Source organism: Ruditapes philippinarum, unplaced genomic scaffold (genome assembly GCF_026571515.1).
Source record: "Ruditapes philippinarum isolate M1 unplaced genomic scaffold, ASM2657151v2 ctg1330_1_1_1_1, whole genome shotgun sequence".
Lineage (NCBI taxonomy): Eukaryota > Metazoa > Mollusca > Bivalvia > Venerida > Veneridae > Ruditapes > Ruditapes philippinarum.
In genome coordinates this window covers 1-128,447 of record NW_026857325.1, presented here as the reverse complement: position 1 = coordinate 128,447, position 128,447 = coordinate 1, and the positions used below count along the sequence as shown (strand labels likewise).

The 128,447-nt window shown below is 30.7% G+C and overlaps 1 protein-coding gene across 2 annotated transcripts; it reads right to left on the bottom strand.

The window, feature by feature from the left end:
* Positions 1–25,634: 25,634 nt before the first annotated feature.
* Positions 25,635–87,563, bottom strand: LOC132749382 (neuronal acetylcholine receptor subunit alpha-10-like). 2 transcript variants are annotated; one of them, XM_060739112.1, is made up of 8 exons: positions 87,451–87,563; positions 48,571–48,734; positions 35,410–35,573; positions 34,488–34,532; positions 31,142–31,251; positions 29,787–29,967; positions 27,773–28,127; positions 25,635–26,982 (listed from the first exon to the last, which is right to left on the bottom strand). In XM_060739112.1, the coding sequence occupies exons 2-8, from the start codon at positions 48,641–48,643 to the stop codon at positions 26,387–26,389; spliced, it is 1,524 nt and encodes a 507-aa protein (XP_060595095.1). In that variant the 5' UTR covers positions 48,644–48,734; positions 87,451–87,563; the 3' UTR covers positions 25,635–26,386. The 2 variants fall into 2 exon arrangements, with proteins under 2 accessions (XP_060595095.1, XP_060595094.1); XM_060739111.1 differs by lacking the exon at positions 87,451–87,563 and having other exon boundaries at positions 48,571–48,765.
* Between the last annotated feature and the right edge of the window lie 40,884 nt (positions 87,564–128,447).

Sequence of the window (128,447 nt, the reverse complement as noted above, 5' to 3'; positions counted from 1 at the left end):
AATGAATATTCAAATGTCTCAGATGAATATTGCCAAACAATAGCAGATTTCCCTCATTTTGAAGAAGAAAACATATTTAATTCTGAGGAACAACAGTACTTTTTAGGTTGAAATCCCCATTTAAATTCTAGAAGAAGGAGAAAAAATGTTTATTTTATTAACGAATATTATTTAATTTACTTTTCCTTTGGAGACAGTGGTAGTTAACTGGATATTAAGGCGCTCATACATTCTAAAGGATTGAAAATAAGTACAAGTCAAAATATAGAATATGACAATTAGGTAGATGTTTTAGGTGTGTTTGTAATATTATAATTATATTTAGATGTATCTTGTCAAAGTTGTACGTAACAAGTTAAATGTATTACTTATTGTTAGAATAGGAACAGCATTGTGTCTCATTGCTAAATCACAATTTATGGGATCACATTTGTAACTATGACATCAGATTTTACACGTGAGGGGTTTTGGAAAGTGTAAACTATGTAGTCTTAAAACTTCTTAGAAGTTTCCCTACCATCATATGTGAAACAGGTAAGGAATAGGGTCAACAAAAAATAAGCATTAATTTTATGAATGACACAAGCAGGAGTTTTTAACAAACATGTTTTTGAAAAACACACCCTTCACAAGCTGCTAATACCGCACTTCGAGTTGTGAATGACATTAAAGATAAGAGACTGCGAAATATGAAAATCTTTCAATTGAGGACATAATTTACCAAGCGTCTTTCACTTTCTATAATGAATGAATGATTGAATGTTATATGCCATCTCATCTTGTTAATAGTTAGGGCAAAGAATGATATATATTGCATCAATTTTACTAAAGTTCAGATCACTTTTAATCTTCCATATAGATCTGATGACCACCACATATGTTTCGCCTTCTTTATAATTCAGATTTCTCGAGAAAGCTATTTTTAGCCATGCAACCAAACCGGTTTTTACAGCATCAGAAAAAGTATTAAAATACCGTTATCCGTGAAAGTTTTAAAAAAATGCTGATTGCTCCGCGCCCACAGCTAAAAATAAATTCGGATGCACGAATTCCTTTCGATTTCTATTATGTAAAGTCATATAATGGTTTCCCATGCGGTGATTCACAGTATCATATTAATCGATGAGACGGGAACAAATTTCACATAAAACTACAGTATAAAAAATAAAAAAACAAAAATAAACTTTAAATTTGGTAATTTATTTCTTACAATTGTATCTTCTACAGGAAATTACTAATTACAGTGGGTTATGTATGTATTTATTGCTGTACATAAAAGCTATAAATAGATATGACCTTCACATTGTGAAAGGCCGAAAATCTATTTACGGTCATTTGTTTCGCGCTATGGTAATAAATAACAAATTGGAGTTTTGCAGGAAATGAAATGCAAACCTATTCAACCATAACTTGCACTCTTAATAAATCTTTTATATCTTTGACTCGCATGAACATGATGTAAGTGAATTTCCTCATATCTGTCTGAAATTCAAGTAACAGTCTTCAATTGATAAGTAATGTTTCACTATATGAACATGCCATGCAAATTTATTCATGATTTTTAATATTGCACACGCGTATAACAAAAAAATCCTGAATTTGGTCTATTTTAAATTCATCACAATTTTTCTTTCCAGTGTGTGTACTTTTTCCAGTATTTATCTGGGACTTAGAATATGGCTATTGTATCTTGATATTGTATCCCAGGTATTAAAATAAACCATTTTACTTAATTTGACATGAAAAAATGCATGTTATATTACTATATTAGTCCCTTTTAGTGCTATTTTTATATTTTGTTTGTATATTTGTTACAATCATAATAAAAAACAGACTTTGTTCATTTTGACTACTGTTTTGTATGTTCCAAAGAGAATACATTTAGTATTCTTATCTCTAGCAAGCCTACCAAATTTCATGATGAACAATGTCTTTCGTCCGCCAATTCATCCATGATATACATGTACAATTCTGGAAAAATCTAAATAACCATTGAAAATTTATAAGAAAGTCATCAGATGCCTACTAGGTCATCGTCACTTGCTGCATTTCTTGCTTGGATGCCGTTTGATAATGTTCACTATATAGTACTTAATCTAAATAGAAAATGACTTGTGCGCAGGAATGATTTGGTAAGGTATCTGTAATGAGCGCATTCTTTTGCGCGGAGCTTCTCTATTGCTGCATTGCAGCAACATTTGTACTTGTTTTTGTTAGAAAAAACAATGTTTAAAGTAATTTTTAACAAATTAACTTGAAGAAATAGAGTCAATTTTTTAATTGGCAAGATTTTTTTTGTCAATTAAGCTGTCGGCTATTTGGACAACGCCATGCATATGTTTGTTTTCGAAATCGTGAAAAATACCTACCCAGCATTGGTTTTCTAAGGGTTAAAGTTAGAAACCGCATCGATTTCAAAATAATGAAAGCTCGCCAATGATTGGTTGTTTTAAAGACCACGAGAAGGTGACTACCAATGGGTGAATGTCATATCCTTATGCATAGCGTTATTAATGAGCTGATTGTAATCAGATTGTGTATTACGAACTAGTATCAACATATGGAGGTTTTAAATTTGTATAAATATGTAAAAGATACATTAGAAATGGAACCCTATTTAAACAATATCGCATCTCGTAACTTACGGATCGGATTAACAAAGTTGCGTATATCCGAACATAGTCTAAGAATCCAGACCGGCAGATATAGGAGAGATAGATTAGAGAGAAATCTTAGAGTATGTCAAATATGTAATGGTAATGAAATAGAAGACGAGTTCCATTTTGTTTTTAATTGCCCGGCATATCATTCTATTAGACTAAAGTATATCAAGAATTTTTTTAGAACAAAGCCAAATATGTTTAAATTTACACAATTGTTGTCATCTAAAAACAAGTCAAATATTGTCATGTTAGCAAAATTTATACATGAATCACTAGAATTACGTACGAGTAGATTATTACGATCCAACAACTGATTTACATTTAATTGTTTGTAATATATCATTTGTAAATGTGATGCTTGTTAATGACGAAGATGTAAAAATTTATAGATTGTATAAAGCACATCCTAAATGCATTTTTCAGAAATATATAATTTATAACAAAGAAAATTGTATATAACAAAATTGTGTGGATAAGAGTGTGAGCAAACGATGGATTAGAATGAGTATTTTAAAAAATTATCAAGAGAAAGAAAAGCAATCGCTTATATCGGGCGAATTTTCATATCATGCTACATTCATTAAAGAAAAAAGTAAAGTTAATGTTATTACGAAAAATGCATATTATATGATAGTAATCCAACGAGTGCTCAGTGATTTAATTATAACTTATACTTTAATATGGCATTGTAGTTTGCATAAATTATGAAACAAATAGAAACATTTGGTATCTTTTTTCATTAATCGAATTGTTTGTAGCATATTAAATGGCATGAAAAGCATAAAGCAAGCGAAATAATGTATTATTAATATTATGCTGATTTAAAATTAAATTATTATAACGCAAAACATCTTATTATAAATGTTCGCGAAAAGAATTGATACCATGATGTTTCTTATTACTTCTGATGATATATGACATGATATAAAACAAACATGGTTACATGTTTTGTCCATCACCATAAATATGAGATCAATTTAATTTATTATATCCTAATCTTTTTAGTATACATAATTGATATTTGTCACAATTGTGTTCTATGTACACCTATACGTTAATTTGTAAAATGTAGTGGCTAGTCACTAGAAACTGTAAAGTTTATGTGAAATAAATTTGTTCGTTCGTTCGTTCGTTCGTTGTATTACATTACATTTAAATAAAAAAATGTGTAGTTTCTAATAAAATGGCAACTGTAAAGGCCAAATCCTGCAATTATATCTTTTTCAAGAAGACAAGTAATGATGTGAGTTTATAAATAAATTAATTAATAAAAATTTGATATTTCATTGTAATTTTTATTCAAGTAGTACAACATGCTTTTTACGCCGAAGATAAGATAAGAAAGAATAAATTATAAACTATAATTAAGTTAAGCAAAAATAAAATAAATAAGTATTATTCAGACAAATTACAAATTACCTGTGTTTATATAAAACCTGTATTTTCAGATTAATGCATACAAGTTATATTATTATACAAACATGCAAAAAAGACTTTGACAAAGCAGACAATGACCAAAGACCAAAAAAAAAATAAATAAATAAATAAATAAAAAGTACTGGCTGACCTTGGTCTACATTGGTCGCCTGGGAGCAAGTCGTAATCTTCACAATCAAAATAATTAGTCACTTTCATAGTTTATTGACATAATGGTATGGCTTCGTAGTTATTTTGAGAGAAAAATCGGGCATTAGATTTAGTATTCTTTAAATGCTATTGTATTATGTCTCGTATATTCAGCACTACATACAGTCAATTTATTTCTTCCCTTTCACTAGAATGCATCATTTTTAGACTTGAAATTGTACGGCTTAACGAAGGGAAGATATCGAAAGTTGTTATTATAAATGACTCAAAAACACATTTGTCTCCCTTTTACGCTAATTCCGACACTAAAGGTTGAGAGTTTTGGTTTACATTATCAAATAAGGACAAAATAGATAATTTGTTATAGAATTTTGGACACGCTTTATTACCAGGTAAAAATGATTGCAAACTTATAAATCTCTAGCAAAAATGAAATTTTCGTAAACCACTATTTAGCACATAGCATCATCGCAGAAGTGAAATTACCCCATATGTTCACGGTTTAATACCCGCTCTTATATTTTCATTCGTGAACACATTACATATGGTGTTCACTCTATGGAATATATATTTCGATGTTACGTGCAAAGCAAACAAATATTTTACACCGATTTTACACTAGTGACGAGTCGTCATTTGCGTTATTTTAACATACCGTTAAAACGCGTTATTGTTAACGTTATGCTATTAGCGCGTCAATGAAACATTACTCTTTTAGCTGTAAAACCTTCTTATATTAGACACATGTATGTGATAAATAGAATATATTATTTGTGTAGATTCAACACTTAATTTATTGAACTAGATAAAAAATATTACGCTCGCAAGTGACTCGCATAATATGATTTTATTAAAATTAAGTATTAAATCTACGCTCAATCAATATCCTTTATTTATACACGACATTTGTACTTCTTAAAAGAATTAAGTATAATAAACAATTCCTGTCATTCATAAGAACATAAAATTGTACACATTAATTATTAATATACAACATGTATAAGCGAAGTATAAATAATTGAAGAAAAATATGATTTATTTTAAACTATATCAAATCTTGATTATGAATGTTTGTCAGTTATTGAAAAGTACCACGCAAATACCCAAAAGTTATTCTTATAATCACCATATTCAATAAAATATTAATTCCAATCAAAGGACTTAACCTAAATTTTTGAAGTTCTTGTTTTGCACCATTTCTTTTAAATTGTGTTTTTATCCTTAAATTTTTTAAACTACCGTTGTTTTTTTTCTTGTAGGTCTTTTAAAATCTTTTACCACAATAAGCTAAGAAATCACTAAAACACGAAATTTTCAATCAGCTTTTTAATGACACTGTATTCATACTGTGTTTACTTTTTTTGTAGAGTTTGAAACTCCACATGTCTTCTCTGTGTACTGAAAAGATGCCTATTTTACATTTAAAATTAGACTGTATAGCAATGACCAGTATTTTTAAGTATCTAATTCGAGCCTTACATATGTTTGAAAGGATAAAGTTTACTTTTTATAGGCTAAAAAACGACGAATAAACTCGAATTACTTGCATGATACCTTCACATATTTTTCCATATCTAAAACTGATTATTCATTGGACTTATCTTTACAAAATACGGAGTGTACCGGAAATTGCCGAATTTTAACGATTATACAATTGATACGTTTCCTAACAGGAAATTTTGTCGGTTGCTGTATTAGCACTTTTGCTCTCACTCTTATTTTAGATAACGAAGATGCGGAAATGAAATCTAAGTAATAGAAAGAACATCGAAACACGAGGCTATCTGATTTGTACTAGGGGGCATGACCCCCGAGTGTAAATCAGATTGCCGAGTGTTTTGACGTTCTTTCTCTTTTGTATCATAGGCAAAAATAAAAACACGTTCCAAGTTGTCACAATATGAAACCCTAGCAAAAAGTAAGCAATGAAGGAGCATCTGAATGATATTTCTATCGTTATCCCTTTCTCTGCCGTCACAAAAAGTAAACCCCAGAAAAAAATGAGCCAATCAATGGGTATGCTCTGGAGTAGTGCGGGAAATTATACCTGCATTCCAGTTAACGCACTGTTCATGTATAAGTATACGAGTTAACTCTGACACATTTTCAACAGAAAGTACCCAAACTATGGTACAAGAATCATTACATACATATTCTGGAATTTTAATACTCGTGTATATGACGATATTATCGATGCTCAGTTCATGGACTAAACTGTAGTTGTACTAATTGCAAAAAAAGATGGTCGGGTTATTATACTATATGGCCAATGGGAATGGCTTAATCTAATGTTGCTAGAACTTGTTGACCAATTTGCTTTTTTGTTATTATCTTATCATTTGTATAATAGTTTACATGTATTTGCTGCAATAAAATAGGTTAAAACTGTACTAATCTATTCTAACTAAAAGTTGTTATAGGACATGGTTATCATGGTAACCAAGTGATTGGCAAGCAACTTTACACGTATTGTTTTGTACTAGTTGGTTCAAAGGACGGACTCGAGAGTGTTTTGATAAGCTTATAGCTTCCACCACAATCAAACTAAAATTGATGATCTGACTTATAGCGAAGATCAGTTGACAATATATCATCATGCGGATATATTAACAATATTGTAACATGTTTTTCATCATTGACTTTCATTCCCTATATTTTGATTTTACACCAAGTGATAATACGCTCTCTGTCTCATATGAATTTTCAGGACTTATAGTTCTTGAAGGTTCATATGTTATTTTACTCATCAGCTAGCAATATTCCGCAAAACTGCAGATATTTCTATAGTTTGAAATTTATTTGAAAGAGGCTGACAAAATACAGTATTTAAATTTACATGAACTTCGCTGTTCTATGTAACTATTAACAAAACATTCTAAAATCTGATAAAAATTCTTTGTTGTTTTTAGTCCTATGACAGCAATTTTTCTTTTTTTATTAGAAAATCCGAACAATACTGAAGGGAAATATGGTTATAATGAATATGAATATTTAGATCATTTAATCGCAATAATAATATAAATGTTCATGTCCAAATCAAACATTTATCATTTGCAATACATCTAGATGCTGGAACCTAAATTTTCTTGTTACGTTTAAGTTGGTTTTTTGCTAATGACGTACATCATAGATAATCGATAATATACGATAATAAATATCCATGACATACCATATGCTATTGACGTCAGCGTTCACTAGAGACAATGCGTAACCGAGATTCATTGACATTTACCTGAAAACATTGATCAGAAGAGCGTGTAGATCCATTCCTTCATGTAACGAAGATAATGGACACTCTTGGACTACCGAATGATACAAATTTCGTAAAATGCGGCAATGCTACGATTGTAGAGAAGGCTGGTATATGCCGGACTGTTAAATATAATACGTGCATTAAATGCACAAAGAGCGGGAATATGCATATTCTGGAAATAATACCAGATTCCATTTCGGCCAGCTCTTATGGATACATTAACCTGAGGAAATGTAAGGTTTCACTTTGTAGTGAATCTTCAAAACGGCTCATTATTTCGAAATTGACAGTGGACAACACAAACACACAAAGTGGGATTGTATTCGAAGCCAAAAGTGAGGCAGAAGCTCTGGAATGGGTTGACTGCTTATCAAGCCGTTGTTGTCTGAAAGCGTCCCCAGACACTTCACCGCTTATCCACAGATCCTCGAAGAATCAGACAGAAATATCTGCAGAGAAAAAAATTATTATGTGATATGATTGGTTTTAATCAAACTTATCAGGAAATTCATTGACTGATTGCAAAATTAAAAGAACAACAACAAACATAAAAGAAGGATTTAATCTTAAACTTATTTTTGCAAATATACGTACTACTGGAATAACTTAATTCAACATAAAGTTATTGTTGTATGCTGTTAACTGTGTATAAAAGTTTTTTGTGGTTCTTTCCGATGGTTCCGTGTTACTGAATTTTGTCAGAGGCTGCGTTCTGTGAATCGCTTTTCCTTTGTTGATATGTGTATAGTGAATATTGTCATTGTATTTGAAATACAGTGAATTTGTGTCAAGGACATATCCGTGAGTAAAATGTAAATAATATAATATACAGCAGTATATGATAAAATGTATTAAAAGACACCTTAAATGTGAAAAATCGTTATCTTGAATTTGTGTTTTGTTTGATGTGTCTCGAAAGAAAGTAATTGGTAACAAAAACAGTTAAGCAGACAGTTATAAAAAAAGTTACAGAAATAAATTCAACGTTGAAGACATTTTGTATTTTTGTCTGCGCTGAAGTAAGAAAGTGTAAAAACTTAAAAAACATTATAAAAAGTTTGGAATAAAAATGCTTTCACAAGTGGAGATATCTTAAGACATCTTGCTGATTTTGTTTTGGATACTGTTAAACATATGAACATACTTGGAGAGCGTTTTAGTAAAAGTGAATTGGCCTTCAACGGACAAATTTTCCATAAGTATTTCAAATATATTTTTAAAACAATAGAAATGTATCGTTTGGATGTTGTTATAAAAGATTTCTTGTAAAACTATTATTCATAGAATTATAAGTGTGTAAGAAATAGCATAGATAATAATGGATTATAATACTGTGTTCTAGAATATTTTCTTCTTCATAAAAGCAAGCTTTCTTAGATCATGTATCTCAAACTCACAACCAACACCCAGATACTGTTCATTCGTGGTTTATTGTTATGTATGATACTAAATACTTTCAACAATATTTTCAATAATGTTTCAGACATTCCTTTGTGGAACAAGTCACAAGCAAAAAGATGGGTTTTTTTGTTAAAGTTAACGGCACACCAACACAATTACGCTCATATGGCGCCGAAACAGGAAATATGATTTTGGCTAACCTCGGGTGTTACACTTAAATAAAAAGCAAACACGTGACGTTCGTATGTAAACAGAACAAAATTCTAAGGAACAAAATAGTCGGCTGCTATATATTAAGCAGGTTATTTTATTACTCCATAAATGTGTCTCGAAATTTTATCTGAAATGTAAAGATATGGTATATTTTTTATCCTTATAATTATAGACTATATTTGTGGAAGCGCGCCACGTTAAGATGATGTCAGCTCATTGAACGCTTCACAAACAAAAGTGATTGAAGTTTATAGTAGTTATAGACTATTTATTTAATTGAAGTATTAATATCTGAATCGAGATATATGTCATAAAAACAAAACGCAAGAATTATTTCTATGTAAATTTACGGAATCATACACAATAATTGTCATGCTTACAAAAACATTATCCTAAAACTGAATACTTCACTGGTATTACTAAGCAAAATTATTTATTTTACTATCATCAAGAGTTTCTACTAAAAATACTTTTCAAAGAAATGGTTTTTATCACAAAAGTAACGAGCAACGTTCTCTGTGTGAGGCTTAACATTTTTAGACGGGATAAAAAAATTATGGTAACAAAAATAAACAAAAATGAATTAGATCATCCAAATCACATATACGGTAATAACAATTCGCCGACGACGGATGCATCCACCAATTTCTTAGCTGGCTATGACATATCAATCCTTATCTACAAATTTGTTTGAATTTTGGTTTCTAATTTTTTTAAATACACGAATGTATTTTGATCACATTTTTCCGCGTAAGAGGCGACTTAACGGGTTCGGATAAATGGATTCTCCTAGTTCCAGCAAATGAGGTGTTGTTGCTTTAAGGTTTGAGATAAGCCTAAATCATCTTTCTTCTTTCGGTGCCATATAACCTAAATTGTGTTAATGCGTCGTAAATACCAATAAGAACAGATTTTGTCATACGCTTCATTTAAACTGATTAGGTACTCTCCGGTGACATTTGCTTGTTATTTGTATCTGTATTTTGTTATAATTTATACATATATGCTTTGGTTCGTTAGGGCCATTGTTTCATGCGGATCGAATACTGCTTAAGCCAGTGCTAGGATGTTTGCAACAATTTTTTGGTCTCCCGTTACCTGACAAGATCAACCCGTCTTGTTGTTGTTGCTGCTGTTATAATTATTGTCATTATGTAGAGGCAATGATGATTAATAGTAAATTAATCGTTTTTAAAGCGTCCTTTTTTACTCATTGTATTCATCATAACTGTATTTATATTCTATGTTGTATTTTTTTTATTTTATATATTTTGTGCAGTTGTCATTAAAAATTGTAAAAGTTATAGAATGTCTATTTGTCTTTCTATTCACATTAAATACGAAAACACAGCGTCGTGAGCAAGTGGTTTACACGTCGGACTTGTAATCTAAGGACCACGTGGGTTCAAACCATGTCAGGAGCAAGTCGTTGTTTCCTTGAGCAAGAAACTTTACATTCATTGTTTAAGACTGGTTGGTTCTAGGAACGGATTCGAGAGTGTTTTAATAAGCTTTTAGCTTCCAAGACCATCAGACTAAAATGACTTTGTAAAAACTAATACAAAAATCCCTTCGCGATTCGAGATCATCTGGGCCAATGATTAACAAGTTAAGACAGAAAGTGGATAAAGTATTCATTGCATATCAGACACAATATTGACTTTCACACGTTAGACATTTAATCTGACACTGTTGTAAGCCTGTTCACAATGTCAACGGGTTTCTTTTAAAAAGATCCTTTTAAAGATTTACCATTTTTGTGTTAAATTGAAATCACGACAATTTAAAAAAAATCATAAGATACAGCAAGCAGGTTTAAACTATAAATTCACTTTTAAATATCAATTTTCTTTCCAGATCTTGCCGTATGATCAAACACATCTACTGTTGTTTCAAAATTCTTATTAAATCACCATTTTTATATGTAAATGTCGAGTTCTGCTTAGTGGACAGCTGTTTGCTTATACCAATTCCATTTATGATTAGGCTAAATATAATCGAGTCTTTGCCATTTTAGATATTATCGTATTAGAAGATGTTTTAGGTGTCCGGTTTCATTTATGTGATGAGTAGGTATCCTCAGATGTTAGCAAAGAAGTTCTTTTGGTGATTCAAATGATGTTCATAGCCGCTTGGTTGTTATTTCAAATTGATATGTGAAAAATATAGCTTATTTGGAATAGAATATAATTAAATAAAAAGAAACGTTGGTAAGACGTGAGATTTTCTGGCCACTACTACCAAATACTATAAAGAATGTAATTACATTACAAGATACCCATTAATGATTATCATATTCTCCCAATAAAATGTTACTCGAACTATTGAAGAAAGTAAAAATGAAGCGTAGGTAATCTCCAAACAAAAATTCTCAATGTTGCATAGACAAAAAAGAAAGAAGACGAGGTAACACATCCCCCAGCATTAGATCCCAATGTTACATGTACTATTGTGTTTTCTTTGAAGGAAAGATGTCAATGTTATCCAAAAAAGTAAAGAAATTAGACAACAAGGCAGCGTATTCTCAACCAATGAAAACGACACCAGCCAATAAATAAAGGCTGTATCAGCAAATGTATAAAAAAAACTACATTTTTTAGCACCATTGACCTTGACGTTAGTGTCGAATTCCTATGACCAACTAAAGGATCTACATAATTAATATGATAGACATAATTAAATTAAAAAGGCTGTTTAGGTAAAAGTGTAAAAATCTATTTTAATCATCATTGACCTAGACCTTAACCCAAAGAAGACCACAAACCGTGATATGTTTCTACAAAATATGAAAGACAACAGTCAATAAATATGGGATGTAATGCTTGTATGTAAGTCCAATTTTTCACTCCAAGGTTTTAATCAAATTCTTTCAAGTTATTCTCCGGACAAGCATTATTAAATACTACATGTATATAGGGAGTTTTTAGAAAAAAGTTAGCAATGAAGAGTCTAAGTTCTTTTACATTGCGCCTCCGCTTTCTAGTCTTCAAATGCGTGTAGTTTCAATGGGATTATTATTGACAGTTTAGAAGATATACTCGGGTCAAACATTCATAACTTTAATGATATTTTTGAAAAAATTAAGCAAGGTAGAGTTATAGTTCTTTGACATTGCACTCCCCTTTCACTGGTATATATTACAGTGTGAAATTTATATAAAATTCCTTCAAGTTATCCTCCGGACAAGAGTGTAGTGTACGGACGGACGTTCTCACGAGAGGACATTTCTTGGGAACTTTGTTGTAATTAAGGTTGTGACCACACTTAAGTGAAATTTTATATATGAATATAATTATGCTTCTAAAACAATGTTCAAACATCGAAGAATATGTAGAATATGTACTGCAAATAGTTGTCCACATTATATGTAATTATTAAAATATATACATTTATTAATTTTTGAAAAATTTGACTTAGACTTTTCTAATTACCTCCCTTTATTAACATGAAATGTAAATTCGGTAATATCTTTACAAATAATGCTTTTTGGAACTTACAATATTGATAAATCTTCATTTGAGCATTATATTTATGATATAAAACCATAAAAATTTTGAGTAACAGGATCTTTAAAAGTACCTTATAAGACAATAAAAGTACCGGAATGAATAAAATTTATTGTTACTTATTTTTTCTCGGTACCAAACATGTGTCCTCTTGTTCGGCTAGACGGATTGGTGGATGGATAGACAGACGGACGGAAGAGCGGACGAAGCGGCGACAATACACTCTCCCTCCGGGGAGCATAAAAATATAACACTGGTAATACATGCATTCGACTCGTATATTTGTAATTAAGTCAATAGGATATGTGACTTAATCTGTCTGAAATTGTCATGGAAAATACCTACCCTCCTTTAGCAAATAGCAATATCATCATGTTTAAATGTACAGCCACTTTCACTCTAATTTATTAGAACTTTTCTTAAATGTCACAAGCTACGTCAATAAATGCTCATCAAAATATGCGTTAATAGTTTTTATTCATCCTTTATGCACAAGGTGCCATTCCCATACGTTACGCAACATATTATTCACGTTGTTTTGGTTTCTGTTAGTTGTCGCATTCGTTGAAATGACTGGCGGAAAAGACTGATTTTATAGTAATTATCAGGATATTGGGTATTTTCTAACATCTTAAGCTCACTTTGCATTATTATATTCAACACAATCTATGTTTTTAGCCAGAACATATTGTAGCTAAAGCATAGGCACTTTATGCCCCAGTCTAACAAAAAAAAAAACAAAAAACATTTTGCCGTCTTTAGATAGGGCATTCATGTGTTTTAACGATTAAATAATGGTTTAAATGCATGTAAGATGCTTTAGATCTGAAGAAAGTAGAACTCGATGTTATTCAGAAATAATTTGTAAAAAAAGGTAGCAAAACTTTAACAAAGTAGTACTTTTATTTCCTTTACATACAAAATACCAGATCAATATATCTGTACAAATTGCCGAAAAGCAACAGAAGCAAAATGTGGATCAGGTAATTTAAAAATGCTTTTAATAACTGAAAAAAAAGTATGGGACATAAATGACCTTTAAACAACACTAAGGAATGTCCGTCGGTGTCAATATAAATACAACATAGTTAAATGTTAAATTCTGCTTAAGTCAGTGCTTAGGCTTTGGTCGGTAACCCTGTCCGTGCTTTGCCTTGTGCCCTGTCCTGCGTTTGTTTTGGTGTCCTGCTTGGCTTCTTGCCTGTGGTCCTGTGTTGCTGGGTCGTTTGGGGGTTGCGTTCATTTTTAACCATCGTCCTTCCTTGTTGATATTATTGTTCATATCTTTTTAGAATCGTCCATGAACGAGCCTATGCTCAATCAAACCAAGCCTGCAAAAGTTTTAATTTAGTTGCTTTTGCATTGGCTTTATATCTTTTTCTAAAGAATAAACATTTCAATTAAACATGACCATTTATTTAACAACTTGTATTAAAGGCAATAAATGACTTCACTTGAAATTTGCGGCGAACTGCATTTTGTTTTAGAAAATAAGGTTCATTCGTGCTTAAATTAAAAAAAAATATTTACAAAGCAATGAAACATTTTTATCGTTCATCTTTGTTTTCAATACATGTATATACAAGTTCGTTCCAAGATATAGAAGTTTACTTCTACTTTTATATTGCCTTCTTAAGCTTTCCGCATTGTAGATTTACATTCGTCAACATTTACAACCTGGAAAAACAAATTCACCATCTAAAGTGAAAATTTCATGATATATATATACTGTCTTAAAAGCAAACAATGCTGATCAAGATAAGACGGTGCGTATGTGCCGCCGATCGTGATTTTCACTAGCTGTATGGGTAGCATCAGTCTAAATAGTAAACGGAAATGAAATTTATCTTGACCCACTTAAATGATGATGCCTGTTAAGGAATGGTTTAGAAATTAGTAATAAAAGTCAAAAATTTACGTTGGTAAGCATGTCATCATTGAAACTATGGCAACACTTTAATTTACCGAAGGCTGTCTAAGATTAAAACGTACAAACACTTATATAATTTATCAATTTGGCATTTGTATAAAAACTACCGCAGTCTTATCGATTGTTGCATGTAAAATCCAACATTTGCAAGGTTTTATTACTTACTTCCTTTCAGAAAGAATTTTTTTCAGTTTTGTCAATGGGTTTACATTAAAAAAATAATAAAATGTTATAATGCCATAATATTCAAGTAAATGTTTTATAGTAGATGTTATCATATTAAAAAATATGGCGGACTTATTTTCAAAATTCATTCAATCTACTGAATTTACATAACTAATGTAACAGTACGATCCCGGGCTCCAATGTCTCTGATCTGTTTTTCTTAAAGTAGCATGCCTTCAGATTCAGGCTAAATTTCGTGAAAATTTAAAAATATTTAAAAGAAAAACAGCGTGAAGTTAACAAAACAAATAAATTTACACATTGCAAACAGCACTTACAATCCAAGACAAATATAAATCAAAGGGCTGCATGCTCTGTGGTATTTTCAGATCTTTCCTATATAAGTTTATTTTTATATACTATAATTCATCTTACGCAGCGAATGCGTTTAGATTTTTTTCTATAACAGTTTGAGATTGATACATATGGAATTTTGCATGCCTAGAGTTGCATCAAAAATTACATTTTTCATTTTTTTATGACAGCCACACTTTATCCTTGCATATCGTGGCTACTTCCTTAAAAAAGACACTTAAAAAATGTTGCCTCGACTAGGATTTGAACCTTAGGCCTCTCACACCCTAAACGAGCGCGCTACCTCTACACCACGGTGAAGTAATACGTATGTAACTTGAATAAAAACAAATACATTGTGATTCTAAAATTGAGAATTTCCATTTCATGTTTGTAATCCTTATAAATTTCGTGGTATTTTTTTCACGATAAACCTGTTGTTAAACACTGATGAAAATAATTTAGCGAAAATCTTCTCGCCAAAATAGTCCGACATGTATATTCCACTACTCGACAGTCAGATTTATTTGTGTACTACGCTCTGGAGTATTCGGTAATCGACATAGCTAAAAATAGCATTTTCATTGATTAAGCTTTACGGAAATAGTCGAACATTATTCATTGGGTAAAAAAGATATTCATCCGCGAAATTTGTGATTGTAACCTCATATTTCTATTGACTAATCTAAACTTTTAATGCACTGTAATTCGTTAAATGTCTACATTAAAATTATTCTTTCTTTTAAATTGCTGGTTTTAAGCAGTTTTGAGTGAGAACTACTTTGCGTTGTTAGGTCTGTGAGGAAGTTTTGTGTTAGACCGTGGATGTTAGCTATGTATTTACTGATCTTGCGATCAGAATATACAAAAAGGGGACCACAATATGTAAAAATAACCCTTACTGCATTATAATTAAAATAACTCTCAAAAAGAAAAAAAATATGGTGATAAATAATGCAAAATCAGTCATTAATCGCACTTTTCTTTAAATGTTAGTACATTTTTCTCTAGTTTGATTTTCTTTGAACTGTGCCGGAGTGTAAACTACCAACCCTAACGTCTTTTGAATGCCTGTTTTCCCTTTGCCGTTTTTGCAAACAGATACAAAAGTAAGACTTAAAGACGTTTATGTCAAAAGATTCTAATGACTATTTAATTTATTTATTGACCATGATAGAAATGATCTTGTCAAATAATTAATAATGTAACAGCTACTCTTAAGTATTTTGTAAAAAATAATTTAGTAAAGCATTAAGGTTGCGTTTTGTTGAATTGATTAAATTGTTCAGTATACATGGTGAACTTTTATTGTTTTAGACTTAAAATAGAAAATCTTTTGCTTACGCAACCAATGACATTTGTAGGTCATATTGCTAACAACATTTTAACAAACCGACGTAAAAATAATTAGTTTGCCTATGATTATTACACATTGATGACGTAACGACTAGACCAATTCAAAGAGTTTTCTTAAAGGTCAATTATTCCTCAGAAATGCTTTTAACGAATTGGCAAATTACCTGCACCATCTTTTGCTTCTATTGCTTTTTAGAAATTCATAAATTTATAATGATTTTTGTATGGAAGTAAAAATAATACTTTGTTAACATTTTGTTACTTTTCTGACAATTAATTTTATACTCAGCACTTCTTTCTTCCGGTGATAAGCATGTCACATGTTCTAAAACCATTATTTAAACATTATAAAACTTACCAAAGAATTTGTTTCTGTGCATTCTAAAAATGTCTTTATTACCGATTTTTGTCCCACTGCCTTCTTAAAATTTATTTAAAATATACTTTTTGATATAATATTTTGTACAATAAAGTCTCTTTAAGTGCTAGTCATTTTAATGACCTGAATTAAAGACAGAGACGGATTATAATGACGGTCGCCGGAAATGAGACACTTTAACGAACTTGGAATAATGTCATAATTATACATCTTGGATAAAAGTACTAATATATGACATTAACCTTCTGACCATAGCTAAAATATCCACCTACTCGATTCATCAATGGACATTTGTATCATTCATAGCGAAACGACAAATAAACCTTTTCCTTTTTTCCTAAATAAGCCATATCCATAACATGACGTGTTCTTTTAGTGTTTTTTCCATATTACGAATTGTTTCCTTTTAGGTTATATTAGATATTTTCTAGATGTTTGATACATTCATGAGAAATATTCTGAACAAAAATAACTGTACAATAAAAATTCTGGTAACCCAATTTACTTTCGTAAAATAACGGTTACTTTTCTTACACTAATTAGTGATGATTTGTAAACGTATTATGTGTAGTGATTTGGAAATTAAGTTTGAATAACAAGACGTTGATGTCAATGTTGTTGCAAATGCCCCAAATGCAAGCTTATAACCCTTATAGCCCTTTCCGCCTTTGTTTTTCGGGGCAAACACAGGAAAGCATCGGATGGCTAATGACTGTTACATGCTGAAAATGAACCCCGTTCTGCACGGCTAGTGAATGTGGCAGTTTTATAAAATAGATAAATTCAGAATCCCTAAAGAAAGCCCAACGCGGCAAAATTTAAAATGTTGCAGGCTCGGTTTGATTGAGTCTGTTCATGAACGGTACTGTCAAGTGCAAACTACCGTCCACGCCCCCTAGCACCGGCTTAAGCAGAATTCAACATTTAAACATGAAATAGTAAAATTTTGAATTTAGAAACATCCGCAGATGTGTTCATACGGCGGTTATCATGGAACCTTCAATGTGACACGTAGGTGCCATTCCGTGAAAAGCGGCGTATGGTCCCCAAGTAATAAAAAGCGTGTGCCCTAAACGAGAAAACAATGGGCGGAACTAAATAAAATGGAATTTTGAAAGGGGATCAGAGGTTATGAAGCCTGCGTATCACAGATAAGACGTCAAAAGACAAATTTAAAAAGCAGGCAACATATCCTAAGGGTGATTCAACATTATTCAAGTAGGAATATTGGAACCACCTAACTAGAAAATGCCGAAAAGTTGAAACTAAAAATACTACTAGCACAACAATAATTTCGTGCTGAACGATCTTCAAGGGTCGAAAATATAAAGAATCACCTAAGTCTTAAGATAGCGGTTATTGAAAATCATTAAAAAGCTTGTGCAATACCGGATATTATCCTAGGTACTGACAAAGTTAACAATGGATAAAATATTGACCCATCATTTTGAAACCCTTGTTCATTCCCGCCATAATGGCAAAAGAGACTGTCGTGTTGCTTCTTTACTCGAAAAAAAAAAAAATTAACTGCGTTACTAGAGTATAGTCAATTCAATCAAGTTTTCTATGTTTCATATAATAACGCAGATAGGAATATATTGTTAAAATGTGCAGTATTTTGTAAAGAAATATATCAGCATTTGAGTAACTGATAGCTCAGCTTATTTTTATAATGTAACACTTTCGTTTTTGATTTATGTATGCCATCTTGTACATTAGTATATTTTGTGCAACTTCTTTTTTTGGTTATATTTCACATTCTATGTACATTATTGTATATTTGACTGATGCCTCTAAGAGGCCCAGCATTTTCAATATATTGTTCAAACTGTTAGTGCACCGTATAAACAAACAAACAAACCACCGCGACTAACTTTTAATATCGTTTTTACTCATAAACAGTATGACAATTTATTAGCACTTTCACATATTCACCAGGAGATCAATGCATTGCAAGTATTATGTTATTGATACTGTATTATTGGCATTTCGGTGAACGTTATTTAAAAGCTATGGAGGCAAACCATACGGAATACTGATTTGTTCGTAATCAAATAACGGTAGATGGTTATTGCCAAAAAGTACACTTCATTTGTCTATTGTGATCGGGTAAAATGTTTTCTGTTAATTCGCAAATGCTTGTTATCCAAATACATGCAGCTGTACTGCAAATGCACAAATACGAAAAAAAAGGCAATCTATAAAACGTCGGTTTTGTCTTTGTTGTTCATTATTTGTATAAATTATACTGAGTATTCTTGCATATAAGACAGGATTATCTACTGATTCAATCGGTGCTAGAAAACCTTGTCTTACACTTCCCATGTAAGACTTCCCATGTAAGACAAGCCGCGTGCTTTAAATGACACCATTCCCGCGCGCCTTGTATAAATGAATTGCGTTCTTAGGATGACGTCATATCGCGGTGTTTAATGAAGATCATACAGTAAATGTTCTATAAGAAAAAAGTGCTACATGAAAATGTTAGTTTTCAGAAATTTCGTTCGAAATATTAATATTAATCTGTAATATGCAAGAAAAAAAAAACAAACACGGACTGGCATCTCAGACGGGATTATCTAGCTCTCGGGTAACTGTATATAGCGGTAACTCGACAGAGCCTCGTTACCGCCGTAAACAGATACACTCGAACCGGCAGCGGTGTAAGATTCTATACTACTTTTATACTTAGAGCTTATTTACTGGTATATTTCATTTCAAGTTTGTAAACAGATATGTGAATGTGTTGTTGTTGTTTGTTTTTTGTTATTGTTGTTTTTTTTATTTGTTAGCTTATATCAATATAAAACATTTTAAAATAAGTTTATATTTGTTTTATGAATGCAGTGAATCGGTGATAAATGAAACAAAATGTTACAAACGCATATGTAAGACAGTTTGAACTAACATTCAAATTTGTAACATTTTTACCAAATTTTAGAATGGATGATTTTAAATTAAGGAATACTCTTAAGCGATCTTTAAGTTGGCGAAGCAAATCATACAATAATTAATTAAATAAGGTTAACTTTCAACAAATTTCTTTTAAAAAAATCGTCTGTCTACGGCCGTGCGTGTCAAGTGAAAGGTTCGTGTCTTGTTTATTTGCTAAATGAACAGGAAGAAAAAAAGTTGAAAATACCAATTTACCAGATTCAAAATCCGTGTTAAAAGCTTATTTTTTATGTTTAACTTTTCGATTCACATCTGTAAATCTTTTACTGAAAGACAGTGGATAATTAAATCAAAGGACGGAAATCAGTTAAGATCCTGACGCGACCTGTCAGTGACATTGATGTTGTCACGACACATTTTTAAACTGTCACGCAACAACAAAAGCAAGAGGTTATTTGTATGCGATAAGTTTATCTGAGGGAAAAATTTTTTTTTTTCAAAATTAAAGGTGTCATATAATTTAAATGTATTATGTATGTATCCTTTATCCTTATTGTTTAGATCCATCATAGATGTTTCCTGCTTGGTGATATTTTGTGTGATATTGTTTATATTGTTTGACATGTCGGGGTCCGACATTTGTCTGTACGTTGGTCTGTTATTTTCTATTTCCGAACAATTTTAACCATGTCTATAGCATATACTTTTTATATGCGATAGTTTGAATGTTCTATGTTCTGTCGTTCTATTCTATTCCAGCTCAGTCCAGTCTAGTCTATTTTCTATTCTATTCTTTTCTATTTTATTCTGTTCTGCTCTGTTCTGTCCCATTCTTTTCGACATTGATAAGTCACATCTCTGTGTTGTTTAAAGTAGTAAGCTATCAAAACAAATATATTCTGTTAAGTAGGGGAAATTTATAAATTTAAAAAGTAAAACATGATTTGTTCTGCAAACAACAGTTAAATGCCTATATGTACGCAATTGGACGACAGAAACAAATCGTTTCGTGCATAAATAAAATTATCTACAGAAAACAGAAAGCGAAATTACTTGAGACCGTCACTTTTCAAACGAAGAACATTTTAAAATTGCAAAATAATTGCAACCAATTGAGCAGTATTTCTCTTAAAATGTTTGATCAAAATTTATTTAGTTGCAGTTAATAACAGAAGTAACTTTGATCAGGTCTCGCACATATTCTTCAATGATATTTCCCATGGAAACATTGCTTAGACATCCAGAACACTCATACATTAGAGCCACGGTTGTTAGATGCCAGTCATTGCAATGTATTGTAATTTACCTATAACTGACTGTAACCGGAAGCGACTGACTGTAACCGGAAGTGACTAGCATTTTCCACCAGTATAGAAACAGTCTATCCTACACATTAATGCTCTGTTAATACTTCGTCAATACTTTTAACGGACTGTTCAAAAATATACACATAGCCTTGCTGTTGCAGGTGACATGGGTTGGGAATTTGTGATGTAGATTTTCAAAAATGTCTAACAGATAAATTAATGAACTGGTATTCAATCATTGTAAACATATAACAATACTGGTATGCACAGTAAAAACTGCCTTTTTACAGTAAATGATTTGTTGTAGTGAATATATTGATGTAGAAAATGTACATTTATATAAGCAGACACGCTTTAATTAGACAGTCCTATGATAGAATATGTACATTGTGTACAGATCTGGAGTAGAAAATGAAGTTCATGTTCTTTTTAAATGTCCACAATATGAAGATATCAGAAAACGTTTCTTCGACAAAGCAATGTATATTAACAATGGTTTTCTTATGTTGAATGACGTTTACTAGCAATTAGATTTACTTTCCAACAGTAATATTGTTAAGGAAATTGCAAAATCCTCCAACCTTATTTTAGAAAAACGTACAAAATGTTTGTATTATAATTAGTGTACTTGATTTGTTTTTTTTTGTTGTTGTTTATTTTTAAATACATAGTTTTAACACTCTTTAAAGCTGATACATTGTAAAAGGACTTTTTTAAGTGATGTCACATTTTTTAAATAATTAAAGATGTAAGCTGTATTAAAGTGATGTCAAACTGTTAGAAATTAAAGCTCTTTCCTAATAGTTAAGTAAAATTTGTCTATCATATAACTATGTGAATTTTATTTAATTTTACTGGCTTTGATTTGATTTTCTTAGCTGTCAGATTATTATTACTAATCTGCTCATCTTTGATGTGATCAAAGTTGATATGAGCCGCGTCATGACAAAACCAACATAATGGGTTTGCGACCAGCATGGATCCAGACCAGCCTGCGCATCCGCGCAGTCTGATCAGGATCCACGCTGTTCGCTTACAGACCCTATAACAAGTAAAGAAACTGCTAGCGAACAGCATGGATCCTGATCAGACTGCGCGGATGCGCTGGCTGGTCTGGATCCATGCTGGTCACAAATGCATTACGTTGGTTTTGTCATGACGCGGCTCATATATGAGTGTGTAAGATATCATTTAGTTCTAGGCTTTAACGTTAATATCGGAAGTGTACAGATTATTTTAATGTAGATAAAGTAGATTTTACACTGATTAGTAATGGTAATCTAACTTTTTAACTGTGGGCTGTATATTATAATACTTGTAAAATATTTGTAACAACATGTATTGGATGAGACTTAGCAGTTCCTGTTAAATGTTGAATTCTGCTTAAGCCGGTGCTAGGGGGCGTGGACGGTGGTTTGCACTTGACAGTACCATCCAAGAACAGGCTCAATCAAACCGAGCCTGCAACATTTTCTATTTTGCCGTGTTGGGCTTTCTTTAGGGATTCTTATTTTCTTTATTTTAACTAAACTTTAAGAAATACTACTACGGAAGTGCCTTATAAGTTATAATGTTTTAAATACAGTTATAGTGCTTTGTTTTGTTTTTCACAAAATCTTTGTACAAGGATTCAATAGATGGTTTTAATGATAATAAGTTTGTAGCACTTGACGTAAAGAAGCGTTTAACCAATTATCATGTAAATATGTGAAAAGCGTTGTTTGATAATTAGGCTTTGTGCGACGTAAGTTTTGTAGAGCAGCAATAGTGAATATTAACGTTGCTTAGCAACTTAGCCACAATCCTGCAGAAATTTAAAAAAAAAGAAATCCGCCATAATATCGTTACTTACAAAAATATCACTTTGATACAAGTCGTTTATCATTCAAGAGAAAGCACTCAATTTCGTATAATTTGAACGATATTTCATATATGTACATGTTTTCATAATATTGATAAAAATAAACTTAAAGAAATACTACTACGGAAGTGCCTTATTATGTTTTAAATAAAGTTATAGTTTTTTTGTTTTGTTTTTCACAAAATCTTTGTATAATGATTCAACTGAAGGTTTTAATGATAATAAGTTTGTAGCACTTGACGTAAAGGAGCGTTTAACCAATTAACATGTAAATATATGAAAAGCGTTGTTTGATAATTAGGCTTTGTGCGACATAAGTTTTGTAGAGCAGCAGTAGTGAATATTAACGTTGCTTAGCAACTTAGCGACAATCCTGCAGAAATTAAAAAAAGAAATCCGCCATAATATCGTTACTTACACAAAAAATCACCTTGATACAATTTCGTTTATCATTCAAGACAGATCAATCAATTTCGTATCATTTAAACGATATTTCATATAATTATATGTATTCATAATATTGATGGGACTTAAAAATAAACTTAAAGAAATACTACTACAGAAGTGCCTTATAATGTTTTAAATACAGTTATAGTTTTTTTCTTTTGTTTTTCACGAAAACGTTGTATAATGATTCAACTGAAGGTTTTAATGATAATAAGTTTGTAGCAATTGACGTAAAGGAGCGTTTAACCAATTATCATGTAAATATATGAAAAGTATTGTTTGATAATTAGGCTTTGTGTGACATACGTTTTGTAGGACAGCAGTAGTGAATATAAGCGTTGCATAGCAACTTAGCGACAATCCTGCAGAAATTAAAAAAAAAATCCGCCATAATTCCGTTACTTACACAAACAAGAGCGATCAGAAATCACATGTGTCGCCTCATGATGGCCAATTTCATGTTGGGACAAATTTTGTGACAGACAGACAGACAGACGGACAGTGCACAACTAGACTTGGTACTGATAATTCCTGTAAAGTTTGGATAAAATTGCACCAGTAGTTTATGAGGAGTAGTCCGGACAAGCTTTTGCGTATCTGGCAACACACAGAAAAAAAGACCTTTTTATCAAAGGGCCATAACTCGGCCAAAAATCATTCAACCGGAAAACCCGTGCAATATTCAAAAGGACTTGAGCTACAGATCAATCCTGTAAAGTTTCATTGAAATTGCATTAGTGGTATAAGAGAAGTAGTCCGGACAAACTTTAAAAATAAAAATTATTAAAGGGCCATAACTCTGACAAAAATCATTAAACCGGAAAATGCTGACAATTTGCCCAACTAGACTTGGTACTGATCATTCCTGTAAAGTTTGGATAAAATTGCACCAGTAGTTTATGAGGAGTAGTCCGGACAAGCTTTTGTGTATCTGGCAACGACAGAAAAAAACACCTTTTTGTCAAAGGGCCATAACTCGGCCAAAAATCATTCAACCGGAAAACCCGTGCAATATGCGCAAGGACTTGGGCTACAGATCAATCCTGTCAAGTTTCATTGAAATTGCATTAGTGGTATAAGAGAAGTAGTCCGGACAAACTTTAAAATTAAAAAATATTAAAAGGCCATAACTCTGACAAAAATCACTGAACCGGAAAATGATGACAATATGCACAACTAGACTTGGTACTGATCATTCCTGTAAAGTTTGGATGAAATTGCACCAGTAGTTTATGAGCAGTAGTCCGGACAAGTTTTGTGACGGACGGACGGACAGACAGACAGACAGACGGACAGACAGACAACGGAGAAGTGATCCCTATATGTCGCCACTACTCCGTAGAGGCGACACAAAAATGACTTTGATACAATGTCGTTTATCATTCAAGAGAGATCACTCAATTTCGTATCATTTGGACGGTATTTCATATAATTTTATGTATTCATAATATACTATTGTTCCAATGAAAATACAAATAAGCTGAACGTACAGAAATATAAATGCGACTTTTTTCATATTTCTCATATTTCAGTTAAGAATTCAATATAATTGACTATTATCTACTGTATTGTAGTAAAAAGTAACCAATTACGTATATAATCTTCGTATTGTATTATGATTAAAATCGGTTTAAAGAATGAAATTATAGAAACGAAAAAAGCATTTTATCGAAATAGATGGTGTAGGCCAGGAATGTTAAATCGTGTATTTTATAGTGATACTTAGACAAATTAATGACAGAAATATTAAATTGATATCGATCTAACTTAATACTCAAATCATGCTAAAATGACATTTAAAAATTCTTAGCATGAATTTGAGTATCTGTATAAATACTATATATTGGGCATATCTTAATATGTTGAACGAAATTTAGACGCCTGCAGACAGTAGTTTTAAAAGAAGTCATGTAACTAGAAAAAAACTTACAATAACAGATATTCTGGATATTGTTAGGAGTCATTCTTTTGACAGGTACTTTAACGTTTTCATAGTTCTTTATAACAACTATTGTTAAATCTAAATGCTCTAACCTGATCAACGTGGAAAGCTGGGAAACCGCCATTTTATTTTTTATAAGGAGAAAAGTTTTGTTCCTGTGTCTGCTTAGTATACTCATTTCGATGACATTTTCAATTACAGTTAGACTTTCGTTGTATTGGACCCTACTATCGACTGCTGGCTGGGGCCAGTGTGGTTGGCCATTATTGTTGTTATATATGGACTGGAGCCCACCTGGTCACAACATGTTTGCCTTTTTTCTACAGAAGGAAAACTATTCTTATTAAGGATTAAGAAAATCCATAAGATCATGAAATATTTTCAATTTTTATTAGAGTTCCTTGGTAAAACTTGAACTAAACCGATTACGCATGCGCAATAAGCTAAACGCTTACTATATGATAATTTAATTATTAGGTCATATCATTTTGTTAGTAAAGTCACTTTGAATTAAAGAGCTTAAGCAACTAGATGCTAGTTGAAAAACTAGATAGCTAGATTGTTAAAATCCATATATTACATAATGTAAATGTAATGTTCATTTTACAGTTTATTCATATATTAACAATTACATCATTTATAATTGAAATGGCTTAAATAATACTTAAAAATAATGCATTTCATATGATACATAAAATTAGAAAAACACAACACACCGACAACCATTCTAAGGATACTTTATCTATAAACAAAAACGTAATTGAAACAAAAAACCAGTTTGAAAACGCTAGTTACAAATAACAGCAACAAAACTAAACAGAAAATACAAAACGTTTCTATATACATGACACAACATCCTTGCTTAATGTTAATAGTGATGCATTTCATACATCCGTCAAAAAGGTCACATGACCCGAATAAACTACAAACATCAGTTCCGCTTTCCGCAGAAAGTTTCGTCACTGCTTTCCGCAGAAAGACACCTTTTCTATTCACTCCATACCGAATTTGTCCGGCAAATTCCCATTCCGTGTAAGGCCACATACGGCACAACCAGACAGACATTATCCAGATCTGAATCAAACGTCGATTCAAAACATGTTTCGTTTCTTTCTTTCCTGTCAGTTTTAAGTAACTTGAGGCATAAGTTCTTTGGTTTGCTTAAACAGCGGGTAAACAATCAATAAAAACAACGAAACGAATACAGTGCCTGTAACAAATATCCAGAAAAAGAATCTGTCAATGACTTCCGCTACTTCTATCCATTGTTTTATGTATAACTCAGTTTTGTCTCTTTCATCTTCTCTTGCAATAAGTTCGTCTAGTTTTTGAATAATTAACAGATAATCTTTATTCTCCTCCCGCTGATTGGCTTGCTGCCGTGTCACGTGATTTGAATGATTGTTTGACAAGCCCACGTGCGTATCCCCATTCTCATAATCAATTAAGCAGCCAGAATCACCAGACACAGCAGTACTGATATAATGATATGGTCGCTGTGAACTTTGACCTGGCCCTACACGCCAGTCGTTCCCAGATCGTTTTTGTCTATAATTCAAAAAGACAAGGTCCATACACATTGCTTTTGAAAGACAAGTCAATATCGTTGTCAGCCATCTTGGAACACTTACTTCCTTTTGACCCCTGTGGTTGATGTTTGAGGTCAATACGGCCAGGATTACTGATAATGACGTCATAGACATGACGGTTGTTAAATAAATACCTGGAAAAGATAGCAAAATAAACGTATGCATCTTTCTAAAAAAAACTATAACTGGTAAAATAAACTAGTAAAACTTCAAGAACTATACACTTTTTCGCTTTCTTATGATAATATATTAAAAGAGGAAAACCATTTTAGGTCTACCTCGTCATTACAGTTGTTGAGCACCCGTAAAATATATGTGAATTTCCGCTGATCTAACACAATATGTGAAAGAGAAAATAAGTCAATCATTATGTAAGTTTTCAATTTTATAAACATTTAATAATTAATATGTATTTTTTTAAGAAAATCGAAATGTGATTCTACCCTCCTGTAATTCCTCATATTTATCAATTTTGGTTCCGGATTTTATACAGTCTTTTTTCGAGTTATTCTTCCCGTCGTGGAGACTGGTGTGTGCAATGCGTATGAAGAAAATGTCAGTAAATGGACTCAAAATACAGTTTTAACGAGATCTTTCTCCCGAATGATGCTGAACATTCAAACAAACTCTTACTGAAACATTTATTGAGATTTTGCTCAAAATAACGAATTTGCCGAGTCCGTTTAGTTCTTTACACATATTGCATACTTTGGACACACCAGAACCCACAACGGACAAAATAGCTTGACAGAGCTGCATAAAAAAATATAAGGAAAGTCAGGAGGGTAGAAGCACATTTCGATTTTCATACACGGTCTTTTACAGCACATCTGGAAAATCACCGAAAATTCATATACATTTTTTTAGCCGATGCTCAAGTTTGAGATCCATATATATAGGGTTCACCCGTGTAAATTCTCTTACCGATGAGAGGGACGAAACTTGAAGTTGCCGGCATGTTCTCCGCAACCAGGAGCATGAATACCGAGAAAGCCAGCAAAACTGTCAGGCCGAGCGTCACCTTCTCTCCACTGTCGGGTCTCATCCAAAACCCTGACAACGTTAACGTTGATAACATGACACACGGTATAATAACGTTGTAAGTATAATAAAGAGTTCGACGTCGTATATGAATATAGAACGTGACGTCAGGAAACGGCTCCGGGCAGCAAGGGTAAGTTATGACGTTTCGGATAGCTTCTACTTTGATGAGCTCCCATTCACCATTGCTGACAAACGTTGACAGGTCAACCGGATTATCCCTTGCGTACAGGTCAACCTTCAAGCATAATAACGAAAGCTGATAAAATATATGCGTTAAAAATTAATCTTTCAATTAATGTTCCCCTCCCTCTTGAATTTAGCTTACAATTTTTGCCGTTTTCTTGTCGAATAAAGTATTACAGTTAATCACGACTAAGCAGAGTTTTCTTCCACATTATTCACAGTACAGACATGTGTTAATTCTGCAAACATATACCAACCTATCGACATATTTGTTCATTTGAAAACCCTTTTACCCCTTGTAGCTTAGGGGTTGCCTTTAATGGTTGATGTATAATAATTGCAGCCACCGTTTATCCCTACGTTATCGTAAGAGGCGACTAAATGGGTTCGAACAACTGGAGTCTATGCATATCTTAGCTCCAGTAGGTGAGGTGGTTTTGACCCCTGGTGTTGTTTTAAAGTCTGTAACATCCAGGGTTAGCCAATATCATCTTTCCTGTTTCGGCCCTATGTGACCTATACTGTGATGGTGTTTCGTAAAAAACAAACAAACAAACAAACAAAAACAAACAAACGAAAACACTTTTGTTGAAGAAAAACATGCTCAGGATTCAAACTCATGAAGCCGAGATATGTAAACCTATCGATTAACCTGATATGGTTTAGTGAGCAGTGAAATTGATTTATGACTTTGAAAATAACTTTACGTAAATTGAGCGTATAAGTTGTTTTCGAAAAGTGTTCATAGAAAAAACGTTGTACATCAAAACCAATACGTTCTAGTGTGTCTCTAAAATGATAGAAAAATAAATGTATTATATCATTTTGTAATATCCAATACGCAATTTGGTACGTAGCGCTAAATATTGTATATATTTTTATTTTTCTAAAGCGATACATTTTGTTGTTTCTCGAAATTCGAATTCGAGACAGAATAAATATAAAATGTAAAAACTATTATATGAGATTTCGATTTAAGATTTCCTTTGCATATTACTTTTCACTACAACGCCGTTTATTAAAAGAGGCAAATGTTATACACGTTTGCTTCTTTAAAAAAAATATGCGAGAGGTATTTTTGCAGCTTTAGAAGAATTGTTTTAATTGTCCAAATAGCAGGAAAGTAAGAATTTTTGTTTGGTTGAATTGCATTGGCAAAGAATAGTCGTATTTTAAAGCCGAGCATGCGCATAACAATTTGTGAAGACTGGTTCTAGTTTAAAGGAGACCCATTAGCTTCAATATGATACGCAAAAATGGATGCAACCAGCAATCATTACTAGTACCGTGGAGGAAATTGCTGAGGGAATGAAGGACTTTTTTACGTTTTTCTTTATTATTATTTTGTTGTTGATGATTTTTTTAATCATTAAAAATGTCTGTCATTGTTAATGATCAGTGTTTTTAAGTAAAATCAAATTGAAAATACTGCTTTAAAATAAACATATCTCTAAAAATTAAAAGAAAACAAAAGATCAAAATTGCGGAATCTAAAGCAAACATCCTTCTTTTCAATGACATTCAACTCGTTTTTTTGAAATTTTGATGCAAAATATACATAAAAAATCCATAAACCTCGAAATTTGCTGTTTAACAACTAAATATATGTATAATTATTATATGCATGTACACATTTTAGTTAACGTTGTTGTTGTAGAGACATTTTATAATTTAAAAGTAAAGGATTTTCAATGGCTTTAAACGTTCTTACCTGGAAGCCATCATACGCCCACGAGCCCATTTTAAGCTTGCAGATTTGGTCATCAAATGGGAAATATGTGATATCTATATTGCATGTACTTCGTAATTTCACTATTGGCGGCCAGAACACGTGACCATTCGAGTGGACCATTGCAAGGGCTTGCATATAACCATTGTTGTAGTCATCAGCACTGTAATATAAATATTTGAAATATGTATCAATTGTATTATAGTTTCGGGACCTTTCTGTTGAAAATGTGTCACAGTTAAATTGTATACATATACATGCATAATGCATTAACTGGAGTGTAGGTATTAGCTGCTCGCACTCATGAGCATGCCCACTAATTGGCTCATTTTTTTCTGGAGTTTACTTGTTGTGACGACAGAGAAAGGGATAGCGATACAAATATCATATTCAGATGCCAGTTTATTTGTTACTTATTTCTGGGGTTTGATATTTTGACAACAGGGAACGTGTTTTTATTTTTGCTTATGATATAAAAGAGAAAGAACATTTAAACACTCGGCAATCTGATTTATACTTGGGGGCTACGCCCCTCGTACAAATCAGATAGCCGCGTGCTTCAGTGCTCTTTCTATTGCTAATTACTTGCTATAATGTATCAATTACACCCCTTATTAACGATATGTTGTTCATTTATCTGGGTTTTTTTACGACAAAATCACAATTTGGTAATGCCTAGGCGTTCAGTCCATCTAACCGGCTTTCCTTGATAACTAACCAGTAGTTACCAATTTCTCTGCAAGTGACGGACAACATATCTACAGAGTACCGTTAGGGCCATCGTGATTATACCCTATAATCCAGAGGCCGACAATGCGGCAGTGCAATGGCCACAGTGCGATATCGCGATAATTATAAAATATAAACACTATGAACCTAACGGTATTCCGTATTTATCTAACATGGTTTCTGACTCAGTGTTAAGGGATAAACGGCCATTAGTCTTTCTGACCGAGATAATTTTTTACGGAAAAGTACAAAGGATCAAAGCAGCAACCCCTGTATGGTCAAATGTTTGACGACTGTATTCCAATAGGAGTTTGAACAGGCATTTCAGTGCAACAAAACCACAACAAATCTCATTCATGCATTATTAGTTGCGAAAAACCTTAGGAGATTCCATTATTAGGTGGACACAAGTGGGCACCTGAACATAATCACCGACAGTTTAGTAAGTTAGCTGGAAAACTTCTGTACATAAAATAATCCAAAGTCCTTGGCATGGCACGATTCAAATCTATGAACGTGATTTAAGAAAACACAGCATAACAGAATTTAAAGTCCTCGGCAAGGCAAGATTCGAACCTATACGTGTACGTAATAGAAAATCAACATACCTATTGTAAAGAACAATATCTGGTCTCCAGATATGATTACATGGTATACGAAACACATTAAGGCCGTTATAGTCACCAGGGTCCCACTTAAGCTTCTCGTCGAACCATTCCTGAAAGTATACATGTAAAAAATCCGTTAAAGGAACACGACGCCGCGGAAATGCTTTTGTTATTTCTCTTTTTGTTTTGTTTTTGATGTCATATTAAAGTTTTCAAAATGTTATTCATTGACCGTTTTACCTGTTACTTTTATACATTAAGTATAGTAACAGTGATTTTATATTCAGTATGAAAGTCAATATACTATTTTGTTTACATTTTATCGACTTTTATGACAAATATGTTCAATGTTAAGCAAAACGTTCATATTAGTTTTAAGCAGCTAACATACCCTTAACACAGTATTAAAGAAGTAAAAATGTATATGCTTCTACGGCACAATGTGCCTTGAGAGAAAATTTCAACACCAAGCAATGTGGCAATGTGTATGAATATGTAAATGACTGAATCGCCTGTTGTAAATGTATATAATGCCATTTTAAAATTTCAACACATTCAGTATATTGATTTATCAGAGATGGCAAGTTAAGCTAATTTGCATTTTTTTTATTTCCCGAGATGCACTTTTGTATAATGTTTATAAACGCAAATAAATATTAAAATGAAATACGCTATCCTATACCCTTGAGTCAATTTATCTCCCTTAAATGCGTTATTTTTGAGACTTTTCATGCTGAATCTGCAGATTTTTCCTAGAATGTTTCGATGTATGAAAAATCTTGGGGAAAATCTATCTAAAGTTTTCGTTTTCAGGAATCTTGTTCTGTGTAATTTATCATTAATTGTAAAGATCAATCTTTCATTTTTTGACGTTTAAAATTTCCTGACGTATAATTCAAGTTATTCAAATTTGTCGAAACGTCCGCATCTTGACAGAAATTATATATGATTTGGATCTACTGAAAACATGAGTTGTGGATTATTAAATGAAAAAAGAGATTCATTCATTTGCTTTTTAATTAATGCCGTTATCTTATAAGACAATAATGACGTCACCGGTGAGTGTCAACACATACGAATGTTATGTAATCATATAAAACTCTATTAAATTCACATAGTACAGACATGCTTCTAAAAGCAACATGCGTTCAGATTAATGCTAATTTTCATGAACGTTTTTTAAAATGTTTTTAAAAGTAAATGCACAAATAGCCCTTACAGCGTTAGTCATGCAGTAGAAATATTGAGAAAATTACTATAAAATCAGTCATTTATTACACATTAACATGTTAATCATTACTTAAATCATGATTTTTTTTTACGTTTCTTAAATTCTTAGTATATTTTTCTCAAGTTATATTTTCTTAACATATATCGGCTCATCTGGAAGCATGCAACTTTAAAAGTACATAAGACATATCGCTTTTTCATTTAATTTACAAAAATATAATTAATTCGTTGAATTATTATTTCGTTTAAACCAACGTTATTTAAAAGGAAAAAAGAAGACAAATAGGTACGTATTATGTCACGTACCAGCTTGTACGGACAGAAATAAAGAAATAGAATTTTCTTTGCAATACGCTTCATAATCCTAAATTGCAGCTCAGACTTCTATACACAAAACGTAACGATCTAATGAAGTGACATTTTCACATGAGCTGTCTCACAAATAACACCCTTCGTGTAAAAGATAATCAACTAACTTGGCATTTAAATGGCCAAGCATTAATCTTGCCTTCATACGTGGTCAGTTATTGCCAGTTTTCTTATCCTCTTCAACAAATTCATCGCAAAAAAGTATTAACCTAGCTGTCCAATGTATGACGTTTTGATCATTGAAATAGTTTTGTCTATCTTGAAAAATACATTTTTTGAAGAAAAAAAAACAAAAACAAAAAACGTTATTCCATTATTATAATAAGGTATTCGGGAAAAAGACATGGTATGGGGATTGGTGCATGAGTTTTGGGTTAAGCGGGTCGAAGCACATTTGATTGAGCAGATGGAATCACAAACCTTGGATTCAGGCGATCTTACAACATACCCTGGGTTCAGGAGATCAGACAACAAAAATTCGGTTGAAGATATTGAACCAGAGGCTTTAGGCTGAGGAGGTCGAGCTTCAGACGTCTGTTTGAGGAGATCGAACCACAAACCTTTTGTTCAGTAGTTCACACAAAGACCTTGGCTTAAGGAAGTCGAACCACATAGCTTGGCTTCAGGAGATTTAATTAAAAAACCTTGCAATCAGGTGATCTTACCGCAGATCTTGGATAAAGCCAATCGAACCCAAGACCTTGGAAGGTTGAATCACAGACCTTTAGTTGAAGAAGTCGAACAACGGGACTTGGATTCGAGAGGTGGAAAGAGATTATCGAACCTCATATCTCTGATTCAGATGTTTGTTTGCAAATTATCGAATTGTAGTCTCATTTCTTTCCAAAACATTTTTTTCTGACAGAGATACCTAATGCCACATTTTCATAGTTTTCTTAACGAAATTGCATATACAATATAAATGAGCCGTGTCATGACAAAACCAACATAATGCGTTTGCGACCAGCATGGATCCAGACCAGCCTGCGCATCCGCACAGTCTGATCAGGATCCAAGCTGTTCGCTATCAGTTTCTCTACTTGTAAAAGGGTTGGTAAGCAAACAGCATGGATCCTGATCAGACTGCGCGGATGCGCAGGCTGGTCTGGATCCATGCTGGTCGCAAACACACTATGTTGGTTTTGTCGTGACGCGGCTCAAATGCTTTTAATGAAAATTTATTAGACTAATTCTTTGATCAAATTTAGACCCTGTAAGTGCATAGCATTTTCTAGCACGAGTGGGAGTGGGTACAGACATTTACAGACATGTATGCAGACATTTATGGGCGACATGTTATAAATGATAGTTGAGCTTCTTTTAACACGCTATTTTGAAATAACTTTTCTTGAAAATTGGTTAAAAATTTAGAATAGACAAACATTACATGCAATGGATGCTTTTCAATCATGAAGTATTCTTTGAGGCATTTAACAAATATAAACCCGCACACACAAAACTTTGCCGGTATTTTGCTGATAGCATTTGTCCAGAACAATGCTTATGAAAAATACTTGTATACTCTTTTAGAGCCTAGTGACAGAATGAAGGTATCGTATACGACAAATTATTGATTACGCCGATATATATATGTGTACATATTTCAGCATTTCGCAAACAGCATTAACTTTCAGATATAACAACATAGGTGGGTATAGCCAAGTTTTAAGACGTGGCGAGGCATGGGGCCTGTAAAAGATGTCCAAGGCCCCGCCTCAACTTTATTTTATTTCCTACATGTTCTTACCTGATCAAACCAAATATTCGTTGAAATCACTTGATTCCTTTCATCCTAAAATAAAAAGTAAATCTTGTAAAAAATAAAATTGTTAAATATAAAATATAAAACATGTCTTGTAAGCACGTGAACAACATGCTAATGTTACCAAATTTTTTCTTGCAGGACCAACACTGCGCGTTTGTAACGTTCATTTTGATTGGTTAACGTATGAAACATATAAATATATACAATATTACTGAAAATGCATTAAATTAGTTTCATTAAAAGAAAATGAGTGCATAGTTTATCTAATTGTAATTAAGACTTTTGGCAGGTTAAATGGCCGTGTAGATACGATTGTTTGCCATATAACCATCTCTTAGCGACTCAGGTTATATAAACTTAAACCATTTATACAAAGTTATAACACTTACCAAATTCTTTTAAAAATCTCTAAATTACTAATAATAAAATGTACACTTGTGGGAAAAATACACCACCATATCTCGCAAAAAATCACCTTAAAACGTAGTAAGAAATTTCATGTAAGTTGCTATTTAAAAAAAACAACAACAAAACAAAAAAATATTACTTGGTGACTATAATTATTTTGTTTACGTTATATCACTTTAGTTGACGTCATTGTCCGGATGTACTTTTGTAAAGATAAGTCCTTCATTTGCGTATCGTGACATTTGAAAAGTGCTTATGTCACGGACATGACTTATGTCACGGATATGACTAAGTGTATATATGTTTGATTGAAACACGACATCACTATGCTCAGTTGTTTGACAAAGAATGTCAATAGCTGACAAAATACACACACATCATTTAAAATCCCAGACTCAGCTTCAAGAACAATTATGGAATGTGCAGAGTATTTAAGGCCCCCTACACCGGCTTATGCTTTATTCAATACTCAGTACTCAATAAACGGTATATTTACCACATCAAATATTTGTGTAAGCGTTATCCCGATAGAAACATTGACTGGGTGTGCGGCATTGTAGACTGGTCTGGTGTTGTGATCATAATTGGTCATCAGGTATTTAAAAAGTCTTTGCTCATCCGTTGGTTCTTTCTGCGTCTTGGTTTTGTTGTTCCGCCCAGCTGGAAAATAAAAAAAAATGATATGGTTTGTTGGCTTTGTTTGGTTTTACGGCGCGCACACACAATTTAGCTCATATGTCGCTGAAACAGGAAAGATGATTTTAGCTAACCTCATGTGTCACGAACTCAAGCAACACCAGGGATCAAAACCACCTCACCTGATTAAGCCAAGAGATGCATGGACTCAAATAATTTGAACCCATTCAGTCGCCTTTTACGATCACGCAGCGATAAACGGTGGCCTCATTCCTTAAAGGCAACATTTGAGCCACAAAAGGGGGGATATTATGAAAAATTAATATTCAAACTATACTCTATGAAATTAAGAATTAACAATAGAATAAACAACATATGCATCTATTTAAATAAGTCACATTATGACTCAGACCTATAGGATTGTGAACGGTTATTAGCGTTTCACGGCGGATGAATTTCTTATTTTTTTTCGACAGACGACAATTTATCGGTATGATCAAACAAATATATACAATGACATTAATATTGCCTGTAATCCGAGTTATTTCTCCAAAGAAATAATATTCTATCGATTTTATAACAGAAGTTATTTTCTGGTCAGTATGTTAGCAAATGAAATTCTGGACAGACGAGATTTCTTTGAGAAATGAAAAAGAGCTTTGTGAAAATCACACTCAGTTTTAATGAGGCTGTTCATGGACAATAAAATGGGCCCCTTAGCACCGGCTTTAGCGGTATTTAACCTTAAACACTTTAACAAACAATAAGTCTAAACGTAGGTGTCGAGCTAGGAGGCTTAAAAAATTTGACGCCTTATTTTATATTCAGTTACTTTTTAACATTATATTTTAACTTGTGTTTTAGACTTGTATTTGCAATAGAAAATATACAATGTATAGAATTTACTCCATTCGATAAAAATGTGACACTTTACATCTTTAACATTCACTTCCGGCTTGGCTTGTACATGTCATAAACAGGGTTATCACAGATATTGATAAACAAAAAAGGTAAGCACTGGCTCAACTGCTATTTTATTTAATAATAAAGTTTTCAAAAATTACAACGTTGCATGTGCCTTGTTAAAAGCAAAGCGCATGACAAATACTTGATTTATACGATTACAAAAGCACTCTTATCACCGTTTGACTATCGTTGACAATAATTTGTTTTATCGTATTTTTTACGGCGCACTAAATAGGTCATAAACAGATAGGCATAATAAGCAAAACTCGTCTGATCAAAACCACTGTGTTACACAATATCTTTAAATGCTTTTGTTTAAATTCTCTACTGTCTTTGGAATTCCTACATAACAAGCTGGACAAAGGTGTTTTTTTGTCCGAGAGTTCGGAAAATTGTCGAAAACAATGGATCTGTTCCCCTGCCGATAAGATAACGCAAAAAAATACGACACATTTATGAAGAAAAAATCTTAGGAGTCGTGTTAAGTACGTTTTCACTTTGTTGGTGTAAGGTTTAAAAAGCTCTGGGAAGCTGAAATAGAACAAACATTAATAGACGAGGAAAAACAACACAAACAAACAAACAATCAAAAAAACAAAAATACACAAAAATGCACAAAAAAACACATATCATTTACAGTCTTGTAGTATATTTGCTTAAGTTTTACATAAAAGACTGTATAATCGTACATTGAATTGTCTTGGTACTTTTAGTGTATACGAATTTGTTTTACTTTGAACGTGTCTGAAGCTATAGGCTTATTGAACAACTCGTGCAAAGGGTCTTTGAAACAACAGCTTGCCCCTGACAGGGATTTGAACCAACGCAGGAATCAATCCTTAGATTACCAATTGCGCATGCCTCCACGTTCTAGTCCTTCCAGTATAACAATAATAAGTTTTGGTCATTGAAAACACGACAGTTTTGTAGGAAGTATTTTTTTCAAATTCCAATTAATTTCAAGCTTTTCTAGTTGAGAATATCGTGCTATTCATAATCATTGCCGAAGATTGTCCTTTTGACTTTCTGACTTTAACGATTATTTTTCTCACAATAACTTTAACTGAATTCAAAGAAACACGGATAATTGATGGGTGATCAAGACTAAAAACAAAGTTGCGTGACAACTTTTTTTAATATACGGAAATGTTAAGATTAAGTCACGGAATGATCTTGCTGATTTTAATTTTATATAACGTTCATGAAGAAAGGTTAAAAGCTAACACTATGTATATTCCCCCTTTTATACCAAATTAAAACGAGTTAAAGAAATTACTGATTTGTTTTTAGAGTGTCTGTTCGACGATTGTTCTAGAGGATGCATATAAAAAATTAATTCCTTACTGCACGAAGCCTAAGAATATCAACCATACATCAACAATATGTATTCCATGACAAAAATATATATCATGATGATTATGAATATAAATATGTTCTTTGATAAATACGTATTTAAAAATCATGCTTAATTTACAAAATAATTTTGCTGTGGTTGAAGATGTGTGTATAATGTCTTTTTGTCGTCCACTTTAATCATGTGGTATTAAATTCCACATTTTGATTAGCTATTGGCAAGCGGTGTAAGGGGGGGGGGGTGTGCACAATTCTTGTCAATTGTATATGACACTGGTTTCCCGTAAACAGCGACAAAGATGGACCAAATCAATGATGATGCAAAAATCTATCACGGTACCTGTGACTGAGTATCATCCTTGTACTTAAGATGCTGCTCTTCTTGTTCGCCAAAATAGCTCAATCAATCAGCCATTGCTTTCTTACAACAAACCATCGGCTCATTTAACTCGAAGCCTCATTTAATTTGAAGATTTATTTCGAATTGACGTGTCTATGAGAGAATTCTAGCAGAGAAGGTCAATACATTTTCGGCTTCTTTTTGTAAGCCGTGATAGATAGGAAATCTTGATGATGAATAGTCTTAATGTAACTAAAAGTTAATCCATTCATCATAAGTTATGTAAATTTTGTAAATTTCACATATTTGCGTGCATTGTAAGATGAATGGGCGCCGCACGAGAGGTGGGACATTTGTCTATTTTGTTTGCCATTTCACTTTTTGTTTGTTTGTTTGGATTCACACAAATTTCAATACATTTGAGATATATCTTGGCGGTAAATGACTTCCTGAAAAAGTAACCAAACTTAATGTCCTTAGAAATATATCACCCTACTGATGATCAGATCAGCGACTATTGCATTATAAATCCAATGCTCTCTGGTTTGAGCTAAGCGGGTGGACTTTGTCAGTTCACTGTTGTCCAACTAAATATTGTATATGATATATAACCACGTGATATCATTCACTAAAGTACCTTATGGCTCGAATTTTAGTTAAACATTAGCCTGGCGGCTACCCGTCTGACTTGCACATATAAGTCGGGTGCATGCATAGTCTGCACCATTTACTATTCATTCTACATGTATATGAGTTTTTCATCAAAATAACCATTTCGTTTAAGGTATTTTGCACGGAAGTATTATGAAAATAAAAATGAACAGATGTCAAAATGGAAGACAAATAAAAAATAAAGAAATAAATAAAGAAAGAAAGAAAGAACCAAATAACAAAAAATTAAAATAGGATAAAATAATATGTTGAATAAATAATGTAAATAGTTGATGATTGTACTTTATGTCACATTATTTATAATTAAAGAAACCTCACACTTTCACACAAGTTGTTTTTTTTATTTAAATAACCTTTGATTCAAAAACATAAGAAACAAATCATTGATATATATAATATAAAAAAGAATAGAATATTCGCATTAAGCAATTTAACTTATTTCATCACCCATACATGAAATGACATAAGAACAAAATCGAAAAGAAAATAGTGGTATTTGTCATCTAGGTCGTTTACGTTACAAAACATACATTTTCCTAATTCTTCTTTTAACATATAAGAAATCCGACACGAAAATATATGTCTTTGTTTCCATACTCCCCATTTAAATCAGATAATAGGCACTCCTGTCTCTGGCCAGGGTGGATATAGATATGTAAACCGGTAATTTTTCCATTTCTCTAAAAGTCTTTTGAAGGTATGTTAACAATATAACAATGCTTTTCTAGTAAAGTAATAATCAAATATACCAGAAGTGTTGTATTAATTTATATCTTCATTCTACATAAAAAAAGATTTTAAGAAAATCACTTAGCGTCATGGTAGGAAAGATGGCTTGATTTATCGACATGAGCAAAATGTTTTCAGGAAAAAGGAATCGTTGAAAAATATTTTCAGTATAAATGGAAGTTTATTTATGATTATACAAATGAAGGTTGAATGATGATTACACAAATGAAGGTTGAAGGATGATTACACAAATAAAGGTTGAAGGATGATTACACAAATAAAGGTTAAATGATAATTACACAAATGAAGTTAAATGATGATTATACAAAAGAAGGTTGAAAGATGATTACACAAATGAAGTTGAATGATGATAACACAAAAGAAAGTTTGAATGCTGATTACACAAAAGTAGGTTGAATGTTGATTACACAAAAAAGGTTGAATGATGATTACGCAAATGAAGGTTGAAGGATGATTACACAAATGAATGAATGGATGCATGAATGAATGAATGAATTAATGAATGAATGAATAGATTACGCAACTTCTGAATCCATAAAAAAACTATGACGTCATCCGCAAAATTTATTATTCCGAAGGTGAATGCAAACTTATGCATATTACAGTACAATAATACTTCATTGCATTTTGAGTTTAATGTATCTTAATGATCTCATTTAAAAGCATGAACCTAAGTGCAAGATCTTATTAAAAGAGATTGAAATTACTAAATTCACTTTCACATTGCATGTTGTATTGTATTTAAACGTTGTATGGGAATGTATTACTATAATTTGTTTATTTAATATTTGAAATTGTTCAAAACACACCAAGTTCTGTTTCTTTAATCAATATTTTATACATCTCTGATCGGGAAATTATTCTAGAAATGCAAATAGTAGTCCATGGAAGCAACTAGTTATCTATTTTAAAGAATTAATCAAATCGACAAAAACCGGAAAAAAAATACTGAAAAATATATAGATAACGAAAGATTCAATACACCGTAAGAAGGGAATAATGTTATGCTTATTTTTTACTAAATGTAATGGAAGCATTCTAAGATGTAAGTATATATAAGAAATTTAAATAAGAATAGAGCTGAACGAAAATGGTGTAATACAACTCATTTAAACTTTTCACGACCTTTGAATATAGTAACAGAAACATTTTCTGCGACATAGAAACTAACAAACAAGAACGAAAACAAAAATAAAACCAACAACAACAACAAAAGCAAATTTCCCGCCATCTAGCACGTTGTCAAGTTATCTGCCCCTGAATTTCAAATTTTGAAAATCTTTTTATATTCTTGTTATTTCACGATAACTGTGCTTAATGGGCCTTGTTATTTCAGGAAATTGGTTCGTTTTTTAACTTATTTAAAGAAAGTTGTTAGTGTTTTGTCACTTATAAAGGAAATGTGTTCAATATGTAATATGTAATAAAACGTGCGCATTAACTGTACCTATGCATTTATCTCTTTTCTAAAAGGAAAATCGTTCATATTCACTCAAACTGAATTCTGTTTGAAAGTTTTTGTTACGTCATGTTGGTTTGGAAACAAGGAAGCAATCAGTCTGTTCTATGTTCGATAAAAAATGCTTCGTAATTGATTGACTCTATTTACATAGAATGAAATGTTATGATTACTTAATCCATTATTTTGTATTCTTTTGACATAAGGGGATAACAAATATCTCTTCCTGGATGGTCAGTTTACCCACTCGTATGTAAATTGACGAAATTATCTGTAAACAATATCCCATAGGAAATGTAATATTAACGAACTTCGATTGATTTTGACAAATTTTCTCATTTGTTATATTGATTAAGAAAGTAATCTATCTACAGTGTGGGAAAACTAGAAGCTTCGTTCGGAACTATGTGTAAGCATGAAAATCAAAACAAAAAAAACACAACAGAATGCAAACGAGCTATGCACTTCCTATTGTAAAAAATGGTAAAGTGGAAATCCCTCGAGAGCGAAGAAAAGAAATGGAAGAGTGAAAATTGCAGACTCGGTTTGATTCAGACTCTATATGCGAGAAATTCAAAAGTATGGTTCATCTAGTATGCCCCCTAGCACCGGTTAAGCTTTGTAGGAATAATTAATCAAGAAAAAATATAACAACACCAAGAAAAATTAGGTTTTCAACATAATCTTTCTATAAAACAATTCCTTTTATATCATTATTGTACTGTAATGTGATAATGATAATAATGATAATAAAATAATAATAATATGATGATGGTGATTATTGATAATAAAAATGACAAACAATCGGAAGATGTCGGCTGTTATTCATAATAGCCTCGAATTTGTATGGATAGTATGTTGTTCTACCATGTGGTTTTCGATCTAAAAAAAGACAGGGAGTGTTATCTTATAATGAACTAAGAAAGTATATATTTGACATTTAAAGTAAAATAAAATCTAATTCAGTAAAAATTCTGATTGAAATATATTTAACAATCATAATCAATTTTGTAACAGCCCTCTGAAAGATTATGAACAAATGCGATTTTTTGACAACAGATAAGTAAAAAAATTTTATGGTTTTATATCATAAATATAATGCTCAAATGAAGATTTATCAATATTGTAAGTTCCAAAAATCATTATTTGTAAAGATATTACCGATTTACATATCATGTTAATAAAGGGAGGTAATTAAAATGTATTTTCTATAAAGTCTAAGTTAAAATGTTCAATAAGAAATGAATGCATATATTTTAATGATTACATATGTGGACACATATTTGAACATATTCCACAAATTCTTCGGTGTTTGAAAATTGTTTTGGAAGCATAATTATATACATATATACACTTTACTTAAGTGTAGTTTACAATAACAGGCTCTTGAACAGACCTTTTTTGTACCATGATAATAATAAGTATATAAATTACGTACTGTAAAGAATATATCTATCATTTAGGTGGACGTTTGTTTGTTTGTTTGTTTGTTTCATTTTAAGCCTTTTCCTAACAGTATTTCAGTCATATAGGCGGGTAGTTTCCTAACCATCGTTCCTTGAGAGTTACACCAGTACTAGACTACCTTCCTCCGTGCTAAACTACCAAAGCATCTCCCAGGGATCGAACCCACGCCAGAGAGGTAACTGGCCTTTTACTCGATATATAATAATAATAATAACAATAATAATGATCAACCACTACAAACGTAAACAAAAATATAAAAAAGCGTTTTAAAATTGATGTGATCACTGTTGGATATATAATTTCTTTCTTGTAATCCAAAATTCTGTGAATTGCAAATTGTACATGCATTCATCGGAAGTCTCTGAATTATCTTTATTGATCTGTGCCTTTTGAAGTCAAGACGTGTTTTTTCAAGGTTCATTAAATGGTTTAACGACAGTCGGACATTAGCGCGATGATTAAGGTATTTTACGGCGTTCTGTCAAACTGCATCGCTTTGTATTGGAATAGTCTGAAAAAAACTAAATCTGTACACAGCGACGCTGATTGTTTGATTTTCACCCCGACAATAATGTGAAGAGAGCCGTAGCTTTCATCGTGGGAAATCTAACTTTCGATGAAAATTCATCAGTTTAAACATTAAACTTAGCGTTTGGTGGGTCAAATCATTTTTACTTGGAGCAAAAAGACATACACAGATATTTTTAGATTAAAAAATGTTCTCTTTTTCACCTAAAGGCTTTGTTCCATTATCAAAGTTTCATTTTATAAGCACATACAAACACGTGTTTTTTTAAGATTAAATAGATTAGGTCGTAAAAAACGAACTATTTTGTGAACTACTAATTTACATTATCAATGTAGATGTGAGCATGCAAAAAAGCAACGCCTTACATTGCTCTAGTTAGTTTATGACCTTTGCAAATTATCTTTGATGGAAAAATCTCCCGTTTTCCGCTCGTGTATGAAATGGGGCATGCAGGGGCATGAAATGGGGCATGAAGGGGCAACTGTTTATCAGCAAAGGCCAAATAGCAGTTTTAACCTATTCCGACCTTTAATAATCGGCGTACTCTTTATTTTCACATTTAAGTGATTTACATAATAATACAATGTTATAAAGTGAAAAATAAACATATATACAATTTCGCATAAATATGAAACATTGGTGGTAATAACATGCATAACATATTGGTTAAGAATTAACGATGCAACATGAAAATATAAAGTGAAAATAGCAAAAATCTGAATTTTATACTTAAACTTAAACATACTTTAATAATAATAATAATAATAATGAATTTTTTATTACGAAAAAGTAAAATACAAAGTTTACACAAACAGGGTAGAATATGATAAAAGAAACACAAAGTCCGTGTTGTGGGGGGTTTGTTTGTTTGTTTCAATTTCTTTCTTTCTTTCTTACGTTCTTCTTTTTTTTATTCTTTTTTTTTTGTTTTGTTGATTTCAAACTCCGTTCGTTGAATTTTATTATACAAGAAATGTGGCTTTCTACCGAAAAAGAAGCAAAATTAGAAATTATACTGTGTCGGAACGTAAAGTGAAGTTTTATGTTGAAAGTCTATATGTATTCCGCTCATACTATCCTTTTCCATTGAAATTGTTTCTTTCATGCTTATCCTTCTCATTCCACATTGCACAGCTTACTGTTCTGTCTACTAGAAATTAGATATTTTCATTTTGCATACATACAATTTGCTAATATTAAAATTGAGTTTGCGAAGAAACGATATGTCAAGTCACAGCGACACTGTTAAGCGGCTTTAAAACATTTGAATCAACAGCTACCGGTGTCGGCCAAATGATTTTAAGACATAATTTTACACCCTTCATCAACGAATGTTTCTGTGAAATAATGACAGATGATAATAAAATGAGAAAAAAAACAACAACAACAAAAAATCAAACAAACAAACAAAAAGACAACAACAACTGCCAGTAACAGTTTAATCAATATTCAATATTCGACATGCAAAACAACGCTTAGAGGAAAAATGGTAAACTCCTCACAGTGATTACCTCCCTTTACAGATTGTAATCACTGCCTTCGCAGACGTCACATGATGATGAAAGTCACATGACGTAACGTTGAAATTCAAATGTAAATATCGACCGTTACATAGAAAATCTATCGTCATTTTTCTCTTTCAGTTTTATTTTTAACTTTTCGTACCTAGGTTTGTTTTAGTTTATCAAAAATTTATCAAAACTATACAAAATAATAAAAATTAAATTCAAAAGCTAAAAAATATAAAATATCAGAAATTCTGATATATCAGAGATCTCTGTATTGATAAGGGGAGATCACTGCGTAGGAGATTGGAGAAATGGGCGACATTTTACGGATGCAACACAGTATTACATGTAAACCCTCACTCTAAGTGTTAAATAGTACAAAGCGGTAAGCAAATTCTGAGATACTATTTATTTTTTTCTTGTTGACAAAAAAAGAATGCGGTTTTTGTTTTAAATAAGCCTATATAATCTTTTTTTTATTTTTGCCCTTGACCGTTTTCAAATATTAACATCATTATTTTTGAATGGTAAAGTTGATCAAATAGCAGCGTATATTTTTAAAGACACTGGTTCAACCACTGATATTATTCACTGTTATCTAATTTCGATTTTTGAAAATAATTATCTGTAATACATTATACCAGTCCTGTACCTACATTTTGTAATGTGAAGAAATATTTTGATTACTTTTTTATATATTTTTGTTTTGATTATCACTTATTTGCTTTAGTACCAACAGCTTATTACATGATTACCGCTTCCCTTTTAGTTAAAGTACACTAAGAATGTCTTATGTATTTTTTATGTTGTTGTTGTTGTAGAAAGTCATTTTGTACGGTTTTATGTATTCGAGGAACCATAATTAACTAAATAAACTTAGCCGTCCATCTAGATTTACTGGCCGTCAGATTTTATGCCTTTTCAATTGGCCGCATATTGCTATAACGAACGAATTAGCGACGGGAGATTTCCGTGTTAATCCCGAAACCAGTATGCTATTTATATTGTTTAAGAAAGCATATATAATTACAAAATGGTCAGCTTTACTGATTCTTAATACATGTATAAATACTATTTCATTACAAATCCAAAAGTATGATACAAATTGATATTATTCTTTGGCTCTATTTTCTGTTTACACTTTGTTACTTTTAACAGCTTTAAAATTGATGTTTCAAAGTATATTATAACTTCAATGCTAGTATACGTTTAAACTGAATTGTTATTTTTATACTACAAGTATGTGTAATTTAATACTTAGCAAGTTTAAATACTAGCTAAAATTGTATTTTATATTCAGTTATATTATATTAGTAAATGTATTAATTAAACGATACTTTTTATACTTTTTACATATCATCACGATACAGAATGCAAGCATATCAGTATATGAATCTATATCATATAAATATTTAATGTATAAGTAAAAGCGTTTGCCCAAATCACCTTTAAAACAGAACGCCTCCAAATGCCTTCCTGCTAATTTTCAATTAAAAGTTTGAAAATATATTTAAAAGTAAATATTGTGAAGTAATCAAAAAAGTAATTTACACATTGCAAATGGCACTTTCAATCCACGTAATTTACCCCCCCCCCCCCCCCCCCCCCCCCCAAATAAAAAGAGGTCAAAATAGGCAATATATCAAAATAGCCCTTACTGCGTTAGTCACGCTGTTGAAATATGATAATGAATGTTGCAAAATCAGTCATTTATTTCACATAACACGTAAATTATTACTTATATTTGAATCTTTTTACTTTTCATAAAATCGTAGTACATTTCTTCTCATTTTTGATTCATTTTTTTGAAAATTTTGGCTCATTTGGAGGCATGCAGCTTTATTTAAAAATACCATAATTTGGCTCTCTTAAAAAGAGCAGTTGTAGTAAGTGTCTGATCCGAGTAAATATAACATGTTCCGAAAGAAAAATAACGGAGACATGTTTCTTCGAAAACTTTACAAACTGTGATTAAGATGTCCAAAATGCGCTTTTTTAATTTTGGGTTATTTTCACAATTAGAATATTTATTCTAAAAAACAACAAAAAAAACAACAATAAAACAAAAAAAAACAACAAAAAACGGAGTGAGCGATTGATCTAAAATTTTGCACTAAAGTTATTAATCTAGACCTTCTTCAAATGAAAACTTAATCTCGACAATTGCCCGTATTTCCAGCCCAGTCATGTCCAAAATCATTTAATTGTTGTTAAAGAGGTATATTTCGTTTTCAGAATTTAATCACAACGGTCATTTTTACTTTACAACATTCAATTAAAAATAAGAATACTCAGTACTATTCTTATTATGTATTCTAAAACCTTTTAGTTTTGTAAATACGTATATACTAGAAATGTGTAATTTACAAACTAATACAAGTATCTAGAAGATTTTGTAAGCTAATAAGACGTATTTTGTTCTCATAACATGTGAGAAACATCAGTTTATGATAGTTTATAAACATTGTTTAATTATATATCGCGAAAATAGCTTTATTGATAATTTTCATATGCAAGAAACCGTTCTCACAGACAATTGTTTCAGCCGTGTTATGAAAATGAACTTTCGCTGGCCTTTTTTAAATCTCTATATCTAATTGAGGACTGCTCAGTCCGACAAGAAATATCATAATTTTTTTTCTTTGTCACCATAGACAATAGTCTAGCCAGAAAATAGTTAAACTCAAGTCATGAAAATTAATTTTTCTCTGGCCTTTTTTAGTCTCTATGTTTAACTTAAGACTTCTCAAACCGACAAAAAACAATAAATTTTTTTTCCTTCGCCACCTTAGTCAATACTCTGACAAGGAAACAGACAAACTCGAGTCATGGAAATTAATTTGAACTGGCCTTTTTTAAGTCTCTATTTTTAACCTAAGACTTCTCAAACCGACAAAAAACAACATACAGATTTTTCTTTGCCACCATAACATATTCTCTTACCAGATATAAATAGTTAAATTCAAGTAATAGAAATGAATTTGAACTAGCCGTTTTTAGTTCTCTGTTTCTAATCCAAGACTGCTTAAACACTCTATACTTTTTGTATATGAAACAAGAATAAAAGTGGTATAAATGATGAAATCAACAAATTTAATCAATTGCAATGATTTTTACCCTTAATTCAGACAAGAAACAATGTAAAACTGCAATGATCAATCACTTTAAATTCTTCATCAACTTTGGATGCAATCATCTTTTACGCGATTGTTGTTTGTGTTCCCATGAGTGAGACAATAGCTGTCAATTGATTTATACCCCATGTGTTCCCGGCATTATGAAACTTGTCACAAATATCATGATTTAGCTCATTACTCTTTTATCACGCTAATCATAATGAAATCTTTACTTGTTTAAATCGACAACAAAGCAGTGTATTTTAATATCAACAAATGATGTTAAAATTAGGCTTGACTGGAAGGCAGATTACCAAAATATTATTATAATTAGAACGACAACAACATCAATTGATAAATATAATAATAATTCATTGTAATTATAAATAATAATAATTATTATAATGATGATGATGATGACGACGACGATGATGATGATGATAATGATGTTGATGAAAAGAAATAAAAGCACAAAGAGTATTAATGTTACACAAAAATTGATTGTCATCCCGTTTTCCTATTATTATTTTTTAATTAACAATGATTAAATCGTCCGGGTGTTTTTCATGTGTACAAATTGACAAATGAAACTTTATAAATATAATGAATAAACTCTAGTATAATGAATATACTAAAATAGAAAATAAGTTTTCCATATGTTTCTTCAATTATGGAATTGACATGTAAAGCTAAGATTTACCTGTATATAATATACACTATTTTTAGAAGGAAAATGACAAAACAGTTGTATTGCAACATTTTTATATAAAGATTTTTTTATTGATTAAAACATTTTTCTTTTCGGTAAGGTATATAAAAATATTTTGATATAAAACACAAAACTATTTTTTATTTACTTACCTTCTCCATTGGGCAGAATTTGGAAAACTCCAAAAACGAGCATAATAATCCTTGAGAATTCATATATATCCATTTGTATGTCTTTTTATTTTCCTTTTCACAATCGAAAAACGGACATTCTGTTTTTACAAATTCAACGCATTTATTCCGGTGCTACCTCCTTCCTGAAATTGGAAAAAAAAATCACAATGATTTTAAAATCCGTACGGTGTAATCATTTTATAATGTTTGCTGTAGAGGACTTTTTATCCCATCGATTTGACTACTCAGTACCATTTATTCTTTTCATTTCTTTTTAATCCTCGTATTCCCCACTTTTTTACATCGATCGAGTGCAACAGACATGTTTAGTGTTACCTTTCTTACATGTGTTAAAGTTCGTTCTAAAACATAAGCTAATCGTCTTGTCGCAGCCATCGGTTTACCTTGCACAGAAACATGTTAACGCCTGGTCAAGATTCAGATAAGATTAAAAATCGATTTTTCATAAATACCCGCTGCTTTATCCATATTGTTATCACGTTCTAAAGCATCCAAATAGGCATTTCGCAAGGCGAATCCTTTACTGTTTGAATTAAGTATTATTATATTAGTAAATTAATATATTGTTAAGATTAAAAAACCCACGCAAAAAAATTGAACGTCATTTAGAATACTATTAACATAATGCGATCATAGCAAAACTATTTTCAATGTATCAATTCAATATCTAAAATTAATATCTATCTGAAACGTGTGGGCTATATTTTCATTATTATTTTTTCCTACAGCGGGGATTTTCTTTTTAACTAGAAGTAACTCACAAATGATGTATAGATACAAAGAAAACTTGTTGCGTACTTAAAATCACGGCAAGTAAACATCTGTTTCGTTTGTTATTCTAACATATTGTTTATTTTTGGTTGTAAGATGTTCATTTACTACATGGTTCTCTTGCTTATTTATGCATATCAATGAAACGTACTAAGACAAATGAAATAAAAAGAAAGTCTTATATGTTTCTTATAGTTTATTTATAAGTTTATCTGATTTTTATACCGATTATCGTACATTTGTGGTCTAATTTCGACGGAAGATCCACCCAAGCGCATTTCCTCGATGACCTGCCATTACTAACAAATATCTTTACAAAAAAAAAAAAACAACAACAAAAAATCGCTAAAAGATACATTCATAAAGATGTCAATTCTTTAAACAGACTAATATACGCTAATAATTACATTTATACAAATGTCATTTCTTTAAATAGAGTAATGCAATCGTGATGCTTGTTTATTTTGTTTTGTTTCACGGCGCTACTAACAATTACTAACAATCACGGCGCTAGCTATTATGGCGCCAGAACAGGGCCAACCTTGGGCGATACAATCCTAATACAATACATGGGGTCAAAACTACCTCATCAGCTAGACCTAAGAGATGCATATACAAATACTCATTCCCAAAAAAATATAGAAAAACCAGGCAATATAATAAGTGGTAACTATACACGATTTGTTTCTAGGTCATTATATAATATCATAAACCTACTTCGAACAAACCATTACATTCCTTACCAATCAATACAACTCAATTAGTAAGAACCAGATGTTAATGTTGGCTTTTATAAACTATTTGAGACAATATAATAAGGTAAGTAATTTAAGCTATTTCAATATGTCTGTATTACCACGATTTGATTGAGATGGTTTGTTTGTCTACAAAGCCAGCTGCACACTTAGCTGGCTAAATAAAAAGTTTTCCGTTACGTAGCCCGGGGTAAAATATTCACCTGTTTCATTTAATTCATACTTACTTTGCTGGACAGATTGATCGAATTGTTTAAATGCTATATTCTAATATCTGGATATTCGTCTTTTCATTTGTATATCATTCAAAACAGAGTCAGTTGTAAAGAGACGTATTATTTTTTATCATGTTTTTATACAACTTGTTTTCATTTTCTTTTTTTATTACTGACCTGTTAGTTACAAATTGAATATAAACAATTTAATAATAGCGCTTACAAATCTCTCAGAAAAATTATAGAAATGTATAAATTATTATTTGTTTTGTACTTTTATTAATAATTTTGCCAGATTAATGAAAACTTTTTCTTTTATTTTTATTGTTGTCTTCAACAGAAAACATTCATTATCCATGTTTATAAAACTTCATAGAACCAGACTCGTTCATAATTATTTCAATGGCACTTTCTGATTTTGGCTATTACGTCAGACATACTGCATTATATTTACATTATCAGACGACCTTTTTGATATTTAATGTGTTTTTAATGTATGAGCTTTCGGTCGTCTCATCTGACTTTTGAACCATAACAATGTACCATATGAAAAGAAAACCTAATTTATTTTTTTCAAATTTCAAATCCTCATTTCTTGAGTTTTCATTTAAACATATAAAAGGTAATCAAAACATAAAATAAAAATAGTTAGAGAACCTTATGTATTTATTCAATTTTTATTTTCAACGTGTATCTTTTAAAATGATACTGAATGTGACATACAGGTCAGTTACATATTAAAAATATGTCTAGTAAGCAACAATAGTTCAACTAGAACGGATGCAAAACAGGACTGAGTTAGGTGGGAGTGGGGATGGTGGTGTAGGGAGGGGGTAGGGATAACAGTAGGTTTGAGTGTTTGTCTAGACAATGAAACCCATTAACATTTAGTTCCATTATGAACATAATGAAACTTCTTTTTAATGTAATTAAAATAGCAGATAGTTCAACAAAATAACATTGACCATGTGACAGCCTGGAAGTGTCCCTTTGAAGATTGGGTCAGTATGATATAGGTATTGGAGGACTGTCTCCTCCCATAGGATAAAAATATTATAAAATCTGAAGTTAAAAACATTTATCCCTAATTTGTTAATTTGGAGAAGAGATAAGGATTTGATGTCCAAATTATTTATATTGTGTAATAATTTAATTATAAAGATTTTGAAATATTCATGAACCAATTTAAATAAAGAAATTAAAAATGTGCTACTCGATTTTCCTTGAAATCAATAAGCTAGATAATTTCAACTTTTAATGTATTGTGTACGAAAACTGAGATAGTCTGTTCTCATTTTTTTTTCATATTATATATGCGCCATTTCCTCAATTTGTCGTATCCACTCAAGACTAAAACCCTAAAACCATACAATTGGTAACTCCTACATAGATTCACTAGGGCACTTAAACAGGAAAACAATATGCAAAAACATAAAAGAGAAATATACCAACCGTTGAATTTAAAATTTATTATCAGTACGAGTCTTGGATAGATTTGACTTAAAAGTATTTAAAACCTTTTCATTTCTGGATCATTTTGTATGATAAAATTAACATTTTTTGAAAAGCAAATTGAGTGAACGAATGATCTGAAATTATCAAGTTTTTGGTGGAGATATATTCCAAAATCGAAAGACACTTTCCAGTTTTTCCAGTTCCGTCATGTCAAAAAGGAATTAGTGGAGTTCCTTTTAAGTTGCAAATGTATTTCTTTTCTAGCGTTACCTTAATCTTAGTTAATTGGACATCTACATACAAACATTTATTTCATGTCTTCTTGCATTATCACGTAGATCAGGATACTTTGAATGTGTTAGGTAATAAATAGTTCCACGATTGAGTAAATCTTTAAAATATGCAAGTTACTGTATATTATTGCGTGTAAGATTCAGTTAACGACAAACAGGCTCGAATTTACGCAAGCATAGTTTTATATCTTGATAAGCTTCTTTCAATTACAGGTGCATTTTTATGTTAAGTTATTAAGCATTTCTGTTGTTCTATATCATTTTATATGTATAAGTTCAAGCACATAGATGTTTAGATCTAAAGAAATGCAATCTTAATATAGATGCTTTTTCTTCAACAGTTTTGTAATTTTTTGCATCAATTATCCATAAAAAGTATCCGTGAGTGGCATGATTAATTTAATAGCACGTAGTTTCTAAAAGTAAGATTAAACCTGCATGGCAAGTAACTTTTATTGCTTTAAAAAGTAATCTAGACCGATATTAATGATTACAAGAAACGAACCGGACATTTTTTATCAAGAATGCTTAAGAGTTTTCAAGCGAATAATTACTGCTAAAATCTAGGTTTCCCAATCAAACATCCAGCCATCCGATTGCGATTATTTGCATATGTAAGGATAATTGACAATTTAAACAACATTACGAAAGATAATTAATAATTTGAACATTTACAATTATACATAACTAACGACAATTCATAATTTAAGCAGTTACGATACATAACACAATTTTTCTTATCCTTAAATGAAAATGAATATCTAAACATGAATCGTTCCTAACAAATCAATCTTTTAAATTCTGATACAATCTATGCTAAACATCTTTTTCTAGTCATATTTTAATTCACTTCAAACAATCAAAGACGTGCAATAATTTCTTAAGTCATCGTGAGTAAGACGATACATTAAAATAAACAATAGTTATTCAAGTCTGTCTCAATTATTTTCAATCTGAACGAAGATTATAATTTGCCAGAAAGTATATATAATCTCCTACACTTATACCGAAAATATTATTGTTTAACGTGTGGCTATCAAAATGAAAATATAAAATTAAGATAAGTTGGTCACGTGAATAGATACTACAAAACGTTTTATTGTTGTTTTTTCGTTTTTATTTAATGCATATATTTTTGTACAGTAACAAAGCAGACAGCATTCTTTAACGTCTTTTCAGTTTTTTTTATCTATATTGAACAATGATTAAATTTTATCATCATCAAATATCGTGTAATTTTATGTGTACATTGTTTCAAATGTAATGATAAGTATCTAAAATTAGTATGTAGACAATAATGACTTAGTATAGCATATTTTTATTAAACTGATTGCCAAGGAGAAAGTTCGCCTGGGTCGAAGATTGAACCAGCGTACCTCGTATGCTCTCCAATAAAATGATTTTTGCTATGCAAATTTAGGGTTTCCTTCTGAATTCTAAAGTTCGCTATGTTTCCATGGCATGTTCATATGATCTAATTGAATTCATACAGATATTTAATAAATGAAACAAACGTTTGTAAAATACATGTTTTTCAGATACAAAGCTTTAATTTAAATAACATAATGACAAAAGTCATGATTTCCAGGGTAGTATTAATCTTTTGAGGACTATGCTAAAGAACACAACTAAAACAGTTAATTAATTACAGACGTGTTATCATTAGTGCTCATAACTAGTAACATATCATAATGGTCTGTAACAAAATGATCTGATTGTCAGTATATGCTGTAACATGAAAACTGCAAACGCCGTTAGAGCAAGTTCTTCAGGAAATTCCTGTAGCCAAATTCATTGTTCCGTAAATTGATGAACCTCCAATAATGTTGAAGTTCCGACAGAAATCATTTATCACTCATGTTAATATCTTTAAAAACTTCATAGAACCAAAAACTTTCTCAACTATTACAATGGCGCTGTCTGATCTTGGCGGTCATATCAGACACAATATTGCATTATATGTACATTATCAGACGACTTTGTAATGTGCAGATAGAATTTTAATAAAGTCTCGGTTGATTTGATTAAAATTCAAAACGGACTTTTCGACCATAAACAAATGCAGAAACAAAATCTAGCTTAAACGTCAAATTTTGTATTTTTCTTGTAAATATTTATTTTATTATCAATATATACACTTGCAAATAAGTTAAGCACACAATTACCAAAATACCCACCAGTAAATGTTTTATAAACGCTCTAGAACCATATTTATAAACACTTACATTTTGGTAAAAAACAACGCATTTTCTTATGCTTCAATAATTTGGTTAAGCAGTAACTAAACTCATAAATTTATTGGTTTATGATTACTTAATTGGTATCGCTATTTATCACTTTACTATTTCTTAGCTCAATTAAGTCGTCATATCATGACAGTTTTTCAATCACAACCAATTTTAAATTTGGGGGGGTGCGCTTAACTTATTTCCAGGTGTACAAATTGACACATAGATTCATGCTAATTTATTCCCTAATTGGTGAGGAATAACGAAATCTTATTTTGGTTCAAATATTCAATAGTTTACGTTTTCAACAAGTTCACCATTTGTCCTGATTTTTTTTTCATTTCCTTTTTCATAAAAAATGACACAGAACAACACTTGTCGTTAATCAGGTAAATAAGATAAATCAGCTCAAAGTAGTTAATCTTTCAATTATAAAAATATTTGTAAAGTACATTCCTTCAGACTTAGATGAGATATTATCTGAATAATTATGTAAGAGGCATTCTTTATCTTATCTTTATTCTTTAGACTTCCGATAAAGAACAACCAAAACACCATTGTGAAATATTAAAGACGATAAATCATTAGTGTCTGTAAGCGGATTACCAAACCACATTGTCAGTGTATTCTGTTATGTGGAAAATACATGCCTCGTTAGAGCAGTTTTTACCAGAAATTTATAAAGCCAAAGTCATTTTTTTGTACATTGAAGAACCTTTCATTTTGTTACAGTTCCGACAGAAAAAAAAAATGAATCATTAATCAACGTCAGAGCCAGCAACTTTCCCAGCTATAACGATGACACTGACTGTCTGGTCTTGGCTGTTATATCAGACACAATACTGTATTTCATTTACATTATAAGAAGACTTTTTAAATACGTTGATGTAAATATATTTAGCTTTTAGTTGTCAGACCTTTGAATCATTCTTTAATATAATACAGAAACAAAATCTAAATAACTATTTTTTTTCAAATTTGAAATATTTATTATAGAGGCTTTACAGAACACGTTAAAGGTAAAATAAAGAAAAAAAAAACAGAATCCCTTAAGGACGTCCAAAACAAGAGAATTGAATTTGTTGTAGGCTCGGTTTGATTGAGTCTGTTCATGAACGGTACTAGAAAGTGCAAGTTAACGTTATAGTACAATATAGCTTAGAACCTTCAGAACATATACCAATATTATTAAATCATGGAAGCTTTTGGACATAATTGTCAGTTACCTCTTTCCCACTGAAAATGGTAATACAGCTATTATTCAAATCGTTTCAATGTGGAGATAATAATGTAAGAAAATACATTTTTCTTTTCCTCTTTATTATCTTGTCCAAATAATTGTTTCATGTTATAATTAATAAGTTTGTTTAATTTATAAAAAAAAACACATTTGATAATGCAGAAAGGGTGATATATACAAATTCAATGCGATTTTCCTTTGATAATCAGAAAGGGATTCTGATGTAAATAAATGAACATATCTTTTAAAAGCAATAACAATTGACATATTCTACTAGCCCTATTCCAAACTTTTCTACATCCAATTTTTAACGACATTTACAACAAAGTCGTTTTGTTTGTTGTATTTGCTTATAAAAGTATTCGTCTTCTAGCCAAAAGTATTTCTCTTTTTAAATCTGCCATTATCTTAGTTAATGGGATACGAAACATTCAGTAAATGTCTTCTTTCCTTGCAAAATCGCTAAGGTCATGAATTTCTTAATGTGTTAGCTAATATATAGAAAACCTATAAAAGGAGTTCAAATACTGTATTCTCGTACACTATTTATCTAATTACTTTGCAAGCAATTGACTGAGAAAAGAGCAGTCTCAAAACCGTATAAAGACGTTATGCACTGAAAACAAGATTGATTTAAATGACTTCCTGTAGGAACGGAAGTGAACGGTGCTCTTTATTTGTTTATCATTAAAAGATGTGCAATTTTATCTTCTTAAATTTGCTTTAATATTTCCTTTTTAGATAGTTTATCAATTGTAGACTAGGCTTTTATAAAGGCGTATACTTTATAGTTGCACATGTACATCTGTCTGTGTAGTTCTGGAGTAATTTTAGGCATTTGAAAAGTATAAGCCCAATACGAGATCGTTTATCGAACTTTTGATATATATTATGAAACCCATAACCTGTATTATTTTGCATATTATTGCTGTTAACGAGTTAAGGAATAGTATTGATAAATTTTTGATACCAAAGTACATAGCGTACACGAGAAGCTTTACCTTTGTACGTTGCTATTAACGTACATTGCATAAATAAATTGGTAAAAATTAGTAAAAAATAAAGTTGAATTTGGCTTAATTTAAATAATATGTCAGTATCAAAGTATAACATATCATGTGAAAATATAATAAATGGAATCGATTTATGCAACCTTGCAATTCAAATTTTTGTTTTCGTTCAATTCTAGTTATATAAATCAGGAAGATAATGCAAATATAACGGACGTACGAACACATATTTTTATGCATAGTTCATGCATATGTTGTATCATAATTACATCATAAAAGCCATAATACATGCTTGAGTGACATAATCAATTTAATAGTATGTACTTTATGAAAGCATGCAATAAAGCCTCCATGGCTCCTTATTGCTTTAATTGTGAATCTTTATTCAGACAATGGGGTTACAGGAAAGTTATTACTGATTAAAACAAACGAACCCTGAATTTATATCAAGAACGCATAAGAGGTTTTCGAAGAAATTGTTGCGATTAAACCACGGATTATTCCAACGAAAGGTTAACCTTGTTGGAAACAATCCAGACATCTTATCGTTATTGATAGCATCTGTAGAACTATATAATAACTTAAACAATAAGACATCACCAGTTTTCTTTCACTTTGAAACTATTATTTTATCAGAAAGTGCTATTTACAAAAAAAAAATTATCTTAATTATGATAACGTCTTTGCCAAACGTTTTTTCATAATTACCCTTTATACCCATAACAAACACTTGAAATAATTCGTTACGTCATTTTGTTCCGTGAGTAAGTCAATACATCAAATACATCATACAGATTGCTCAGTTTCTCTCAAGAACTTAATAAACAAACAACGATTATAATTTGCCAGAGAATTATACAACCTTTTTCAATCATATTCATTGAAAATATTACTGTTTCATGTGTAGCTATCTAAATGAAATATAACTTAAAGATAACTGAGTCAATTAACTTTATCATTAAAAAGGACAGAAAAAGCGTCCTTTTAGATTTTTACTATTTTAACGCTCATTTTTGTAATAATAAAGATAGGAGTTAAAACTCAGGAAAAGTTCAGCTGTTACAATTTATAATATACAACAATTATTTTAATCTCATTACATACCTAGCATTTCTGTGCTTGCTGTTTTGTGAAAAACTATCTAAGTTTAGTATTACTGACTATGGACAACTTTGTTAAACTTATTTATTTATGATAATAATAATTATACTAATTGATTTTAATGCTTTATTTAACGAACCCCTTTCTTTATCATAGCATCATAGTAAGCTTGATACATTAAATAAAATGCTATAAATCCAATCTGTTACAGATGCTATAATTCAGTATTTTATGCAAAGAGGTAAATTGTACAACAACCCACCTAAATAGTTGATGCTAACTGATTAAAAAACAAAACGGATTTGTCATGCAAATTCAATGTTTTTTTGTTTTAAAATCAATATTCGCTTGAGAAAAATAAGTAACGAATCAAAGAATTTATAAAGAAATATAAATAAGACCTTTAATCTGAATAAATTTATTTATATTTGTTACTTTTATTTAATAACAAACTGAGCAGACGCTATACAATACGCAAATCTACCTTTAACATTATAACATTATTGACCTTACTTATTTTCAGTTTGAACTACATGTCCTTTGACAGTATGATCAAATTCATGATAAAAAATTTTGAATACGTTTTTCTTGTAAATGAACTTAATACACTTGTCGCTGACGAGATCTCTTTTGATCTTAATCACTGATATTCCTAGTTGTTGCATTCAAGAGTATAAAGTTATATTATATAGACTGTATTTCTAGCTTGATACAAAAGTAAACTAGTATTATAGAAACTTCATTTAGATCTAAGAACCTAAAAATATATCACAGTTGAAAATCTTACCTAGATCAACTTTGACTAATATTGTTATATTATCTTAGCATATATCTTACATGAAAATTCAAACATACCATCTACCAGTAGATATGTGCTAAAATATATAAAATACCAGTCCATTGAATCTCTTGGAAAGCAGGCAATATAAAAAACACGTGCTATGTTTCATTATTATATAGTAACTCAATGTTTTTCGGGGTTTCTTTAATTGAATAATGTATTGGCTAATATAAATTATTCATTAGCTTAGAAGCTCTTAGCAGTTTGTTTCATACCATTTCTAATATTTTCCTAAAATATCCATACAAAACATGCATGAGTGGCATGATAATTTGATAGTTCGTAGTTTCTGAAAGTATGGTACAAACTGCACGGCTGGTAACTTTTATTGCTTAAAAATGAATCAGGAACGATGTTAATAAATACAAGAAACAAACCCTACATTTTTTATCTAGAAGGCATAAAAGGTTTCATGGGAAGTGATGATAAATTATAAATTAATCAATAAAACATTCCAGTCATTTTATTGGTTGCATATACGGGTATTAGGGTAATTACCAATTTAGAAATAACAACACAAAACCTAAATTAATTAATAAATGAAACTTTTACAATATATAACTAAGGAAAATAAATAATTCAATCAATTATAATACATAACTCAACTTTTCTTATTCTTATTTGAAAATGAATATTGAAATATAAATCGTTCTTAATAAATCAAAATATGAACTTCGGATAAAATAAATGCTGAACATCATTTTCTAGCCACATTTTAATTCCTCTTAAACACGTGCAATAATGTCTTAAGTCATTTTGCTTCTTAGGTAAGACGATACATCAGAATAAATCATATAGTTATTTAAGCTGTCTCAATTATCTTTAACCTGAAGAAATACTATAATTTGCCAGAAAGTTATATAATCTCCTACACTTATTTTGAATATATAACTGTTTAACGTGTGACTATCAAAATGAAATATTCAATAAAGATAAGTTGGTCACGTGAATAGATAGTAATAACGTTTTTGTTTTGTTTGTTTTTTATTTCGTTTTATTTAATGCAAATATTTTTGTACAGTAACAAAGTAGACAGAATTCTTAAATGTCTTCCATGCAGCTTTTATTATCTATATTGAACAATTATTACTTTTATCATCATCAAAATAATACCCTGCAGGTTTTTCCTACATAGTTTCAAAAGTAATAACAGGTATCTAAATTAGGTATGTAATACATTAATGGCTAATTGCAGCATAAGTTTAAACTGATTGCCAAGGAGAATGTTCGCCTCGGCCGGAAATTGAATCAGCGACCGTTGGATACTGACTACATAATGTACCTCGCATGCTCTCAAATAAAGAGAGTTTTGCTATTCTAACGGGTTTCCTTTTAAAATAAAGTTACCTATGTTATCATACGTGGTCATATGATTTACTTGATTTAATATAGATTTAATATAGATATTCAATTAATAAAACACACGTTTGTAAAGTACATTTTATGCAGACGCAAAGCTTTAATCAAAATAACATAATGACGTGATTAATGTTGTTCAGGGTAAATTAATCATGTAAGGACTTTAATAAAAAAAATTAACTAAACAAAATATTGACTTAAAACATTACATCATAAGTGCCCATAAGTAGAACCATATCACAATGACCAGTAACAAAATGATCTGATTGTTAGTCTATGTTGTAACATGGAAAATACAAACGTCGTCAGAGCAACTTCTGCAGGAAATGTCTGTAGCCAAATTCGTTATTACGTACATTGATGAACCTCCAATACTGTTGAAGATCCGACAGAAATCATTTATCACTCATGTTAATATCTTTAAAAACTTCATAGAACCAAAAACTTTCTCAACTATTACAATGGCACTGTCTGATCTTGGCGGTCATATCAGACACAATATTGCATTGTCAGACGACTTTGTAATGTGCAGATATAATTTTAATAAAGTCTCGATTGATTTTGTTAAAATTCCATACGGACCTTTGGATCATAAACAAATGCAGAACCAAATTCTAACTTCAACATCAAATGTTCTATTTTTTCGTAATTATTTACTGGTATTATCAATAAATTCTACAAACTGACACAGAAAACCATGTAAATTTATTCCCTTTTTTGTCTAAATATAACCCTTAAGAATATACATGTAACTGACTAAGGCATGCTGGCCAGATACTCCTACGTGTTTGTCATTATCTGTCATTTACTGTTTACTTTGTTTCCATGTAAAGATAAGAATTTAAAATGATAATCATTTCTTTCCCTTGGGTGTCAAAATTATTTCTATCGTATTTTTACTTATCAATTTGCCTTATTAATAAAAATCTGTGTATTACACTTTGAATTTTCCTTTAATGACCAACTAGATAGGAAATACTTTAAATGGATTTTTGTGTATAAAAGCAAATAAAATTGAACATTACTCCAAAGAAAATTAAACCTCCAATTTTAAGTAACATCTTTTTCTAACAAATTCATAACCTTTGTTGTGCTTTTAAGACTTCTTCTCCTTTTAGCAATTCATTAAAGTTCTCAAATGAATTTTTCGTAGTTAATGGGTCGCATTGTATCAATATACAAACAAGCATGCCTTCTTGCAATCTTTCACAGACCACAAATCAGATCAGCTAATAAATGTCACCAATTGGTAAGGAATGATGAAATGTTATTTTGGTTCAAATATTTAATGGTGACAGTTTTCTACAAGTTCACCATTTAGGATAAATGGTTTATTTCATAATAAATCATACAGAACATCGCGTGTCTTACATTAGGTAAATAAGATGAATTAGCTCAACGTAACCATTTTATTCAATTATACAAATATTTGTGAAGTACATTCCTTCAGACACACAAGTTTATTATGTAGATGAGATATGATCTGAATAATTATGTAAGAGGCATTGTTCATCTTGTTAGACATCCGATAAAGAACAACCAAAACACCATTGTGAAATATTAAAGACGATAGATCATTAGTGTCTGTAAGCGGATTACCAAACCACATTGTCAGTGTATTTTGTTATGTGGAAAATACATGCCTCGTTAGAGCAGTTTCTACCGGAAATTTATTGAGCCAAAGTCATCTTTTTGTACATTGAAGAACCGTTCATTTTGTACAGTTCCGACAGAAATAAATGAATCATTAATCAACGTCAAAGAGCCAGCAACTTTCTCAGCTTTAACGATGACACTGAATGTCTGGTCTTGGCTATTATATCAGACACAATACTGTATTAACTTACATTATCAGACGACTTTTTAAAATATGTTGATATAAATATATTTAGCTTTTAGTTGTCAGACCTTTGAATCATTCGTTAATATAATACAGAAACAAAATCTAATTTACTTCTTTTTTCAAATTTGAAATATTTATCATTGAGGCTTTACAGAACACGTTAAAGGTAAAATATAAAAAAACAACAGAATCCCTTAAGGACGTCCAAAACAAAAGAATTGAAAATGTTGCAGGCTAGGTTTGATTGAGCTTGTTCATGAACGGTACTGGAAAGTGCAAGTAAACGTTATAGTACAATATAGATTAGGACCTTCAGAACATATACCAATATTATTAAATCATGGAAGCTTTTTAGACATAATTGTCAGTTACCTCTTTCCCACTGAAAATGGTAATACAGCTATTATTCAAATCGTTTCAATGTGGAGATAATAATGTAAGAAAATACAGTTTTCTTTTCCTCTTTATTATCTTGTCGAAATCATTGTATCATGTTATAATTGATAAGTTTGCTTTAATTTATAAAAAAAACACATTTGATAATGAAGAAAGGGTGATATATACAAATTCAATGCGATTTTCCTTTGATAATCAGAAAGGGCTTCTGATGTAAATACATGAACATATTTTTTTAAAAGCAATAACAATTGACATATTCTATTAGCCCTATTCCAAACTTTTCTACATCCAATTTTTAACGACATTTACAACAAAGTCGTTTTGTTTGTTGTATTTGCTTATAAAAGTATTCGTCTTCTAGCAAAATGAATTTCTCTTTTTAAATCAGCCATTATCTTAGTTAATGGGATAAAACTTTTCTACACTGAAACATTCAGTAAATGTCTTCTTTTCTTGCAAGATCGCTAAGGTCATGAATTTCTTAATGTGTTAGCTAATGTATAGAAAACCTATAAAAGGAGTTCAAATACTGTATTCTCGTACACTATTTATCTAATGACTTTGCAAGCAATTGACCGAGAACAGTCTCAAAACCGTATAAAGACGTTATGCACTGAAGACAAGATTGTTTTAAATGACTTCCTGTAGGAATGTAACGTTAACGGTGCTCTTTATTTGTTTATTATAAAAGATGTGCAATTTTATCTTCTTAAAATAAATTGTTTTTATATTTCCTTTTTTAGTTGCACATGTACACCTGTCTGTGTAGTTCTGGATAAGTTTATGCATTTGAAAAGTATAAGCCCGATACGAGATCGTTTATCATACTTTTCTTATATATAATGAAACCCATAATCTGTATTCTTTTGTATATAATTGCTGTTAACGAGTTAAGGAATAGTATTGATAAAACTGTATCTCTTAATATTTTGATACCAAAGTACATAGCGTACACGAAAAGCTTTACCTTTGTACGTTGCTATTAACGTACATTGCATGAATACATTGGTAAAAGTTAGTAAAAAATAAAGTTGAATTTGGCTTAATTTAAATAATATGTCAGTATCAAAGTATAACATATCATGTGAAAATATAATAAATGGAATCGATTTATGCAACCTTGCAATTCAAGTTTTTGTTTTCGTTCAATTTTAGTTTTATAAATCAGGAAGATAATGCAAATATAACGGACGTACGAACACATCCTTTTGTGCATAGTTCATGCATATGTTGTATCATAATTACATCATAAAAGCCATAATACATGCTTGATTGACATAATCAATTTAATAGTATGTACTTTATGAAAGCATGATAAAAGCTCCATGGCTCTTATTTCTTTTATTGTGAATCTTTATTCAGACAATGGGGTTACAGGAAAGTTATTACTGATTAAAACAAACGAACCGTGAATTTATATCAAGAACGCATAAGAGGTTTTCAAAGAAATTATTGCGATTAAAACACGGATTATTCCAACGAAAGGTTAACCTTGTTGGAAACAATCCAGACATCTTATCGTTATTGATAGCATCTGTAGAACTATATAATAACTTAAACAATAAAACATCACCAGTTTTCTTTCACTTTGAAACTATTATTTTATCAGAAATGGCTTTTAACAAATAAAAATTTATCTTAATTATGATAACGTCTTTGCCAAACGTCTTTTCCTAACTACCCTTTATACCCATAACAAACACTTGAAATAATTCGTTACGTCATTTTGTTCCGTGAGTCAGTCAATACATCAAATACATCATACAGATCGCTCAGTTTCTCTCAAGTACTTAATAAACAAACAACGATCATAATTTGCCAGAAACTTATACAATCTTTTTCAACCATACTCATTGAAAATATTACTGTTTCACGTGTAGCTAAATGAAATATAACTTAAAGATAACTGAGTCAATTAACTTTATCATTAAAAGAGATAGAATTAGCGTTATTTTAGATCTTTATTATTAAATGCACATTTTTGTAATAACACAGATAAGATTTAAATATCATATACAATTCTGAAATGAGGCTAAGGCAGCTGTTACAATTTATAATATACAACAAAATTATTTTAATCTCATTACATACCTATCAGTGTTTCTGTGCTTGCTGTTTTGTGAAAAACTAACTGACTATGGACTATAATTAGTTAAATAAACATCTTTATATTAGATAATATATAGATTAATTTTAATGCTTTATTCACCGAACCTCTATCTGTATCATAGCATCATAGCAAGCTTTTTCCATTAAATAAAATGCTATTTAACCAATCTGTTACATTAACAGCTGCTACAATTTAGTATCTGAAGCATAAAGGTAAGTTAAATTGTACAACCACCACCTGAATAGTTGATACTAACTGATAAAAAACGAATTTGTGATGCAAATGCAATGCTTACTTGTTTTAAAATCAAAGTTGTTTGAGAAAAGTAAGTATTGAATTAAAGATTTTATAACGAAACATAAATAAAACCCTTAATCTAAATAAATACATTTATTTAATATAATTAACATCTATTTAATATTATTTACATTTATATAAAAATAAACTGATTAGACACAAATCACCTTACACATTTTTACATTATTGGCCTTACTTCTTTGTAGTTTCAATTAATTGTTTTGTGCAATATAAATAAAAGAGTTTGAAAACTTTTTTCTTGTGAATGAACTTAATGCACTAGTGGTTGACGAGGTCACTTTTGATCTTAATCACTGATATGCCTAGTTGTTGCATTCAAGAGTATAAAGTTATATTATATAGACTGTATTTCTAGCTTGATACAAAAATATACAAGTATTCAAAGAAACTCAATAGGGATCTAAAAACCTAAAAATATCAAATTTGAAAATCATATAAATTAACTCTGACCCATAAAAAATAAATAATAAAGAAATGTACTCAGAATTTAGTTGAAAAATCGCTTTAAACTTGATTTGAAATATGCTATTCTTTCTAGGACACTTTGCTCAATAAATTGACTATTCGGACAAAAAAACGGGATAAGAATGAGAAGATGATCCGAACTTTATACACAAGTTATGGGTAAAGACCCAAATCGGATGATATAGAAACCTTTAAAGCACATTTACAAGCCCATCATGTTACCAAATCTCAGTGAATGCCCTTTAAAGTACCCAAAATAATACAATTTTGTTAAAACTGGCTTCGCATTTGCTATATGATCGCTTAACTTTCTAAAAAGAAAGCATTTGATTACTTTTTATAGCTTTTTGTGCGTTTTCTTTTGTTGTCTATTTTAATACATACATGCGAAAAAAATAACTGAGACATATAAAAGTAAAACAAAAATACATGATTTTACAGTTTCTGAAATTTTGAAACGTATATTACGTGTTATAGCTTTATGTCATGCAATCTATATCAATGTCTGTAATAATTGATAAAAACCTTATATTATTATATTATCTTTGCATATATTTTACATGAAAATTCACAACGTACTCATGATTTTACCAGCAGATATGTGCTTAAATATATTACAAACAAGTCTATTGAATAACTCAAAAAGTAGGAAATGTAAAAAATAACATACCCGTTTGTTTATTCGCCTAGAATCGGCAGCGCAAATAACGTCAAAAATGAAAAATGATAACGAAAGAAAATATAAATCGATTGAAACAACAACACCAACAAGGAAAGAAAACGCCAAACAACAACAATAATCAAGAAGTGAATAACCTGGCAGTTATTATACATTTTAAAAGGTTATCATAAATATATCTATTTCCAATAATTTGTTACCTTCCCCGACTTCCTATTAACTTAATTGGTATTTAAGTGCCCGTTATTACAGCAATTTCTTAGCAGAACATTATTTTGATAACCACAATCAACTTGGGCTTTATCAAAATTTGTCTAAGTTATTCATGCACAATTTATTATATCTTTGGTTAAACCATTTTTATGAGCTTTTCATAATAGACGTACGAGGAATAAATCCATTATGTGTACAGATGTTCCTCAAGCTATTAGGAACTTTGGATCATTCTCTAAACATTGTGTGGTGTTAGTTTAAAACATTTGTTAAAGTGTTATATAAGATAATGCACCTTAATGTTTCAGACAATAATTATAAAATAAATAAAAATTGGTAAGTTATCATGCCCTATTTCATAAATTATAGGATGCCATTTAACAGTAAGTATTTTTTTACAACGATACGGATGTTTTGGGTATCTTCGTATAATAATCAGAACAGTAAAATTATAAATGGTCTAGTCCAGATTGAAAAGTCAATTAAAATATTAAGCATGATGAGGTGGTATGGGTGTTCAGGTTTATGTGTATAAAATACTGTTAAACAACTATTTTATTCGTAAATTATATTATCTTAGTTTCTTCAATTGTTTTATAATTAAGAAGTTTTTGAATTTGTAAGTTAAAAAGTTTTTGAATTTTTAAGTCAAGTAAAGATTTTTGACAATATTCAACAAATATGAAACAAAATAAAACTTATTAAAGTTAAAAATGACAATAAATAACTATTTTCCTTGTTTCCTTATTCAAACGTTAATCAATGTACACTTCTATATTCACATGATGATTACATACCACAGAAATACCAGAAGTTGGTTTTGATTTACTGAATGTAATACAGGGCAATAAAATGGCAAACATGAATAGGGCAAAGCCATATCTGTATCTTGAAATCCGACTTGGATTAAAACATTTTTTGCCTAAATAACAACATGAACTATCAATTTCATTAAGTTTTTTATTAAGTTTTTTTTCTTCAGTAGAACAAAACAAAAACGGAATGCCATTAAATAAAACGGCGAAATAGATTAACCCAGTAACGCGCTGTAGGGCATTTTATGCACAAACATTAATGAATATTTACCTCTATTTTGATGGCATTTAAAACATTTTCATTGAAACTAGCTTGTGAAACAAATTATTGTCCCCTGTAAAGATAACCAGTACTGGTGTCCTAAAAGGAAATAATGAAACATGGTCGTGACTTTAGCAGGTCTCGAACCAACGTTCTGGTTTGAACGTCAGGAATCTTAAACACAAGGCCACTATTCCATTTACCGGAAATTTAATTACATGATGGTACATTTTTTTATTGAAATTGAGATTGTTGAACGTTTTGTTGTTTCAGATTGAAATAGTAATTTTTTTTCTCAGAAGAGGTGTTTAAATATACTGTAAACATTTCAAAATATTTATTAAAAATTATCACTCAACCGTCCCCTGAAGCAATAAACGTATGAAACCGAGTAAACATGTATATATTTATCTGTCATTGCTAATGAAGGGAAGGAACTGTTTTCAATTTCTAAGTCGAAAAAGAGTAAGTAAATATCGTGCCTTACTTTGATCAACAAGGGAGAGCGTCGTTTACGGATGTGTTGTTCTATTAAGACAATGCTACAGTTTACACGTATCTTGTTTTATTTGATATTATTAGATTTGCCAAGAAACGCATCGATGGCAAGCCTTGGATGGAGACCAACCATGAGAAAGTGGGAAGAATAACCAAGTAGAATTATAAGCATGGACAAGAGTGGATTTATGGGACTTCCAATTCGCCTTCTTGTCATCTTCCAGGGTCCCCAACATAATTCAGAGGTTTTGTTGAAGCACTCAGGCATCCCATTTCCCTGTGGATGATACGGAGTTATCTTTGTCAATATTCGCCGAGTTGCACAAATCCTGGATAACTTCACTTTCAAAATTTCGCCCTTGTTTTCTATGGAACAGACCAGGAAAGCCATAAACAAACAAACTTTTCAGAGACTTTTATCGGTAGTACATGCAGTTTGATTCTTGGCAGGGATAGCAAGAGTAAAACGAGTTATAGTGTTCAGTTATGATTAAGATATTTTAATAGCCACCACGAGACATCTCCAGAGCAACTTAATCCATACAGAAAATTTCCATTGGATAACTCGACTGAATACGATTCAACTTATCAGTCGTTTTATCCGATGACTTTCTCCGGATACATCTGGGGCAGTTTCAAACCCTGTGCTCGATATACTGTTCTAACTGAGGCCAAAAGAAACGTGAACGGAATAAGGAAATAGCTGATGGTCTGTCTCATCATGAAAACCCTGAAAACCTAAATCAAGAAGATGCTTCTGGAGAACAAGCTGATTAACAGAATAACCGTTTGAAGAACCTTAACGATATAGAATTTAATCTTTCAAGTAAAGGTAGTTCAATTCCGTCAAGTAAGATCGAACGTTGGAGATTTCATGAGACGTTTGGCGTTCAGTTAACCTATGACCAATTTCAAAAAGCTGAACTAAGCAGGAAAGTGTCGGATCACCCTATGGCTTCTTCTTCCAATCAATTGACTTCAATTTCATCTCTGGGATTAGGAGAACCACCACGTTGGTTCTTGTTGCTAGGTCACATGGGGGTTGCGTTCATTGAACGCCGCCTTTCCTTGTTGATCTTGTTTATCATATATTAGGAGAAAGAGCAGTTTGGTAAAAGGAAATGCATTCTATGGCTCGAAGTTGACCTGGACCTTCAGATTTGGAAAACAAAAGAGCATTGACAGCATCTGAAAGGAGATTATTAGGATCAGGAAGAGAAGAAGCTGAAGAAATTGTAGAAAGTGTATCTGCGTCGATGTTCTCTTTACCAGCTCTGTACCTCAAGTTGATGTCATACGGAGGACAACCACATGTGACTGGTAGCATCAAGCTTGGCAGATGAAAACATTGGTAAGTAGGTTATTGTATGTTCTAACTTCCACAGAATTACCAAAGAGGTTATCATGGAACTATCACAGGCAGGCCAAGAACAGTGTAAATTCTTTAAGTTAAAGATTTATTTTGTGTCGGCATATTTTGGATAAGTGTTTAATTTTATTTTATTAGTATCAAGTGCCATTTCAGAGTTATATTTTATTATGTAGATATAGGTTGATTTGTTTCATTTATCTATATTGAGAATTGTAAAATCTTGATCAAGATCTACATGTGAAAACCATTTTTGAACATTTTTGTGTATTGAACCAAATTGAACCAAAGATATACATTTAATATATTATTATTTGATTTTATATATTTTAGGTTGCATTCGACAAAGCATTGTACTTTAGTACTTCAGACTTTTGTGACATTGATTTTATCCTGTTGCTGGCACGATAGGTACAGTTCACAGACATGAAGACAAAGCATTCAACTATCAGGTGATTGGTGAGCTAACACTCATTTATCTTTCATCCTTATGTTGGTCTGAATAATAAGTATATTATATATGTCCCTATCTTAAATAATTTTCATGTTTCTGGTATTGTCCGTTAATTCTGAAATATCATATATTATTCTATTATCATATATCAACTGGCTGCATTATTACATGTACATATCCTACCCTGATAACTTATTGTAAACTGTATCTATCTGTATTGTTATTTATTAAATCATGGCTTGAACCTGAATTTTGCCTGCAGTAAGAATGTAGATTGGATAGTTAAGCTTTTATTATAAGAACTAAACATTGCAGTAGACCTTTGAGAAAATATAAAGTATACAAGAAGGTTTGAAATATTTATTCTTTAATTAGAATAAATTGTTCAACCCGGACAGTTAAAATTTGTTATATTGAAAATTCCTCATTCTAATTATCGCGTCGGTTTTACGTAGACGGTGAATAGATTTAAAGTGAAATATTTATTCTTTAATTAGAATAAATTGTTCATTTTTAAATCTCGCTGAAGATTAATATTCTTATACACAGTTTGTGAGAACCTACACTAAACTTCTTCTTCATTTTCGAATAGTGAAGTGTTTTGTTTAAGTTGTAAATAGAATTAGTCTCTTTTTACATTGAAATAAAGTAAACATTTAACATATACAAATAGCAAATCAATTCATGGAACTAAACATTGCACTTTGACTTGTGAGTAAATATAGAGTAAACAAGAAGGTTTGAAATATTCATTCTTTAGTTAGAATAAATTGTTCAACCCGGGCAGTTAATATCTGTGATATTTAAACTTCTTCAATCTTTTATAAAAAGCGTTTAATTCTTAATATCGCGACGGTTTTATGTAGCCGGTAAATATATTTGAAGTGAAATATTTATTCTTTAATTAGAATAAATTGTTAATTTATAAATCTCGCTGAAGAGTAATAGTTTAAACACAGTTTGTGAGAACCTACATAAAACTTCTTCATTTTCAAATAGTGAAGTGTTTTGTGTAAGTTGATATAGATTTTCAGATTTTCTTAAAAATTTAAATTAATAATTATTTTCTGTAGTAAAGAAAATAAAGTGAACATTTAACATATACAAATTGCAAATCAATTGCTGCCACTCTATCACAACTTGAGATCTACTCATTCTAACAAGTCTGATGATAGGTATATTACTTTACTTTATGAACTAAAGTTTAAGCGTTTTGCACATAAATAATTTGTGTAAATCAGAAGAAAGAAAACTTAACACATCTATTGAGTCTGAATAGCTCTGTAGATACTAATACTAAGTTGAGTCTGTGTCTGGGCAGGTGACTTAGTTAGGTCTTTTGGATTTTTTTTATGAAATTGTATAGAGTACTGGATTGAACATTATTGTAATACAGAATTCCTGCATATAAATTTACAAGCCTTTGTGTACCTTGCAATTACCATAAATTACATTGTTATTGATTTAATTTTAACAATAGTAACAAGTAATTGAACAAGGTTGTGAACATCTCACATGAACAGAATTTCATAGACTATTTACTTGTAACTTGATAATTTTAGGTGTCCTTCACAAGAAACTTAACCACTGAATATTATTCAGTTGAGTTAATACTGCTTTATAATATTCGTGCTGATAACACGAATGTCGTGGGTTCGACCCCCCCCCCCCCCACACACACACACACTAGCCGGCCAATGTCGTATGACTCTTCTTATATGCAAGAATTACTTTTTATGCCTTTCAAGGACATAAAACATTAATGATAAATAAATAAATAAACAAAAGCAATTTCTGGCGCAAACCTTAGAAATATATTTATAAAAGTGCGTATGTGTGAGATGGTTTTTCCGGGTTTTTTTTATCATTTTTTGTTGTTTTTTTTGTAAATACTCAGGCCCGCCATTCAAGTTATGTCTAAATGAAATACAAGAAATTTGTTGTTAGGATGAAAGGTGCAGAAATGGAATAATATAGGAATGATATAGGATAATGGTTTGCATACCGAACTGTAGAGAAATATAACACATAGATGACAGACAAATACACAAGATATATATACAAATATGAGGACAAAATGATACATAAAAACGATATTCGAAAAGTATTACGAAAAAGCAAATATCGACCACATGACTTAAGCTGATATAAACTGTTGTTTGACTTGAAAAAAGTATTCAATATTACACAAAAATAACGAAAACCTGACAAGAAAATACAAGGCAAACGAAAACAGGAAACAACTATTCTTAATTGTCTAATTTTTAATTGTACCCAAATAAAGATTTTGGCAAATGAAAACAGGACTGTTCTTAATTGTCGAATTTTCAAGTGTACGCGACTTAGGATTTTGGCGAATGAAAACAGTACTGTCCTTAACTGTTGAATGTTTTTAAGTGTACGGGACTTATACAACTGTTATAATTTGATTAAAATAGTATACATACGGGATACTTATAGTTCATTGTAAAGTCAATTTACATAGTGATTTTTTAGATCAAGAATGTATATCACGTAGTTCATACAAATACAAACGGATCATTAGATAAAGGTTAAGGTCAGCAAGAAGAAGACTGATCATGAACTTTGGTATTATTAGTAATATATTATTTTGACAATGTTAAATCTTTTATCCATTCATACGTATTGTTAACTAGTACCTAGGTAATTGATAAATGATTTGTTGTAACATTATCATAAATATCAACTGTTCTTTGATGTTTTTGATTTAATTGATTAATTTGATATGATTAAAGAAGTCTATCTCTTACGAGTATTAATATCTTAAATGTTTAATCGTTTTATCGGTGCTTCCACAGTCGTCACAGTCGCAGTCTATTAATATGCTAGATAATGAACTAATATTCGAAGATTTTGAATAAATCAACTTATGATTGTTTTCAGCCATGTTTATTTAAATTAGTTATTCAATAAAACATGGTTGAAAACAACCTCAAATATTAATTTATAAGTGTCGTTTTTATACTTTATTGAAACATACATGTATAACATTTCATATCTACAAATGACTAACTGCTAGTCCATCCTATTATAGAAGTATGGTTGATGCTAATAATGCAATAATTGGTTTTTGAAATACAATAATATAATATTGTCAGTAACGTCAACAAAATCTCATTATCTTAGTTCAAGGACCGGTGTGTTTGTTTCAAGTTCATCAAAATTTTGTTCCTATAGTTAGTAAATCACTGGGCATTGATTGATGACAAAACACCATAAAACAGCAGCAACAACAATGGCAACAACAAAAACAATCAAAACTGAACAGCATAGACGCAAACAAAATAGTATACGTAGAAGAAATAGCAGAATATCTAATCAAACCTGAAATAAATTGAACGTTCATATAAAAGACAACTTGAAACAAAAATTGAAGCGGCGTTTGGTTATTTGATAATCTACCCCTTTTAATACACGTTCACTATTCCTTTCATTTCCAAAGATTAAATATCCTATGTTTAGGCCCGATAACAAAAACAAGACATCACCGTTGTCTTTTCTGCGTTAAATTAACACAAAACCATACATTACGATATCATAACGATGCGGATTTAAATAGTAAAGTTTTAAATAATCTTTTTAAGGATAAAACAGCATCAACAAACGATTATGTTTTTGCTAAACTTCCATTAAACTGCATATATTCCATTGTTCTAGCGTTTTATGCCCTTTTTCTTGGGAGTTGCGAAGAAGTTTAGTTTTGCCTTTGCCTGTCCGTCAAGATGTTGTCCGTCAGGCTGTCCATCCTTACACTGACAAAAATGAAAAGTTTTGGCATCGGTGTCTTATTTACATATTTCTTGTTGACTTTTTGTTTCGTGATTAAAAAAAAATAAAAATACGTCCTGACTTTACTGTTGACTTACTTTCAATTCTTATCTTGGTATCCCGAAAATATGAAATGGACAATTCCAAAAAAATGACTTTACCTAAAGTTAAAAATACTGATAAGATTTACTTGTATTTATGATATTGGTTCACTAATTATTTTACAGGCATAGCATACATCAAGCTGAAATATTAAAGATATTCTATGTTTTTATTTAGCTTGTATACCACACTTGTGATACTTATATATAGTTATGCTATAAAACAATTTCTAAACATCGAAGAATATGTAAAATATGTACTGCAAATATTTGTACATATCATATGTAATCATAAAAATATATGCATTCATTTCTTATTGAAAATTGACTTTATGAAAATAGATTTTTTATTACCTAATGTTAAATTTGGTAATATATCTGTATAAATAATGCTGCTTTTTGGAACTTTCAAAATTGATCAATCTTAATTTTAGCATCATAATATATTCATAATTATGATATAAAACCATAAAAAATTGTGTTACAGGATCTTTAAAAAAACATTGCATCATTAATCTCTATAAATAAATAGAGAAAATAAGAATTCCTAAAGAATTCCAAAAACAACAACAACAAAAATTCAAATTGTTGAAAACTCGGTTTGATTTAGCCTGTTCATTGACGGCACTGTCACATGCAAACTACGTCCACCCCCTAGCACCTTAAGCAGATTCTAACATTTAAACATGAAAATGGTGACATTTTGAATTTAGAAAAAGGCGACATTGTTGGCAGTGGTCTTTGGAAGATGAACAAACAGTTTCCGTAAGCACATATTCTAAAGGAAATTTCTATAGCCAAAGTCATCAGTGCGTGTTTTGTTGAACCTTTCATTATGAGGGTTTCTGTCAGGATCATTTATTATCCATATTCATATCTAAAAAAATATTATTGAAGCAGAAACTGCAGCTGCTATAACAATGGCACCGTCTGAGTTTTTTTTACTGTTGCATATTTGTTTTTATTAAATTATGACGAGACGATAGGTGATTATTCACAAAGGTCGCCTGAACTATACTTTTGTAAAATAATAACATATAAAAGGAAGTCATGTTTCTTTACAGTACAGAAAGAAAGTATCCAGATTAGTGAAAACAGATGGCTGACAAGCTTTTTTCTATTAAATATAAATTAGAGATATGATTTCTAACAATTTGGTTTTTAGTTTTAGGTGGAAGGTTTTATGTAAAGTCCTAGTTAAAAACGTAATGGTATAGAAGGGAACATTGTGAGATATAAGATTAACGTATAGATTCATATAATTTGATTAGCAAGTAATCAACTTATACTAATCTTATTTCACAAACTTTAAGATTTTGCAATGTCTCTTTATACTCATTGTATTTACGTTGTGTAATACATAACATTAAAAAAAGGCTTTTTTTTCGTAAAAAAGGACAAAAAAAAAACTAAATACAACTTCAGACGTCCTCAATTCTGTATTTTTACCTTAACTTCTCGGATGCAAACAGTTTGACATTTTTTTAATTCAATGCACAAGTAAACAAAATCAAAACCATTATTTTTTATACTTACATTGTCGGATATATTCTATTTTTATTAATTAATTCACACAATAGAGGAATAATAACGATGATTATGGTGTTCCGTATGCTCATATGGCCTAAGCAAAATGTGAGTAAAAAACGCAAAAGCTGTGGTTAATTGTACATGTCCATGCAGTCCGTTCTTTAAATAGGTCACACGGCCATGTTTCAGGATAACTTTTCTTTTCAAGGTCGTATTATTTTTGTCCGCTTGTAGATATATGTATTTTTCTAATGTTTACACTTAGTTCAATAGTCTGAAACGTCTATATTTTCTTTTGGGTTTGCCTTTTATCAAGTTAAAGCAAGAAATGAGCGTTCCGGAACAACTATAATTCGTCTTTATAACGATCTGCGGGTAGTATCTAAATTCAAAATTTCACCAATTTCGTGTTTAAATGAAATCTGTTTAAGCCGGTGCTAGGGGGCGGTGTAGTAGCTTGCATTTTTCAGTATCGTGTATGAACAAATTCAATCAAACCAAGTCTGCAACATTATCAACTGAGACTTTTGGACATTCTAAGGGCGTAATGTTTTTTTTCTATTTTATATAAAGTACTCGCATATTTTAAGGCCTTTTGCCTTCACAACATTATCATGAATATCTAGAAATATCTGGTAACGTAGGTGGGTTAATAAATCCTCCCACGTAGCTTATAATGTAATAGCGCAGTTATCTTTTGTTATGACCAAATATGTTTGTAATAGATACTTTCCATATACTTTCAAAACAGCAAATAACTGCCTTGTTTGAAAATATGTCATTACATAACCCTTTTTGTTTGTAAATGAAACAATACAGGTTCATCCAAGAACAACGCATAATTGTAACATTATAAATCTGACGGCAAAACAAGTTTAAACTCTTAGGATATCGCTTTGTTAATAACTGGTTTAATAACTTTTATTTTAGTTTTTGTTAGAAGATACAATGCCAGTGTATCCCTTTATTTTAAAACATTAAAATAACTTTTCAAAATGCACATTTATAATTTCATCATACAATTATTTAGCTGGGAATGCATTAGATTGATTATGGATACCAATAAATTTGTAAATTGTTTTGCTAACACCGCTTTTTTACCAAATTCCATCCACGATTCTTTCAATAAGCTGTAAAATTTACCCCGTACATCATCTAAATGCTGTTATATTTCTCTAGTCCTTTGGGGCAATCGAGTCAAATAATTTAAGCATTGTAAAAAAGGAGAACAGAGATCAACAAGGCAAAGGTAACGTTCACAGGACGCAGCCCTTGACAAGCTCCAGCCACAAGAGCAGGGCACCTAGAAGGCACCAAACCAGAACCGGAAGAGGAAAGGAGGGAGGGACATAAAATAAATGAAATGGCAATAATTAAACGGGGCCCACTGAATAATGCAAAATAAGCCGGTACAATGGGCGTTAGAAATTATGTACTTTTCATTTTAATTTATCTCTCTTGAACAGATTCAATCAAACCGAAACGCCAAACTCATCTTTTTGCTTTAGTTTTTAGTGCTTCTGTAGGATCTCCTCTTTTTTTTCAGTTTTTTTATAAGAGCAAACTCGTATCGATAAACAGCCGTGTTCTCCCTTAACATTTCTTATAAGTATAACGGATTTGTCGGATGATAACAATATCATTTCGAAATATCTTAATTGACAAGGATTGACCTCTTATTGTTTTGATAAGGATTTATATAATAGCGTAATTAATTTTGTAACATACGCTTATTGTCTTATGGCTTAATTATACATCAACTTGATCTTTACCTGTTTATTTTGATATTAACAGATAGCACGTATTTTCGTGCAATGACGCATGTAAATTTGTAAGCTAGACGAAACAATAATACAGTCTGATTTCGGGTTTGAATGCATTGAACGAAAACTTGTTTTGTAATTTATAAATAAATATGTTGATTATGACGTTCATATGCGTATTGAAATTTGTAATAATAAATAATAATTCATAATAATCATCATTATGAAATAAGAATAAAAAATAAAATTATGATAAAACATAATAACATTGATAATGCTGTTGTTGTTGATGATGATTTTGATGAGTATGATTATAATGTAATGTTTTAACTTTTTTCACAATTTATTAAAACTGAATATAATATTGAAGGTAAAATGTCTTTTTGATAGATAATTAAACATAATTATATGTGAATTTTAAAATTAATTGAAGTAATTGCATGAAAAACCACATCAAAAAGTTTGCCAGCGCATTGTATATTATTAGTTATAAAGATGTTTTGTCCCTATATAAACGGTTGTTCGGAAATATAACCCGAACCGATAGCCGATTGTTATATTGCAAACAACCCTTTATATACAGTCCTATAATATTTCAGGAACCATAACGAATTTATAACACATCAAACTTTTATTTTTGAGAAAAAAGAGAGATTTCTTCATAAATTTACAGCAGTCGTGTATATAAAACTATATCAACGTCACAATTATCCAATGAAAAGCGACGTTACAAACGTGCAGTATTATAAAAAGTACGAGTATATTTACAATAAAATCAGGCATATAAAATGATAATATCTCTATACAGTTACTGATCTCACGAGTGTATGCTAGATGTCAAATTCAATTATACCAATATATCAAATATATAAGTAGTTACAATGAAATAAATTGATATTTCAAAATAAAATACTAAACGACCTTGTTTTATTTTCTTTCAATCGTTACAGTGTGGTATCGTTCAATCTGTACTAACTCGGATCAAAACTCTTTTTGTTCGCTACCGAGGTCAATATTAATGAACTTTCTATCTGAAATTGTTTACTCGATAAATATATAGTCAGTAAAAATTGGTAATTATTAAAAAGAATTGACATTGAATGCTTTATATAAGTAAATTTCTTTTTCTCCAAGTTTAAAATCATCTAACCGAGAAACGAATGAACAAATTGGTTAAAAAGTTAATTTCTTTCTAATTTATAATTACAACGTTTTGAAACAACAACAAAAAATAATAATAATGAATAAAATAAAAAAAATGAAATAAATAAATAATAATAAATAATAATAATGATAGTAATAATTATAATGTCATTTAAAGGCTGTTCTTCAAAAGTAATGGAAACAAAAAACAAAAACTATATATTGAAATTCGTAGGCAAGAATGTTCATGGCATATGATGTAAAATTCTCTTCATCAGTTTTATAATGTGTAAATAATAGTTTTATAGCAAGATGTTACATTATCACCATTGTAGAATGTATTGTTGTAGTTAGAATACAAATACACGCAAAATACACTGTAACTGTGTGGTGAAATATAAATGACAAATTATGAAGGGGGGCGGGGGGCTAGAGCAATCCCAAGCATGTCTGTCTTTAAGGATTCTAATTTTTGTCTATTTTTTCATAAGCTTGCTATTCACCAAGTTTTTTGGTGTAACATAATAAAGATATAACATTGATAAGTTATTGACTAGACCCCCGCCTGCCTTAAAATTTATTAACACGAATGGTGTGTGTAATTCGGGTTTCTTATAATTTTACATAGAAAAAGTATATTTTCAACAATTCAGTCCTGCAAGATATTAAAGAGAGAATTAAAATATTACACTGATAAGTTTAAGGGTTTCTATCTTATTCCATTAACAATGCTTTTCTTATTTGAAGTTAAGAAAATAACACAAAAATATATAAATTATCAAGGGTATCCTGAATGTTTTCGACGTTTAAATGTCTCGACGGCGTTATAACTGGTCCAGATATATCATTATTATATTACAACAAAAAAAGGCAAAACAAATCTTCTCAAGTTAACAATAATAATATACCACGTGCACATGTATGGGATATGATTATTTGAACAGTTTTATTTTTCAATATCCTGTTTTGGTTGTCAACAATTGTTGTTAAAAGTCTGAACTTAAGTGTACCTAAATGATGCATTGAATGATATATTTTGAGAAACATACTTTAAAGTAAAAAATGTATAATATATCACGTACTTGAAAATGCACCGAAGTATTTCAGTCTTTAATATTTGAATTTCAAAACATACCTCACTAAAGGCATATATAAAGCTATATAACGCTATATATATATTTGTTTAAATTGTGATTTAAAATGATAACAAAATTCCTAGAGTGACAAACAAGTGTATTTTATATTTAATTCTAGTGGGCCATACTTGAAGCGATCGCTTAAACTGCTAGATATATACGAGCAGAATTTCTTGCTTCGAATGTTCACGTACAATATTTTTGTATACCAAATAAATACTTTGTTACAAATTTTTTGAAGAAAAAACGCCCAAAAAATAGATAATGTTTAATAAGTGGTTATTTAAATAAGGTTCTAATCCTAAGCCTACTTGCGGCAACACATTGTACCTATACCACCAGTGCAGACCTATATCAGCCAGCTTATAAGACCCGTCTGATCATAGCTTGCAATATTTGTTATTTAATCTGTACATGAATATATTTTGAAAATTTCCCTTAATTTATAAATGCTTTTGTCCAGAGGGACAAGTCCGTGTTAAAGATTGCTGTAGGGTCAAAGTACTGAATACGAAAAAGCCATCTTTAAAACATATATTGTTTTGATTTTCGTCACTTTTCATTTCGTCTAAAGGGCAATGTTCTGAAAATATGACCGGATACATGGACGCTATTAATATTCGGTAATATTTAGATGAACAGATATAAACAAGAGCAACGCGTGCGGTGTTAACGCTCGTCTTTTAAGGGCAACGATTATCAATTACCAATTTTCACAACAAAATTTACTCCAAACGTGCTTTCAGAATAATGCACCATGTCTTATACAACTGCACCTTGTTATGATAGGCAAGTATTCCAAACATGTTGATACATTTATATCTTTAAAAACTACTTAATTCTACTAAATACACAATTTTGATCCCCTAGCACCCCCCCCCCCCCAAAAAAAAATTAATTTTATCATCCTCTTAATAAGTATATGAAATATCTTATCATGTATTAAATACTTGCCAACAAGTTCCATGTATAATTCTTTTGCAGTTTGCGGCGGTTTTGTCTAATATTCAAGACTAATTTCTAACAGTTATTTTTCGTTGTATAACATACCTTTCATTATAGACCAATTCACTTCTAATAATTGTACATTCAACGTGCTCTCTCCACGTGATAAGCATCTACAAAAGCATTATCACAAATGTTTTACATTTTTATCAGAAGTTTTTTTCTTCATTCCTAGGCTTATTGTGTTTTTGAAGTTGTTACATATTTTAACGGTGAATTTTTAATTGTTTCACTTTTCAGAACTGTCAAAACACCGTCAAAATTAGATTTTACTAATATAGCAAGCCACTTTGCTGAGAACGAAATAAATAGCAAAAAAGATTATATAGCAACAAGGTCACTCTACTGAAACGCTGAGCTAAAGCAATTTTATTTCTATCAGGTGAAGTACGCTTGTTTACCAAAGCATTTCCAATGTGAACTTGCAATTTGAGGAGCATGTTGAGCTCCACCAGAAAATTTATTAGTTTTACCGCTTATTAAAACAATTTATTATTTCATTACAGCTTTATGTTTGATCCACATAACCGTCGTCGGATTCTTTCATGTAAGAAAGCTATCCAACTAGATTCTTGATCGTCGGTGGTTCTACTTAGGTGCCCGTTCGTGCTTGAAATAAAGCACAGTGGTGTACCTGAGGTCTTCCTCTACCAGTTAAGCAGGAAAGTTACCATATGATCTATACTGTGCTGGTGCGGCGTAAAACCCAACCAAAAAAAGTACAAAACAAATCGAACATAATCTTGATGAAACTACGTATAAAGTCATAGCCAAATAAATAAGATGTGGTTTTAAGAAACAAATTACAATAAGTAATATCTAATAAGATATAATGCTGCCAATATAAAATTCCTGAAACTAAAAAACAGAATGAAAACAAGTCAATGCCAATATACTTCGGTTTCGGCGATAAACAAATCATTCGATAATTGTATTGTTGGTAATGCTCTGTCCATCTTACAATATATATTAAAAAAAGTGTTGATATACTACTCTTACTTGAAAATGTGTGTTCATTTCCGTTTCAATATAAACGTTTTTTGCTTTCAATCCCATACTTGTCAATCATCTAGGCATGAGGTGTTTATTAACAAAATGTTACATATTTTCAGCAGGACTTGTCCATGTGATGAAAGCTATCACATGGTATTTTTATTATTACATGCTGCATGAATTATAGGAAACTTCTGCTTCAAAATATTTCTTATTGATTTTGAGTAAGATAAGAATTAACAGTGATCTGAATGAAATGTTAAAATCATACTGAAATGAAGTATTCTCAAATTTGATATAATAAAATATTCATAATTGCTACACAGTCCCTATGTTACCACCTCTAAAAAGTTTTGACTACACGTAGAGAATATGTATGAGGTTTTTAAAATCCACACATAACAGATGAACACAGTATGCATACGCGGTGTAAATAAAAAAAACTGGCATTTTTTTTTTGTTTTGTGTTGGTATTTTTGTTTGTTCTTTTTTTTAATAATCCCCAACTTCACTTGAACCTTTCCCGCTCATGTACCATTTTGGGCATTCTATAATTCAAAATTAGACAAATTCAGGATATCAATAAAATTCTACAATAAAAGTATTTTACTTCAAGATGAGCCTTGTATGTCATTAAGCTTTGTTATTCTGTTGAGTAAATGCGAGTGAGTTTGAAGCGTCACTTCTTATAGATTGTTAATTTTAAATTGCCAGTAAGGTCAAAGTAAAACGTATTGGTGTTTGAATAAGTTTCAGTTGAATAGAAATATACTGCTCCGTAATTACTTATAACTTATATCATCTTTTTAAAGCTGTGACCGTTGTTTACCACTTTTTCTTATAATAAAAATACTATTATAATGTGATTCAGAAAATGTTAGGATAACATTATGTTGAAAAAGTATGTAACTTTGTTGTACGTAATACATGAACTATTGTTGATACTTCAAAACTGACCACTGTTTAAAGTGATATAGCTTAAAATTTTATTTAGAATTTATTTTAGACGATCTTACAAAGGTCCGATCAAGATAATAGATAAAGGGTATATATATAGGAGATTCGAAACGAATAACGAAGTTCGTTATGACAAGAGGTTTTCAATGTTCTTATCGCATTCATCTGCAAAAATCCATTTACCAAATGTGTATTGAATTGCCAATTTCTCAGAAACGATAAAATCATACATTTCCTTGAATGTAACATTAATCATAATGGACTCATCGCTTTCTCATATAATAAGACATATTTTAAAAGCATGATATGAATAATAAATTTTGCTTCGCTGCAATACTCTCATTTTTAAGTAACCTTGTTAAAAAACCCAGTTGTTAGATTTTAAGGATTATTTTTTATTTTAGTACCCCACAGATTTAATACTGAATATTTTTTTTTTTATTTAAAAAATAAAAAAAATTTAAAATTTTCTATTTTCACAAGTAAAAAAAAAAAATATGGGAAAAAAATATTAAAAACATATTTTTTCGTAAAATCGGGTTTTAAACCCTTTTTCTGTTTTAGCGTTGATCTAAACGTTTAATCAAAAAATTACTACTCAAAATTTCTTTAAACTGTTCTCCCCTTACCGATCTTTTTAAAAAATTCGGGAAAACAAAAGAAAAGATCTAACGTCGACAAAATTAATTAAAAAACCAAGCTGTTACATAAATAAAAATTTTAATCTACAAAAAACATTTAAAAAGGGTTTGTCAATTTTTACTTTTTTTCCCATCACTCCCCAAACAATTTTCCCCTTTAAAAAAAGTTTGAATAGGGGAGGGGGAAAAAAATTTGTATTTTTAAAACCCCCACACTGAACAACCTCTTCAATCAATCATTCTTCTATTTACAACAAAGTCAGTATTTTGGGAAAATGCACAATTGCTTCAAAGTGTGAAATAATATGGCTTGTCGACACGACAGTCTTACGTTTTATGGTTGGATTATGTCAAGGGATTTCTCAAAAAAAAGTATGAGATTTGTTTGTGGAGAATATTCCATTTAATAAAGCAAAAAAAGCATTGATGCAAAGCATCAAAGGCGACGCCAAAAAAAATTGATCAAGTTTTGCACCTAAATACTTAACAAAAGATGTGTACTTTATAGCAGTACCATTACATGTGACCTGGAGGCTAGGACCCTGTTTAAGTTGAAAGTTGAACCCAAAAGAATAGACTCTGTCTTGCCAAGATGCAAAGACAATTTATAGTCAATTAACCAATCTTATAAGACTCATGCCATAAGAGAGAATTTCTTCAGATTTATTTTACCAGATACAAGGATACCTGAGTCATCAGCATATAATAAAAGCTTATTGCTTAGGGTTGCAGACATGTCATTGACATATATTAGACATAAAAGAGGACCTAAAATGAACCTCAGGGGGACACCATAGGTACTCGGAGTAGTAGTAGAATGAGTACCAGCCACATCCACAAGCTGCTGTCTATCAGAGATAAGACTTAAACCATGTAAGAATGTCATTACCTATGGCAGATGCTTGAAGTTTTATGAAGAAGAAGAAGAACTTCTTCATGTGCAGTATAGTGTGATCAACTGTATCAAATGCCTTTTGTAGATCTAAAAGTATCATTCACTACTGCCTTTGTCCATTATTAATATAATTAATACACATTTAATACAATCTGTTACATAAATTAACATGTGTCAGTTAAAAAAACACTTCTAAACCCTGACTGAAAGTGCCTGACCATGACTCGAACCCATGACTGTCAGAAGACCAACTGAGCTATCAGGTCGGCTACATATTTTCTCTTTAATAATGAAACAGTTATAAACCACAACATATTTCCCACAATATTGATTTGTCACCTTAAATTTCTGATGTTTACAGAGCATAGTGAATAAACTCAGGGTTATATGACGTCACAGGATGAGAAAAACTTTCATCTTGACCAGAACTCGAACCTGTGACCCACAGAATAATGTACTGCGGCTGTAGCGATTGAGCTATCTGGCCGCTTACACATTTTCTCCCCTGAATAGTGAACAGTTCTAAACCGTGACAGATACTTTTACATTTTTAAATTAACAAGTAGATTAATTCTTTATTAAACAAATAAGAAAAAAACCTTACATACTCAAAGTCTTAATCAAAATAACAATTTATATATTGTATAATTATTTTTACTAAAAAGGGCTAAGACAGTTATTGGTTATGCCATTATTTATAACAGGTCAATTTGAAAGAGAACATAACTGTACTAATACATGTACAATATCTATTTTTTGTACAGATAAAAAACTAACCTTTTTTCTATGATAAGAAATTTTTTGAAGGCTTATTTGTTTTTTGCATTAGAAGCACCGGGGAAAAACATGAAAATGCAACAAACAAACAACTTTGTGGTAGATTGTATTTTCATGTTTTCATCTGGCGCCCGTACTTTTTGTACTTTGTTGGTTTTTATGTGGCACAAATCACCCATTACAAAACTAAGTGCACAAATTTATTTAAGGGCAAGTAACAATCTACTCTATGAAAAGTCTGTTGTTGGGTTGACCTGGAGGTTGAGACCGGTGTCCCTCCATTACAAATAGATAAGACAGAAGCTGTTCTTTTCAAACTATGCACATGTTAGAAAGAAAATAGAATAACTATTCAGAATATGATTTTTGAGACTTTATTAATTATTTTGCTTGATCCAAGTTTAAGGTCATTTTCAATCAATACATGTTTTATCATTTATAACTCTAAACGAAGGTCTCATCCCTTTAATAAAATTGTCATAACTGTAACTCTTTAAATACAGAAATATTATTAAGTCTCATCATATCAATATACTAAGATATACATGTATGCACATAACATTAATAATTCCCAGTTTCTATTAAATAAATATGAAATCCTAACATTAACATTAACATTGGTACTAATGGATGGAATTCAAAATCTAGTAGAAAGAAAACTATAATGTATAAACTCTATTATAGATACTATTTTTAGCCAGTTAACACTGGGTATAAACACCTATAACCTGTAGACTAATCAATACATGTATTATCATTTATAAATTTAAATGCAAGTCTCATCCATCATAACTGTTAGTCTTTAAATACAGAAATACACATTATATCCATATACTAAGATACACATGTATGCTCATTACATTAATAATTCCCAGTTTCCATTAAAATAGTATAACATCCTATTAACATTGGTACTTGGATGGAATTCATAATCTTGTAGAAAGAAAACTATAATGTATAGTATAAAAGTAAAAAAAAAATCTCAAATACAAACTGTAGTCTATATCATATAATAAAGATTGAGTTGTGTGAGTGTCTAAACATTAAATGCATATCTCTTACAGTAACAAATACTGTCCCTCTTTTAACCTTACATTAGACTTTACTATATAACTGACTGTATATATATTATATATCAAGTGTTTAAAATTGATAACTTCAGGATGTTATTCTTTCTCTGTTTTATTATATGGACAGAAGCACCTACATGCATAGCTTTAATTTTCTACCTTTCATTTTTACCAAAGGTTATTTTATTAACAATTTATATACAAACACATAGAAAATAATAATAAGTTTCACATAGTGGTTAGCAGATTCCTGTAGCAGAATACCTGTAGGTATGTACTAACTGAACACACTAGAAAAATCCAGTCTATAAGCCAGTAAAATAAAAAATCTATCAATATTCACTCCTCAGGGTCTCTATGCTTTTGATGACCTTACAAGTGGTAAATTTTATACAAAAAAAAATAGTTAGTAATACCTAAGTTAGACAGGAAAGAACAAATAATTTAGTAAACATGAGTTACTTCCCTTGAAATAGAGAAAACCTGAAACAAAAAAGAACACTCTAAACAGCAAAATTATAAAATGTTGCAGGCTCAGTTTTATTAAGCCATGTAAAGTAATGGTAAGTTAGATAGTCATGTGACAGCAGTAATTGCAGAAAATTGCTTTCAACATCCGGATACTGGTACACTTAGTAAAAACAATCATTCTGCGCAATAGACTAACGTAATATTGATAAAATCAATAGGATAATCGTTTACAACAGTTCCATTCCTATCCTAATACTAATTTGCAGGTGAATGTTCTTCTTGTAGGAAAATTTTGAAAATATATAAATTGAATGCAAAAGAATACGGCATTCACAAGGATAGATTATGTAGACCACGACGATATTCGAAATCCGGGTTTTAGTATTGCCAATAAAGCTAAGGGACAAGCTGTTAAACTGAGCCTGCAATTTCGTGAAAAAATTATCACAATGCACATGCTTTTTACATGAAGTTATTAAATACAAATATTACAACATAATTGTTTACTTGATTTTTACGAATCAAAATAAAACTTATTAACACAACATGACATCAACTACTAATAATAACAGCTCCTTCCATAGGCAAAAAATAAAAATCATTCCATAAGAGACGACGCCGCTCACCGGCATCGCCAATAAGCATACCACTATATTAAAACAGTCAAAGAGGGAAGCCTTGATTTGAGATCCAATATAAGCACAAACTTATCAATCTGAATAACAATACTTGAGGTCTAATGCTGTTACAGGCTTGCTATAACATCAACAAATGTGCTTAATTACTTTCAGTTATTGTCACTTACACACATTTTAAAGAATGAAATAATTAATTACTTCCTTTTTGTTGTTGAAAAAGGGGAACTATTTCTTTGATCTACGATAAAAGCAAATCATACTTGTTTCATATTTATGTTTACTGTAACAACTTTTTTTACTCGGTCGTTAGTTACAAAACGTTGGCACAAAAAGAGTAATTTTGACTGCTTTCCATTCGATTGATAGGGAAAAAGATTTCAAAACTAAATACAAATTTGATGACATTACCTCGTCAGCAAGTCTTTTATATAACAAAGATGTATTAAAGGAATATAAATCTTTACTGTATGATGGATTTTTTTATTCATTTAGATAATAACTGAAATGTAATTGCTTTGTGTCACACGATAATAACACTTTTGTATTTTAGTGCATAAGATAAAGATAATTTACACGTCTAGGAATCAAAATATTTGTCACAAATAATAAACATTAGATAATGAACAAATTGCCTGCCATGTCTCATTGCGAACTTTTTGCACTGAGACCCAATTAACTTTGGAGATGAAAGTACAATTCAATTGACCAACGCTGTTGCATTCATTTTCGCTATCCTGCCCTTATATTAAATGGACTTCTCACTCAATCTTTCAATCTGAACAAAAAAATATATCATTTTTAGAGATTTCAAAATATGCAATTACTGAAAAGCAAACAGCGCAGTGCACCAGATCTGATGATGTCTGATCATTGTCTAAACTAGTCGCATGGATAGAACTAGTTGCCACTAGCAAACTAAGTGAGTTTTAAATAGCAAATGGGACACGACATATTTCTCAGTAGATTTGTGTCAAGAAACAACTGTGCTTGTTGAATCTTTTAGATATTGACTTTGTTGCGTTTTCGCGCGAATTGTTACCCGAACCCTCGTCCCCCGAAAAATGTCGATAATTTAAAATGTAAACTGAAAGTCATATTTTTCCAATATAAATGTTAAAACTTTTTGATATAGTTTTAATTTTCATTTCTGAAATGTCGTAACTACATTTGATTTTACGAGACTCTGAAAATAACAAAAAATTGCTAAAATCCAACAAAACTCTTAAAGGTACTAACCTGTAACTATATTTTAATCCACTCTGAAGCTTTTATTCAAATTAATCCGTATCATAATCCTATATCATATTTTGTTGGTCTAGTGAAAACAGTCATTTAGTACAGCTAATCTGAAAATAAAAAAAGTCTCATTTGCCTTTATAATGTACATTAATAATAAAAGTGTTACATGATGATATCTTTAATGAAATACTAAATATTCTAAACCTCATAAACGCTGGTGTCGAACCAATTTTCGTCTCTATGTATAACTAAACTTACGGTTCAAGCTAACACAAGAATTGCCAATTTTAATGGATACAAAATGACATAAAATGACAAATACGACGGGATACCTAATGTAATGAAAAACAGAAAATATATAAATATTGGTATATTCAACGTTATTGATGCAGCATTGATCGTTTTAAATCTAATAGGCAATTTATATAGCCTGCTAAATGTATAAAAGCGACACTTATTCTGGTAAAATATAGATTTCGACTCAGCTATTCTGGGAAACTCGGAGATCAGTTTGGAGCAATAAAGACAAAAAAAATTAACAGACTGAGGATCACATAGTAAAAACGAGTTGTTCATGAAAGTTTACGAGTATAATATTTTAACATTTAGACAAATAGTTACAAAACATTTCAAGTTGACATACTTCGTAAAAAGATATGCAAACAAACAATGTGTCAGATATTTATTTACAATTGATCAGATCGGACCTTTTTGAAATGTAACAGCTTGAAATATTGTGTTATCATTATGTTCCGAAATAACTTTATCTATCCGAAATAATATGACAAAGGAAAGACTTGCTCCACATTTGCTTGGAGTCTATTTCACCTAAAAAGTGAATGACATAAAACAAAACAATATATTAACAAGATTATAAATTCCACTTTGATAGCACAAGGATCAGACTAAAAGACATGAACTCACGATGTCAGCTTTGAATTTAGACCTGTTTTTATTCATGGCGATTTAAAATGAAAATGCAGATGCTATTTACCAATAATGACATACAATATATAAAGGTAAATATATAAAATATAAAGGTAAATCCGAGTATAGCATATGACACAGCTTAACAAATGTATACAAATGGCATACACTACCCATTGACAATTTTTATTGGATTATGCATCCTTAACGTGTGATATTAACTATGTGTTTGTAGGGGAAAACCTTAAATCACGACAGAAAAACATCACTTTCTAATAAAATAAAGTTCTTTAACGAAAGGCAATTACTGAATATTTTTTTCTTTATGATAATTAAAAATTACTAATCCTTTGAAAACTACTGTCAATATTTTTAAATCGTAACTTTATCGTTATTTTCAATTTTAAACATTTTTTAATTGTTAATCATTATTATGGACAGAAATCGGTTTTAAACTATTAATTTCAATATATCAAATGGCAATGTGGAAATAATTTCTCAAGCATACGGGTTAACTATAGTGTTGACAGTTGACACTTTTTAAACAAATCACGTGTAATTGATAGACAAATTATCAAACTGAAAATTTACCAATGGTGGAGAATTGTTTTTGATAACATATAATGAAAAAAATGTTTGTGAAATAAAACATTATTTCAGAATAATATTTTCAGAAAACATTAGTTTATAACACAGCCATATCAACCATATTGCTAATTTGCATAGATAAGCTATGTATTAATAAAATCGTAATGTTAAATATGCAATTATTCCAAACAGTATTGCAACATTTTTTTGCGAAAAAAACACCACAAACTTTTGCAAGAATAAGGTGCATGATATCAACGTGGGCGGATGAATCCGTTTTTCAATAACGCTGTCAACTTGTCTGACAAAATAGTTTATTGTGACTCGACCATTGCTATTTACAGATGCAAAGCTTTACTGACTACATCACGAATTACATTTATTATAATATATACTGCAAAATTTGATTTCTCTTTGTCATGCATTGTGATTTTTTCCTTTATCCACTGCTGAACTATGTAATTTATATAATCGTGTGAATTTGCAACCACCAATAGCATCAAATATAAAGCTTTTCAAAGTAAATATCCTACATCTGTTTCATTGATCCTAATCTAGTGCTGAGATTCATCCTGAACGAGCAATGTACTTACAAACATTATTTAAACACACAGAAATATTAATCCGGATGCCGTATTTCAAACGAAGATGTTTAAACGTAGAGCCATGTACTGAGATTTATTCTATCACCTATCATATGTTACCAAAACAAGCTAAAAAAATCACTTCTAGTTTCACTTGATTTATATGCATAAAGAAAATATGTATACGAAATATGATATATTTTGTTACGCTGAATAGCTTGGCAAAGCCTTGTCCTCGTAGCAAGGCAACTGCTCCTAGCTTTGTAACATCTTGCATTAACCTTCTTCAAAATATACTAATTGATTAACAATTGAACAAAAAAAGGAACTATGTTATAAGGTAACTGATAAAAGGAACACAAATTGGCTGCTCTATTGATCTATTTGGTGTTGGCTTTCAATTATGCGTCCAAGGCTCATCATTGTAATGATTTCGGGCGGATATAATTACATTTAAGATAAAAAAAATCAAAGGAGAAAACCCGATTTATTTTCTATAAAATTTCATTATCTTTATAACGCTATATTGTCCGAAGATCTTAATATTATTTTGCATACATCCTATGTTATGCCAAATCTAATCTAATGGAAATGTTTTAAGATCGAACAATGTGTCTGTCTTAACACATGATATTTCAATGGATTAAATTTGTTGGAAATGTCAATAAGAAACAAGTTCATCATCAAGGAATTTTCGTGCATGATGTGATAGTATTAGGTTAATCCGCCCTTGCTTTCTCATTTCAGGCACATGCAGGTTTTTTATTTGCGGGCGATATGCCGCTTTTTTGGAATGCATGAATAGCACATCTGCGTATGTTTCTTAATTCAGCATTTCGCCTTTTCTATGTACAGTGTTTAATTCTCCTCAAACCAATGTAAGGGGTGTGGACGGTTGTTGCATTTCTAAATCAAACTGAGTCTGCAAAATTTTCACTTCTGCCGCTTTGGGCTTTCTTTAAGGATTCTAATTTTCTCTATTTTGTCTCATTGTTTAAGAATGACCACTACTTAGGTTTGTGTTTAAAATGATATCATAAAACACTTGCATCTATGTGAAACACTTGATGTTTTCAAAAACTGCCGGACAATTACATTTTTCAACAATGTTAAATCCGCATATCTTCTGTTTAAATTAAAGAAATAATATATATTGACATTATTATCCGAGACAGATAAATGATTAAGCGGTAAGTTATTGTAAGAAGTCCAATTATGTCTAATTGCACAACCCTCTACAGCTTCATCTGAGTTGACATCTATCTATTAGCCGAGATTTAGAGTAAAACCATCAATCCAATGTATTGAAGGGCAATCCATTTCAGTAGCTAGACTACCCTACATGAGATGATGAAAAACTTATTTTTTATTATTTGAAAACCCATCGTCTTTCACAATGCAGTAAGTTGAAATTTTTCACTTATGTTTTACATAATCTTATAATATAAGGATTGGCATTTTCTCTATTCTTTAAACTTTTTTTCTTCTCAAGCGTTCTTGTTGTTTCTGGCAATAGTGCAACAAACTATGTTTGGGTGACTATATTGCAAAATTAAACACAAAATATATAATATATATTTTAGCTGATTTTATTGTCCCTGGCCAAAGGTAAGTTTTGTCTGTTAAAATAGTTTGTTGAATTTAAGATATCTTGTTGCACTACAGTTAATTTCATTTGGTATCTTTGTTGATGTTGTTGGCGCAAATAACATTAAAATGTTTAATTTCGTAGCTTGTCGTTTACAGTTTTTCTATGATAATGATGTTTTGGTGGTGTTTTTTTGTCATATTACATTATTTTGTATTTGTTAATTTTAGTTCAATTATTTTTAAGTTTATTCTTTTAGTTGTCGTAATGAAAGATTTGATTTTAGGAGATGCTAAATATCTAACAGAATCTTCAAAAGTGAACGCCTTTCGTAGTTTCTATTTGGATTTTAAAATTTAAGCATTGAATATTTACAAATATTGCAAACACTTCAATACAATATTTTCATTCTTTAGATATTAGGTACGTGTAACTTTTATTAAAAGTAGAACATAATTGAAAACTTTAAATTTAATTCTTTCTAATAGTTTAAAACGCTTAAACTTTTTATTTAGTTACACTTTGGTTATTATCTTTTTGAGGTAATTGTTATTGAGTCAGGTCATATGGCAACTTTCAATATTTACTGAAGGAGCATCTCTATGCATTTTTGTCAGGCATAAGCGGGCAGCTATGTAGAATCTCCGACATTCCATAAGATTACTGGAAAGCAACCTCATATGAAATAATTAAAATATGCAAGCCAAAAATAAATAGACATTTATGTTCTTATAAATGTATTCGTATTTGTGCGTTTCTTTCGTACATTTTGTCTTTTGTTTTGATTTCCCCTTCTTATTTTGCTTTACGCACGCCTGCCTTTATTTTTTATATTCTCGATGTCAAATTAAATCACAGGAATTACATAACTGTAACATATCTTTAACCTTCTGAATCTAATAAAATCAGAGTGAAATCTGGCATGTTTTAATGCAACTAAGCACAAATAATTGCTTGTCCCGTCAATCTTATTATCTCAGCGGGGAAATTTATTTAGGATTTCTGAGAGCTTTAGAGACGATAGTTTTCAACATCTGAATTATGTTTTACAATTTAAAAATCCATTGCATTGTGTCACGAGACAAATTCAAACACAAAATAATATCATTTTTTGTAAAGTTTGAACAATATACTGAATGATTATTTAAACGTATTCACATTTTAATCTATTGACAAATATTACGTAGGATATATTAGATATTTGTCTTTGCTGAAAATACAATTAGTTTCAAACCCTAGATGAGTACATTACTTTCTTTTTATTGTTGAAACATTGCATGACAGCTTACTTTTCAATGCGAATTTCGATACAAAAAACCCCATCTTATTAGAGTATAAGCATCGATTCTTGAAAAATTCGTCTTGTATCATGGATTTTTCATAAAAATCAAGGAAAATCAATAAACAAGCATCAGATAACGCACAATTTGTTTCCCTATCCCAAAATACAAGAAGCTGTACCAAACTCTGGCAAAACCTTAAATCATCAAATATCAAACAATTTCCACGGTTATTCAGTGACAGAAAACAACCTATATTAACAGTCATCTTATGTAAAATGTAAATTTGTTTTTGTAATAACAAATATTGTTTCTAGTCACATCAACAATTTGTCGCCAAGCCTTGTCATGACCATACTCATTTTATCTTAATTTTGACTCCTTATCGCTGTCAACAAAAGGTTGGCTGAGTTCATTACTTGCCTGATTTGTTCTAATACCATAATTATTTGAGTGTTCGTATCAGACTCGAGGCATGGTTAATGAATAAAGACTGGAAAGTGTTTATTTTGAAAAATGATATTGTATTTTAGTGATGATTTCGTTATAATTAAGGAATTTGCTACATCAGCTTATCTTGAAAATAATATATTTGAATAATTTCTGTCGACTTCAGCTGAAAAAGTTAGATTTACATATTGCATAACTGTTAAATATTTATTATTTGTAAAATATTCTGCATGAAAATAATAAAGTGGCTTTTAAAGTAATTTCATAACATTTAATTAGTTCTTTTTAGGGGCGTATTACAAGTCAACTGGACCATGTTAAGATCATTTGGAGAATATCCAGCTTTGCTTGTAGAGAAATCGTGCCTAGTGCCTTTCAAGCATTATTAAATACACGAGGTTACCAGAGTCGCGTTAGCTGGCTTGATGGACTCTTTTCAGCAAATAATCCTATAGCAGCAACTAGCTTCAAACCTATAGTGGTATATCGCAAGTGGTTCGAAGTCTGCGACGTCACTCTCTCTGTCACAGACACCCCAGACATCTCTTTCTCATTCTGAAATACGTTAAATATAGGTTGACATAAAACGATGCCAAATACATCTTTAGGATCCACCAAATAATAAAAGAAGAGTGCAGTATGGCAGATTGATTGAAGCTAAGCACAATGCTTCAACTTATGTAAATCTTCATCGGGGTAATAAGTAATGAAATATTCTTTCAAGTTCATTCCAAGCACGATTCGGACAGACTTTGGATGATTTTTTGGCATATGATCTGACTTTTACAGTCTGATATCCTATATTACTAGATAAGATAATGCCTTACTTAAGAAGACATTCAATTTATTAGCTAGTCGGGAAATTTCAGTAAGGTATTTGCCTGTACATCAACTTGTGAGTATGAACCTGATATTTAGATTTAAACAGATTCCATTATTTAAAGTCAATACGTTTGAAACAACTTAATTTAACAAATGCAAAAGTAATGCTGAGCATTAATGTTATTTTATTTTTCAGTTAGTCACTTGAAGACGATTTCATCTTGTTTGCAGAATAGATTTTCCAAAAGATTAAATAGATTTCAACAGCAATACCACCATCATTAATTTTTGTGCCAACACTTTAGCGGGGGGGGGGGCATTAAGATTTACTTGTCCGTCCGTCCATCCATCCGTCCGGCTGTTCTCTTTTGTGTCGCACGTAGCTCAAAAAGTATAAGACCTAGAGTCATGAAACTTTACAGGAATGTTGATCAACATGAGTAGTTGTGCACCTGGCTATTTTTTTTCCGGATTAATTTAGTATTTTTAGTGTTATTGCCCTTGACTTAGTAAAAATTTTCAATTTGTGTCGCATGTAACTCAAAAAGTATTTGTTCTAGAGTAATGAAACTTTACGGGAATGTTGATTAACATGTGAAGTTGTGCACCTAGGGTTTTGCTATTGAATTTATCTTTTGTCAAAGTTATTGCCCTTGACTTAGTGAACATTTGCAGTGTTGAATTTGTATTAAAGCTAGAGTCATAAAACTGTTGGCCAGCATGTGAAATTGTGCATTTTGGGTTTCACTTGTTGATTTATCCAGTATTTGTAGAGTTATTGCCCTTGACTTATTAAAAACCGTTTCATTATGTTGTGTTATTTGTTCCTTGAGTGCTAGAGTAAGAATCAACCAGCTTTCCAAGGAATAATGATCAACATCACTGAAGCTATTGCACCTGTTCTTTGCATGTGGATTTTTTTTCAGTTTTGTAAGAGTTATTGACCTTGACATACAGTAGTATTAATTTGCAATTTTCAAACTTGTTCATGCATAGCTCAAAAAGTATTTGATCTGTAGGCCTGAAAGTTTACAAGAATGTTGGTCAGCATGTGCACTTATGCACCTTCGGATTTACTTGTGGATTTATTCAGTATTTGTATAGTTCTTGCCCTTTACTTAGTAAAAGAATTTAGTTTTCAACTTGTGACACATGTGGTCCAAAAATATTTGACCTAAAGTCATGAGATTGACAAAACAGTGGAGTGTTGGGGCACCCGTGTCCTATAGATACATTTCTAGTTATTATTTCATTTACTTCATTCCGGAGGAAACAGCATATAAAAACGTTGCTGAGCTCTAACGTATACATTTTTGAACCAAATTCCTGCAATTATGCATGATGCACTTGTGTTCAATATGACTGTTAGGCTAACTTGTCACGTCAATTTGAACTATTAATGTCTTATCTCCCAGTTGAACATCCACGAGGTTTCGTACGTCAAAATCTAGACTTGATGATAGAATGCTAATTTCCTTCCTGTTTCGCCAACATCTGTATTTCACACAATACTCGTTTAATAATTTAATAAACGATATCTTCATGTATGTAGATTTGACCCGTAAGAGTTTATGGTCAAAGAAACATTAATAGGTGCTAAATAAAATTTTGATTTCGGTGCAAATGTTAATGTTATTATTTATTTTAGAGGCCATTACAATACAAGACGCTAGTCAGTTACATAATTTTATTAGTGTTAAACCTAAAACAAACATAACATAATCATAACATTATAATAATTATGTTATGTTGTTATGCCTAAAACAAACGAAGTCGATGACCCCAATTGTTTCGCTTTAATGTTTTGGTTAGCATATTCTTAGATCATTCCAAGAAAGGGTTTTTTTTTATATATTTTTCATTATGCTATATATCTGTATGTAAGTGAAGCATATGCTTCTAACACTGTCAGAATGAAGAAACATGATACTTTTTAACAATTGAATATTTTGATAAAAAAAACAACAGTATGTTATGTACGTTCATGTGAATATTATAAAATTAAGAGAGTAACACTTTGAATTAGATGACTTTTAAGCCTTAAGGGCTGGTTGTTCTTTATCAACAATATGTTTGTATTTTTGGAATATTCGCTTAAACACAACGATTATAACAAAATAAAAGAGTATCTTATCATATATCAGTCCAAAAGTTTTGTTTAACATCTCCGTGGCATTTGAAATTAATTTCAAACATAATTGTTCAGTTAATGCCAGTTAATGAGAAACTAAATAACACTTTTGTTACATGTAAACAACTGTCTGAAGAAATTCAAAAGGAAAGAGCAGCTTCATATTTAATGTAAAATTGTTACTCATATTATCTTACCATACATTTTTCTAGGCATGTCAGCATTGATAATTTGTCAATAACGTACTGTTTCTTTGTTACTTATCCGTTTCTAGATTAAAAGAAATGTGTTTTAAATGCATGTAGGTCATATTGTCAATGTGTTTTAAATTTTCTTTCAGCGTAGGCACTTATTTTAATCTATTGTCTGATGTGTTTCGAGATGATTTATCCAAGCCCGATAAAATAACACATTTTCTTAAATGCAAAAGTGGTAAAAATAACTTTGAAGAAATCAAAAGGTTCTTAAAATTCTGATAAAAATGTTTTCGTGTGATTACAAGATATTAAGGTTCACGAAATATTTGATATGGTTTCAAAAACATAAATCTTACTGTTTAAATTTGTTTATCTCCCACTAGATGATTTGATCAGATGCTGCTATTTGTTCATGTTTGTATTTGTTTTTTTACATTGATTTGCATACGTATTTTTGAACATACTAATTGTGTATACAACCGGTTGTTCTATTTTTTAGAATTAGACAATAAGAGCTTCATCAAATATATTCTACAGAAGAGCACATCAAACTAAATAGGGGAACAAAACCAATATTTTGTTTAAGAATGTGTTTGATTAAGACTGTTTATGAAAATTGATTCATGTTCGCAACCATAATGCATCTTATTCATCTGATTTTAAAACAAATGGATTAAAACGAGTGCATGACTTAAATCTTAAATTATATAGCCACATTCTTAAGTGGTATCTTGCTTATATCATTATCTTTTCCTCAAATTTTAACTATTTTATATTTATATCTCTAGATGTTTTACACTAGAAAACAAACAAAATTTAATACATTTGCTAAAGGCAGTTTGAAAAAAAGCACTTGTGCCATAGCAATGAATAAAAACCCAAGTCAGATTTCACAGGAAAGGCTGTCAGCAGAAGTTCTTTTGTAAATTCGCCTGACATCAATTTCACTTACAATAATTAATGACCTAATATAAAATACGAACAGTGTATTGCCTCTCATACTGAAATGATTATCTAAAAGTAGACAAGCAGAAAATTACAACATTCTAGTGAACATGGTTTATTGTTTGGTCATAACTTGTGTCGGTAGTTAATTTATAGAACTTGATAAGATGATAATGGTTGATTTAGATGTCATGTAAAAAGTCCTTGAATAGATTTAACTTCCTGTCAAATGATATCGACGTCATTTAATAGTTGTAAAGTCAGATGAGCACAAAGTTTCATAACTTTTATAACATTCACAAACAATATTGTGGATTCAACTTGTGATCCAATCGCACGAATATATGCCAATTCCATTTTCGTAATTCTCGCCCCAAATCATCAACCATTATTAGTCCCCTACCGGTTTACCGGAGGGGACTTTAGGTTTACCCTCCGTCCGTCTGTCCGTCCGTCAGTCCGTCCGTCTGTCCACAAAACTGGATCCCGCGATAATGCAAAAAGTACTGAAAATATTTTTATTAAACTTAATATATGGATAGATAGCAGTATGGAGATTATGCACGTCTTTTTCTTTTCTTTCTATGTTGAATATATTGGTTGATATGGCTGAAAATACAGCAAATTTAACACATAAACTGGATCCAGTGATAACGTAAAAAGTACTTTAAATATGGGTAAATGGCAGTCTGGAAATTATGCACATTTTTTCCTTACTTCCTATGTTGAAAATTCTGGTTGCTATGGCAACAAATACACTGAATTTCAAGATTTCTGGTTACGATTTTTACGCTTTTTCACTATAACTTCTTTATTTCTTAAGGTATTTACTTCAAACTTTAAATATTAATTTCTGGTCATCAACCACATCATATGTGACAAGGTTTACAACTCTAGCACAAATATTATCAGAATTACTTCCCTTGAACTTAGAATTTTCATGAAAAAAAATGTTTTTTTTAAACAACTTCTTTATTTCTTAATGTATCTGCTTCAAGCTTCATATGTATGTTTCTTATTATTGGTCAACATATGTGAGAAGGTTCAATACTCTAGCAAAACTATTTTCAGAATTATGCCCCCCTTGAGCTTTTTCGAGAAATTGCTACTTTTTACTCCCAACTTCTTCATTCCTTTTAGGATTTACTTGCTTGCAATACTATGATAATTGCTTGTTATCTTATCATATGCCGACTACCTTGTAGTAAACATTTCTCAATATATTTAACAAAAGAACACTAGAATGTTTTAAATATTGAAGCCTAATGCTCTTACAAATTCAGAGAAGAAGGCCTGGGAATGACTTCCAACATAGGGTGACGATTTATAGCGTCTCCTGTTTTAAAGAAATATCATCCAATATGTTTTTTTAACTTAATCAAAATTTTAAAAAAATAGTTCTTGATAATGTGGTTATCTGCATAATCAACTGCCTGAGGTCAAATTTCTTTTGAATGGAACAAGCCTTATTTCCGGTGCACTAAATTATAATCTAGTATCAAACTTTTAGGGAAAATGTGAAAATCTATCTCTGACAGCAGAGAAAGTGGAAATAAACCAGTTGAAGTGGTAATATTTTTATACCTGAAATAAAAATGACACACCACTATCCCTACCCCGACGATACCGTCGGTGGCAGCTTCAGCACCTTAATCAATATATGAGCGGAAATAAATTCCAAAACTAATATAAAGGTAATGTAAAAAAAAAATCGAAAACATTTCAAATCGCGGCATTGGTTTATCTTTTAACATTTGACAATACTGTATTCCTAGAAATGTACGCGGATACAATATTTCGCGTTTTTCACAACGTCGGCATTTTCGCGGAGAAAAACTTTCGCGGATTTGTAGTAACCGCGAATTCCGCGAATATTAAGTCGCTACAGCCTAAATTACAGCTTTTTAGGCTACGGTATAAACCTACATGTATTTGATTTTCCATTTATGAATGTCACATAAATAAATAATTCAGCAATTCATGAAATTCATGATTGACCTTAAAATCTTTAAATCTTCTAGAACAAGTGTATTACTCAAAGGTAGCAGGAAATTTCCCGTTTTTGGGGTTTTTTTTCCCAGTCCAGACGTCTGGATTTATATAACGTTTATTTTGTGCTACTTAACAGTATTGGACTGTACATCGCTTTCATTATAACAACATAACAGCTGTTTATCAATGTAGCTATTGTACTTTAAACAAAGGATTACACCTACTCCAAGCAAATAGAATCCAAGTCATTTAATGTTCGCAAACTGTAAATGCTTTGTATACGCTGTGACTAGCAAATAACGTGAATAAGCGTGATAATTACTAATAATTGACATTTTTTCATGTTTTTGTTTGTTTTGTTATGTGCATTATAGGTATATTGAAAGGTAAATATGGATATTTGGTGGTTTAGTAAGGAGATGCACTTTACATAATTCTTTACTCATTTCTATAGCACCTGTGTTTATATGTTATTGCGTAAATAGATTATAATAAATATTCTGAACGTTTATGTTTTTATTTGGTTGAAACTAGAAATGTTCGCGGATTTGTTATAAGTGACATATTCGCGGCTATAAAGATTCGCGTAATCATGCCTACCGCGAAAAACGCTAACTTAAAACGCGCGAAATCTTTTCTAGGAATACAGTAATCTCTCAGGAAAAATAACTTACAAACTGTAATTTCGTGTGGAAACTTCTACATAATTCAAAGACAGACGTAATCGTTATTCATTTTCAATGACAAATATGTCTAGCATACCAAACAAAGTTATTGCGTAACAATATCTTCACCTATACCATTTACAGCAACTTGGCATCTAAAAGGGAAATCTTGATTCAAATCATCCTGAGATATTTAAGTTTAAAGTCAAATTTTCCATCATGTGTAATTCATGACCTATTTTTCTTTACTTTATGCACCAAATTTCTATATCGTTACTTATAATGGCTAGTTTGGCCAATTTCGACTTCCTTTAAGATTTCGGTTCTATATGAACTCAAAATATCAGCTTTGATTATGCAACTGTTCCTTGTTTTTTGCAATTAAAATGAAGATACATATGCTTTTTACATTAACGCCTTATAAAGGTATATCCGAATATGCAAACCTAGCATTTGTAAATTGACTCAGTCTTCCCAATGTTACTTTACAAATGGTATACAATATCTACATGTCACAACCATTGACAATTTTTATTGGATTATGCGTTCTTAACGTGTAATATTAACTATGTGTTTGTAGGGGAAAAGCTTAATCACGCTAGAAAAATTATCACTTTTAAATCATATAAAGTTTATTAACAAAATAACGAAACCGAAAGGCGAATGTATGGAATTGCTGATTTTTTATTTTTTATAAATAAAAATGGCTAATCTTTAAAAAAAAACTACTGTCAATATTTTATAGTCATTACCGAGTATTCAGACACATTTTAACATTAGATACATGTAAACGATTATTCATTCTTGAATAGAAAGTTCACAAATAACTGTGTACCGAGTCTGCAATTTTCTTGTAATTTTGTTGTGATTAATGCTTCCGAGGGATCACTTTGTTTCCAGATTTTTGACAGATGACACTACTTCAACAAATTACTTACAATTGATAGAGAAATGATCAAACTGAAAATCTAGTTAACTGGATTTCTTTGTTAAAAATAATGAAAACAATGTCAGTAAAATCAATCTTTATTTCAGAATAATCTTTTAAGAATCAACTATTTATATTAGGCCACAGTCATAACAAACTTATAGATAATTTTGAGAGTTAAGGCATGTAATAAATGTAATAAATAAGGATGTTAAATGTGAAAATATTTTAAACACTATTGATATATTTTGTTCCGAAAAAAAGCAAATCATTTGCAAGAATAAAGTGCATGATACCAACGTGGGCTGATGAATTCGTTTTTATTTCTTTGGGTCGTCAGACCAAACAAATAATGGTAGCGAAATTTCAGACCCTAATATGCTTATTTGCAAAATCCGAAAGTAGTCCGAACTCCTCGGTTACTTCCCTTTATAAGTACACTAACGCCAAAAAAATTAAGATCACTCCGTAAAGATTGTCAAATGATAGGCGCATTAATTTTCAAGCATTCTCATGGAAGACAAAAACATAGTTCCCGATTGGTCGAAGAGTTCTATATTTTGTAATTCTTTACAGATATACATGCTTATATTAAGCTCTGTGATTATATACATCAGTGTTAAACAACAGATTTACCGTAAACAAAATATCTCGAAATTAATTAAAACCCCTAATTTAGAATAATTTAATGTGGTTTTCTTCAGACCGGTATTTTATAACTTCCCCGGGGTCGAGGGGTTACACGCTCGTTTAGTAAGCGAGAGGTCTGGAGTTAGGCAATTTTTCTCTTTTTTTTAAATTGTTTAAGCCAAATAAACATTGAATTGAATATCAGTGTTGCAATTATCCTTATAGCCAATTTACTACAGTTATAACACTGGAAACAGCATTGGTGGCACTATACAAAAACAGATTGGTTTATAATCTCACAACCTGCACCTTTTTGACATTCTGAGACCCAAACAAATTCAGCGCCTTCTGTGCTTTGATTCAATAACGCCGTCAAACTTGTCTGACAAAACAATTTATTGTGACTCGACTTTATTATTTACAGCTACAAATGAATAACATAATGATTATAATATACTGAAAACATGTACTCTCTTTGCCATGAATTGTAAATTATTTCTTTACCTTATGCTGAACTGTGTAATTTACATAATCACCAATAATATCAAATATAATGCTCGTCAAAGTACATAACCTAAAACTTTTTCATTTGAAATTACTTTTTTATCCTAATTAAGTGCTGAAATTCATCCTGCTTGAGTACAAATGTTTGAATACAAATAAACAATATTTAATAAATACATTGAAAGATGAATCTAGTGGCCGTATTTCAAAGGAAGCTATTTATACCTAAAATTAATTCTGTCACCTAAGTAACATGTGCTACCAAAACAAGGTGGAACAAATCATTTCTTATTTCATTGATCTTTATGCATAAAGGAAATATGATATTTATCTTTTGTTACTCTGAAAAAGTGGGCAAGTACTTGTAACATATGTTCGTAAATATGTAACATCTTGCATAAAACTTTCCTCCCAAATATATTAATTGATTAAAAAATACACAATTATCAATGCTAACAATTTATACAATAAAAGAAAATATGTAATAAGATAACTGATAAAGGAAAGGCAAACAAATTGACTCTTCTTTTGATCTATTGGTGTTGGCTTTTAATAATGCGATCAAGGCTCACCAAGGCTCGGCAAGTTTTATTATTGTAATGAGTATGAATTTTTGGCGTATATAATTACATTGAAGATAAAAACACGATTTATTCTCTACACCATTTTCATCATTATCGTGATAACGCTATATTGTCCGAAGATCTTAGTTTTATTGCAGCATTGCTCAATCAAACTGAGCCTGCAACATTTTCAATTTGCCGTTTTGGGCTTTCTTTAGGGATTCTGTTTTTCTCATATATAACTTATTGTAATACTTAGGTCGTGATTTGAGTCTAGAAATGATATCATAAAACACTTGCATTTATGTGAAACACTTGATGTTATCAAAAACTGCCGGGCAATGACCTTTTTCAACAATGTTAAATCAACATATCTTCTGTTTAAATTATATTAATAAAATTGACATTATTATCCGAGACAGATAAATGATTAAGCGGTAAGATAGTGGAAGAAGTCCAATTATGTCTAATTACACTACATCCTCATCTGGCTGAGTCGACATCTATCTATTAGCCGGAATTTAGAGTAAAACTGTCAATCCAATTTATTGAAGGGCCAATCATTTCAGTAGCTAGACTACCCTATACGAGATGATGAAAAACTTGATTTTTTTATTATTTGAAAACCCATCGTCTTTTACACTGCAGTAAATTTAACTTTTTCACTGATTCTTTATATAATCATATAATAAAATTATAATTCTGAGACAAACATGAGTGACTATGTAGCAAAATTAAACGAAACCGGTGCAAAAATTAAATATTGAATATATAAAACTCTGTATTTTAAGCAGATTTTCTAATCCCTGACCAACTATAAGTTTTGTCTGTTAAAATAGTTTGTTGAATATCTTGCTTTGTTGTTGTTGTTGGTGGTAGTGATGGTGGCGGAAATAAGATTAAAATGTTTAATTTCCAAGCTTGTCGTTTAACAGTTTCTTTAATAATGATGTTTTGGTGGTGTTTTTGTCATATTACATTTTTTTGTATTTGTTAATTTTAGTTCAAATATTTTTTAGTTTATTCTTTTAGATTTAGTTATATAAAGATTTGATTTCCGTGTATTGTGTAGGAGATGCTTTATCTAGCAGAAACTTCAAAAGTGAACCCCTTTCGTAATTTCTTTTCTGAGCATTGAACATTTACAAATATTGCAATCACTCGAATAAAATATTTTCACTCATTTTATATATATTCGTGCAACTTTTATTAAAAAGTACAAGATTTGCGAAAACGTTCAGATTTAAGATATTTCTAATCTTTGCTTAAACGCTCTTACTTATTGACTCTGGTTATCTTTTGATATAGTTTTTGTGTTAAGTCATATGGCAACGTTCCAGCTTTTCTGAGGGAGCATGACCTTAAGTGCCTCTCCATGCACGTTGTTCAGGCACAAGCGGGCACCTGGGTAAAATCTCCGACATTCCGTAAAAATACTTGATAGCATCCTCATATCAAATAATTGAAATATGGAAGCCAAAAATAAATAGACATTTATGATCTCATAAATGTATTAGTATTTGTGTGTTTCTTTCGTACATTTTGACTTTTGTTTTGATTTCCCCTTCTTTTTATGCTTTATGCACGCCTGCCTTTATTTTTTATGTACTCGATGTCAAATTTAATCACATGAATTACATAACTGTAGCATATCTTTAACCTTCTGAATCTAATAAAATCAAAGTGAAATCTGGCATGTTTTAATGCAACTAAGCACAAATAATTGCTTGTCCCGTCAATCTAATTATCTCAGTGGGTAAATTTATTGAGGATTTCTGAGAGCTTTAGAGACGTATCGTTTTGTAGTTTAATATATAACGTACCATCATCAATAGTCCTAGCTTTCAACGTCCACAATACGCTTGACGATTAAAAATTCATGGCATTGTGTCATGAGATTAAATACTATTTTTATCATTTGGATCAAGTTTACTTTTTTAACAGTTAAACACAAAATAATAAAATTTAATTGTAAAGTTTGAAAAAAACTGTATGAATAATTGACCCTATTTTTATTTTGCAGACTCGAGTTCTTGGGGGTAATTTTTCAAAACAATACTGTCAAATATTACAAAGGAAATATTAGCCATTTGTAATTGTACCAATCAAAAGTGTATTAGTATATTTCTTTTCTTTTTTAATATTGCATGACAGGTTACGTTTTAATGCTAATTTCGATCAAAAAACTTTATTAGAGTATCGATTCTTGAAAATTCGTCTATTATCAAGGATTTTTCAACAAAATCAACAAAAAACAATAAAAAGCGTCAAAATTCTCAATTTTGCTATCCTATCCCAAAACAAAAAGAGCTGTACCCAACCCTTGTCATCAGATATCACATGATTTCCACGGTTACTCAATGAAAAATGTTGTGTTTTTTTCTGTAATAACAAATATTGTTTCAAGTCACATCTACAATTTGTCGCCAATTCCTGTCATGGCTATACTCATTTTATCTTAATTTTGTCTCCTAATCGCTGTCAACAATAGGTTGGCTGAGTTCATTACTTGCCTGATTTGCTCTAATACGATAATTATTTCAGTGTCCGTATACCAGACTTGAGGCCTTGTTAATGAATAAAGATTGGCAAGTGTTTATTTTTAAAAATGATGTTGTACTTTAATGATGATTTCATTATAATTAAGGAATTTGCTACATCAGCTTATCTTGAAAATAATATATTTGAATAATTTCTGTCGACTTCAGCTGAAAAAAGTTAGATTTCCATACTTGCATAACTGTTAAATATTTATTATTTGTAAAATATTCTGCATGTTAAGATCATTTGGAGACTATCCAGCTTTGCTTGTAGAGAAATTGTGCCTAGTGCCTTTCAAGCATTATTAAATACACGAGGTTACCAGAGTCGCGTAAGCTGGCTTGATGGACTCTTTTCAGCAAATAATCCTATAGCAGCAACTAGATTCTAACCTATAGTGGTAAATGGCAAGTGGTTCGAAGTCAGCGACGTCACTCTCTCTGTCACAGACATCCCAGACAACTCTTTCTCATTCTTAAATACGTTAAATATAGGTCGACAGAAATCGATGCCAAATACATCTTTAGGATACACCAAATAATAAAAGAAGAGTGCAGTATGGCAGATTTATGGAAGCGAAGCACAATAATTCAACTTATGTAAATCTTCATCTTGAAAATAAGTAATGAAACATTCTTTCAAGTTAATTCCAAGCACGATTCGGACAGAAGTTGGATGATTCTTTGACATATGATCTGACTTTTACAGTCTGATATCCTATATTACTAGATAATGTTATGTCTTACTTAAGAAGACATTCATTTTATTAGCTAGTCGGGAAATTTCATTAAGGTATTTGCTTTATCTAAAGAACTTCGATGTTCATCAACGTGTGAGTTTGAACCTGATATTTAGATTTAAACAGATTCCATTATTTAAAGGCAATACGTTTGAAACAACTTAATTTAACAAATGCAGAAGTAATGCTGAGCATTAATGTTATTTTATTTCTATCATCAGTTAGTCCCTTGAAGACGATTTCATCTTGTTTGCAGAATAAATTTTCCAAAAGATTAAATAGATTTCAACAGCAATACCACCATCATTATTTTTTTTATTTTTGTGCCAACCCTTTATTGGGGGCATTTAGATTTACCCTTGTCCGTCCGTCCGTCCATCCGTCCGTCTGTTCTCTTTTGTGTCGCACGTAGCTCAAAAAGTATAAGACCTAGAGTCATGAAACTTAACAGGAATGTTGATCAGCATGAGTAGTTGTGCACCTGGCTATATTCTTCTGGATTTATTTAGTAGTTTTAGTGTTATTGTCCTTGACTAAGTAAAAATTTTAAAATTTTCAATTTGTGTCGCATGTAACTCAAAAAAAAGTATTTGTCCTGGAGTAATGAAACTTTACGGGAATGTTGATCAACATGTGAAGTTGTGCACCTAGGAAGTTGCTATTGAATGTATAAAGTTATTGCCCTTGACTTAGTGAAAATTTACAAAGTTCAATTTTTGTTATGTGCGTAGCTCAAAATGTATTTAAGCTAGAGTCATAAAACTTAACATGAATGTTGGTCAGCATGTGAAGTTGTGCATCTTGGGTTTCGCTTGTTGATTTATCCAGTATTTGTAGAGTTATTACCCTTGACTTAGTAAAAACCGTTCCTTTATGTTGTGTTATTTGTTCGTTAGAATCAACCAGCTTTACAGCAATAATGATCAACATCACTGAAGCTATGCACCTGGGTCTTTGCATGTGGATTTATTTCAGTTTTGTAAGAGTTATTGACGCTGACATACAGTATTAATAATTTGCAATTTTCAACTTGTTCATGCATAGCTCAAAAAGTATTTGATCTGTAGGCCTGAAAATTTACAAGAATATTGGTCAGCATGTGTACTTATGCACTTTAGGGTTCACTTGTGGATTTATTCAGTATTTGTAAAGTTCTTGCCCTTTACTTAGTAAAAGAATTTAGTTTTCAACTTGTGACACATGTGGTCCAAAAATATTTTACCTATAGTCATAAGATTGACAAAACAGTGGAGTGTGAGGGCACCCGCGTCCTATAGACACATTTCTAGTTATTATTTCATTTACTTCATTCCGGAGGAAACAGCATATAAAAACGTTGCTGAGCTCTAACGTATACATTTTTAAACCAAATCCCTGCAAAGATGCACTGTTTACTTTTTACAATGTTCAATATGACTGTTAGGCTAACTGGTCACGTAAATTTGAACTATTCATGTCTTATCTTCCAGTTGAACATCTACGAGGTTTCGTACGTCAAAATCTAGACTAATGATGATAGAATGCTAGTTTCCTTCCTGTTTCGCCAACATCTGTGTTTCACACAATACTCGTTTAATAATTTAATAAACGATATCTACATTGTATGTAGATTTGACCCGTGAGAGTTTATGGTCAAAGAAACATTAATAGGTGCTAAATAAAATTTTGATTTCGGCGCAAATGTTTATGTTATTATTTATTTTAGGAGCCATTACAATACAAGACGCTAGTCAGTTACATAATTTTATTAGTGTTAAACCTAAAACGAACATAACATAATCATAATGTTATAATAATTATGTTATGTTGTTATGTCTAAAACAAACGAAGTCGATAATCCCATTTGTTTCGCTTTAATGCTTTGGTTAGCATATTCTTAGCTCATTCCAAGAAAGGGTTTTATACATTTTTCATTATACTATATATCTATATGTAAGTGAAGCATATGCTTCTAACACTGTCAGAATGAAGAAACATGATACTTTTTAACAATTGAATATTTTGATAAAACAAACAGTATGCTATGTATGTTCATGTGAATATGACAAAATTAAGAGAGTAACACTTTGAATTAGATGACTTTTAAGCCTTAAGGGCTGGTTTTTCTTTATCAACAATATGTTTGTATTTTTGTAATATTCGCTTAAACACAACGATTATTAAAAATAAAAGAGTATCTTATCATATATCAGTCCAAAAGTTTTGTTTAACTTCTCCGTGGCATTTGAAATTAATTTCAAACATACAATGTAATTGTTCAGTTAATGCCAGTTAATGAGATACTAAATAACACTTTTGTTACATGTAAACAACTGTCTGAAGAAATTTAAAAGGAAAGAACAGCTTCATATTATCTTACAATACATTTTTCTAGGCATGTCAGCATTGATAATTTGTCAATAACGTACTGTTTCTTTGTTACTTATCTGTTTCTAAATTAAAAGAAATGTGTTTTAAATGCATGTAGGTCATATTGTCAATGTGTTTTAAATTTTCTTTCAGCGTAGGCACTTATTTTAATCTATTGTCTGATGTGTTTCGAGATGATTTATCCAAGCCTGATAAAATAACACATTTTCATAAATTCAAAAGTGGTAAAAATAACTGTGAAGAAATCAAAAGGTTCTTAAAATTCTGATAAAAATGTTTTCGTGTGATTACAAGATATTAGGGTTCACGAAATATTTGATATGGTTTCAAAAACATAAATCTTACTGTTTAATTTATGTTTTTCTCCGACTAGATGATTTGATCAGATGCTGCTATTTGTTCATGTTTGTATTAGTTTTTTACATTGATTTGCATACGTATTTCTGAACATACTAATTGTGTATACAACCGATTGTTCTATTTTTTAGAATTAGACATTAAGAGCTTTATCAAATATTTTCTACAGAAGAGCACATCAAACTAAATAGGAGTACAAAACCAATATTTTGTTTAAGAATGTGTTTGATTAAGACTGTTTATGAAAATTGATTCATGTGCGCAACCATAATGCATCTTATTCATCTGATTTTAAAACAAATGGATTAAAACAAGTGCATGACTTTAATCTTAATTTATATAGCCACATTCTTTAGTGGTATCTTACTTATATCATTATCTTTTCCTAAAATTTTAACTATTTTATATTTATAACTTTAGATGTTTTATCTATGATCTTCACACTAGAAAACAAACAAAATTTAATACATTTGCTAAAGGCAGTTTGAAAAAAAGCACTTGTGCCATAGCAATGAATGAAACCCCAAGTCAGATTTCACAGAAAAAGCTGTCACCAGAAGTTCTTTTGTAAATTCGCCTGACATCAATTTCACTTACAATAATTAATGACCTAAATGAAATGAAATGATTATCTAAAAGTAGACAAGCAGAAAATTACAACATTCTAGTGAACATGGTTTATTGTTTGGTCATAACTTGTGTCGGTAGTTAATTTATAGAACTTGATAAGATAATAATGGTTGATTTAGATGTCATGTAAAAAGTCCTTGGAATAGATTTAACTTCCTGTCAAATGATATAGACGTCATTTAATAGTTGTAAATCAGATGAGCACAAAGTTGCATAACTTTTGTAACATTCACAAACAATATTGTGGATTCAACTTGTGATTCAATCCCACGAATATATGCCAATTCCATTTTCGTAATTCTCGCCCCAAATCATCAACCATTATTATCTTATCATATGCCGACTACCTTGTAGTAAAAAGTTCTCAGTCTATTTAACAAAAGAACACTAGAATGTTTTAAATATTAAAGCCTAATGCTCTTACAAATTCAGAGAACAAGGCCTGGGAATGACTTTCAACATAGGGTGACGATTTATAGCGTCTCCTGTTTTAATGAAATATCATCAAATATGTTAAATTCTTTTGAATTGAACAAGCCTTATTTTCTGTGCACTAAATTATAATCTAGTATCAAACTTTTAGGGAAAATGTGAAAATCCATCTCTGACAGCAAAGAAAGTGGAAATAAGCCCGTTGAAGTGGTAATATTTTTATACCTGAAATAACAAGCAATTATCATAGTATTGCAAGCAATCCATAAGTCCTTTACCGGTTAGAACCCCTGCAACATTATGATGGGCCATTGGCCATTCAATTTTACCAGTGAATGAATGACATGAATGAACTTAAATATTTTGAGTTCTAAGTTTGTCTATATCACAGTAATGTGTTAAGTTTCCCTGCCTAGTAAGGAAATTATGTTTATACAACCTTGTCTATTATTACAATGTGGGATTTTAAAGTAAATCCTATAAGGAATGAAGAAGTTGGAGTGAAAAATACCAATTTCTCGAAAAAAATCTAAGTTCAAGGGGGACATAATTCTGGAAATAGTCTTGCTAGAGTATTTAATCTTCTCAAAAATGTTGAGTGATAATTAGAAACATGAATATGAAGTTTGAAGTAGATACATTAGGAAATAAAGAAGTTATTTAAAAAAGACACCATTTTTTTCATAAAAATTCTAAGTTCAAGAACTGATAATTGTTGTGCTAGAGTTGTAAACCTTGTCACATATGATGTGGTTGATGAACAGAAACTTATATCTAAAGTTTGAAGTAAACACCATAAGAAATAAAGAACTTATAGTGAAAAAGCTGAAAAATTTGAATCAGAAATCTTGAAATTCAGGCTATTTGTTGCCATAGCAACCAGATTTTTCAACATAGGAAGAAAAGTAAAAGATGTGTATAATCTCCAGACTGCCATCTACCCATATTTTAAGTTTCAAAAAAGTATTTTCAGTACTTTTTGAGTTATCACTGGATCCAGTTTATGTGTAAGATTTGCCATATTTTCAGACTATTTGTTGCCATAGCAACCAGAATTTTCAACATAGGAAGAAAAGAAAAAGATGTGAAGTTATCACTGGATCCAGTTTATGTGTTAAATTTGCCATATTTTCAGACTATTTGTTGCCATAGCAACCAGAATTTTCAACATAGGAAGACAAGATAAGATGTGCATAATTACCAGACTGCCATCTACCCATATTTCAAGTTTCATAAAAATATTTTCAGTAGTTTTTGAGTTATCACTGGATCCAGTTTATGTGTGAAATTTGCACTATTTTCAGACTATTTGTTGCCATAGCAACTAGAATTTTCAACATAGGAAGAAAAAAACGTGCATAATCTCAATACTGCTATCTATCCATATATCAAGTTTCATAAAAATATTTTCAGTACTTTTTGCGTTATCGCGGGATCCAGATTTTTGGACGGACGGACTGACAGACAGACGGACGGACAGACAGACGGACGGACGGACGGAGGGTAAACCTAAAGTCCCCTCCAGTTAAACCGGTAGGGGACTAAAAATGACACACCACTATCCCTACCCCGACGATATCATCTTTAGCAGCTTCAGCACCTCAATCAATAAATGAGCGGAAATAAATTCCAAAACTAAAATAAAGGTATGTGAAAAAAATCGAAAACATTTCAAATCGCGGCATTGGTTTATCTTTTAACATTTGACAATAATCTCTCAGATGTCAAGTTGTCTGAAAAATAACTTACAAACTGTAATTTCGTGTGGAAAATTCTACATAATTCAAAGACGGACGTAATCGTTATTCATTTTCAATGACAAATATGTCTAGCATACCAAACAAAGTTATTGCGTTACAAAATCTTCACCTATACCATTTACAGCAACACATTCTTCTTTGCATCTTAAAGGGAAATCTTGATTCAAATCATCCTGAGATATTCAAGTTAAAAGTCATAATTTCCATCATGTGTAATTTATGACCTATTTTTCATTACTTTATGCACCAAATTTCTAATAATGGCTATTTTTGCCAATTTTGACTTCCTTTAAAGATTTCGGTTCTATATAAACTCAAAATATCAGCTTTGATTATGCAACTGTTCTTTGTTGTTTTTTTTACAATAAGAATGAAGATACATATGCTTTTTACATTAACGCTTTATAAAGGTATATCCGAATATGCAAACCTAGCATTTGTAAATTGACTCAGTCTTCCCAATGTTACTTTACAAATGGTATACAATATCTACATGTCACAACCATTGACAATTTTTATTGGATTATGTGTTCTTAACGTGTAATATTAACTAGGTGTTTGTAGGGGAAAAGCTTAATCACGCTAGAAAAATATCACTTTTAAATCATATAAAGTTAATTAACAAAATAACGCAACCGAAAGGCGAATGTATGGAATTGCTGATTTTTTCTTTTTTCTTTTTTATAAATAAAAATGGCTAATCTTTAAAAAAACTACTGTCAATATTTTGTCGTCATTACCGAGTATTCAGGCAAATTTTAACATTAGATACATGTAAAAGATTATTCATTCTTGAATAGAAAGTTCACAAATAATTGTGTTTTGTCTAACAGAAATTTCAATGTATCAAAATGGCAATGTCAAAACCATGTCTTTGGCATACTGGTTCTCCATCGGGTTGTTATATGTTTCTGGTCCATCATGATCATTGATGCCATCACTATTAAGTGTTGAGAATTGAGTACCATTCAAGCCGGTTCTAGGGGGCGTGAGGGATGTTGCACTTATTCATTAGCCCTCATGTACAGACTCAATCAAACCGAGTCTGCAATTTTCTTGTAATTTTGTTGTGATTAATGCTTCCGAGGGATCACTTTGTTTCCAGATTTTTGACAGATGACACTACTTCAACAAATTACTTAAAATTGATAGAGAAATGATCAAACTGAAAATCTAGTTAACTGGATTTCTTTGATAAAAATAATGAAAACAATGTCAGTAAAATCAATCTTTATTTCAGAATAATCTTTTATGAATCAACTATTTATATTATGCCACAGTCGTAACAAACTTATAGATAATTTTGAGAGTTAAGGCATGTAATAAATCAGGATTTTAAATGTTAAATTATTTTAAACACTATTATCATATTTTGTTCAGAAAAAAGCAAATCATTTGCAAGAATAAAGTGCATGATACCAACGTGGGCTGATGAATTCGTTTTTATTTCTTTGGGTCGTCAAACCAAACCTATAATGGTAGCGAAATTTCAGACCCTAATATGCTTACTTGCAAAATCCGAAAGAAGTCCGAACTCCTCGGTTACTTCCCTTTATAAGTACACTAACGCCGAAAAATTAAGTTCACTCCGTTAAGATTGTCAAATGACAGGCGCATTAATTTTCAAGCATTCTCATGGAAGACAAAAAAAATAGTTCCGGATTGGTCGAAGATTTCTAATATTTTGTAATTCTTTACAGATATACATGCTTATATTAAGCTCCATGATTATTAACATCAGTGTTGAACAACAGATTTACCGTAAACAAAATATCTCGAAATTAATTAAAACCCCTAATTTAAAATAATTTAATGTGGTTTTCTTCACACCGGTATTTTATAACTTCCGCGTGGTCGAGGGGTTACACGCTCGTTTAGGAAGCGAGAGGTCTGGAGTTAAAATCCCAGTCAAGCCATTTTTTTTCTTCTTTTTTTAAATTGTTTAAGCAAATAAACATTGAATTGAATATCAGTGTTGCAATTATCCTTATAGCCAATTTACTACATTTATAACACTGGAAACAGCATTGGAGGCACTATACAAAAACAGATTGGTTTATAATCTCACAACCTTCACCTTTTTGACATTCTGAGACCCAAACAAATTCAGCGCCTTCTGTACTTTGATTCAATAACGCCGTCAAACTTGTCTGACAAAACAATTTATTGTGACTCGACTTTATTATTTACAGCTACAAATGATTAACATTATTTATTACCCTGCCTTTTTGATTGGATATTGATCACCCGAAAGAAATTGATATTACCGAGCCAGACGGGTAATATACACACTAAATTTCCCGTTGGGTACCCCTAACGGCTCGGATGATATAAAATCTTGACAGGTTATATATCTACATATATCACTCCAAGACCAAAATAACATATAATATACTAAAAAAATGTAATCTCTTTGCCATGAATTGTAAATTATTTCTTTACCCCATGCTGAACTGTGTAATTTACATAATCACCAATAATATCAAATATAATGCTCGTCAAAGTACATAACCTAAAACTTTTTCATTTGAAATTACTTTTTTATCCTAATCAAGTGCTGAAATTCATCCTGCTTGAGTACAAATGTTTGAATACAAATAAACAATATTTAATAAACACATTGAAAGATGAATCTAGTGGCCGTAATAGGAGAGATTTACCATCACGTCTCTGATAACTGCTGTGTGGACTACGTATACACACAGTCTTAGAAGGTCGTACAAACAACATGTAAACAATGATAGCATTCTCTGTAAAGTTAACATAAGATGATGTTCCTGGGGCAAAGTTTTAAAGATCAGAATTATCTGAACATATATTTTTTGTAACATTCAAAATGAAGAAAAAAATTACAAAACTATTTTCTAAATAGTATTGATATATTTTATATATAAGATAAGTGTGATGTTATAAAGGGTTTAATTTTTGCTAAACATCTACATGTACTTTAATTTTTATGTCTATATCAATCTTGAAACAACTCGCTACATGTGTTCTATGAATTATCATTTTTATGTGAAATATGCCTGCTAATTGCTCAGTTTTGTTTCATTTTCATTTTCCCTTTTTTCACCCTGTCAATGTAAATATGTTTTATGATTCAAGGGTATTATATTTCAGCCATTGTTAAATGTATGCTTAAGACCCAAAACTGAGTGTTGTTAACATAAATATAATTTAAAACTTTATGCTTAGTTCATGTTCAGTTTTAAGTATTTTATGAGCAAGTCAAAGTGACATTATGCTCATATTTTCATAGTCAATTTGAGCTGAATTGACTTTATATTTCAAAAGATTGACTGTTAAAATGGTGTTTGACCAACAGGTGATATTTGAAAATGTTTGGGATAAATTTAATTTATTTAAAAAGTTGACAAAATCCCCAGTTAAAGAAAAGGCAACATAATTACTCAAAATAGTCATGTGTCACATCTGTGGTTGGAAAAAAATCTGGGATCAGGTAGATATGATAATGACCTCCGTGAATTTATTTCAGAATACTGGTACACCTCTAAAACTATATCATACTTATAAGCTAGGCATTATATATTTGATGTAGTTAACTAATTATAACTTTTTTAAGGCCACATATTATAACAAATATCTAAACAATGTCTTTATAATTGTTCGAATATTTCTTTTGCCTACAGTTTTTATAATTGTTTGAAGATTTCTTTTCCCTACAGTTTTATTTATTTTCAATAAAAAATAAATAAATAGGAAATATGAGATAAGAAAGATTGTTTTGTTTATATAATTTTGTAGTCAGTACCTTTAAAACACAATAGAATTGCATCGTTTCTTACAATAATTAAATATATTTTCCCAGTCACTTTGCATTTTTAGCTTAATGTTAATGCTTTACTTTAATTATTTTCAATCACCTGTTTTATTCGCGATGAATTAAGTTTACGATGAATTAAGTGTACCTTATTTTTTGCTGATTTAAAAAATGATAACAGTTTCTTGACAATATTTCTAAGCAAGTTTGTTTCACATATGTCTTTATTGTAAATAAATAGTTACTCAACATATTGTTAATCTTTTCTTTATTCATGAACCATTTAACTGATATTTTCTTGAATTTATGATAATACAATCATTTTTCTATTCGGGGACTAATGATGCTTTAGCATCAAAACCTCTACTTTATTGAAACTTAATAGACATACACACCATAGTTTTCTTATGTAAAATGACTAGGTAGTACAAAGAGGATGTACGACCAGCAACGGTTGCTATGGTCAGTGCTTATCAGCAATTCTATTTTTAGAATATTGGCCACTGGTAAATCTCTCCTATTCAAAGGAAGCTATTTATACCTAAAATTAATTCTATCACCTAAGTAACATGTGCTACCAAAACAAGGTTGAACAAATCATTTCTTATTCCATTGATCTTTATGCATTAAGAAAATACGTAAAGGAAATATGATATTTATCTTTTGTTACTCTGAAAAAGTGGGCAAGTATTTGTAACATATGTTCGTAAATATGTAACATCTTGCATTAAACTTTCCTTGATTAAAAAATACACAATTATCAATGCTAACAATTTATACAATAAAAGAAAATATGTAATAAGATAACTGATAAAGGAAAGGCAAACAAATTGACTCTTCTTTTGATCTATTGGTGTTGGCTTTAATAATGCAATCAAGGGTCACCAAGGCTCATCAAGGCTTATCATTGTAATGAATATGAATTTTGGGCGTATATAATTACATTAAAGATAAAAACACGATTTATTCTCTACACCATTTCATCATTATCGTAATAACGCTATATTGTCCGAAGATCTTAGTTTTATTGCATACAACATACGTTATCACAAATTAAATCTAATGAAAATGTATTAAGAATGAGCTATGTGTCTTAACACATTATATTATAATAGATTAAAACTGATGGAAATGCAAATACGAGACCAGTGCATCACCATGGGATGTTCGTGCATGATCAGAATGTGTCCATTGTTTCCTTGTTTCGGGCACATGCATTATTTTATTTGGGGATCATATGTTTCACACTGAACGTTCGATGAGATGATAACCACGGTATGAATACATCTGTGAGTGTTTCTTAACTCAAGCCAATATTAGAGGCGTGGAGGGTAGTTTGCATTGCTCTATCAAACTGAGCCTGCAACATTTTTAATTTGCCGTTTTGGGCTTTCTTTAGGGATTCTGTTTTTCTCATATATATCTTATTGTACAAAAATGACAAATACTTTGGTCACAAACTTCTGATTTGAGTCTAGAAATGATATCATAAAACACTTGCATTTATGTGAAACACTTGATGTTATCAAAAACTGCCGGGCAATGACCTTTTTCAACACTGTTAAATCAACATATCTTCTGTTTAAATTATATTAATAAATTTGACATTATTATCCGAGACAGATAAACGATTAAGCGGTAAGATAGTGGAAGAAGTCCAATTATGTCTAATTACACTACATCTTCATCTGGCTGAGTATAAGCGGGATTTAGAGTAAAACTATCAATCCAATTTATTGAAGGGCCAACCATTTCAGTAGCTAGACTACCCTAAACGAAATGATGAAAAACTTGATTTTTTTATTATTTGAAAACTTATCGTCTTTCACACTGCGGTAAGTTGAACTTTTTCACTGATTCTTTACATAATCATATAATAAAATTATAATTCTGAGACAAACATGAGTGACTATGTAGCAAAATTTAACGAAACCGGTGCAAAAACTTAATATTGATTATATGAAAGTCTGTATTTTAAGCAGATTTTCTAGTCCCCGACCAACTGTAAATTTTGTCTGCTATATCTTGCTTTGTTGTTGTTGTTGGTGGTGGTGGTGGTGGCGGTGGCGGAAGTAAGATTAAAATGTTTAATTTTCAAGCTTGTCGTTTACAGTTTCTTTAATAATGATGTTTTTGTGGTGTTTTGTCATATTACATGTTTTTGTATTTGTTAATTTTAGTTCAAATATTTTTTAGTTTATTCTTTTAGATTTATATAAAGTTATATAAAGATTTGATTTCCGTGTGTTGTGTAGGAGATGCTTTATCTAGCAGAATCTTCAAATGTGAACCCCTTTCGTAATTTCTTGTCTGAGCATTGAACATTTACAAATTTTGCAATCACTCGAATAAAATATTTTCATTCATTTTATCTATATTCGTGCAACTTTTATTAATAAGTACAATATTTGCGAAAACGTTCAGATTTAAGATCTTTCTAATCTTTGCTTAAACGCTCTAAATGACTCTGGTTATCTTTTGATATAGTTTTTGTGTTAAGTCATATGGCAACGTTCCAGCTTTTCTGAGGGAGCATGACCTTAAGTGCCTCTCCATGCATTTTGTTTAGGCACAAGCGGGCACCTGAGTAAAATCTCCGACATTCCATAAGAATACTTGATAGCATCCTCATATGAAATAATTGAAATATGCAAGCCAAAAATAAATAGACATTTATGATCTCATAAATGTATTAGTATTTGTGTGTTTCTTTCGTACATTTTGACTTTTGTTTTGATTTCCCCTTCTTTTTATGCTTTACGCACGCCTGCCTTTATTTTTTATGTACTCGATGTCAAATTTAATCACAGGAATTACATAACTGTAACATATCTTTAACCTTCTGAATCTAATAAAATCAATGTGAAATCTGGCATGTTTTAATGCAACTAAGCACAAATAATTGCTTGTCCCGTCAATCTAATTATCTCAGCGGGGAAATTTATTGAGGATTTCTGAGAGCTTTAGAGACGTATCGTTTTGTAGTTTAATATAACGTACCATCATCAATAGTCCTAGCATTCAACATCTGCATTATGCTTGACGATTTAAATTTCATTATATTATGTCATGAGATAAAATACTACTTTTTCATTATTTGGTACAAGTTTTCTTTTTATCATTTAAACACAAAATAATATAATTTAATTGTAAGGTTTGAAAATTAACTAAAAGATAATTAAAACCTATTTAGATTAGAATTCTTAGCGTTATTTTTCTAAACAATACTGTCAAATATTATGAGGGATATATTAGCTATTTGTCTTTTGCTGAAAATCCATTAACAATTATACCAATCAGATGTTTTAAAACTTAGATGAGTATATTTCTATTTGTATTCTTATAGACATTGCATAACAGATAACTTTTAAATGTAATTTCGATCAAAAATATCTTATTAGAATAAGCATCGATTCTTGAAAATTCGTCTTGTATCGAAAAATTATCACCAAAATCAACAGAAAATCGTAAAAATTCTCAAATTAAATATCAAACAATTTCCCCAATTACTCAGTGGCAGAAAACAAGCTATGTTAACAGTCATCTTATGCAAAATATTTAATTTTTTGTCTGTAATAACAAATATTGTTTCTAGTCACATCAACTATTTGTCGCAAATTCTTGTCATGACCATACTAATTTGTGTCTCCTTATCGCTGTCAACAATAGGCTGGCTGAGTTCATTACTTCCCTGATTTGTTCTAATATGATAGTTATTGCAGTGCCATTATCAGACCTGAGTGATGGTTAATGACTAAAGATTGTCAAGTGTTAATTTTGAAAAAAAAATGATATTGTACTTTAGTGATGATTTTATTAAAAAAGATGGAATGTGCTATATCAGCTTATCTTGAAAATAATAAATAATTTCTGTCGACTTCAGCTGAAAAAAGTTAGATCTCCTTACTTGCGCAACTGTTAAATATTTATTCTCTGCGAAATATTTTGCCTGAATAGTAGCTCTTAAAGTAATTTCATTACATTTAATAAGTTCTTTTTAGGGGCTTATTACAAGTCAACCGGACTATGTTAAGATTATTTGGAGATTATACAGCTTCAAATTTGTTAGTAGAGAATTGGTGCCTGATGCCTTTCAATCATTTTTGAAGACACGAGCGGGTACCAGAGTCGCGTAAGTTTGCTTAATGGACTCATTACAGCAAATAATCCAAAGTCAAAAATTAGATTCTAAACAATAGTGGTAAAAGGCGGGTGGTTCGAGGTCCGCGACGTCAACCACTCTGTCATAAACATCCCAGACATCTCTTTCTCATTCTTAAATACGTTAAATATAGGTCGACAGAAATCGATGCCAAATACATCTTTAGTATCCACCAAATAATAAAAGCAGAGTGCAGTATGGCAGATTTATTGTAGCTAAGCACAATGCTTCAACTTATGTAAATCTTCATCAGGGGAATAAGTAATGAAACATTCTTTCAAGTTAATTCCAAGCACGATTCGGACAAAAGTTAGATGATTTTTTGACATATGATCTGGCTTTTACAGTCTGGGATCCTATATTATTAGATAAGGTAATGCCTTACTTAAGAAGACATTCAATTTATTAGCTAGTCGGGAAATTCCTGTAAGGTATTTTAATTTCGATATACATCATCTTGTGAGCTTGAACCCGATACTAGATACTAAAATTTAAACGGCTTATATAATCAAAGTCAACGAAATTTTACAAATGAAAAAATAATGCTGGGCAGTTAGTCACACTTGTAGACGATTTCATCTTGATTTCAGAATAGATTTTCCGATAGATTAAATAGATTTCAAAAACCATCACAATAATTATCCTGTTACATTCATTATGATATTTAGTATAAAAAGTATATAATTCATAGTCACACAGACCAATTAAGTTCATTCACTTATACCGGGGAGATTTTTACTTATACCGGAGAGAAGAGTATGTTAAAACGTTACTGAGCTTAAGAATATAAAATATTTTAAATAGAATACTGCAATATGCATTTTGTTAAATTATTTTACTTTGTCCAATATGACTGTAAGACCAACTGGTCAAGTTAATTTGAACAATTCATGTCTTATCTCCCAGATGGACTTTCACGAGGTTTCGGACGGCTTATGATGATAGAATGCTAATTTCCTTCCAATTTCGCCAACATCTGTATTTCACTCAACACTCGTTGAATAATTTGATAACGAAATCATTGTAGAGTTTACTTTTGAACGCCAGGGTAAAAGAAACCACCCATATTTTCGCTTAAAGATCCTGTAACACAATTTTATTAGGGTTTTATTTCTTAACTATGATGCTTAAATTAAGATTTGTCAATATTGTAAATTTCAATAAGCATTATTTATAAAGATATTACCGAATTTAACATTTCATGTAAATAAAGGGAGGTAATAAGAAATTTATTTTCTATAAATTCTATGTCAAGTTTTCCAATAAGAAATGAATGCATATCATTTATTGATTACATATAATGCGCACAAATATTTGCAGTACATATTTTACATATTCTTCGATTTTTGAAACTTGTTTTATTTGCATAATTATATACATATATAATGTCTTGTAAGAGGTAAAAGGTATACACACAGGTACAGTTTCAGTCACAAAACATACAGGATCTTTAAATGGTTTTGTTGTATTCTAAGATCATACAAAAAAATGGTTTTATACAATTTTCATTAATGCTATATATCTATATATAACTGTATCACATGCATCTAACACAAATGTCAAAAGAAATGTAAAAACTTTAAAAAAAAATTACAATTGAATATTTTGATAAAACAAACAATATCTTATGTACGTTCATGTGTATATTATAACATTTAAACAAAACGCATTGAATAAGGTGACTTATATTGCTTTAGAGCCGATTGTTGTTAATCAACAATTTTTTTGTAATTTATATTTGCCCAAACACAATTCATTATAAAAAATAAAATTATTATTATATTATTAACTATTTCGTTGCATTTGAAATTAGTTTTAAACATAATTGTTCACTCACCTGTCGAAAATATATAAACAATTTTCAATCTGATTTTCATGCATATTAAACTTACATGTAGAAATATATATATATTGTAAAAAAAATATCTGAATATTTAATTAGTTTCTTGTACCCATGCTTAAACTGCTGAAAGTAAATGTGCGGTATTGTATTTGTTTCACCTGATTTAAGCGTAAATGTACCAGCATATTCCCTAAAAACTTTTAATTTGATACAAACAGTATCACATGTGTACATGCAACACAAAAACAAGCCTGCAACACTTCTTAGAACATATGATTCTCTAAATGTAAAGGTAAAGATAAGTTTATATTACTATTATCATGATAATAAAACTTTGAAAAAGACATCAAATTTCATTGCTTTTGTCGGAGCTTTTATTCACAAAGAAGTTTTATTTCTCTAGTAAATCAGATGATTCGACATAATTCATTATTAATCAAAACGATCAAGTCTTATTTTAAATGTAGATACTGTATAAACAGTATCTACATTTGTTTGGAACAGCAAATAAAACGAGTATTAGCAGTGGTCGTTTATTCTATTAGTTTCAATTAAATCAATTACCGTCGGTTGACACAAAATTAGGCATGTTCGTTATTAAAAATAAATTCGTATTCGCTCAAAGAGCATATCAATTAATATAATAATTGATAAATTTAATATTTATATGTTATGACATCAATACATTTGATATCTATTAAACGACTAATTTCATCAATTACTATATCGTTCATCAATTACTATAGCGATTGATATGCTATTAAACAAATATAAAGTTTATTAATCTTATTGATATATTTTTCTGTTCTTTCACAAGCATTTACACTACAAAACTAGTTACATGTATCTTGTTACGTGATAAGTCATATTGCAGATGATAATCGTTATCTTTTCAGATTTGCCAATAATCTTAAAACTGTTATTAACGCATCTTTCACTTGATTAAACGTGATACAACTTGCATCAAACATGAACTTGAAAATTTGATCGTATTCTTTATTCGGTAGTCTTTCTTCGTGAAATCCATTGCTAAGGTCATTAATTGTTGTTATTGTTTTACGACTCAACTTTTCCAAAGTTCAAAACACCACATGTTATATTGCCGTTCTATATATAAACAATCAACATATTAAAATGTAGGCCCATCGGGCCGGGTGCTTAATTTTAATTTTTATATTTTTAATTATATTAATGCACATGTTACGATCATAAAAAATTTACTTGCCTTAACTTCACTTCACTTCATTTTACTCACTTCACTTCACTTCACTTTACTTTACTTTACTTTACTTTACTTATTAGTATTATATACTATTTACTTATTGACATGTTCTGTTAATGTCTTATCATATGTTTTCCTGCTGTTTCTATACAAACAAATTGAAACAGCAATGAATTATAAAAGTACAGACTGTATGCCGTTTACAATAAAAATGTTTCATAAGAAAAAATTTTAACCTAGTTATCGAACTGATCGATAGACAAACGCAAACGAGTTTGTTTTTATTAAAAAAATATCCTTTATGAAGAAATATATCATAACAAAGGAGCAATTTTGAGAGATATCCGTAAGAAACCAATGTTGCTTTCTAGTTAATAGATAATTTCCCTGATCATTTATTGGTACTGTAAGAGAATACCAATACGACGGAGTTATTAGAGCTCTTATTAATAAAACAGATGACATTGCCATTATAGATATAACGATGAACAACAGAGTTGAATATGCTTTTTATTGTCGGTGAATTCTTTATATTAAACCAAACATTCCACTATGCATGGTGACTCAACAAATCATAAAGAAAACCTTGTAACCTGAGTGGTACCACACTTAGGTATAGCTACCGCTTATTGAGATACTAAAAACACTTTAATTACATTCAAACAACGTTCTGAAGAAATTCAAAAGAAAGAGCAACTGCACACTGTATGAAAAAAATTATATTATCTTACCACACATTTTTCTAGACATATCAGCATTGATAAGCTGTCAATAACGTACTGTTTATATCTTGCTTTTCTGTTTCTTGGTTAAAAGAAATATGTTTTAAATGCATGAAGGTCATATTGTCAATGTGTTTTAAATTTTCTTTCAGCGTAGGCACTTATTTTATTTTATTGTCTAATGTGTTTCGAGTTGTTTTATCCAAGTCCGATAAAATAACACATTTTCTTGAAGTTAAAAGTGGTAAAACAAGCTCTGAAGAAATCATCTTAAAATCTTAAAATTCTGATAAAAATGTTTTCGTGAGATGACAAGATATCAGGGTTCAAGAAATGTTTGATTCGGTTTCCAAAAACTAGATCTTACTGTCTAATTTATGTTTTTCTCCCACTAGATGCTTTTTTCCGATGCTGCTTCGGTTCATGTGTCCATGTTCATTTTAGTTTATTTGCATTGATTTATATACGTATTTCTAAACATACTAGTTGTGTATACAACCGGTCTTTGTTTACCTTAAAACATTTGACAAAAATCCCTCAGATGTTAAAATGTCTAAAAAATAAACTACAAACTGCAATTTCTCGTGGAAACTTCTACATAATTCAATGACAGGCGTAATCGTTATTTATTTACAGTGATAAATATGTCTAGCATACCAAATAATGTTATTGCGTAACAATATCTTTACCTAAACAATTTACAGCAACACATTTTTTTCTTGGCATCTAAAAGGGAAAATCTTGATTCAAATCATCCTGATACCGCCCTTAACAAAAGGTATAAAAGTAATAATTTCCATCTTATGTGCAATTTATGATCAATTTTGCAGTAATGTTCACCAGCTTTCTTTTGCGTTACTAATTCAGAAAGGGCTATTTTGGCATATGTTGACTTCTTTTTATTTGGTATTGTACATGAGTTGTAAGTGATGTTATCAATGTGTAATTATTTTCCTTGTTAACTTCATAATATTTTATTTTTTATACATTTTCAAGATTTTCTTGAAATCTATCATGAATCTGGAGACGTGATGCTTAAAATGCTTTATCATTCAAGCAACGATCGCACAAGACAAATTAAACCGTTTTAGAATTTTTTTTTTTTTTTTTTTTTTGTGACGCATGCAATGATTTTGCCGTGCATTTATTGTGTTTATACTTGTTTTGAGGGTTATTTCCTTTATAAACGTACCATACGTATTTTATTCTGTAGTAACATAAGCGTTAAGATTATACATTTTATGGGTCTTTTTTGAGTCTTGTGAACAGATACAATCAAAACTGGTTGGTGGTTTTTGTATTTATAATTTTAATTTCATTGCTTTTTAAACATCTTTTTTCCAAAGTTTTAATTTTATTTTTGAATATTATTTTAGTCGGTGAACAAATGAAATAATTGTAGTTTGCATAACATCATTCGGGAAAATTGAAAAGAAAGGAATAATTTCGTAGGAATTACATATTATCAGGTTAAAACTACAGGTACATCAAACCGATAATAATATGTTGTTGAAAAATATCAGTTTTGACAAATTTTATATTGTTTTTTTTTTTCTTATCAATTTTGTTATTTGATAATCAATTCATAATAGTAAATTTAATCACCAATAAAAGAATAATTTTTATGTACATTTTTCCAAAATAGAATATTAGCAAATTTTTATGGTGTCATTCAATTAAAGCCAATTCCTTTTTTTTCAAAAACTAGAATTATCAAATAAAACATTAGATTTTTTTTAAAGAAAAGGTAGACGTGTGCTATATAAAGGGTTATTTAAAAATAAAAGGTGCAAAAGTCCAGGGGCCTTCTAAACAAGAAAACAGTATCAAAATTTTAATGCCCCTTTGGTAAAATCAAACCCAAGAGAATACAATTACGCGCCATTTGGCAATTTTAAAATAACGTAGATCGTCTGACGAATTCGATTCTAATTGCATGCTTCCGTCTTGTGTGGATTGATGTAAAACTTTATCAGTCTGTGCTGCATTGAACACAGCATTTATGTTGTCCTTTAAAACCTGATCTGTTTCATCTCTTATGAATGAATTTTATATTCCAAAACATTTTGTTGTTTTTAATTTTTGTGTGCTTTTTTCTTTTCTTTTTTTATCTTTTTTTGTTGCTGATGCGTTTGTTTTTTCCTGTAATTTTTTATTTTTATTTTTATTTTTATTAATTTATGTGTGTGTGCGTGCGTGCGTGCTTGTATGTATGTGTGTATGTAATCTAAATTACCAGTAATGTTGATCACTCAATGTCACAAATATCAACTTATCAACTGTATAGAAACGATGTGTTACAAAACATGAGGAAAAGTGATCAACAATAAAAGGCGGTATGAAATGATTACAGTCTCAATATAGGCCGAACAAAACTGAAGGTGTCACAAGACTTTAGGCGAAGCCCATTTAAATCTGACATCTACGATTTTATCTAAGTACGGAGTAATGACCTTACTATCTTGAAGATAAATAATTTGTCGTGTAAATTAGCGCAACAAGCCCAATTATGCTTAATTGCCCGAGAATTGTACAGCTTCTGCTGTCCGGCTTTACACTAATCTATCACCACGACGATCAAGTTTTGACCGATAGATCTCATTAAACGTGATGAGGCAAACACATTTACACACCAGCCGCGTACCTTAATGAATAATGTGCATTAACTGTACTTTCAACATCTCAGATTTTAACGATACTTTTATTTAATTGTTCATTTTAACCATTGGCAACATATAACAGCGTAACTAACCTGATATCAAAAAACTTAACAGTTTACAATTTTCGCGTTTAAACTAATTTTATTTTCATTTTGCTTGGTTGTCATATCAGTAATAATGTTATAATAAGTATTAACTTGTTCATGTCATGCTAATATTTCATTAGCAATATAATCTTGGTGACATTTTTCATCCACATATTCACTAGAAAAAATAAATACATAAAAACGAGGTACTTATATAGATTGTCTATGAAATAAAGAAAATAACAAATATTTTATTCATAATGTTGCATTGATGCATATATATATATTTCACTTATGGTTCCGGCGACACATGAAGTTTTCCAAGAAGACCGATTTCTTCCAGAAATGTTTATAAACTGACGTTGACGTCATCGTTTTGTAATATGAGCGCGCCATGTGCTGAAAAGTGTGTGGGTTTTTTTTGTTTCAAATGGCATAACATCAAAACCTATCCATTGTTCTCGGTATAGTTATTATATGCATTGTATGAATATTAAATATTTATACCGATTATTGTTTTATCTATATTATCGGAATGACCCAGAAATAATACTGATATCTTTGTAATATTTGATAGGCCCACGTGGGTTCACGCATATATAACTTAGATAACATACCAGAATGAATCTACCTTTGCGACAAGCTTTTCAGTCAATACTTGTTTTGAAAATTTCCCTGAAAAAAATGAATGGGTTCGCTATTCAGTCAATAATTAATTTGAACATTTCTCTAAGAATGTTTAATGGTTTTGGCCGGATTGAAAAATGAACAAAGATTACTGATTTAACAGATCGTATCAAATAAATTCGATATCATAAAAAATTGTGCAAGTTTCTTTTGATTAGTATTTTCTTTAACCGAAATGAATGTATTGTTGTATACGATAAATCTTGATACTCAGGGAAAGAGCATGTTCTGTTGGGTCATGAAAAATGAAAAAAATAAAAAACAAATGCAAGTGTGGTGTTTCCTGCCAAAAACTTTATAACATTTACATGTAGCTGAAGCTTTCCTACCTATTCATTTTAAAAGATAATGATATAACTTGATGATGATAAAAATAAAATCCTTGAAATTATTATATCAAATTCAACATGCATTGTTCGTATATTTGATTTATTTTTGTTTGGTTATATGCATTCAATACATGGTTCACTTGAAGTATTATTGCCATACAATAGAACGGTTGTAATGTATTTTAAGTTAATATTGTCGGCACGTTTTACAGGGAACACTGATATATGAGCCGCGTCACGACAAAACCAACATAGTGGGTTTGCGACCAGCATGGATCCAGATCAGCCTGCGCATCCGCGCAGTCTAATCAGGATCCATGCTGTTCGCTATCAGTGTCTCTACTTGTAATAGAGTTGGTAAGCAAACAGCATGGATCATGATCAGACTGCGCGGATGCGCAGGCTGGTCTGGATCCATGCTGGTCGCAAATCCGTTATGTTGGTTTTTTCGTGACGCGGCTCATATGTCTTAGGAAAACTAAAGCCAAACATTGAAATTAATAAAATGAAGTTGATTTTTTTAAACCATCGCATGATAATAATGTTTTTGATTGATGCTTAGTATATTTTGATTAATAACACAAACAGAACTGTTAATGTTCAATATATAAAGAATTTATTAAACGTAATATGTAATATTAAATGTAATATAAAGCATGAAGCTAAATGGAAATTGAAATTATTACAGTTTAATTGTAATTTATTTTATTTCAGGTAGACATATAACAGTCTTCATATTCTGAAGCACACACAATTACCCCTTTTAGGTTTCTACATACAAATGTTATAAATTGAAACTTTTGACTTTTATCACTCACTGAAAATCACGTTTGGAAGACTTACTTATGTTAACTCTACAGCATAAGATACAATGTCAACTTTTCTGGGATATTGAATATCTTTCATTGAATTTTGTATATCTTAACCTCGTTTCAAATTTCTATAAATGTTTGGAAACTTCTAACTTCTCAGTGACGTATCATCAATATTCAATCAAACCAAGAATCATCCGCTACATTAAGCAAATTTTATAGAAGGGGAAATTTTCGAAATGTAAACAAATACGTCTATAAATGACTGACAGCTTTCAAGAACTTGTCTTGCTTTACACATGTGTTTGTGGGCGTATGTATGTTTATCAAGGAGTAAAACATTGCCTTAAGGAACTAAAATTGATACAAAAGATTGATGCATTGTTATATTGTGGTTTGGTGATTCAATATGTATCCAAAATAAAGGCAAAACATAGGCAACAGTATATTCTAATATATGAATGGAAGAGCGCTGTTGATTTTATTTTTATTATTATTATTACTTTTATTATTATTATTATTATTATCATTATTATTTATTTATTTATTATTTTTATTATTATTAATGTATTATTTTCAAAAACATATGCAATTATTAGTGTGACTTGAAAAACGAAATGTTTGCAGGTTTAGTCATTTAACTTTATCTAGACATTTCCCTTTTTTATAAAAAAAAGTATGGTTGCTGATTTGTGCCATTCGTGTTTTCGCCCCGCGACCCCAAGCGAAAAGTCGAAAATTAAGAAGTGCGGAGCGTAAACACGCTAATTAGCGAGGGCGCGGGGCAAAGTTTAAGAAATAAAACTTCGCCCCGCGGGGGTGCGGAGCGAGATTTTAAGAAATAAAACGGCGATAATCTTTGCATAAATGTGTATGGCTAAGAGAAAAAAACGATACAGTTAAATGAAAGGATCAAAAGAAGAAAGTAAAGACTCAATAAAAGTAATTGTTTAATATCTTAAGATTCATACATGAGTTCACATTCACTGAATGAAGGTTATTGGGTTACAACTTGTCATTTTGTTGAGTTCTATCTGTTGATGGTAAATATCTTGCGTCATGAAAAA

Bases quoted from the DNA above. Each gene is read 5' to 3' on its own strand.
- LOC132749382 (XM_060739112.1), bottom strand. From the start codon at position 48,643: ATGGATATATATGAATTCTCAAGGATTATTATGCTCGTTTTTGGAGTT. The intron at 31,252-34,487 runs GTAAGAACATGT...GTATACTTTCAG, and splicing joins CGAATATTTGGTTTGATCAG to GAATGGTTCGACGAGAAGCT. The intron at 28,128-29,786 runs GTAAGAACGTTT...TTATGCTTGAAG, and splicing joins GGGCGTATGATGGCTTCCAG to GTTGACCTGTACGCAAGGGA.